This window comes from Musa acuminata, chromosome BXJ3-1 (genome assembly GCF_036884655.1).
Source record: "Musa acuminata AAA Group cultivar baxijiao chromosome BXJ3-1, Cavendish_Baxijiao_AAA, whole genome shotgun sequence".
NCBI lineage: Eukaryota > Viridiplantae > Streptophyta > Magnoliopsida > Zingiberales > Musaceae > Musa > Musa acuminata.
This window is the reverse complement of record NC_088349.1, coordinates 1,616,265-1,735,548: the sequence shown is the minus strand read 5'-3', so window position 1 is coordinate 1,735,548 and position 119,284 is coordinate 1,616,265. Positions and strand designations below refer to the sequence as shown.

Genomic DNA, 119,284 nt, shown 5'->3' with positions numbered 1-119,284 from the left:
GTTTGGATTGGGTCAAATTGAAGCATGACAGGGGATACCGTACATGATATTTTTGGAACCCACTAGATTTATGCTAATTATCAAGTCATTTTATGAGTAGTGTGAGCTCGTAGAGCAATCAAATCACATAATGTTATAGAGAAAGGAATTCACATGGATACGATCGAGAACATTTCATGAACATAAGTACTCATCAATCCTTGATCCGATAGAGATAATTATCATGAACACTGAAAACAGCAGAATAATTTCAATCAAAATCTTCGTGATTGCTGACCCACCACTTCTGCATTACATATTTTATTGCATCGATGGGAACGCATGAACTTATGAAGTTCCAACTTTTTCATTTGCGTGAAACATAATTTGGCCCATCAACTTTAAGATAAAGTTAGATTCCTTATGTTCTGCAATTTAATTATGTGAAGTTAGCTACTATAATGTTCACCCACTCCATAAATAAATTGGGTGTTGTGAAGAGCTAAGCCCTTTTGTTGGAAGGTTAGCATCACAAGAAAACTCGGTGTTTGGCTTTTGCTTCGACGTGATCTGCAATGTGACAATGAGAATAGTAAAGGCTAATTATATAATAGGCTTGTAATTAATTAATTATCTTTAGTATAGATTATATTGAATTTATTATATTTATAAAAATAAAAATATTTAATATTATTTTTTCTTACATAGTCGATTTTATTAACAAATATATTATAAGATTTATTGGTACTATCTCATTTCGATTTATTATATGATATTTTTATCAACAACAAAATCGATGATGTCACAAGAAATTATAATAAATGATTTATTTTTATAAATATAGGGATCTCAAATATATATTTTAAAAATATAAAATCGAAATATGAATAATAACTAATTAACTCAAATAGTATTGAGCAAGGTCTGTCATATCGAATCGTATCGCTCAGTACGAGTAGTATGTATCGATCCGATAGGGCAGTGATATGCAAATCGTTCGGTACCAATTACCTGTAGCATTGTATTGTTACAATGCACTGTAACACTACAATAATACAGTTTACAGTTTAGTACATTGTTATAATAACAATATAGTATACTATTGTAGTAGTGTTATAGTTCTCGGTACATCGTATCATATCGGTACCGAGCCCAGATTAAAATATCAGTACGATACGATATTACGAACCTTGGTATTGATTATAGATTAACATTTGTAAATATATGAATGAAAATACGTGCGAAAATTGCTACCCGAGTCGGTCTAATTTATAGTCAAACATTTGAATGCTTTGTCCGAATTGGCATTCAAAACAGTAATTACGTGGGTATTCAACCACCGAATTGGTCGGTCAACGTATGCGGCTGGAAATATACGGAACCAACGTGTCAATTTCGGTATGGATGACGTGGCATCGTGTGATGTGTGCTAAAAATTATTCGTTAGTAATGCATCCGATTCGGCGGCCGCAGACGAATTGTGAAAGGTGCGGTGTCACCGGCCTCTCATGTGCGGGCCACGTGCAGCAACCTAAGCCTTGCGTTCTTGTGGCTCCGGCCTCCGGCGCAGGTGAACCAATACGTATTTGTTATTTTTGTGCCGATCAGCGACCTACCCGATCTCCTACCTGTTTGGCGATGCTTGCGGCGACGTGGGGCCCACGAGGAGCTGCTGTCGATTCAAGTGAGCAAACACGTGGTTCTGATTTGGTACTTGGGCCTCGTAGCTCGTGAGCGATTTGAGGCGCCACGTCACTACAACGCGCTTTTGAACCGTCCGCTTGGATGAAGAGTGTGCTCGCTTCACGAGTGATCTGTGTCTCGATCATTGTACCATTCAGGAAACTTTTGGTCAAATTAACATGCATTAACAGGGGGGCCCGCCTATTCCAGCAATTAGCATACTTGTTCGCCTGCTTGGTGCAATGTCCCAACGAAGTGGATCCTGATCGTGTTTTCATTTGCTTTATCGGGGCTGACAGGACGGAGACCTGTTCACGGGTGGATGGACTTGGAGGAAAGAGTCATACACGAACAACCGCACGAGATCCCGAAAGAATAAAAAAGGGTAAAAGGAAGCCGTGGAGCGCTTTGCTCACCCACCGATCTCTTCCTTCCGCATGGTCCGAGCGAGTCACAGCAGCGACATACACCATCCAACGTTCACTCTCCTCTCTTTTTTTCCTCTTCTTTTCCCCTTTCTTTTTCCGCATTTTCTCTATCTTCCGTGGTGGAGGTCCGAGCCCCCGATTGACTGAGCTCGACTCCAATCGCGCACCGTTGGGAAGCTCCGACTCGATTCGCCGGAGAGAGCCCGAGCTGGAGACATGGCGCTGAATCGTGGTTACAAGCTCCGTATCCTTCTTGTCTTTCTTCCTCGAATTCGAAATATGCTTGCGCCGATCTTGTTTTCGTGTCTCGTCTTCTTTTTTTCTTTTTTCTTTTTGAACTCGGGTTTTCTTTCCCCCTGTGCCTAAAGAAATCGCTCTGAACTGGAATCTGTGTCGAGGACGAAAAGTGGAGATGACTTGGAGTGTCTGCACTACTTATACGAATGCATTTGGTTGCTCTTTTGGTGTTCTTGTGCCGGGATCAGCTACTATTTGCTTCATATATTCGTGTTTCGAGTTTTATGTGCTTCATTAACATTTGCGTTTGGACAAATAAGCTTGAGCTTAGATGAAAGAAGTTTGATATTAAAAGATTGACTATTTTCGTCCAAAATCTGTACTTGTAGAGAATAAATGTCTGTGCTTGGTCTTCGTGGTTGGTATTTGTTAGAAAATTTAGTTTATTCCATTTGGGTTTTCGTTGACCCTTGGGAAATAGAGGAATTCGTAGCGCATGCATCTGATGTCAACTGTGTGGCTCTTGGGAAGAAATCAAGTAGAGTTTTTGTTACTGGCGGTGAAGATCGCAAAGTAAATCTATGGGCGATTGGTAAACCAACACCACTACTGGTGAGTCCTAAATTTCAGTTTTTCTTCTCCTTCCTGGTGCTCAAACTTTAGTTTTTATGTATGTAGATTTTCAAGATTTTGGTATAATGTTACTGATTTAGGGTGACATAATGGTAATTGGCAATTCAATCGACTCTTTGTGTTTGTACTAATATACACCCAAATAGTTAACTTGCTATCTGTGGACTTCTATATTAATCCTGCATGCTTCCTGTTACTGGAAGACAAGGCCACTAAAACCATAATGGCTTCATTCCTTCACCTTTCTGCTGGCTCTAGTAGTTCGCTTCAGAAGTTGATTTTTTGTTTTGTTTTGTTTTGTTTTGTTTAATCATACTTTATCTGCAGAGCTTATCTGGTCATATGGGTTCTGTTGAATCTGTGGCCTTTGATTCAGCGGAAGTCTTGGTTCTTGGGGGATCATCTACTGGCATAATTAAACTTTGGGATCTGGAAGAGGCGAAGAGTAAGTGATAGTGATTCTAACCCAGTTTACTATTGTTGAAGTAAATGGTTTGAGTCTTCACTGGAGTGTGGTGGCCAAAATAGGTAACAACTTGTTTTGTTCTCACAAACTTAAAATTCTTTTATGAAGGAGAAAAATGGGAAAAAAAAAGAAAAAACTGAACTCAGTTTAATATATAAGGCTATTGCTTTGCACCATACAAACCTTTTTCTTCCATAGCCCTTTTCTCACTATAATTCTGGCTTACCAAAATGTAGTTCCTATAAGCCTTACTTTATAAGCTTAGGTGATGTGGTGTTGACAACTTCATTAGTAGAAGTTAATTAAAGCAAGTAGGTTTAGTCATAAACTCATAATAGTAACCCACAGTTTCATAACATGCCAGCCTTTCCTTTGTCAGGCAACTAACTTCAGGTTGCAATAATAAATCTAACACATGTAACTCCATAGTGTAATCATGCAACTAATACCATTTGCCCCATCAAATCTATAGTGTAATTATGCCATACACATTTCTCAACTTTGTGAATCTGCCAATGGAGAGCTTTTGTAGTTTTAATTGTTACCTGTTATTTTGTAATACAATTTTGCCATTTTTTGAACAGAAAACAGTGTCTGGTGTCTGTATGCTTACTTGTTCAATGTCATATGTGTTCTTGCCTAGTTGAATGGAGATTTTATTACCAACACGTACAATATCGACCTTTTCTTTGCAATGGAGATTTCTGGGCCACATTCTTTCACCTCACATATAGATAAAGGTATAAAGCCAATGATTTAGATCTTGGTTTGATATTGGTATACCAGGCGGGTATACCGACATGCTGCGTCTCCAACAGCAGTCAATGGTTGGACTGGTAAATACCGGTCAGTACAGTGCAACAATATCTCCTTTCTTTATATTAAAGAACATGTAGCCTAAACTAAAAGTACTCTTCCAATAAATAGCCAGAAGTTGTTCACAGAACTCAAAGAAGTCATGTCCAAAGAGTTTGAGATTACCTGGAAGTTTATTAACACAAACACATTAGTTTTAATACTCACCCAAAGGTTCATAACTCATGTTGTATAACTTGAGGTTTATAATACTTGTAAGTTATAACTACAACAATTGTTAGTCCAACACTTGAAACTGACCTTTTACCTCATAGGATACTAAATCGTAAAGACCAACTATGATAACATAAAGATGCCTATTTAAATAGCTCATGTTAATCATGGTTTGATACTCCCCAACTATAACTGGTTAATGACATCATTGGTGCCAAGACAAGTCCTTTGTTGCGACATGTGAGCTTAACTATCTTTTAAACATTAATATCATGCTTTACTGTTTTTTTGATACATTAGTATCATGGTTTGTGAAATTTTGTTGAACAGCTTCTGATTTGGCTGTTCATGTCAAAGTGTAGTTGTTCGGACTCTTACTGGGCACAGATCCAATTGTACCTCAGTTGAATTCCATCCATTTGGTGAATTCTTTGCATCTGGTTCTTTGGATACTGATCTTAAAATATGGGATATTAGAAAGAAGGGATGCATTCATACTTACAAGGGCCATGCTGGGGGAATTCAAAAAATTAGATTTACACCAGATGGGCGTTGGGTTGTTACAGGAGGAGCAGATAACATGGTGAAGGTAATGTTGTTGGATAATTGTGCCGCATAATCATGTCTAGGTTTTCTTTTCCCCTAAATGACAGCTAACACAGTTTTATGTTAATGCTTCTTTGAACAGCTGTGGGATTTAACAGCAGGAAAGCTTCTGCATGATTTTAAGTTTCATAATGGACAAATCAGGTGTATAGACTTTCATCCTCATGAATTTTTACTTGCAACAGGTATGCTCTTATTTTCAATTTTTTGATTATTTTTCTTCATTTGCATGGTTATGTCACATAAAATTGTATCTAAACCTTGCCCTTAATCAACAATTTTTGTTCCATCCATAAGGCTATTTTAGGAACCAACTTATGATTTCTGAAGTCATGAAAGTGTAGGACCCACTTTTAAAAAAAATAATGCCTTTAATTATTCTGGACCTATGGCATATGTAGTTCAATAAATGTTGTTGCATATGTACTTAAAAAAAAAATAACCCGTCTATATGTTGGAGATCTGCATTTTATTTTCATATGAACATATGGTAGCTTTTCATAGCCCCTATGTACAGAATTTGTCTAGACAAAGGCAGAAAGCAAGGTTTTGATGATGATTATATACTTTAGTCACATGTTTGAACCCAAGAGAATTAAATGAAACCTCAAACATTTAACTGTTACTGAATACTTTTCCTTCTACATAAGCCTCTGTCAGTGTTTGCGTAAAGTCTAATTCACTATTCTTGAAATATAAAACTAATTAGATGTGATATTTTCTCTTGAATTGCGAGTTCACTAACGTATTAAACTAATGATATGTGATAATTTTCTAATTTTCTCTCAAATTGAAACTTGCTACAGTGATTCTGAATGATGGAACGTTCCAATTTACATGCCTTTCTAATTGTGATTGCTACAGCCCTACATTTTTAAGACCAAACAACCTGTAGGCTTCAGATTTAGGCATGATTTTGTTGATTCTCTGTGGTTGATTTGACTTTTTCTATTAAATATATTGTACTAAGATGATATCTTTCTGCTCATCTTATGCATTAGTATCTTAGCTCCTAGTCATGGTAGTTCTTCGTATATGTAATATGTAGTTCTATGCTCTGTACTATTGTTTCTCTTGATGGGCTGATATGAAACAATTCCAGGCTCAGCTGATCGAACTGTGAAATTCTGGGATCTTGAAACATTTGAACTGATAGGTTCTGTGGGGCCTGAGGTATGTTAAGTGTTTTCTCTTTGAACATCAAATACAAGTTCTTACATCTATGCTTGCATTTTCTGTTTATCCTTAATCTAAGAGTTCATTATCTTAACCATTAGAATTGCACCAGATGTTATGATATAATTTTTAGTTTATCATTTTCATCATTCGGTGTTATTCTGAAATGGTTTTATCAGTTGAATGATACTTGTCATTTTATAAATTTATATGCTGCCATTATCTGTTAACTGCCCTCCCTATGTAGTGTTAACCTACCCTAGAAAAGAGAAATCTCCAGAGATTAAATTTCTGACACCATCTTCTATTACTCAGCATCATCAGTACATTTGTCACTGATATACAACTTCCCATGCCTATTAACATCATGCTGCCTAAGTCCTTGATTAAGAGTAGACTGGTGTGGAAGAGCATTTCAGGATAGCGCAAATACCATTTTGTATACTCTTAATGTGTTGGTGGCTTGCAACAATTACTTTGTTCACCAAGTATATAATGTAGATTGTAGGGCAATGTAGGTGCTAGAGCTGAAGAATGTGAGGTTTTGGCTTTGGTTTGCTTGTAGTGAAAACCAACTGATGCAATAGAAAAAATATTATGGAGATCAAATTAATCTTATCTAGTGAAATTATATTTCAATTGTAGGAAAACAATTTGACATATGAAAAGCACAAGTTAATAGTAAAATATTATTTCAAGTACGCCAAAGAGATAGAGAGAAAAAAGAGAGATCTTCTATTGCAATCTATCATCTACTTTTCCTAGTGGGTTGTTAACTTTGTTATATAGATTTTGTTCCATGTTGCTGTCTAAGGAGTGCTTGTTATTCTCAATTCTGGAAACTTAATCATTGATGATAAAAAAGAAGTCTTGGGTAGTAAAAGAGAAACAATGCTGCATAGCAAAGACTTATAGTGCACTAAGAGAGATAACTCTTGAAGGATGGAATGGGATAATGAGAGCCAACAGGACTAGTGGCCAAAGATCTAGACAATAGAGTATGGAAGGAAATGGTTTGGCAACACACACAATTTATGAGGAAGTGGAATAATTAGCCACACTCTTCACACAAGTCAAACAAGAAACTCTTACCTCTTTATCTCTTGTTATATTAAAATTGACTAAAGGATGAAAGTGAAAGAAATAAAGAAGCGTAACTAAGAGGAATAAGAGTCTCTTATCAGTGAAAAATCACCCAGTTATATTAAGCTGTCTACAATCTTTTTAATGTATGAGAGAAACCATCAAAGTGTTCTACTTTTTATTAGCTGTGAGGTAAATTGGAATCATTCAAAATGACTAAATGAGTCCATTGGAAGTGATCTATTTCTTTTCATCAAGTCAGATTGAAGACCAAAGATCATGACTGACTAATCCAGCATAGTAACACATAAGACAAAAATGTGCCTAATTTTGTCATTCTCATTCCAAGAAGTAAGGTTGTTAATATTGTGGTTTACTATGCAATATGGGTTGTGGCTTGAGCGTGGATTTTGTTGCAAATGAGATCTGCTTGGCATCAGGCCCTTGTACCACACACTACTTGAAACCTCTGGCCACTTTAGGAAGGACATGATTGAATTGGTTTTTCAAAATGTCCCTTGGTTTGAGGAAGAAGATGAATGAGGAGAGGGAGAATGTATGCCCCTTGGCACATTTTTCATATATTGGATGTTCCAAGTGTGAAGAAACTCCAATATTTTCTTAATAGTTAATTTGCATAGATTTTTTTCATATAGAATGTCTCAGCCTTCTATGTTTTACTTGAATACTTATACATATCACACGAATGAGATTCAGATATAAATATGTCATCAAGAATCTCAAATTACTTAATATGGATGTCTATAATGGAACTATTTTTTAAATCTCTACATTATGTGATTCTTCTTCTTTTCTCAGGCTACTGGGGTGTGCTCGATGATCTTTCACCCTGATGGAAAAACCCTATTTTGTGGGTTGGAAGCAACCTTGAAAGTAAATTCTTTTATAAATTATAATAGTGCTTGATATCTGACAGAAAAGTTGTCATTGCTCATTTATCTAAGTATAATTACTAGGTATTCTCTTGGGAGCCCTTAAGATGTCATGATGTTGTTGATATGGGGTGGTCGACTTTGGGTGATCTCAGTATATATGAAGGGAAACTCTTGGGATGCTCCTACTATGAAAGCCGTGTTGGAGTTTGGGTGGCAGATATATCGGTAACTACCTAACTTGATTTCCACATTTGTGTGATAGTCTATTGTATATTAGTCTACTAAGTAGATTGCCTATGTGTCTCAGCTCATTGCTCCCTATGCTCTTGGTGTGGTGCCAAAAGCAAGTGGCCTTGTAGAGCCTACTTTTCAGGTAGAGAACTTTTCCCTGGAACTGAAAGAGAGCAGTGGTGTATCTAATATAAAACCTACCACTGAGTATCATGATATTGGAATTAAAACCAAGGAGACAGAAGGAGGCACATGCTTGATTTGTAAGTGTAACTTCTTTCTTGTATAATTTCTATCACTTTGACCTTCATTTTCGGAAGAACTTTCAATCATGAGATTGTAATTTTCCATCCTTTTTTGGATTATGCTATATGAAACACAGCTGACGACTGTAGACAAAGTATCAGTCATGGAACTAATTCATGTAACACATCAACTGTAGCACCAATTACCCTGAGTGGAGTTACAAGGAACAAAAGCTCTGATAGCTGCATCACTGTACCACAAAGATTTCATTCCAGGATGTCTTCGAAAGCATCCACCCCTAGTTCTACCACATCTGGTTCTGTAAAAGCTATTCAAGGTTCTCTTAATCCTTCAAACAAAACTGAACGAAGTTTGCCATCAAGGAACACTGCATTGAGTTCAAATACCACAAAAGCAATTAGTTTGGTAACTTCAAAGAAGGCTTCGACGGTACAGAGTAGTGTGGGAACACATACACGTCTGTACATGCCTGTTATTGTACCTAGAGACAACCTGGGCCAGGACAGTTTCAGAGTGGTAACAGCTGCTTCTGAAGCAATTTCTCGTGGTTCAAGGTCCAACAAAATAACTCATAAACGTAAATCATCATTTGCTTCTGGTGATAGCAAGGACCAACTGATTGCGAATGCATCTATGGATTTGACTGATAGAAGAAGTGATTCAGATGTTAATTCAAATTTGTTCCCCATTCTCGCTGCAAGTCATGAAGCTGCAGAAGATGATGTCAGAGAACACACTATGACAAGAAACATTGCAGAAAAGTTTGAAAGAGTATTGTCAATAGAGCAGCCTGTACAATCACAGAATGACAATGGTATATCTATCTTTGGCTAATTAATAAAGATGATAAGTCTTTCCTTTCTGGTTTTCCCTATTTATCTTTTCTTATTATATGCTGATATTATATGATTTTAGTTTTGTTTATAATGGCCCAAACAAGATCAACTTGGGGTTGCAAGGGTTGCATATTGGTCATTTTGATTTGGCTATAGTATGTACCTACTGGTTTGGACTTTTATTAGAAACTATACAAGTCAAACTCAAAGCAGTTCAGTTTAGAACTTTTGATCTGTTACAAATTTATCCTGAATTGGACATGAAACATAAATAGACTTAGTTAAAAGTAAATTCCATTTGCCATTTGTGTATTACATACATACATATGTACATACATATTATATCTATGGTTTGCAATACCGCTTGGTACAGTTTGGCATGGGCGGTTTTCCCCGGTCTACTGACATGCAGACTAGGGGATACATGGTATGCCCAGTACAAGGTGCCCAATATTAACTGGTACAAGCTGTTCACATTAAAGTATGCAAAAAAAATAATTAATTGAGTTAAGCGTATTTGCTGCACCAGTATACATATTATGGAATTAAGCATATAACTGAATTAAGTGTATATATGCTGTTCAGATTGAAGTATACAGAGAATATATAATTGAATTAAGATGTAGAACTGTGGCCAAAGCAAGTATTTGTGAGATGGCATTTTTTACTCATTTAAGAAACAATTTAAATAATGTTATAGGAAGCAGGAAAATGTCTAGTGATTAATCTTAAATTATTAGGAACAATTTATTATAGCACTCAAATAATTGTAGTAACTTTAATCAAAGTGAAATATAAACCAGATTATGTCTTTGTACTTATGTAGACTGCACATGTGGTTGCATCTCTTGCATATACAGTACTAATACATCCTTGACCCTTAACCTTATGTGAGGTAGTCACAAGGTTCTTAATTTTGGTTCGTACCGGTGTACCAAGCCCTACTCAATATGGTATGTATCGAGATGTACCGACGATATGCCAGGGCATACCGATGGTACATCCAAAAGAGCTTAAAAACCTCTAAAAATATCTAGAGGTAACGATCCAAAAAAACAGGGGCGTATCAATTGGTACACCTCAATAACGATCGAAATCTGAGGCGTACCAACCGGTACACCCCGATAATGGTCAAAATCTGGGGTGTACCGACCGATATGCTTAGTATGCCCCGTATGCCTTAGTAACGATCAAATTTCGACCATTACCGCCTGGTACAGATCCCGTATCACCCGATACGAGGTCAAAAATTGGTATTGCCCAGTAGAGGGTGGTCTGCGTACCAGTATCCTCTCGGATTGATATATACCGCCTGTACCGGGTGGTACAGAATCTACAGATTGAAATTGAGAACCCTGGGCAGTCATTCTGATTGCATCTACATGTGCAACTGCATATACCATATTTTCATTTTAGAAAGTTAAGGTAACATTATTGATCACTTGTAGGTGTTGTTCATCAATACAAAGTTTTTGTATTTAGATATAGTTGTCTAATTATATTGATTGATGAATTTTATCTGCCTTGAAGTTACTATTGTGATAATATGCCTCCAAATAATTAAAGAAAAGACTGCAGAAGCTTAGCATAAATACCATCACCCAGTTACCATTATGTTCCTTCTGTATAGTTGCTGGTTAGATTGTTGTACAATGGTCTATACTAGTTGTTTGTGTTGTAACACCATGTTAGGTTGTGTGGTCTCCTTTGTGCTTATATTAACTATGGCGAGTGTATATTTTTTCGCTTACACCGACATGTATTATAATGAGAAAATTCTAAGACTTGCTATTACAAAATTTGCATTGAGAGATTTTGCTGGAAAAGTCTTGTTTGCAAATGTGTCATTTATTGCTTTGTTTTTTGTAAAAGTGTCTCTATCCCATCTTCTTTAATTGCTTTTCATAGATGACAATGATATTTTCTCTGCAGGTAATGAGTCGCCATGCTCAAGCAGTGAAACTAACTCAGTGAAATATGTTAAAGGAGGTAACAAGTGTGGAACAATCTTCATATCTCAAATATAATCTGAGGATTACTGAGATTGCTCGGCAAATTTGATCATCTTTATGTTCATTTTGGCAGTTGCTGTCCAACTTGGAAAGACGCGGACTCTAGTTGAACGCTGGGAAAGAAGAGAAAGATGTGGCAGCAACATGGCAATAGTTAGTTTTTCTTCTTGCTTTTTATGGCTTACAATATGTAGTCCATGCTGTAATGTTTTCATATTGCACTTTGTTTTGTTATTTGCTTGATATAGCAACTGGCACATACTGTTGTCATATATTCTGGATCTCATATAATCTGTTATCTTCCTGTGTAGAGACATACCTTATCAAACTGATTATCTACATTAGAGATTGCTCAATTTTTGAGGTGCATGTCAGTTGTTCTCTTAAGAGAATTTTCTTTGCTTCCTTCATGTTAACCATGTGGACTTTACAAATTTATATGGAAGAAAATATTAGTCTAAAGCCTGTTCATTATGGCTGTTCGTTAAGGTTTCAAGAATTGCCCATAACCCTATTATGGCTGTTCGTTAGCATAATAAATAGCCGTGCCAGCATGTGGGTCCTTGTGGCAATCCTGAACCACCTTCCAAGTTCCAACCACCACCAATTATAAAAAAAAAAAACAATGGAAATAGGTTGGCACTCCTCTTCTCCAGCCTCCAATCCAGTGTAAAGTGATGGCAGCAGTGGAGCCGAGTCAGCCGACATGAGGAGTCTCCTGAGCCCTCACTCAACACAAAACATTGTGCTCTCAGATCTGTTAAAGAGAACTTGGACAAAACCTGTCTGATTTGGTACGAAAGGCTAGTTTGATCTTGCTGGCTGCTTCCCAAATACAAGATCCTTGATTTAGGTCTTTTTAAGCCATAAGAATTATCAAACATGAAAAACAATGAAATTTAACTACATGTATCCAACAATTTCTTGGTCTTTTAGATAAAAGGTTCCCCATCGTGTAGCATTGATGCCACACTTTTTGTTGATCTCAGGTCTATCTTGTCCTTGCAAATTCATGCAAAATGCTCTTTGGTTTTCCTCTCTCCTTTGTCGCTAACTTAACTCACTACAAATTTGAGCTGTACTGTTTGAAAGTTAACCTAACCTAAGGTGTTTTAGTTAACTTGAGAATCACAACCATGTATCAATTTATTTTCTCTGGTTCAGATTTGCACCATTTAGGTTTGATCAGATTAATGTGTTATACATGACAGGCTTGGGCTTTGTTTTTATGCTAGGTATTCATGATTATTCTGGATTAAATGCAACATATGTGAAATGGATTTATACCACCCCCAGGCTTGGGCTTGTTTTTGTGCTACATATTCATTAATATTCTGGACTACAAGCAACACATGTGCAATTGACTTATACCATTCAGTAAGGATTCCTAGTTTTCTTGATTTTCTTTACTTTTCTGGATGTATATGAAAAATTTTCTCAGAACCTCCAGTTTAGTCATGGTTTAAGTCCCAGTGGATCACAGAGTCAATCCTGATAATTATAATCTTTTTGTTTTCTGATTCTATGGAGAGCATAGTCATTTATGTGGAGATATACAAACCCGAACATGTATGTTTTGGTTGAGCAATGACATGTCACATTCCAATGTATTGATAACTATTGTTGAAAAAACAAGTGTTTCATCTCCGAAGCTTGAGCACTTCACCTGGTTGTGCTGGACTGCCTCTTGAGTTTATTTGACAACATTTACTTACTCTTTCCATGCTGTTTTGTGATGAACAGAAACAATCAGAGGCGACCTCTGAAAGGGACTTGACAACATCAGAGGATGATTTGATTCCCGAAACACTAATTCAAAACCATGATGCATTCATAAATTCTTTGAAATCTCGCCTCACTAAATTACAGGTAATAACCATTCCCCTTAAAATGATCATATAATTTTCAAGACTGTTGGCTGTTGTAAATTCATTGTTCATTGACATTCATGTTGTGAAAGCTTATTTCATCATCCAAAAGGAATGTAGTCTTCTCTTTTCTGTGTATTCTTTTTCTGGCCTTGATGTAAACTGTAATGTTAATAAAAAAATCAAAATGCTGCATCATTTTGTTATCAATTTTGGTATCTGCAGATAGTCTCTTCAATTTACATGGTTCAAACAAATCTATTATTGGTGCACTGGAACTTGTTCAAAGCTGGAATCTAGTCTTTACATGTCCATGTCTATTGTTTTTGCAAAGTACCACAATTCAAACATTATATTTTTTTGTCAGTCCTTCCTTCAGTTATCAACTTATCATATTTCTATTACAATTATTAACATCATCCCAGTCTTTTCCCATTGATATTGGGATTAGCTATATCAGCTGTAGAGCAATACTTGATGGACAAACTACATGAATGGTTTTGTCTAAAAAATCAGCACATGTTTAACTTATTAACCGAAGAGGTTCCATTTCAACATGGGTGATCAGGGTTTGAGTTAAGGAAATAGTCTATCCAGACCCCACATTGGCATGTGTCATGTGCATTGATTGTCTTTTTATATTTTTAATTGAAGAAATTATACTCTAAATTTTTTTGGGCATCAGTGAGAAGGCACAAAAAATAAGTTTTCTTTTTCCAAATATGAGAAATCAAATACTTCTAGGGTTACATAGCTTCTTTTTTCCTTGTTTAGTTGCTTAAAAACAAGGTTTCTAGTTAATTTTTAAAGCATAAGCTAGTAGGAAAGAGCCTAACTTTATACATGAACTCTCTTAGGTGCAAATTGGATGAATGAGTCTGGCCTTGATACATGGATCTAAATGTAAGATAAAGGCACAAACCAATGACTAACAGCTTGCCCAAAGTTTGTGTGGGGGAAACACTGGATAGAGATTAAATGATAAGAGGTAAATCTAAAAGGGATAATTTTTAAACTTATGATCTGCTCAGATATCTTCACAAGGTAACCAATTTTCTTAAAAGCTTAGACAAGTAAGAAAAGGCCTCATGATAAGTTCGTCAAAAGCATGAAGTACTTTGGAGTTTGGGGAAACAAAATTTATTGATATTTCCTTCTGTGACTAATAAATCAAAAGTAAGAGATTTGCCACCTTTTGTTAGAGAAGTGTGGAACTCAATCAAGATTTTGAATTATACTATGGCTGTCATTGGAACTGGGGTATGATTATAATTGCACCATCTTCATTCTGAGATTTGAAATAGAAAAGTATATGTAGCTTCTCTTTGTCTTCTCTCTTGTCTACATGATTAAGTCTGATCAAGTTTGATCCACTATGTCTCTTTCTTCTTTTGCTTTATATACATCTAAGAGTAGTAAACCATTATGTTGGTCAGGAGACTTTAATGGACAAATAATGTCCTTCTAGGTTAGAAACCCAACATAAGAGTCGACCATTATTCTTTTCTTTTCAGAAAGCCTGTGTGTGTGTGTGTGTAATTTTTTTGCTTTGTTCGCTCTTTCAGAAACTAATTATGACATGAGGATTCTACAGAAAAGTGCAATGCCCTTGTTACGATGTGCCTATACTAATGTGGAATGCCATTGATTGTTTCTTTGCTGAGACACACTTTAAATGATTTGATTATTTTATTGACAAATGACGAGAATACTTGGTATATGTCAATTTCAAGCACTGCTATTTGCAGCAGCCTACTTAAATTACTTGGACTTGCAGATGGTGCGGCATTTTTGGGAACAAAATGGCATTAAAGGCGCAATTAGTTCTGTGGCAAAGTTGCCTGACTATTCTGTAGGTATTCCTTTCAGGCCATTTATTTGTTGGCCACTAAGGTCATATCTAGTCATCTTGGCTGGAAAACTTCTGTATTCCCTTTTACATCTGTCTTTTATCAATAGACATCTATCTGAGTGCAAGTGCAGGTTCAGGTTGATGTCATCAGCATTCTCAAGGACAAAATTGGACTTTTTACCCTTGATCTGTTTTCGACCTTGTTGCCAGTTCTTGTTGGTTTACTAAACAGCAAGATTGAGAGGTATAAATACATTTGCATTGGGTACATGCTTATGATTGGAAATATATGCACATGGTCTTACTAAGGGAGGAATGATGGTTTTTTCTTGTAATTTATTCTCAGACAGACTGTTGTTTCTCTGAGTCTGCTGTTGGAGCTTGTTAAGATCTTTAAACCAGTTATAAGTTCAACAATATCTGCATCTTCAACAGTGGGAGTTGATCTTCAGGCTGAACAAAGGTAAGTTTTGTTAGATTTATTGGTCCTTGTCGAGTTTAAGATGGTCGTTTCTTGTTGTATCCATAATGTACGATCTTATGGCTAAAGCAGGCTGGAGCATTGCACCCACTGTTTCAACAATCTGGAAAAGATAAAACAAGTTCTTCCTCCACTAATTAGGTATGGAGCTCCTTTAATTATAAGTAGAAAATTTTTTATAACAGTATGGGGCCATGGACACAAGTGTCCCAGTAGTTATAACTTTTGGTGGACTGTCGTGAAATTATAAACATGATTCAGCTTTTGGTCTTTTGCAATTCAATCTGTAATGCCATAGTTAATAATCATGTGGACTTGAGCCAACTTAAATTACTTAGTTACATTGTGATGTTTTTCTTAGTATAGTAGGATGTTGCTCTCCTATACCAGTTCCAAACCATGAACTGTTGGATCGGGACACTGGGTCCATATGCAACTAGAGTTCTTATTCTCATCTTATCAGAATAGGATCCCTGTTGGTATGGGGCTCTCTCATACTATTATATTGGTCAGGGAAGGAGCATATCTAAGAAGAAACTTTGGGGGCATTCTCTTCTTAGTGTTTCTCTTAAATCTAATTCTTGCTTAGTCTGCCTCTGTAGAGGAGTGCTGAGTTGGCGTAGACTGTTTATCCTCCTGTGTAAATTACCTTTGGAACGAGAGGAAGATGTTAGATGAGGACACCCCTCTAGGGTTAAGTATTTCTCCAACTAGGATTTGTATTCTTATCAGGATGGGACTTTTGTTGGGGTAGGAGGAAGCTGTGAGATCCTCTTATCCTCTTAGTTTTATCTCTGTTCCCAATCTTTCTGCTCTGTCGACCATGTATAGTGCATTAATGTGCAAAGCATATGTTTATCCTTGTGTGTTGATCATGGACATATGTTGGTGTATTTTGGCTTTTGGATGAAAGATGTCGATCTCCTCCACATATCTATATCCTAGAGTCCTTGAAATTGTTGAGAAATTCGTGCTTTGTGCTGTGCCTTTTCCCGACATTGAAAGCTGATCATCAGTGACATCCAACACGAACTAGGGTGATCATGCTTGAAGCTAATTTCATACTAATTTGGTAGATGTCCTCAGTCGGCCGGTGAGTGCGGTGCTGGGACACAATTAGGTCCGAGCCTGATGTGGAAGTAGGTTGACCCAGCACAAGGTTCCAAGGAGCCGAACTAGAGCTAAACCACCAAAGTAGTACCAAAGAGCTTATGTGGAGCTCCTGAAGTGCAAGTAGGTTGACCCAGCCCGAGGTTCCAAGGAGCCGAACTAGAGCTAATTCACCAAAGTAGTACCGAAGTGCTTATGTGGAGCCCCCGACCTCCCCCGACCTCTTGAAGCGATGCTTCAAGATCTCCAAAGATGAAGCCAAAGTGGAGCTCCCAATTTGCCGAGGTCCTTGAGCTCCCGATGTGCCTATAGTAGAAGACATGCTCTTGATGTGCTCTCAACTCAGTCCATCCGAAGTGCAGCAGTATCAAAGTTCAGGTTTAGGAGAGAGGAAACAACTTGCTATTTATAGTCCAAGTTCCCTAATACCTTGTTGTTAGAGAAATATTATTCGAATCAAGGATGGTTTGAAGAATATTTCCATTCGAAATGACTGCTGACATGGCCAATTCGGCCTAATGGATTTTTGTCGTTTGTGCCATGCTAGTGTCCACGTGTCAAGTTGGAAAAGGACGAGATTACTTTAAGCTGCCTCATAAATTATGCCATGTGCTCAAGAATCTATTTTTTCTATTTAAATTCATTGGAACACAATGACTGAGAGTGGTTTGAAAGCCAGGAAACTAGCTTAGTTTAAGTCTATTCACTATGTGATATGTGTTGGAGTAGCTTGTTCCTTTTTTAACTTTGAATGGATGCTTCAATGAGTTGAAAAGGATAGTAAACTTCCATTCGTTAAATGCCATGATTGCTTAAATATAACAACCGGTTTTACCAACCCAGTGATTCGTGCTGATTCAAATTGACAGTTGTGGTTCAAAGCCCAAGTATGAGGACATTTAGAAATTGGGTGGGTTAATACTTAGCTATATTCTGTTTTGTTCATCTTTTCTTCATCGGTATGCAGTTCCCCTGCTGGTGCCATTCTTGATCCACCAGTATGTTTGGTGTTGCTCTATTCTAAAAAGTTCATATTAATGATGCTTGAAATAACTGTTATATATTTCATGTCTTTGTCCATCAGTAGCTTTATATAACTTTGAGAAGATATCTCATAAATTTAAAATATCATGAGAGTCAAATTGGTTAAAATTTTCAAGCACTCATCTGACCGTAATATCATTTTCACCATTAAATATGGAAGTATTTTTTTCTTTGACATTGTTATGTGTTCCTGGTGCAGGAGAGGAGGGCTGCTAGCAAAACATGCCGGTGAATTGAACATAATTTTACGTGACTCATGATCAATAGCTTTTTTCTCCCTTTAAAGCTCCTCTATACCTTTTTATAAGTAATTATCGGGATCCGTATCTTCAGCAACTTTGGTATGGAATGCCGCCACAAGATTTGCCTCCATTTGGCTTTCCTTGATGGATGCTTCGAGTTGACAATGGGAGAGGGTGCAGGATTACTATATTGAAGTCTAGCCCATTGTATAATTTGTTTGTTGTTCTAATGCCTTATTCTTGGTGCCCGCCTCTTTTCTGATGAGTGGCATGCTTTGATGTATAAATGTTCTTATGTACACGATATGCCCTGCAGATTTAGTTAAATTGGATGATACCGTCTTTTATACTGGAAATTCTTCCTCATATCGAATGTAAACAACAGATGCTTATTGAAAATCCTTGTTCACTACCTGGGCGAGAAAGATTTATGTTGTGTTGATTGGAAATATATTGACAGATATGCGCTCATGGCTAATGCATTCTTTGTATGGTGATCCAAGATTTGTTTGTGATCACTTGCCAACTGCTGGTTTGTTCATAAAGAAACACAAATATGTAATTAATTGTATCCTGTAAACATGTTTCGGTGCTTGAATACAATTTCTTGGTAATTTCGATACTGATGTTGGTTCTTGGTTCTTTCAATTTCTTGGTTATTTCCATTCTTTGTTTGGTGATCCAAGATATGTTTGCGATCACTTGCCAACTCCTGGTTTGTTCATAAAGAAACACAACGGCGTAATTACTCATATCCTGTAAACATGTTTTGATGCTTGAATACAATTTCTTGGTAATTTCCATACTGATGTTGGTACATATTGGCTCTTTCAATTTTAGTGTTGAATAAAATAGCAGGTGCTTATTTTAAAAGAAAGATTTATAGTGTTGCTTGGAAATATATAAACAGATGTATGTGTTCATGTCTCATCCATTATTTGTTTGGTGGTTTTAGATTTTGTGTGAAATCACTTTTTGTTAGGGATAAATATTGTTGATGTATGTAGCAGCGTGATGTGGCATTGATTCATGTGTGAGGAGTCGTTGGAGGTAAAGCAGGGTTTCTCCAACCTTAACCTTATCTCTGTACAAAGATTGAGGTCGAGAGAAGTTTTTCGAATTGATCCCTTCGATGTTTAAGTTAGTATCTGGAGGCAAAGATGTATTTTTATACTAACCTCAAAAGGGGGAGAGAATGTCTTATGAAGATGAGAGGATGAGTACAGTTCGTAATCGTTTCTGAATTGCCTTTTGATCTTTCTAGTTCGTACTCGACTCGAAGTGCCTTCTGGTCTTCTATGAATATTGTTATGAATATTTTATAGGAGAGCCATTTTATAACCGACTTTAACTGCTTTCTAGTCTTTAGAAATATTCTCATGCTTATGAAGATCTCATAGAGGGGGCAGTTCTTAATCGTCCCGAACTATCTTTTGATCTTCCTAAAATATTCCTGTAAATATCTCACATGGGAGTTGATTCATAATCGAGTTGTCTTCTTATCTTCTAGAATATTTCCATAAATATTTTGCTAAGGAGGCGACCCAATAACTTGGTAGCTCGACAACTTAGTAACTGACTCGACCTACCTTTTGAGCTTTGATCTTTATGGACAAAAGGGTGTTGGCCTGACATGACATTGATGGCTAGTTGATTTTATATTTCCTATCATTTGTCCTTCCTCGTCGAAGGCGTGTTTCGAAGTTTTTAGGGTTTGGAGTACGTCTTCTTGGTCTTTACGTCCTTTGAGCGTTTTTTACCTTGCACTTCTGTAGCATATCATAATTTAATCTCATTTCGGATTAACTAATAAGAGTTTGATGTACGTTCTAACATTAATTTGAGTGTTATCATTTTGAATTAATGATTCAGTAAATTATCCGATTGGATCGATAGGGTTAAACTTTATATGCATTTTGTAATAGTCTCTATCGAATCCGACATTTTAGTTTTACATCGGAAATGTAAGAAGATTCAAATGGTCAATTCAGATGATGGGTGTAAGAAGCATGATATGCCATACCGAATGGTACCGTCCGATACAGACGGTACATACCGGTTCGATGGCATACCGATACGCGGATCGCCCAGTATCGGATGGAACGTGCTACAGTGCTATAGTGTCATACTGTAGCAGTGCTACAGTATTACAGTAAGAAAGAAAATATATAAAACTATTTGATACACCCTAGTGTACCGCTCGATACACCGGTACTATACCGTATCGAGCCAACCTCGAAATATTGGTACGATACGATATTGCATACCTCGATAAGAAGTGTTGTTAATTTGGATATAAACATCTTATAGGGTTTCACTCTAACTTGTGAATCTCATTCAAAGTCAACCATGACTATAAAGCACGATCAAAGTGTCAGCGTTGACCAACTTTTCGGTCGGGACAACATGAAGCCACTATGCTGAAAATTCATAATCTGACTCTAATTTCTCCTCTCTTAGGGCTACCAGAAAAGCTTTTTTGAATTCACACGAAAAAGATTTCCCATTTGTTTCCTACATCCAAGTAAAAATCCTAATTCTTAATCTAATCAGGACTGTAATAGCCACTATGCATGTGTTTTCACTGGCTATTCTGTGCTAGTCATAAGAGTTTGACAACCAATAGAACAATCTTGCAAAGGCACATAATCTGTTTCTAGGTAAAAAAAAAGAAGTAATTTTAATCTTCTTTTTCCAACTGGATGACTTTTTTCATACAGTGAAAAAAGTGATTTAGAGGCCAAGAAACACTGAGCTCAACAATCTTAGTAAATAAAATAACATTTTCCTCTACAACTATTTAACCCTGAAGCAGTACCAAAAATGACAACACAAAGATATTGGCTCATATTGGAGACAAATGCTCATGCAAGTTATAAATGACATGCCTAACAGAGAGCACATATGATGAGGAGCAAAGATCCTTTGAGAAAAATGTAATGGAAAGACGATTATAATAGATGCATTTTGCAGTTCTCCAAATGATTTTGGCTACCCATGGCTTTCCCCATTTCATCTATCAGCAATGTTTTCTAAAGAAGAATAGGGAGAAGAAAAGGCCAATGGTGAGATTGGCAAAACATCTCTCAGCATCACCTGAAGGCTGAGAGAATGCAGTCGCCAAAAGTAAGAAAAAACTGAACCATGTGACTGAGGACTCAATTTTGCATGACAATAATTGAACCAAGAATGTCTCCTGATGGTGCCTTGATAGCGCTAGTCGTGGTGATCGTTGCAGGGTAAATGATACTCCGTCGAATGAAGCTAGCTTTTTGAATTGTGAGTGAAATCAATGCAGGTCTGACAGCTGCAATCGGAGAAACGGCAAGTCTCGCATCCAAAACAGACGCATGTTGTACACCCTCTGCAGGACGGAGAACGTGAGCATCCCCTCAAGGCTTTACGACTTGCTCGCTCCTCTTCATCATCGCAGGTGACTCTGATATGTGGGATAAAATATATAATATGGTGTCAAAAATTATAGATTATGAAGGCTGAGGAACCTAAACAAAGGTCAATAAGATCATAAACAAAAACATGTACTAGTACTGCTATCATATCACAAAAAGACAACCGTGTTTTTCCTAATAATATCATTTAGTTGTGATTCAAATCAGATATTTCAGAATTTTTGAATATAGCAATTTATTAGCACATTTTTTGTGCTGAAAACCGACAAGTATCATACATTCCTTCTGCCAGTATCAGTGCTCATTTACACACACTAGGAAAAAAGACACTCAAGACCAGGTGCCCCAGAAGTCCACCGAAGAATTCGTCAGTCCAAGTACCTAATAAAGCATGGCACAGTGAAAAGCTTCTATAATCTTAAGCTATTATTGCCTTACTAGCATGCACTTACATGCAATATTACATTAGAAGGAGAATCAAATACTGAATTGGACTATTAAGTTCCAATCATTATTTATTGGTCCAACCGAGGATTAGTAATAAACCATTGCAATGTATGAGAATGTCATCTTTTGAGTTCTTTGAGGGACAATTTTTTTCATTTATTGAGCATCTCATTGGTAGTCAACATCAAAATAGCAAGGCCCACGAACCAACCCAAGCTCCACAGATTAGTACTTCTGCAGAGCTAAACAAGAGAATGACCAAGGATTTACTTTCCGTGGCATGCATCTACATGTTAGTTGGCACCTGACAGCAATATTCGCCATATCGAAGCATACCACTTGGTATGGGCGATACATACCGGTCCGACAGGAAATCGGTATAAGCGGTACATCGGTATGTCCCATTGTACCATGCGTCGGTACACTCGATATGACTCAATACGTACCATACTGACAACTAGTCAATACACCGGTACAGACTGATAAGGCAAACCATGCTTGACAGAACACTTGCCATCTAATGCCATGCTGACAAGTTTGACATGAGCATGCTAGTAGCAAAAAGAGGTCAAACAAAAAAATAGAGACAGAAACAGGAAACAAATAAAGAAGGGGCTTACATATTGCTTGTTGCTGGCCATGGAATCAATGGTGATACATGAAAATGCTTTAGTCATCATTTGGTCCTTTAGGAAATCATTTCTTTTTTCAAACTGTACATTGGTTATCAAATAAAAGGTAGCAGAACAACATGAAAAGTAGGAACTGCTTGTGGCAGTCCGAACACCAAAAGACTAGGCAAGAAAGCAAAATACCTTTTGGTTTCTGTTGCAAAAATTCACAGAATAAATGGTTAGTTTAATAGGTATAAGTCAAGTCCCTGATAATATCATGTTCAATGTTAAAAAGTTATAACTGTTATCCAAATCTGACAAAAAAGAAAAATCGATATCTAGTTTGAACTTTGAAGCAATTTAAGAATCATAATTATTGTTAAGTAAATTGTGATAACATATGACCCCTTCTTATCTAGGTTTTCTCCAATTTGATATGGAAAAAATGTCTTCCAAGGTAGAACAAGAGAGACAATAGATGCTGATTATTTAACTAAGCCAAATTTACTACATGATGAATAAAATTAGTATCAACCCTTGAGCATGTATCAAGGACTTATCGTGATACCCAACTATAAGATACATTACCAGTCATACAGGTAGCCGGTAGGTTATGTCAATCAATTGTATGGGAGCTGAATAAGAAATTGTTAGTCACCACAAATTTTCATGGGTGCCATAGATGTTGGTGTAGGCCGTTGTAGAAAATTGCTGAGAAAGAAATCTAACTTTGACATCATATGATAGGATCTAACCTTCTGTTATGGGTAAAATGACATGGACATCACCTTAGTGTCACGTGACTGCCACATCAGCATCACATGGCTGCCATCTCAGCATCGTATGACTAACACATCAACGCTATGTGGATGCTACCTCAGCATCATGTGGACAACAACACATCAACGCCACATGAATGACATATCGATGTCATGTGGACAATACCTCGACACCACAGGTGGTAAGAATATGCCTGATAGTGGTTGACACATGACCGACACCTTAGCAACTGCCCCTCGTAATTGACGTCGATCAGGTGAGTAATGGTCCATAGAGCCCACTATAAAAGGGCTCTTCAGGTACGTTCCCGGGCACTTTACCCAATGCTATTCAAGTCATTGGCCGACTCCTTCAAACCCAAGACTAATTTAAGCATCGAAGGGGCATTTGTCAAGAACGCTCTCGACACAGTTCTATAGGGTTCGACCTCTTCAGAGTCGGCAAGTTCAACCTTTTCGGATCGGTAGGGTTCGGAACCCTCGGGGTTAGACAAGTGTGGTGTCAATCGAGATTGAACTGTGACAGATGTGGAAGGAACCTCGGTTGGCTCAGAATATGCATCTAGATCAAAGAACCAAATTCTGTGCTAACACCTTCCTATCATGATTCTCTCTAATTAGAGAAATGGTCTCTCGAGATAATACAAGAGGAAAGAAAGAGACTGATCACTTCAAATTAATCTATTTTTATTGCATAACAACACCAATCAAGTTCTCAAACATGGCTGAATGGATTACAAACACTCACACATTTAGAACTAATTAGCCTTGGTAATCTCCCCACCCCTATGATCCTATATAATGATATCTCTCTCATATTCTCCAAAAATAATTCCTAATATCTAAACAACTTATATAACATACTATATCCATATTATGATTCTTAGGCACTAAAAAAACTTATAATTGATCTTTAGAGGCATTTTCTCACAACAACAATATAACAAAGAAAATAATCCACAAATAGATAAAATTAAAAATACTAAGGTGGGAACCTCATGAAGGTGGTTCAATGTCCCATCATTCCACAAGAACTCCCTGTCCATGTGTAAGGCAAATTCATCTTCGCAATGAAGATAGATAAGAGACATTGATACATTGTAGATGTTGTAGATCAATGCAAAAGTTATCACGGAAGATTATCTCACTCTAATACCAAATTACTGAATATTACTCTCCCAAGTTTGAAGAAAAGAGGGAAAAAAAACTAATTACTCTAAGGTAATCTAAATTTATTGAATAAAAAAATAAGTTAACTTCTCAAGCATGCCTAAGGGCTTACAATTGGCCACCTCTCAAAATCCCATCACAAGAAACCTTCAGAACACTTCATGTCCGGTATAAATCCAAAAGCCAATCAATTTTCCAAACATAGACTATAAGAAAACTAGGTCACTTCCACCAAATAGATTCTGAATTACTTCCAGGAATTCTCTAATACATCAAATAAAAGTAGGGTTTTGTCAATGGCATACCTTAGTGTTGTCCTCTGATATCCCACTACTCTGCCTCTCTAATAAAATTTTTATAGAGCAAAAGAACTTACAAATAATTAGTGAAGAAAGAACTAACATAGAGAATGGAGACCAGTGTAGTCTTGTCACTCTGTATCTTCAGAAAATATTAATAATATTTAGAATAAATTCTATTTAGAGAATTTGTTCATTGGATCCAAAGAATTAGTCAAACTAAGGTCATCTAAAGAATAGAGATCACAGTATTATTGTTATTATGAATTTTCAAAAGAGACTAAAAATATATATAGAAATAATGAAACCAAAGGAAGATTCAGATCACTTAATTGAAAGATAGAAATTCATATGTGCAATATGGTTGCATATGCAAAAGCAGCTACATTGATATCCAGCAGAATGTCTATAATGCCAGCCATATTTACATGATGAACAGGCCAAGTACTATGAAATTTGTTTTATATATACTCTACTTAACATTCGGAAGCTTACTAGGTTTGGCTAGTTCAATTGATTCTTCCAGTATGATCACCTTAGAAAGAACAATAAATCAAAGGCAAAAGACATATAGTAATCAAATAAAACCAAAGTCCAACTCTTACCTTTCAAATGTCGAATCAGAACATTTCCAATTTGGATTTCTCACAGCATCATGATACTTGCGGCATTCTTCTTTAGTGCGCAAGCGAAACCTACGCTCTTTGTTGCATCTTTTACAGTGGACAAATTCATCACGGTGACATGGTCTTCCATTAGGGCCCTTATGAGAGCCATTAGCAGCTTTTGATACCTGGTTGTAGTATTTAAGTAGAACAGTCTTTGAGAGTGGAACCTTGTCTCCTTTGACTATGACCCATACATTGCTTTTCCATTTCCTCGCAGTCTCCCTCCCAGAGTGCTTCTCAAAAGCAGCTGGTGTCAACTTATCTGACAAATTATAAAAATTCAGCCAACAGGCAAGTGACCAGTAACATCATTTTGTCACAGTGAGGACAGAAAAATCATAAAAAGTGCAATTCAGCATTAGCAAATTGAGATTCTAAAGTTGAGTTCTGCACATTTGATTTTTTTTCTTTTTTATGCAAAGGATAAATTTTACCTATAAAAAAGGGCTATAGTATTCACTGAAAGAAAGATAGTTTCTAATATATACATCATCCAATCAGGGATTCCTTACTCGATCATAGGTATGTATTCTCCATGTTAAAAAATGGATATATCAATTGATAAATTGACAGAGTACATGCAAAGAGCTGTGACATATTCTTATGTGATACATTCTTCAACAATATTATTTTATTGGAAGAATCACATCCTCTTTTATAGGAGTGGCACTTTTTCTTGTAGTTCTCCAAGAGCCTTATCACATTGATAGTCCTCCATCTAGCACGGTTATTGTGCAGAACTCGATTTCTCATCTAAATGGGGCAATACTTGGAAAAAAAAAAAAGTAAAGGGTGATGAGATAATATTTCCTGTTCACTACAATATTTTATAACTGCAACCCTTCTGTGCATGAAACAAGCAGAAATGGAGATCTCTAGGCGAGGCTTTTGTGATGTTCCAAACATAGTGGGGCTATTTTTGTTCCAATTATAATATATACACCATTCTTTGTGAAGAAAATAAAGGCCTTTGAGTTACACACATATTTAATGTCCTTCATTTCTTCATAACACGAAAAGATGTAGTACGAAAAAATAACTTTCAACAAAACAAAGACAAGTGAAAAATCATGAACGACCGGCAAAACATAAATTTGATAAATTCAAACCCAATTTCACTTATGATTTCAGATCGAAAAACTATATTTGTTACCATGCTAGTACAAGAATGGACTACAACTATAGATAATTCCTGTAGAATATATTCTGTTCACATCATATGGCATGTCTGAATTAGAGATAATACCAATGGCACAAACAAACTGCTGGCATCATCAATATAAGAAAAGGAAGCCGGCCCATAAATTTTACTGTTCCCACTAAAATATCTGATATTATAGTCACCAACAGATTTTAAAAAGAGCAGAGCTAAGCACCCATCATTCATTCAATCTTCTTGTCAAACCAAGGCCAAAATTATAGCAGTAAGACCGGAACAATTCAGTCACTATTCCAAGAAGAACAGCAGTGAAGAACATTAGCTCAATGCTACAAAGGGACTTCCACTTAAGCTTCAGCAGAAGATAATGCAACCGAAGAATAAAGACCACGCAGCATATGTTAACAGTGATCTGATCATTTATGTGCCAGCTAACTAAACAAACGAAAGTTTGAACCGACAAGCACAGGGCAAAGTGATCACATTGTGAAGGTTATGAATCCGGAAATGGTCATACACTGAATCAGAACACCCGAAATAGGCGGAAAAGAAATGTGCCAAGTCTTAAAGAAACCGCACTTGCATGCAAATGTGGACAAGCGTACACGAACAAGACAATAAACAAGTTGCATGGAGCAAAGAAAAAGACCATGTCAATGATGCGCGCATGGATGATCCTTTTGCGAGATATTAAGCACAGTCCAGAATCAAACAACATGTGTGCATGAAGACGAGATGCTATTCCTAAAGAACCCATCATGACCAGAGACAATATCATGAGATCTAGCTCGTTATCTTAGTCCGAGAGACATCATTCACGAAGCTTCGGAATCGTTCGAGAGCCGTCGAATCGAATGACCCGACTCACCTTCATGACAACCCGGCGTGCAATCGCAGCTGATCTCCAGATCACCGGAGGCGAAAACCCTAAGCCGCCCGACGGCGTCCCCGTACCGGTGGCTCGTGCACCCGCACATCACCTCGACGAAGTCGGTGCCCCTCTTCAACCCACTCATCTCGCACAATTCCTCGTCCGCGAACAAAGAGGTGGCATCTTGTCCCTCACCATCGGCCATCTGTCACTCCTTCGGTCGAGAAGACGCACCGAAACCTCACCAAAAGATCCCTCTTTTGACGCTAAAACCCCGAAAGAAATCCGAAGCGGCCTTTGGGCGCTTTGAGACGACGAAGGTAACGAAAAGAATTACCGAGACGCAACCGGAGACCAAGAAAACTAGGCAAAGAACAAAAAGAAGACTTCTTTGAGGGTTCTGAGGCAAAGATCTAAGATCCAAGGGGGGAGGCAACGTCGAGAAGTCAAAGGAGGCGCTCGAGGGACCTGGAAATCTCGTCGAGAGTTGCTCACAGAAAAAGAGGCGGCGAGGAGAGGAAAGGGCGCCACCTTTCTGCGCCGGACAGCTACTGCCGCACGGCAAGAAGCGAGAACCTACAAGGATCCATCGAAAGGAGCCGCACAGCGCACGCCCCTCACCAGATAACCCGATGGGAAAAGGGATACGGCTCACCGCGGTCTCCTTTCCGCATAATATAGGCTCTTAGCATTCCCATTCGGGGCCCGAACTCCTCCCTCCCCTCTCTGCGACATGCTCCTCAGTCCGTAGAACCAAGTCCCCCCATCACCTCCCTCAAGGCCTCCCCGGAGAGCAAGAACTCTGGACGAGACAGGGAGAGAGAGGGAGAGAGTCGTGTTTAATAACAAGGAGACCAGAGAGGAGGGAGGGACACTTCGGGAATCCCAAACAACTCTCATCTTGAGCTGGCATCGGCATCAGCATTCACCAGCGCTCTGCGGCTCGTGCATGACACGACATGAGAAAGAATATGTATATATACAAGATTTCATTCACTCACTCACAAGCGTACGTTTGGTTTGCAGAAAAGAGAGAGAGAGAGAGAGATGAAGAAGTCGCAAGAAAACAAAAGGGAAGAGCTCAATGAAAGGGTGTTCATCTTTTTCCCTACCATTTCCATGAATGGACCCCTGCTGTTGCTGGTGCCTTTCTCCAAATACCAAGCTTGGATTTTGGGCCACAGTAAAAGTAGTTGGCTTTATTCCTCTCAGGCACCACCCTATGGCCTATTGGAGCAGCAGCATCTCATGCGACTACTACTCCTCTCCTCTCCCCTCCTCCACTGGTCCAAGCCATTCATCCTGTTCACCCTTCCTCTGGTGGTGGCCACTTCTCATCGAGGGCATGTTGATCTCTCTCAGCCTATCTACTATCTGGAGATGGATTGTGTTTGGAACAAGATAGAGAAAATGCAGCACTTTGCAATGGAGCTTTCTATATGATTTGAAGGGAAAGGCATCATTGCTTAATTTCAGTACAATAATCATCATGAGAATATTCCCAAATCATTAGCATGCAAGCAGTAAAGTTGATTTGTGGGTGCGGTGCGAACCAAATGCTCATCATGCCCACATAGCATGGGTTGACCAGGCATGCTAATATAGCTATTATTTGACTTTTCAATGCCCTAATAGTGAAAGGTACTGTTTACTGCATGTTGACAATTGGTCAGAACTTCCCAGGCCACAGTGCACCACTTGCCAATCACTTACAGATATCATTAAGCATAGCAACAGGTCTCCTTAGGACACTGTTCAAGTCAGTAAATCTGCAGTGCTGACAAAGAGTTCATTTTACTAACAAATGTGTGGTAAAATATGTCACATGCATGCAGTCAGTGCAATGGGTCTTCTCCATACTCCAGTTTGGCTTCCATACTATGTACCATTGATGCAATGCGATTGCCTCAAAAAAAGTAGTTCACATGACCATCCAAGAAAGATTCTCCAGTTTGGCTTCCATACTATGTACCATTGATGCAATGTGATTGTCTCAAAAAAGTAGTTCACATGACCATCCAAGAATGGACAATCATGCTTCTTTTAAGTGCATCAATTGGTAGAATAATTGCATATATTAAGTATGGTTTTGATCTGAATAATTGAATCTTGTAGGTAGGTCAACCTAACCTAACTCACCCATGTGGAGGAAGTAATAAATTTCTCCTTCTTTTTCCAAAATCCAATGTTCTAATGTGATTGTGAGTCAGCAGTGTTGAAATAGAAAATGAGGACAATATAATGAAACAAAGCATAATCCAATTGAATAGCAGTTCTTAAAACTGTAAATAACATATTTTTGACTGACAGACAATTCTACTTCACATCAGTGACCATAAAGTATTGTCTTGGCTCGTTGATTGACAATTGACCTAAGAATTATAAATCTTGAATGTTAGGTGCATGCTAGCTTCGGGTACATCCTCCTTACATCATGGCATTCATTATATCTTCTGCTACATTCCAACTTAAATAATTGTTCATGTGGCTTAAGATGTCCCATTCACTTTGGATTGCAAGTTGTTCTCATGGGATAGCCATTGAGGACATATCAATAAACATATGCTCAAGACATTTTCTCAGCTGTCCTAATAATTAAAAGTTAACCATCGAGTGTGAATGTTAGTGACAACCATAGGATTGCTTTACATGACTTGAAAACAACTTATTTATCTATATGAGTAGGACTGTATAACATTGATCCTCCCTATACCATTTCTAATAAGCAAAGGGGGATGCACATTCTTGATGTTGATTGCAAAAAACATTTTCGAGAAATAGAAAATAAATTAAATGTGACTTATGACAAGCTTGAACATGAGAGATGAAAACATACCCACTGATTTAGCTGGCTCTGGCTCTCCCGATCTTCAAGATAAAAAATAAGGAGAGCAAGACTTAGTCTTTTGAGTCTTTGGCACTTTCCAAACAAAGGCTGCATGAGATCAATTACAGCATGGGAATGCATTCTTTCACTAACACGTGATTGAGTCGATGAGAAAGGCAGGAGTGTTGTCTGCTGGGAGACTTGAAAGTAGAAAGAGCCATCTGATTCTGACTTCATAGCAGTCTAACAATGGCAGCCAGCCCTCATGCGCAGCTGTGCCACACCATCCATAGTCAAGACAAGAAGAGCTCCTCATGCCGCTGATGTAGTTCAATGCACCAAGTGGCATGAATAAAATAATGACCAAAGTACATGGAGCCATTCATCAACAAAGGCTTTGGACATAGCATTACTATAGGCTGAGGACCCCCAAATATGCTCTTCTTGGGGAGTGATGACTAGTTATTTAGAGACTGGACCCATGAGTCGACTACTGGTGACCAAAAATGTTTCATGGGCAAAAATAATTAACCAAGATAAACGGAAATCCAATTCTTTTTTCCTCCATTAGAAGCCATGAAAACATCACGAATAGTCAACCATGTAACTTCGCTAAAACAATGATGTAAAAATTACTTCACAAGAAATTCCAAAGTAATGATCGGTCCGTTTTTATAGACATTTCTCTTTATGAGATGATGCTGGAATATATCTGGCTCATAATGTATCGGATAAAAAATAGCACTTCGAGATCTTAAAAAGCTACTGGTCAAGGTCACTTTAGAGATTTTACTGGAACAGTGTTTTAACACTAGGAGTTGGGCATAGCACAAGAAGACTAATGCTTACATCATTACAATTCCACTAGAAAGAGATGACAGAAATAGTTTGCTAGTTAATCATTATAGGCAGCCTAAAAGGTACGCAGCAAAACTGTCAATATATGAGAGAGAGAGAAGTCTTGGAGCATATCCCAATGGCGAGCATCACATGTGACCTAAACCAGTGATGACTTCCACTACCACAACGAACCTCTTATTGCACGACAATAGAGGATGTATCATCTTTCCGGCTGCAACAAATAATTAATAATTATGCATAAGATGATGAAATTTTTTGCATGAAGCAGTCTGACTTCATAAGATTGAGATTGAGGATCGCAAAGCACAAGATGATAGTTGACAATGGCTGTGAATTTGTTGGAACATATTCACTGATATATATGTTTCTTCAACTTGTAGAATGAAAATTATAAAAGAAAATCATTTTTGAAGATAACAAATAACAAAAAATGTTTGATAAACATAAGCCAAAAAAGAAAAAGAACAAGTGATCTTCAATCATTTTTCAACTTGTAGGTATCCAATATTTAGCAGTTTTCAAGATCTTGGTCAATGACCTAAGTAAAATTGTCGTAGAAGATAATAATGTAATACATAATGGCTTCAGCAAAAATGAATAACTTACTACAAAGAAGAAAAGGAAAAATATTATGACCTAATTACTAATTTATTTCATCCAGTACATCTCATGAAATGAGATCCTAGATACAAGGAATATAGGTGGCACTCTTTCTAAAACATGCATTATAATGAAACTTGTCAGGTACTACCTTGTTTAGACCATCCACGAGCTAATTATAGACTATCACCTGTAGTTAGCTACATTTAGAATTCAAATCTCTACATTTTAAAAAGTTACACTGACATTCCTATATTTATAAAAGTGAAATATCTAGGTTCATTTATCCTAACGTCGTCAGTTTTACTAACGAAAACACGAAAACAAAAGATAAAAAAATAATTTTAACGTTCCAGTTGATGGTGATGAATGGTGTTGGTGGTGGCGGACGACTGTGCCATTTGGGGCATGGGTGACTGTTGTGAATGAGAATCTCGCCACCACTCTCCTCATCCACAACAACCACCCATAGCCTCTAGTGGCACCGTCGTCCGTAACCACCAATACCATCTACTACCACCAACTAGAATGTTAAAATTATCTTTTTGCCCTTTGTTTTTGTATTTCATTAGTAAAATCGATGTCGTTATAGTACATAAACCTAGATGTTTCACTTTCATAATTATAGGAATGTCAATATAACTTTTTAAAGTGTAGAGATCGAGATGTTAAATGTAACTAACTATATGAGGTAATATGTAATTAGCCCACCATCCATTACTATATATGATAAGTTATAATTCAAATAATCAGTTACTATGTCCATTCTAACAAATGCTACAATGAAATGCTGCATGGATAAATTATAAAACATATTTTCATGGGAATTAGAAACCTAGCCTTCAAGAATCCAAACTTCTCGGGGTACATGATGGTGGGGTAGATAATTATATACTGTTACTTGATGACCTTGGCATCCATAGTTATGGAGACAATACATTTTCTCATAATATAGTGAGAGAATGTCCAACTTAGGAGGGAAAATTGGTGAAAGGAATTTCTACAAACTATCTTTTGCCAAGCTTTGGTGAGAAAAGAAATGAAAAATAGGAAGGATGAAATGAAACAAACATGGTAAGCTTACGTAACTTAAGAGACAAAGAGGTGCAGTGAGCAGAATCATATTGCATAGACATATGGTGTTCCTGGCAACAAATGAAAGAGTAGGATGAAGGCAGAGGAATAAGAAGCCTTATCTCTAAAGATACGAGATAACATATCACATATGGAAATTTGAAAACATTAGAAAGTTTAGTTATCAAACAAATTATTTGATTGATATAGGAAGGACTATTCTAGATATTTTTATAAATTGAGCGATCAGGTGTGAAGGCGATAGTTTTATCTCTTGTTGGAGAAGTTGTTAAGCCAATGTATTAATCAGGTGAGAAGTAATCTCATCCCCAAATATGAAGTAAATAGTTTGTTCCATTCCAGCCATTAGAGAATGGTGCTAGCAAAACTTAGCAATTGGAAAAGCATCCTAAGAATCAGGCAGTGGTACTTCTCATGATTAAATGAGTCACTTATTTTCAGAAATTTTATTAGTAGGATATTCTACTATGATTTTTGGATTCAGGAGCACTCCAACCTACATTGATTGGACAATTTGCCCAACAAAAATCCTTCCCATGTGCACTGGGTGGGATGGTTGGAGGGCGATAAAGGAGCATCCTCTTCTTCCAAGAATCTAAACTTTACTCTGGAAACTCCAATGAAAAAGACTTTCCACTTCCCCAATGGACATCAAAATTTTCCAACAATTATATAGGCCCTTGACCGATCTATAAGGCTGATCAAGATACACTTGTGCATATTTTCTTTCAATGCCCTTTGGCAAACAGATATTGAACCTTATCAAAACAAAACTGTCATACAATTTTCATCTCTTTGATTTATGGAGTGATGGTGATTAGTTAAAAGATAGAACAACTTGAAAAAGCCTCTGCTACCTCCTTAAGAACCCTCATTGCCGATAGCCTTTGGCTTCTCTGTAACAATAGGAATGACAACCTCTATCACAAAAACCAAATCCAATGTCGCTCTATTTGGTTTAAGGCCATTGCTTTAACCAATGAGAGTTCTATGCCCCCTAACAGATTTGAGGGTCTCCAGCAACACAAGTCTGCTTCCCTCCCCCCTCCCACTAGTCCTCCTGGTGCTTCATACATAATATACTGTGATGGATCTTTTACTAAAAGTGATATGAAAGCAGATGCTGGATTTATCTTATGTCAGTGGCCAAATCCTTTGTGGAGGATGCTAAAGTCACAAATCGCATGACCCACTGCAAGCAGAATGCAATGCTGGACCCTGAAGCATGTGTTCCCGAAGATCCAAGAAGAAAATTTGACCAATATCTGGGTCAAATTGGACTCACTCACAATGGTAAACATGCTAACTAATGGCAACAATATGCCCTAATGTTTAAGGAATGTTTACAATGACATTCTGTTCATAGCTAATCTTGTAAAGGTCCTCAAGTGGACCCCCATACACAAACACTAAAGCTCTTCTTCTGGCTAATTTTGCTAGAGTTCACAACTATGATGTTTTTCAGAGAGGTAATTCACCTACTGAGAATCAATATGCTCTGCTTTCAAATTAATATAATTTTCTCCTTTGTTAAAAAAATCCTTTGAAAAAAATGAAATGATGTAATACTCTATTACTTTGTTTTTATTGCTTTGCTAATAATTTTTTATTCAAGATATCCTGTGTTCTTATCTTTATATAATAAAAAAATTATTCTCCACTAGAAGATTCATAGACGAGCATTTTTCTCAAATTAAAAATAAAAGCCGTAACTAAACTTGTATTGAAGATGTAAAATTTGCTTTTAGTTTTGTGCTCATGAAATCTCTTTTTGATTTCAGATTTTTGAAGTGATATCTCAGTGGTGATTAGCAAGCATACTTCAAAACTAGCAGAAAAAATGTATATATACTGATTTTTTTTTTTCACTTCTAGAAATGGATGCCAAATGCACCTAAGACATTAATGGATGACAAAGTTGAAAAAATTGGTCATATCTGCAGTATTAAGAAGGCATCAATCAAACTAATTTCAAGCTAATAGCTTCCAGCTCACTTCAGTAGCATAATAATTAAAATCAAATAATACAACTAAGACTTAAATATTTATAGCTATACTGCATTTACCCACCTTCACAGAGAAAGGCTTGCAAAAAGAAGCTCCAATTCCTCATCCTGAGAGACACTCCTCTGCAAAGAAGAGAGAGCACAATGGGAAAATGAAAGTGTAAGATATAGGAAGGAGATGCTATAAAATTAAGTCCAATCTCTACAAATACGTAACTTCTAATTTTGCACAGTGAACACCAGTAGAATTCTAATCAGCCATCATTAGACATGGATGGGCAACCTCCTACTAGCAGCACATTCATCATTGCATATTGGTGGCTGATGTAACAGAGAGCCAAAGCTCTATGAAATTTATCTTGTTGGCAAAATAACCAAAACTCATGTAAAGTTTGCCTAGCATCTTTCTTCATCTTATTAATTCTGGTTTCAGGTATGAAACGCATCGAAACTTATCTTTAAATTTTTCTTCATAAATGAATTGCATAGCGTTCTGGTCAAAATTCTAATATTAAGTGGTCTGTTAACAGTTTGGAGATATTACGATTTTAGTTGCTGCTCTTAAAAGCAAGGTCTGCCGTACCGTATCATACCGGCGTTTCGACCCAGGCTCGGTACCGGTACAGTACGGTATACCGCTCGGCACACCCAGGTGTACCGAGCACTGTAGTACTGCTACAGTGCTCGGTACGATACAGAGCGGTCCGTGTACCGCTGGTCTGTCGGACTGGTACGTACCGCCCGTACCGGGCGGTACGATCCGGTACGGCAGACCTTGCTTAAAAGTTCCAATATCCCAAACCAATACTCACAAGATTATGCAAAAAGATGGCTACTTTATCTACTTCAGCAATATGACATATAATACACATCTAAAAGTCAAATATGAGAATACATAATAATAGTCAATCTAAATAATTTTCCTCTAAAAAATATACAAATAATAAAATTTCAAAAAATAGAGTTTATCTTGTAACCTGAACGGACAAAAGATGCAGAAGTTTGTTCAGCACTCGCATGCGATGTACTGCATAGCTGCTATTAGACGGAAGTTGGTTAACTATAGCAATCTCTGCCTGAACTGCAGCTCTCTTCTCCTCACATCCTGTTCCACCCTTTATGCTTGCCCCATAAGAGTTACTGATGCCATCTTTGCTGTGATTAAGGTTGTTTGAAGCCTTGAGATGTTCCATCTGGTCCTATTCAAGGAATCTGCATGGACACAAATATAATTAACAACTTGACCATTGAAACACAGCCAAAAAGAGTAATACTACAAGCAAATTAAGCATGTAAAGAATCTTATATAAATAAGAGCTTATAGTGATGTAGTTGACTCACTTATTAAATTACACAAAAATAATTTTTCCGATGATGGTCTGCTTGACTCATTTATTTTAGGTTGAGGGTTCGAATTATCATCATATAAATTTTATGACCCAAATAATTAGTCTGATGGTGGTGTACTTGACTTACTTATCTTAGAACAAGGGTTCAAATCCCCATCCTACAATAATTACATCTTAACAACTAGTCTAGTGGTGGTGTATCTGATTACCTAGTCTAGGTTGAGGTATTCAATTCTCATTCAATAAATTTTTACAACTAAATCATTGTTGGTGATGAACCTGACTCACCTTAAGTTGAGGTTCGAATCATCATCCTACAAATTCTTAAAAAGGTGTAAATTAGCTAAGTTGGTAAAAACCTTGACGCTGATACCAAGGGATCATATCCCGTCTTCACCACTTACCACTTGCGAAAAAAAGATAGATTGTTTATCTCCAAAGGGGTTAACAACAATAAATGAATAAATAGAGGGAATCTCAAGATGGAATCAACCTTGTCGACTGCATTTGCGAAAGAGCAGACAAACAATTTGGTGCTTTCCTCATAACTTCCAAGCCAAAACAATGGTTCCATGATATTTATAAAAGAAGAAAATGAAGGATAACAAATTAAGGCTTTCATGGATTTCTCCTCTCCCATGAACCATGTATTAATTAAACTCCTTTCCAATACCAAAGTTCTGCTGCCCTCCAACACATTAAATATATATATTCACAAACAAATAAATACATAAACAGAAGGGAAATACCTTATAAAGCCAGCCAATGAGTTAGCCGTGACCTCCTCTTATTACAGATGCAATACTATTAGATATCAAAGGTCAACAATTCCTAAATCTACTCAAACACTGCCCCAATCTTCGCCCTCCCTTTTCCTATAACGGGTAATTCCCCCAAATTGTTATCGTTCTTGTCCTTCTATACGGAAAAATAATAGGAATTGATAGACAACAGTTTCGAGCGAGACAAGCCTCCGAAACATCCTTGATTTTAACTGTATCATCTAACTAAAATTCTAATCAGCCAAGAAAGAAGGAAAAACTTTCTAATCCTATCATGATTTCACCAAGAAAACCAACTGACTCATTATTTCGATGCTTCACCAAACGTTTCTACCATTCAATCACAAAAACATCAATCAAGTGAAGGTATAAAGTCGGAAGTACTACGAACGATTCGTTCCTACTTCAGATACAACCGGAAATCCGACACATGAAAACCCTAATCAAACAGAAAAGAGAAAAAAGAGATGAGCCAGAACAGAAACTACGAACGATAACGACGAGCGCAAGACCCCTGCGTCGCTCTCTGGGTCTCTCGTGTAGCCTCCGGCCTCGACGTCTCCCCCGGTAAGACGAGTCCGGACACAGAGGCTAATGATTCAATGGATCACTCCAGTCAATGGATCGAAAAGGTTCAATGGGCGCCGTAAGCATATTACTATTCACCACCCGTTCTTGTTATTTAGAATCTCATATTAAAATTTTTAATTATTTTTAAATTATTTTTTATAAATAGATATATATCCTTATTTTATAATTAAATTTTAATAAAGAAAATTTTGACTCCTTATGTGTAACCATCTTTTGTTCGCTTCCTCTCTCCTCCTCTTGATAATTGAAGGTGATGCACAATGAAAAATAAATTAATTAATTAATTAAAGATAGAAGAAGAGCTATTTTTTTAATATTTATTATAATAATTTAATATTTTTAGGATTATGTATATTTTGTAATAGCTTAAAAGATATCACCTTAGGTCAATTATATTAACTCAAAATATGCCATGTTTCAATTGTTTTTTTAATCGATGAGGAGAGCTGATGATAAAAATAAAGTGCACTAATAAGGACAAAAGTAGAATTAGAAGAATTATAAATAGTAAGAAGGGAGCTTTAAATAATAAGCTTTCTCTATAAAATTTAGTTGGTTTTGCCTAAATCGTATAACATCCTTGAGTATCCGTTCATAAAGGGTTAATCTCATCGAAACTTTTTTATGGTCTTTTAAGGACTTGCAAAAGAGAAAACAAGTTAGATAAAACATTTAGCTTAACATCCCACTAGTAGATATTTCAGCAAACATTTGATAAACAATACAGATTATAAACATAGACTTTGCAAACTTTAAATGGTCGCACAAAAATGGATTCAAGGTGGTCTACCATAACCAAAAGTCCTCACAAGTACCCTACATAAAATTACTATAGAAAAAGATAGTGTACCAACCCTGGATAATACTCCAAAGGTTTATTCAACCATGTTTTACTTGGGTAGCTCTAGGATACTATATTAGCCAATACTTTGCACCATTTTGTGAAGTTAGAAAACTCCTAAAATAGTTACTTGTATGACATATTTTCGGATAGTTTTGTCTCTACATGATGACTATACACAACCTATATTTATAAGATTAAAATGATCATAAAAGCCAACCAAAATGGGGCTGTCAAACCTACTATAAGCCTTTTGCATGCTGTGCAAAGTATATCGAAAGATACGAACATATACAAATATTGCATTAAACACTTTTTGTATAGATTTATTGTGACATTCTTCTCTACTTATTTATTTCACGTCCTTATCGAAACCTTTACGGATATTGCATCTCCTCGCCTTTACTAAATTTTTAATCTTTTGCTTTAATTAAAATGAGCCTCTTGTCTCCTAGTTACTCTCCATTATTGTTGTTGCATAGTTAAACTTTGATCCACCAATATTGTTTTAACTCGTTAATAACTTTAACTCAAGTGTGAAGTCGATTGAGTTATGCTAATCTTTGTTAGTTCCTATATATCTCTCATATGAAGGAAAATATATTCCTTATTACGCTAATCTCTTAAACGTCTTACATTGTTTAAATTGAGTGAATGTCTATTTGAACTTTAGTGAGTATTATCTCGTAGTCTTTGAAATATTTAAGGTCTTTCCTCTACAAAATTTGTACATCGATTCCTCTTCTACTTAGTTGTCACTTTTAAGTAAGTTTGTATCACTTTTATTTTTATTAATATTTTATTAAAAATAAAATGGACAATCTACTCTCAATGAAATATCACCATCGGTGAAGAATTGATAATTGTTATCTTTCATTAAGTTTATTTGAATAATTTTTGAATAATCTAGAGCTCTTCTATTGGATAAATAAGAAAACTATGATACTCGGTTTCGCTTATTCTCTTCAGAGTTGATAATACAATGGTTACTTGACTTCGCTCATCTCCTCAAGAATTATATTTTATGTATCAAGTTGGTTACTATCGTTTATGATCTCTCTTAGAATAAATAATTTCTCTTGAGCCATTATGGCACACCTAATTACTTGTCTCCGTCGGTCCAAGAGACTTTGGCTCTTCTAATATATATATATATATATATATATATATATATATATATATATATATATATATATATATATATATATATATATATATATATATATATATATATATATAATGTAAGTAGGGCCCAAAAGACTTTTGTCATCACATTAAGGGTACCAATAAACATGCTCAGTTTTATATTACTAGAGTAATCGAATAATCTATATATCTTATTGTTAGGATCAAGAGTCGGCACTAAGAGGGGAGGTGAATTAGTGCAGTGGTAAAAATTACATTAGTTTGAAACTTTTGTACGATAAAAACCGTTTACGTTGAAAACCGATCTCGGAAATATCTTTACTTGAAGCACGTTTGTAAATGAATTGAAGTCAGTAAGCACTTAAAAAGGTTTGCAATAAGGTAATAGCAAGAATAAAATGCAAATCAGAGAACATGGCAGTTTTAGAGTGGTTCGGTCAACATAACCTACATTCACTTTTGGCTTCCTCCTCCGACGAGGTCACCGGCATCCACTAAAGGTCTTTCTTCAATAGGTGAAGGTCAATCACCTTTTACACCCCTCTTCTCCTTTTCACGAGTTTAGGAGATAACCCTTATAAGCACTCACTCTCTTCTTTAAACAGAAATCTAAGTTTAAGCTAAGGAGGGAATACACTTATGATCGCAATAGCGTTTTCTCTCTTTTAATCTCTCTATGCTTGTATGCTTTAACCAGCGATGAGGGGTATTTATAGGCTTCAAGTTGATTTAAACTTGGAGCCTAAAACTTTTTCATCCCGGGTTCCCCGAGCACGGGTGGTACCACCGCCCGGTGTCAATCTGACGCTGACACTGCCCTAGACGGTACCACCGCCTGACACAGTCTTCGAGACTGTGTCATGACGGTGAGACTTCTTGGGGCACTGTTTGGGCCCCTTTTTGGGCCCAACACAGTTCTTACATGGGTCTAGCTGGCCCCTAATTGGGTTGGCCCAAATCCAAGCCCAATTACGTGCTAAATACAAAATCCTAAGATATTTTGCTAAGCTAAACACGTCTCTATGTCTATTCTTCCGGCGAGCTTCCGACGAACTTCCGACGATCTCACAACAATGTTCCGGCGGACTCCCGATAAGCTCTTGAACTTCATGACAATCTTTTTGGCGAGTTCTGACAAGCTTCTCTGGCAAGCTCTGAGACTTCTCAATTGGTTCCACTAGAACTTTCGATGAACGTCCGGACTTCTGACGAACTCTCGAACTTCCTACGAAATCGCGTCCTTAACTCTGGGACTTCATTTTGCTACATGCCTTGCTATCGTAGTTAATCTTGTATATGTAAAAATATACTTCGATCTAGACAATTAATACTAAGCATCAATCATGTTGTTCGGCATATCATTGGTCCATCGACGCTTCGTCCGATTCTTCGGCGCTTCGTCCTCTCTTGTGGCTTATTGCCCAATTGGCCAGTTGACTCCGCAACTCCGATATCTTTGGCGTAATATTCGCTCTTCTTGGCTCGATGCTCGAATCCATGGCCCGAAGTCTTCTATCGATACGTCGACCAATCCTTCGGCCTAACATTCAATCTTCTGATATGTTTTCCTCTAGTACAACATGATTCTTCCTGCTTTAATTGTCTCATCCTGATCGAAGCATTCTGCGTCACTCAAAACGTAAATTAAAATTATAAATAATTATCAATTGGTTGTATCATCAAAATATGAGATTCAATGGTTACTTAACTTAGCTCATCTCCTCGAGGATTGTATTTTATGTATCAAGTTGATTACTATCGCTTATGATCTCTCCTAGAATAAATAATTTCTCTTGAGCCATTATGACACACCTAATTACTTGTCTCCCCGGTCCGAGAAATCTCGGCTCTCCTAATATAAATTGTGATATATATGATATGGCTCAAAAGACTTTTGCCATCACATCAAGGGTATCAATAAATATGTTTAATTTTATATTACTGGAATAGTTGAATAATCCGTATATCTTATAAGTGCAGGGGCTCACCCGATTAGATAATTTCACTCGAGCTAAAACCAAATTATAAGTTATCAAATCTCTTTCCAATATTGGATCGATATGGTTACCTGATTTTTCATGGAAAAATATATTTTTTTAGTAGGAGGACATTCTAGGCATTTGAAAAAGTAAAGGCTAATCTACAAGAATATCAAAAATAAGGGGGTACTTTATGTGAAAAATCCAAATATGGAGTTTTTCTTAAAAATTCACCCCAAAAAGATGGTAAAAATACTCAGTAAAAAATATTATTGAATTTCATAATTTTGTTCCCAAAAATACGTGATATATTTAGTTCTAGAAAATTTTGACAAGTTTGTTTAGATTTATGATCCAAGAAAAGATTTCTTATTTTTTAAGAATTACTTAGTATATAATTATCCTATGTCTTGAATCTGATATTTACGGGGACATACCCCTCATGGGTATATATATATATATATATATATAGAACCTATCGATTCCTTCCCCCGATGGAGATTCATGTCTTTGCCTCTACCTTGTCTAAATGGAGAATGCGGTGGGTACGAGGATGAGTATGTCGTGGTGTCTAATTGCATGGTTGAGAGGTTTCAGATTTATATACATATAGCTCGAAATTTAAGAACACTTTTATCCATTTATTGCAAGTTTTGTAAGTAGCATATCAAATTAGGAAACCTTTCGTTGCCACTCTTTCCTACTTAGATTCGGATCGGAATTCATTTCTCTCACACCTCGCGGGATATTTAACGAACTGGATGGGTTGACCAAGAATCGTCTCCTTCGTAGCTCTTTCCAGCTCTATCATGGTGACACCATTCGATCCATTTTCGTCCGATGATGCATCAGACATCGCACCATCCTTGTTTATGGTGCTATTCTCCGACTTCCTCGTCTCCTACTTCTTCTTCATTGCCGGCTTCGTGATCGTGTCCATCATCTTCTTCTTCTACAAAGCAACGATGAAGCACCGTGAGAGAAAAAGAAAATGGTCCGCGGTCGCGACCATGTTGGCAAGGATCCCGCGGTCCCCCTACGTAGTCTCATCTTCTTCTTCTTCGTCGTCGACGACTTCTGTTTCCATCATCGTTCCCGAGCCAGACGTGCAGAGCTGCGTCATCTGCCTGGAAGAGTTCGTGAATGGGGAGGAGCTGTGGATGCTGCCCCGGTGCAAGCATTTGTTCCATGGGGTGTGCATCAAACCATGGCTGCTCGTACGATCAGCGACCTGCCCCGTCTGTAGGAAGCTGGTGACGCAGGGAGAAACCAGTGGTGCCGGAAGCCGCAACAACAGCAATAACTACGACGACACGTATCTATTTTATATGAGATAATTCACCTCCGTCATTGTGGTCAAGTCTCCAAATACGTGATGTGGAAATTTGTGTACAGCTGCTGTAAATAAATATATATCGATGGAGTTTATTCTGTTCTAATTTGTTGCAGTCAAGTTGTTGGGTTTCAGAATATTGGTTCTTTTTTCTTTTTTTTTCTCTTTCTGTAGTTTAATCTTTCTTCCTAATAAGCAACATTAAGACCGCACGCCATCGACGTTGTCCCTTCTTATGCAGAGGGAGCTACGGAGGATAAGAAAGTCAGATTTTGATTGTCTAACGTGGAAGCTAATTCAGATTCAAGAGACTCTTTTTCTCTGAGTCAAGCTCGAGCCAAGCTTTCCTGAACTAGTATGAAATTTGAGTAGATAAATACAAAACTACGTTAGGACGTCTCCAACAATAGCTTTTCGATGCTTAAGTTAGCAAGTGGTTCAATGATTAAATCGAACTTAAAGTTAGAGAGAGATGTCTTTGAAATATACATAAGGAGCCTTTTATAGTGGTCTTCATGGTGTGCGTTAATCATGAAGAATGTGATGCAACGATCTCGGGCACAAATGTCATTGTGCTACATCAAACCCAAGATAGGGTAACTCTCAGCCATATGGTATCGATCGAATGATAAGGAATCAACAATCAACTTACCAAATCTTATCATTTGGCGCTAAGGTGTCGGACATTTGATATCGATAGTCACATGACATCAATCATCTTCATGGTGTGCGTTAATAATGAAGAATGTGATGCAATAATCCCAGGCACAAATGTCATTGTGCTACATCAAACCCAAGATGGGGTAACTCTCGGTCATATGTTATCAAACGACAAGGAATCAATAATCAACTTACCAAATCTTGTCATTTGGCGCCAAGGTGTCGGACACTTGACATCGAGGTGTCAATTGTCTAGCACTGAGATATCGACAGTCACATGACATCAATCATCTTCATGGTGTGCGTTAATAATGAAGAATGTGATGCAACGATCTCAGGCACAAATGTCATTGTGCTACATCAAACCCAAGATGGGGTAACTCTCGGCCATATGGTATCGATCGAAACGACAAGGAATCAACAATCAACTTACTAAACTTGGTCATTTGGCGCCAAGGTGTCACGTACAAAGTTCTAAACAGGATGTTCGATGTAATACTTGTATATGTCTATGTCTTTCTGTTTGTTCATACTTTGCATAGTATGTAGATGAACAGTCGAAGGCTTAACAACCTCATTTTAGTTGTTAGTTGGGTTTAATAGCTTTATTAGGCTTGTAAATAAATGTTGTGTCATGTGGACACTTGTAAGAGATATTCGGTCTGTAGTGGACCATTTTGACCCTTTGTTGTATAATTGTTCAGAGCTTGTAAAGTCTGTTTATAATTTGTATTGTCTATGAAGTGCTTCCTGGAATGTTTGCTTGTAGATCCCGAGTGAGGTACTTTCTTTAACACGCAAGGGTGACCTTTGCGGACGAACACGCAAGGGTGCCGCATGACTTAGGCAAAACTAGCTAAGCCCATAATATATGGTATCAGAGTAGGACAAGCACTCATAGAAACACTTGGCATGCAAACGTAGGGGACCTAGCGGGGCTGTGTTGAGAGCAGCTAGCATGCGCGACCGTTTGGGGGAAAACGAGCATGGAGATGTAGGGAAAATGAGTCGCTCAGAGGAGCGGGCATATGAGAGTGGCATTCAGAGGAATAGCCAACCCTTCACGCAAGAGGCACCACGAGGATAAGCAAACTGGGAAGAATGCGGAGCGCATAAAGGTTGGGATGGCTGAGTTCGAGCTACAGTTCAAACAACTATACTTGATGGTGCTCAAGATAAGCGAGGCGCTTAGTAAAGGATGAGACCATACAAGGTGAAATGAGTTGCTTAGTGACCGAAAGAGTTGTGCAAAGCTCAAAGAGGTGAGGGTAATTACTAACTCGAAGAATTCGGTACTCATGCAAGGGCTTGTATGCATATAATGGAATGTTCGTGGCCATCCCAAGGCGACTGAAACTCGATGCCATTGAGCATTGAAACTTTCTCTTCGGCATGTGAAGGATACTTCCATAGAAGACTGAAGTGTGTAGCGAGTTCAACATGTTGCTAGGTCTTGAGTGGTGCAGCGGGAGCTGTATTGACGTAGAGTCGCAATCTAGCAAGTGCGTTTGCAGGAGACAAAACAATACGCAGTTTGTTTAGCAAATCGGAGTAGTCCAAGGGGATGGTGGTCTCTAAAATGAAGAGAGATATTGTTTCAATGGGATAGATATCTAGGAGGGATAAGGCCCGACTCTCCAGAGGAAGAATTATGTACAACAGACCGTACATGTTAAGGAGGAGTACCTCAAAAACAACAACTCCACGAAGCTCAATGGACCGAGTGAGCGGCCAGGAGTCATCGCATGATCTTGCTTGAGAGAATGCATTGGTGGATGCATTGCGATATCAAGTGGGGGAGCGACCTAAAACAATACAAATAAAGGTACACTTAGAGTCGATATGGAAATCAGACTCAATGGAGAGCTGACTCATGGAATGGTGGGCGTGAGGGCTACTATCAACTCAATACAAAAACAATGAGCGAACTAACTTGGGTGTAACTTGGTGAAGTACCCAAGCCGTATGAATGGAGCCGACATAGAAGATGGAACATAGAGCGGAGACATAGAGCTTTCTTTAGACAGAGGTCAAGTACATAAACTCTTGCAAAGGCAAGAACAGGATCATGTTATTCCATGGGTCCTTCATTCTAATGGAGCGAACTCATCTTGCATAGTGCCAAAGACGAAGGGAGCTTCTGGGCACATGCACCTTATCTCGGAGAAGTATTTGATGGAGGAACTAAGGCGACTCAACTTGTAGAGGCAAAGTCAGGTTCAGAAGGCCTTGACACGAGGCAAGAAGACGCGGAGCCAGGTACTCTTAAAGAATATGCTTAGTGTTGCCATTCAAGTTGCCATGAAGGAAGCAATGCACAGTGGAGATTGGGCTGGTAGGGGTAGAGGCCCAGGATCCAGACAACGGTACATCATTTTCAGCGAAGTCGGTGGACTTCAGGAGCTACTAGGTAACGGACTATCTTAGAGCAGTGCTTCATCTAGGTGTGACCCAAGAGTGAGTAAATGAATGTCGATTGCCAAAAGAGCGAACAAAATCGAAGGTGGAAGAGACCCATTAGCAGAGGCCACATATGGAGGGATCACAATTCGAGTTCATCCCACAATGATCAGAATGCAATGGAGATGTTACTAGGAGGCGACATGGTGCAATAGATCATGGTGGAACAGTTCGTGGAAATGTGATACACACGGATCTAGTCTCATGAGAGACTAGATCATACAGAGGTATAATCAGGAGCTATTGGGAGCTCCACTTCAGTGAACAACACAATGGCAAGAAGGGCTATGGATTCAAAGAGTGAAGGCCATGGTACCGTAGAGGTGGGTCTTCCGTGCGTGCATCAAATTTTGTATCGGATGAAAGCCTTGGTCATCAGCATATGAGGGCTGTGTACCACCGAGGGAAAAGTTTGGATGCAAATACCAATGAGTCCCATGAGAGAGACTTGATCATACAAAGGTATGATCGAAGAAGTTGGAGAGTTGGACTGCTCCAGGGCCTATATTCGCTTAAGGGAGCTCGACAAGTCAGATGACAAGATCAAGTAAGTGAACGTTACTACCAAGAAAGCTAAGGAGAACACAAGCGGTGCAAACCCTACAACATGATGGCAGAGGCCATGCATTGGAGTTGCAGTCTATCTGTCTTTCCATCGACCAAAGAGAGCTGCTTGGAGAACACCGAGATGTTGAAGCAGGGGGTTGAAAGGGGCGAGACAGCGACGACGAGTCCAGAGGGACTTAGCTACCCAAAATCAAGCACCAGTTAGAATGGAGGTGGACTCGGAGGAGTGCCACAAAGACATATCTACTAATCGTGAAGAAAAGGGATGAAGATGATAGGCAACGGATAGTAGGGCCACGGGCATGACAGTGCCATGGTATCATAGAGGCGGGACTTTCATGAAAATCATTGACCCCTTACTCTCATGGAGGGAGAGCGCTTGGTCATGAAAGGGGTTAAGGAGATAGAGCATGCAGAGGCAAACTCCAAGTGCCGAGACAAGGCTGAAGGGCAGAGGCCAAGGAACTTCGTAAGACCAGTGTCAACAAGCTTCTCATCAAGATAGCCAAAAGTGAAGGACTTTGGGTCATGCAAGAGTGCACGACCAAGGAACGAAGCAGGTAGTACGTGGAGCTATACCTTTTCTACTCAGTGGAGTAGGTGACAGGGTTGATGGAGAAGACGGTACAATCCCAGAGGTGACCAAATCTATTAGAGAATTACTCCAAGTTGGGGTGAAAACTTTTGGCATTCCAGAAATTTGATGGCATTGAGAAGGTGAATCACAGTAGCTAACTCAATGTAAAGAGTGCAAACACTTCGAGTACTTCAGAAGTGTGAGCAAAGAGTAGGCAAAGGTCAATAACTAGCTCGATGCATAGAGTATAACCCTTGAGGAGGTGGGTGAAGTCAAGTAACCATGGTCGTCTCAACCCTTAAGAGAATAAGCGAAATCGAGTACCCTAATTCTCTTATCTATCTAGCAAAGGAGCTCTACACAGGTTCAAAGACCCTTCGAAGATATTAGAAGATAATAGTCGTCAAATCTTCACCAATATTTAGTGCTACTGAGAGCAGATTATCTGCTTCATTTCCCAATAAAATACCAATCGAAAGTGGAAGTGATGCGAATCTACTTGGAAGTGACAACTAAGTAAAAGAAGAGTCAATGGGCAAATTTTGTAGAGGAAGGACCCAAAACTTCAGAAGTTTACGAGGCAATACTCGTTAAAGCTCCAACAAGCATCCACCCAGTTCAAGCAGCATAAGGCATTTGAGAGATTGACGCATAGTAAGGATGGTCTTTTCCTTCATCTGGAGGATCTGCAGGAATCAATCAAGGATCAACACAACTCAGCCAACCTGACACTAGAGTTAGAGTCATTGGCAAGTTGAAGCAACATGGTAGATCAAAGGTTCGACTACTTAAAAACAACAGCGGAGAGCAACTAGGAGCCAAGAGGCGTATTGCAGTTGGAGCAGAATATTGAAAACTCAGTAAAGGCGAGGAGTTGTAGTGTCGATAAAGGCTTCGACGAGGACGTCAAAGGAATAAGTGGGGGAGAATGTCACGAACAAAGTTCTAAACAAGATGTTCGATGTAATACTTATTTATATCCGTGTCTTTCTATTTGTTCATGCTTTGCACAACATGTAGAGGAATGGTTGAAGGCTTAAAAACCTCATTTTAGTTGAGTTTGGTGGCCTTCTTAGACTTATAAATAAATATTGTGTCATTTGGATACTTGTGAGAGATATTCGGTCTATAGTGAACCATTTTGACTCTTTGTTGTACAACTGTTCAGAGCTTGTAAAGTCTGTTTGTAATTTATATTATCTATGAAGTGTTTCCTGGAATGTTTGCTTGTGAATCCCGAGTGAGGCGCTTTCTCTAACCCGTTTTCTCTTTTGTAGGTCCTAAGGGACCATGAGAGGTTTCGAGGAGGTTGACCTTTGCGGATGAATATGCAAGGGTGTCGCACGACTTAAGCAAAATCAGCTAAGTCCGTAACAAAGGTATCGGACACTTAGCATCAACAGCCACATGACATCGAGGTGTCCCCCATGTAATTTTACCCCTAACAATGTATATTGTTTTGTAGAAAATTTACAAGGTATATATATAGTTATATAAAGGAAAAATGATAATTAAATGGGAAGATAATGTCTAAATTAATTAGCATGGTTCAATTCCAATGATACACTATATTAGTTGTTCATTATAATATAATATTTAAACAAAATTAGCTAATTTGTACATATATAGAAACTGACCAATTTGTCATTGCTAGACACAATGACAAATATATTCTTCAATGAAGATGGTTTGGATGGGTAAGTTTTTCCTTTTCTTTCCATTAGATATGGTTTCTAATTCTTTTGGAACAGCATATTTTAGACGTTGTGATTATTATTAAAAAGGAAAATTATGCAATTGTCAATATTATTACCATCGTTATAAACTCGATCATATTGGTGATCTGGGTCAAACTTGCGTAGTTGACTGGTTTCCCATTTACATCCCAAATATAATGAAAAGAAATTAGTTTGTGTATATATATAGAGAGGGAAATTTAAAGAAGACTTTTATCCATTTACAATCTTGTAAAGAACGTATCAGATAAAGAAACTTTTAGATGCCGTCCTTTCCTACTTATGATCGCTTTGGATTCGTCGCTCGCACTGTTCACCGCCCCGCGCGGTGTCCTCTCTTTGCTATTTAATGGACTCGACCGAAATGTTTCTCAGATCGAGAATCGTCTCTCATGGCAGAACCACCGAGTCAGGTCCCTTCGCCGTCCAGTGCGCCAGACGCTGAAGAACCATCCCTGATGCTGATAGTGCTTCGCATCCTCCTGATCCACTTGGCCACCGGTTCCGGCTGCTTGCTCTTGGTCGCCGTGGTGTTCCTCCTCATGGCTTTGTGCCGTTGCTTTGAAACACGACGATGGAGGTCCATGGCTGCGAGTTTCCTCAATAAAATCCCGCATGGCATCTACGTCGTGCCGTCTTCTCCTTCTCGACTGCCATCGACTTCCGATGACGTTCCCGAGCACCGGCTGGATCACTGCGTTATTTGCATGGAAGAGTACGCGGGCGGCGAGCGGCTGTGGGTGATGCCGGCATGCAAGCATGTGTTCCATGAGGCCTGCATCCAGCAATGGTTGCTTAAGCCAGCATTGACTTGCCCCATCTGTAGGGACCATGTGATCCATGCACCAGCCACCACTTCCGGAAACGACGGCGACGGCGACGACGACAACATTGAAACCCCGTTATTGGTCGGAACACAATGATGATTGATGACCTCGGTCATGGTGATCAAGTCTGCAAGATACAAAATATATGGATGAAGTTTCAACTTGCTGCTATCCTTAGTTCAAATTCTATGTTCATCACTTATCCTTTATATATATAAAATATTTTAATCACCTTGTTCTCTTTCATTCAAGTTATTTTTTATTTAAAATGGTGATAAAAAAAAGTAATTTTTTTAGTATAGAATTATTGGTCCAAAGGACAAATCAAATGGATAATGCGTTCGCCAATTTGAGATTCCATGATAGTCATGAAGTCCCGGAGTCAAGGACACGATTTCATTGGGAGTTCGAGAGTTCGTCGGAAGTCCGGACGTTTGTCGGAAGTTCTAGCGGAACTAGCCGAGAAATCTTAGAGCTTGCTAGAGAAGCTAATCGAAACTCGCTAAGAAGATCATCATGAAGTCCAAGAGCTTTTAAAATTATGTTAATTATGTAAGGATATTAAATCTAAAATGGTAATGATATAAAATTTATCATTAAACAAAACTATAAAAGAGATGATAGCTTCCTATAATAATAAATTACATTTATAATTATAATAATAAAACAAAATGATATTGTTTCACTCATTGAATGTTTAATTAGGTGATTGTTTATCAGGAGAAAATAGTGGTCTTCGAACGCGTCAACTAGGTTAGGTGTAAGTACTTTGATAGTTCATCGTAAGGTTTTGAACTCGATCCCCCTTCGTCATTTATCATTAAAACATAAAATTCTAAAATTGAATTGTTACGATTTAAAATAAATCAATATTATTCTCTTCCCTTCAAGAGGATGTTTTTTTTTCTTCCAAATCAATTAGCATGATTGGTTCGATTCCAATTACACACTATATTATTTGTTCACTGTCATCTAATATTCAACAATTAGCTGCTTTGTGAGACCCAAATATGGCAAATATACTCCTCAATGAAGATTGTTGGGATCAGTAAAATTTTCCTTTTTTTCATAATATATTGTCTCTAATTCTTTTAGAACTTCTTATTTTATACATTATGACTATTATTCAAAAGAAATTAGTTTATATATATAATGAGGGAAATTTATAGAAGACTTTTATCCATTTACAATCTTGTAAAGAACGTATCAGACAAAGAAACTTTTAGATCGCTTTGGATTCGTCCCTCACACTGTTCACCGGCCCGCGCGGTGTCCTCTCTTTGCTATTTAATGAACTCGACCGAAATCTTTCTCAGATCGAGAACTGTCTCTTCAGTAAGTAGATCTCTCCAGCTCTCCCATGGCAGAACCACCGATTCAGGCCCCTTCGCCTTCTAGTGTGCCAGACGCCGGTGAACCGTCCTTTATGACGATAGCATTTCAGTTATTCCTAGCCTACGTCTTCCCCATTTCCAGCTTCTTGTTCGTGGCCGCCGTGATGTTCCTCGTCGTGTCTATTTGCGATTGCTACGAAACACGAGAATGGAGGTCCAAGGTTGCGAGGTTCCTTAATAAAATCCCACATGGCATCTACGTCGTGCCGTCTTCTCCTTCTCGACTGCCGTCGACTTCCGATGACGTTCCCGAGCATCAGCTGCATCACTGCGTTATATGCATGGAAGAGTACGCGGGCGGCGAGCAGCTGTGGGTCATGCCGGCATGCAAGCACGTGTTCCACGAGGCCTGCATCAAGCAATGGTTGCTTGAGCCAGCATTGACTTGTCCCATCTGTAGGGACCATGTGATCCATGTAGAAGCCACCACTTCTGGCGGCGGCGGCGACGACGACAACATCGAAACCCCGTTATTGGTCGGAACACAGTGATGTTTGGTGACATCGGTCATGGTGATCAAGTCTGCAGATACAAAATATATGGATGGATGTTCTTCTTATTAGCCTCATCTTGCTTTTATATTTCGTTAAGATAGTTTAACGTATTCACAATTCAAATCACACTTGATGATGTATTGGAGGTTTGTCTTTGGTTGGTTTTGACAGAATTAAATGAGGAGCTTAGCCATGGGTTTGAATCCTGAATGTACTTGCATGGCATTCATTCCAAGATGCTATGCATCTACTTTGTCCATTCTCGATGTAGGATGTAGGAAACATATGATCCACGGAGAAGCTGGTGCTCCCGGAAGCCACCCAAACAACAACAAGACCACCAATAACTCCACCTCCGAGCTATATTCTAGTGTTGTGCTCGCAATGTGATCATATATATGTCAGTAGATATGTGATGAGGAACCATGTTAACAGGTTATGGAGGGCAGTAGCTTAAGATAATTCAAACCGAATCATTAAGATGGAATCGAATTGCAAATAGTTTTCGATTCGATTCGATTAAAGTAAGATAAATTTGAACTTGGTGAACAAGTTAAATCGAATCAAAATCTTGATCCAGTTGAATTGATATGATAAGATTTATAAAATTAGATTCACATCATTTATAAAATTATGACATCGAAGACTAGTTTGATGATCATTTTGTGGAACTTATCCTCCTTTCATTCTCTTTTTCTTCTCTTATTTTTATTGTTGAGCATCTCTTTTAATCAAAGGTGTCCTATCCTCATTGAATTATTTAAATATTTATACCTCAATATTAAATCAAACTAAAATATAATAGACTTTATTCATAAAAAAGCTAAAAATATAATCGGGAAGCATCAAAATTATGTTAGGGTAAATTCTCTTAGCGGATTTTTGTTCGAATCCCAAATACAATAATGATATTAACTCTGAAATGGTAATGATATAAAATTTATCACTAAACAAAAATATAAAAGAGATGATAGCTGCCTATAATAATAAATTTTATTTGTAATTATAATAATAAAAGAAAATGATCTTATTCTCTCTCATTGAATGTTTGCTTATGGGGAGAAAATTGTGGCCTTGGAATGTGTCAGCTAACTTAGGTAAGTACTTTGATAGTTCCGAGCTTGATCCCCAAATAGTTGCAATTTAAAATAAATCAAAATTATTCTCTTCCCTTTTCCAAAATACATGGTAAAAACATGAGAAGAGGGTGTTTTTTTTTCTTTCAAATCAATTAGCATGATTGGTTCGATTTGTTAGGAAAAGAGTCGGCACTAAGAAGGGGGGGGGGGTAAAATAGTACAACGGTAAAATACGTCGGTTATGGAAAATCTCTCGTACGTTGAATTTCGGAAACTTAACTTGAAACACATGTTCGTAAAGATAGCTTGAAAGTGTACGTAAGATGCGTAGTGGATGTAAAGCAAGTTAAGAGGTTTTCAATAAAGTAAATTGCTTAAGACGAAATGCAAACCAGATTTTAGAGTGGTTCGGTTGTCGTGACCTACATCCACTTCACTGATTCCTCTTCCGAGGCCACCGGCATCCACTATCGATCTTCCTTTAATAGGTGAAGATCAATCTCCTTCTTACACCCCTCTTCTCCTTTGCACAGGTTTAGGAGACAACCTTTACAAACACGCACTCCTCCTAAACAGAATTCTAAACTTAGACCAGAGGAGGGGATTACTCAAGTGATTGCACCAGCGTTTCTTCACTTTTAAATTCTCTGTGCTTGTGTAGGCTTCAAGTTGATTTAAACTTAAAGCCTAAAAACATCTCATCCCGGGTTTCATAGGTCCGGGCGGTACCACCGCCTGTGCTGGGTGGTACCACCGCTAGTATCAATCTGACACTGACACTGCATTGGGTGGTACCACCGCCCAATCTGACGGTACCACCACCTAGACTAGCGATACCACCACCTGGCACCCTGTCAGGGGCGGTACTATCGCTAGACATAGTCTCAAAGACTGTGCCACGACAGTGCAACTTCTTGGGTCATTGTTTGGGCCTTTCATTAGCCCCAACACAATCCTTACATGGGCCCAATTGGCACATAATTGGGTTGACCCAAATCAAATCCCAATTACATGCTAACTACGAAATCTAAGACATACTTAAGCTAAACAAGTCTGTAAGTCTTGGTTTCTTCCAGCGGGCATCCGGCAAACTTCCGACGACCTCTCAACGATGTTCCAACGGACTCCCAGCAAGCTCCTGGACTTCACGATGATCTTCTTAACGAGTTTGACGAGTTTCTTTAATAAGCTCCGAGACTTCTCAGCTGGTTCCTGTAGAACTTCCGATTAACGTTTGGACTTCCGATGAACACTCGAACTCTCAATGAAATCGCATTCTTGACTCCAGGACTTCATTTTACTTTGTCTTGTTATCGTAGTTAACCCTGCATGTGTAAAAACATACTTCGATCTAGATAATTATTACTAAGCTTGAATCATGTTGTCCGGCATGTCATTAGTCCATCGACGCTTTGTCCGATTCTTCGGCACATCGTCCTCTCTTGCGGCCTATTGCCCAATCAATTAATCGACTCCACAACTCTAATATCCTTAGTGCAATTTGTGCTCTTCTTAGCCCGATTTCCGAATCCATGGCTCGAAGCCTTCTGTCGATATATCGATCGATCTTCCGGTTCGACGTTCAATCTTCTGACATGTTCCACCGGCCCAACATGATTCTTCCTGCTTTAATTGTCTCATCCTAATCGAAGCATCCTACGTCACTAAAAAATATAGATCAAATCATAAACACTTATCAATTGGTTTAACATTCAAATTACACATAATGTTATTTGTTCATTGTAATATAATATTCAACCATTAGCTAATTTATACACATGTGGAGGCTAACGAATTATATAAATTTGCTTTGTGAGACCAAATATGGCAAATATACTCCTCAGAATCAGTAAATTTTCTTTTTCTTTTGCCATAATATTTTGTCTCTAATTCTTTAGAACTTCTTATTTTATACATTATGATTATTATTAAAAAAATATTCATCAATTATCAATATTATTACTATTTTTATAAACTCGATCATATTAGTGATATGGGTCAAACTTGGGTAGTTGATGGGTTTTGTATTTTGATCCCAAATATAAAAACTAATTATAGATTACCTCTAACAATTAACTATCTTTAGTATCTTGATTTCTGTACTTTCAAAAGTTATATTAAGATCCCTATATTTATAAAATCAAAATATTTAATCTTGTTTCTTCTCGTGCCGTCGACTCTACTAATGAAAATATCATAGTACTCAATGATAAATCAAAGTTATACAAAGTCAATATTTGCTTAGTAGTAAATCTTATGGTATCTTTGTCAATAGAGTCGAGAGGAGAAACGAGATTAAATATTTTACTTTTATAAGTATACGAATTGTAATGTAACTTTTAAAAGTATAAGAATCAAGATGCTAAAAATAGCTAATTATATAGAATAATATATAATTAACCTCAAATATGATTTAAAAAAATTAATTATATATATATATATATAATGAAAAATTTTAAAGAAGACTTTTATCCATTTACAATTTTGTAAAGAACGTATCAAATAAAGAAACTTTTAGATGCCGCCCTTTGCTACTTATGATCGCTTTGGATTCGTCCCTCACAGTGTTCACCGGCCGGCGCGTCGTCCTTGCTTTGCTATTTAATGAACTCGACCGAAATCTTTCTCAGATCGAGAATTGTCTCTCTAGCGAGTAGATCTCTCCAGCTCTCTCATGGCAGAACCACCAGTTCAGGCCCCTTCGCCGTCTAGTGCGCCGGACGCTGATGAACCATCATCCTTTTTGATGCTAGTATTTCACGCCTTCTTATTCTTCTGCTCCATCGGTTCCGGCTTCTTGATCATGGCCGCTGTGATGTTCCTCCTCTTGGCTCTCGTCCGTTACTGTGACGCACTACAATGGAGGTCCATGGTTACGAGTTTCCTCGATAAAATCCCACATGGCATCTACGTCGTGCCGTCTTCTCCTTCTCTACTGCCGTCGACTTCCGATGACGTTCCCGAGCATCAGCTGCATCACTGCGTGATTTGCATGGAGGAGTACGCGGGTGGCGAGCAGCTGTGGGTGATGCCGGCATGCAAGCACGTGTTCCATGAGGCCTGCATCAAGCAATGGTTGTTCAAGCCACCGTTGACTTGCCCCATCTGTCGGGTCCATGTGATCCAAACCGACGACGACGATGCCGACGACGACGACGACGGCGGCGACATCGAAACCCCGTTATTGGTCGGAACGTTTTGATGTTTGGTAACCTCGGTCACGGCGGTGAAGTGCAGATAAAAATATATCGATGAATTTTTTGATCTTATTCCCAACCAAGATTGTTTAATGTATCTCGCAGCTCAAAGTTATCTTTGTATGAAGATGTTGCTGTACATTCTGTCTCGCATACAGAAAGCACCATATAATGTCAAATACTTTATGTTCTTCACTCTGTATATGCCACTCCTTTTTCTCAGGCGATTATATATTCTTTAAAATGTCTTCTTTGATTGGTAAAGTTTATTAGTATTTTAATTACATTTATTATTTTGATATAGTTGTTCCAAAAATTCAATTCTAGAAAGACTCCCCAATTAATACAACGAGATCATCATCTTAAAAATAATATTCATGTATATGAGATAAAAGAGAGAGAGAGATGAGCTAAGAAGACAGTCTCACGTCACTGAGGATCGAAAAATTCTAATTACATATGCACGTTGAATTTGGTATCAGATCAGTTTGACTTTTGGTTAGAAAAGTCGGAAAAAGCCCTCTTCCGGGAGTCGAAAGTTGTCGATTCTTGATCTTCTTCTGCCTTTCAGCGACAGAGGCCGCTGTCTCTCCAGAGGCGTCCTACAGATGGGGCAGGTGTTTGATGGTTTAAGCAACCATTCTCGGATGCACTTCTCATGGAACCTATGCTTGCATCGGGGGAGCTCCCACAGCTTCTCCCCACCCACGAAGTCCTCCAAGCAGATGACGCAGCCCTCACGGTGGTGATGCTCGGGAGTGGCGATGACATTAGAAGATGACGACGGCGACAAAGGAGGGTAAGCAACGACTTTGATGACGTACAGGGAAGCTACAACGTCGGACCTATCTGGTTCTCTGCACAGCAATACGGCTCTGAGGAGGTTCCAGAAACTAGACATGATCGCAGAAGAGAAATGAAGGCCGCTAGAGGAGGAGCAAGTTCATTAAATAGGCATGGAGTAGGAGGGACGGAGTCTAAATTCTAGTAGGAAAAAATGGGAAGGTTTTCTAATTTGACAAAATTGCAATCATAACAATGATAATAATTTAAATAGTCATAATATTTAATATTTGATAATAATCATAGCATGTAAAATATGGAGTTTGGAAAGAATCAAAGGTAATATATTTTAATCACGGTAAATATAGATGGTAACTTCTGTAGTTGGTTTTATCTGGATAATTACATATTACCTATTATAGTTAGATCTCTTTAGTATTTCGATCCTTATACTAAAAAAATTTATATTGAAATCTATATAATTAGATCTTTTTAGCATTTCGATCCTTAGACTTAAAAATTTTACATTAAAATCTCTATAATTATGAAAGTAAAATATTTTACCTTGAATACCATAATACCATCACTCTTAATGATGGAAGATATAGTTCGAGTTAAAATTATATTTTTATCTATCATTTTTGTATTATTTGTGACATTCGTAAGACTAACTATCACATCGTTCTTGCTCACTATTGCTATAATAGTTACTATTATTGAAATTACTTTTTTATCCATCATTTTTATCTCATTTATGCATATCTTATCGTGTGTTAAATCATTTATTGGTAAACTTGACGTTAAGATAAATGAGGTTAAGTGTTTCATTTTCGTAACTATAAGGATTTTAATATAAAATTTTTGAGTCTAGGGATCAGGATATTAAAGAAGTCTAACTATAGAGATTTCAATATGAATTTTTTAAGTTTAGAGACTGAAATACTATAGAGGTCTAATAATATGTAATTAGCCTCCATTATAAGATCGAGAGAGTCATCGATAAATACAAAATCAAAAAATAGTGCCCTACAAGAATTTTGTTGATTTAGTGTTATTTGTTGGAATTCCTCTATATATATATATATATATATATATATATATATATATATATATATATATATAGCAAATAGAAGGAAAAAAATTCTTTTACGTAAGATAAATTCTAAGGCCAAAATTTGTGCCTCTCACATGTCTTAAATAATTCTCCATAACATTTCTATATCCAATAAAACAAATCTAGGAGTATGTAAAAGGAACATATGCATTTTATACATTACCAAAACCCTAAGATACAACATAGGATAATTATATAATAAGTAATACTTCAAATCTAAGGAATAACTTCCTCAATAATAAATCTTCCAAATTCAATTTTGTGTCCTTTAATTATACTTGTATCAATTTTTTTTTATGTAATTATATTTTTAATAAAAAGGAGTATTTTTGTCATCTTTGTCAAATCTCACATAGAAATTTTATAAAACTCAATTGTCCTCAAAATGCACAACAATTACATACGTATAAATTAGCTGCAAACAACTAATAAAGGTTTTAATTGGAATCGAACCTATCGCATTAATTGATTTTGAAGAAAAAAAACCTTCCTCTCCTCATTTTATTACCATTTTTTCCTTCAAAACTTGCTAAAACATTCAACTAATTTTTTTTATCATAATTTATGCAAATGGAATTTATAATTATTTGTAGCTATCGTCTGTTAAATGCATATATTTTTGTTTAATGTTAATGACAAATTTAACATCATTACCTTTTCAAACATTTTTTGTTTTTCTCATTATGATTGTTTTGTATTATGTTTCCTTTGCAATTAAAAACCTTTTGGTTGACCCATTCTAACAACAACCATTACACCATCCAATTTCTTCATTAAGGAGTTCCAAAAGAACAAATAAAGAAGCAGCTTCATCGATGTAGTTTCTCAAGTTTGCATTGGCTTCTGCCCTGACTGCTTCATAGGGCTTAATTGGATCATGCATGCCACATATTTCGGAGAAAATTTGCTAATATTTCGATGCTATCAGTTCTTGTTCTTCTTCTTCTTGCGGCGTTCAGCGGAAGATGTCAGTCTACAGATGGGGCAGGTGTTTGATGGTTCAAGCATGCATTCCCTAATGCACTTCCCATGGAACCTACGCTTGCATTGCGACAGCTCCCACAGCTTCTCCCCACTCACGAAGTCCGCCATGCACATGACGCATCTCTCGCCGTGATGCTCGGGAACGATGACGGCTTTAGAAGGCCATGACGATGGCAGAGGAGGGCATGCGGCGTATCGGGAAGTTGCAACCATGGCCCTATCTCGCGGTCCATCGCACGGGAATACACCTCTAAGGAGGCTCGCCCTTGGAGGAGGTGGAGCAAGTTCATTAAATGGAAGAAGGAGATAACACGCAGTCCATCATAACAATGATAATAATATTAATAGTCATAATATTTATTTATTTATCGATAATAATCATAACCTATAAAAAACAAGGAGAATTTCCAAAAGAATTAGAGATAAATATGTTTTAATCTTTAAATATGGATGGTGGACTTTTCTTAGGAGTCTGCTTTGCCCATTATAAGATTGAGGAAGTCAATAGAAAACACTTTTATGTATATACAGTAAATAGAAGAAAAAAAATATTTTGTATTACATAAATTCTAAGCTCACACGTCTAAAAAAATTCTCCATTTCTATATCCAATAAAAAAGATTTTAGGAGTATATAAAAGGTACTTTCATTTTTTATACGTACCAAAATCCAAAGATACATAGAATAATTATACAATAAGTGATCCTTCAAATCTAAGGAATAATTTCCTCCGTAATAATTTTTTGAAATATATATTTTTTTTCCTTCAGATAGAGTTGTATCAAATATAATTTTATAATTAAATAATTAAATATTTTAAATATTTTATAATTTTATAATTAAACAATTACATTCGTACAAATTAGCAAATTTTTTAACATAAATTTATAAAAAATAATATTTTATTTTTTTCTATCTCGTCTCCTCTCGATCCTCCGAAAGTATATTTCGACGTTCTAACACATAGTATGTTGAAACATATTCGATTGTATTAGTTGGATCATTGACCTAAACTGATGTGTTTATCAAAATTGAATTCGTAAAATATTATCTTCTCTAATAACCAAGATCTAATCTTCGAATAGAACTTTCTCATACCATATTGAAGAACCCTAAAAAAAATATGGTGCCTTCTACAATTCATAGTCATATGAAAAACAGTTATTATTCATTACAATTACTTATAATCTCTCTCTCTCTCTCTCTCTCTCTCTCTCTCTCTATCTCTTTCTTTTTCTATTATCATATTATCAGAAATTAAATATTGATGAACATATATCAGGTCAGATGTCAATTCAGTCTAAAGCTTAAGCTTTTTGTTATCGATCAGACACAATATATATTACAAGACTCTTTAATCTTTAGCTGTATAAAACGATTCTCTCAATTCATCTCTTTTATCTCACATATATACATCAAACATAATTAACATACTTTCTCAAGAATTGTAAGCACAATTCCATATTATGCGTACGTGAAGATATAATCACACTGACGTTGAGACAAGAAAGTGAAGTTCATCCGTATCGATGTTGATGTTGTGGCTTCTGGGAGCAATGGCTTTTCCATGGATCACATGCTTCCTGCAGACGGGGCAAGTCATGGATGGTGCGAGCAACCATCGCTCGATGCACACGCCATGGAACAAATGCTTGCATCGGGGCAGCACCCACAGCTCCTCGCCGCTCACGAACTCGTCCATGCAGATGACGCAGCTCTCCATGTCAGGCTCGGGAACGACCACGGAAACAGGCGGCGAAGGAGAAGACGAAGGGACGGCGTAGAGGGCACGTGGGATTTTGGTAAGGAAAGATGCAACCACAAACCTCTTTCGTTGTCTTTCGCAGTACCGCAACACGGCTCTGACGAAGAACATGATACTGACCAAGATCGCGTAGTAGACAATGGAGAGGATGCAGAAAATGAGGGCGTTGGAGAATAGCACCATGAAAGAGGATGATGCAGCGGCCAAGGGCGAAGAGTCTTGGAGTGGTGTTGCCATGAGACAGCGAGGGAGATGATTCTTGGACTGAGTAAGATCCTTGGAGTTCATTTGACGGCAGACGAGCGGCCGCACGTAGTCGGAGGAGCAGCGAGAGAGACGAATACCGATCCGAATGTAGTAGAATGGGCGGTATTGAAAGTTTTCCTAATTCCATATGCTACTATCAAAATATTTCAATGATTAAAGTGTTCTTATAATGTCCAACTTTATATATATATATATATATATATAGTTAATTTGTTTCTATTATATTAATATAGATATAATGATATTCTCATATGGATCTAAACATGAAACCTATCAACTGCACAATAATGTTTGAATAATCATAATATAATGATTTAATCTCATATCGAAAAATGGATTGAGACTAAAATTAAAAGTTTCAATGAGTATACTACTGTTAGCTTATGTTTAAACATTTTGAATCAGTGATTTAAGCTCAATAGACTTAATCCTTTTAATTCATAATAATTAATACTATCCATAGATAGGCGAAAGAATACATCACCACGTAGAGCCTTTATCCTATTAAGTTCTCTTTTGAGGTAACTAAAATCTATGCTCAAAAGTTTATGTCCATCTTCTCTCCAAAGTCTTAAACAAATTTTCCTAATCTCTCTATTATCTACTAAAATAATTTTTGGAGTATGTAAAAGGTACTTTCTCCTTTTAAACCTACCAAAATCCAAAGATACATAGCGTAATTATATGATAAGCAATCCTTAAAATATAAGGCTTCTTTTCTTCCATCATAATATTTAAATTATAAATTATGTTTTAAAATTTGTTCATTTAAATGAACTGGTCAAATTTGTTCATAATTAAAAATTATTTTTGTCATCTCTGTGTCTCGTATTGGAAATTTATAAGATTCATTAGACTCAAAAAATACACATCAACTACATACATTTCAATTATCTAGTAGTTCAATATCATATTGTAATAAACAGCTAATACAATGTGTAATTGGAACTGAACCAATCACACTAGTTGATTTTGAGCCAAAAAGAAAAAAAAAGAAGAAAAAAAAACCTTCCTCTCCCAATTTCACAATCATTTTTCCTTCCTCTATACCTTTTAAACCATTCAAATTTATGTTGTCTTCATATTGAAAATGAAAACTATTATTACAGGTAACTGTAATTTCTTACAAGTGTATAATTTTATTTAATGAAAATTTTAATTTTTTTTTCTCATTATGATTGATTTATTTTATGTCTTATTTGAGATTGCGAAACTAAATGTAATTTGAAGAATGTGATCTTCTTGATTTATTGTAATCACATAATATAGATGTAAGAGAATATTGTACGGGAACGCATGAGAATTTTCGATGAGATATCTTTGGTAGGAAACTCGAAAAAAATGTACACATGAGACATGATTATGTTGTACGAATAGCAACATTTTTTTTACAAAGAAATTAAAAAGAGTTAGAAAAGATGATAATTGAGAGAGAACACAAAAAAAAAATTGGATAATTATAGAACTAGCTTAAATAGCGAACTTCTATAACGAAGGTAGAGTAACTCTGTTCATTAGACGATGAAATCATAAAATAAAATATAACTATAGTCTTGCACATATATTATGAAAATATACTTCAAATATCCATCCACTCTATGGTGATGCAGTGTAATGTTCTAGTCTTTTTTATAGGACTAGATGAAGGAATTAAAAAAATAAAAAATCATAATCATATAAATAAGTGATATATATTCCTTTTTAAAATAATAATATTTCTTATTTAATTTAATAAATAATCTTCTTCTTAAAAGAAAAATCTTGAGTCAGGATTTTTCATCTTCGATCAAACCTGATTTCTTCCCTTTTTTTTTCCCTATAATTGTTTCTTTCTTTACCTTGTGGATCTATATACGTAAAAATATCTCTAAATTAATTAAATTTATTTAAATAAAAGATAAACTAAGTTGCTCCCCATTACACCATATTTTACCTTAGAGCAACTTTGACATTTTTTATTATATTCTTTAAATTTCTTAAAAAAGTATATATATATATATATATATATATATATATATATATATATATATATATATATATATATATATATATATATATATATATATATATATATATATATATACTTGTGAAAATTCACCCCTAATGGGGAGAGGATGAGAAAAATAAATAAGGATAGGGGTGGGGATGGAGGCATTTTCTATTACGTGCACAAATATGGGACGGGAATGGATAAAGCACTCAATTTTATGCCCATACTTATACCTGACCTGTTAACATGTGAACTAAGATGCTATAGCTAAACACTAGATGGGTTAGGTTTTCGTTATTCAATTTAGAGTAGATGAACCTTGATTAGAACAGTTATGATTCAATTGAAAACCATTTGGTTCACTCGAATCAAATGAAATATTTCCTCATTCAATCGTAACAACTCTTTATGGTAACCCTATACAATGCGCACTCAATCCCTAATCATAGGCGGCATCACAGTAACGATTTATCTCCATTAGTCCTCCTCCTCTCTTCATCGGCAAACGACTCTTCCTTCGATGATTGATGACTACAAATAACGAACAATGAACAACGATGATAATTTATCGGTATTCTTTTCTCTTTCCATCGCACACTTTCTCTTCCTTCCTTTGTCTTCATGGCTTCTTTCTTCATCGCAGCACCATTGCCCCCTTATTTTAGTCATCCTCGCTAACCTCGTGGTCTCACCTCGTCAATCGTCGCATCCCTCGTGTACCTCCCATGTGTCTTTCTCCGATCCTCTTTCATATTCTCTTTGTATTTTTTATGAATTATGATAATTTTGATTATATATATATAATTATTATTTTATATAAATTTTAATATTATTAATTAGATTTGATAATAGATTTATTTTTTAATAAATAAATAAATAAATAAATTATGAGGATATCAAGAACCCATGGGTTCTCTACTACAGCCCTCATTCTATTTAAATAAAAAATAAACGAAGATGAACGACGAGAGATGAGACGGGGATGAGGACGAGAAGCACACACTACCAGCCCCATTAACACCCCTAATCTTAATGGGCTATAATATCTTTTGTAACCACTTCAATACAAACAATAGTCGAAACCCTAATTAAACCAAGAAAGACAAGATGATTACAATAAAATTGCCATCAGTGGAAACTTTAGTACTACCCTTCTTCTTGTTATCGTCTCTACCAAGAGTTCCGATAATTTGTTAGAAGAAATTATCTTTAAAAAAGCCTGATGTGACATACATCAAATTATCTGAACACAATTTAGAACACTCGAACTGTAAACACAATTCCTTATCACATATCTACAGATATGATCAAAATCACGGAGGTTACGAACACTAAAAGAAAGAGCAAACGTTGACCACATCGGGACAAGAAAGTGAAATAGATGAGTGTTGTTGCTGTGGTGCATGGCTGCCACACTGTTCACAGGCTTAATTCACACAGATGCGGCAGGTCATTGATGGTGCGAGTAACCATCGTTTGACGTGCATTGCGGCAACGTGAATTCCTCCATGTTAATGGTGCGGCACGTACCGCGACGCTCGGGAATGACGACGGCGGAAGAAGGCGACGACGGCAACGGAGAATAAGCGTCGGTGGCACACTCCGGGATTCCATCAAGGGAAGCTGCATCTGCAGACCTATCTTGTAGACGTAGACCGCAGCACTCGAATATAATTATGAGGAGGTTCAAGAAAAATCCCATTATCACCAAATGAAAAATAAAGAATGTGTATTGTACAAAGAAAATGAATTCATTAAATAGCAGACGAAGAAGAGGATTGATGTATTCGAATCCGAATCCGACTAGGAAATAACAAATAACAAGAGGGTTTCCTAATTTGACTTGTTACCTACATAATCTTAAATAGATAAAAATGAATTAATCGTTACATATTTCAGCAACTTATATTAAGGTAGAAAATTTTCATTTGACTAATATGATCGGATTTATAATAATAACAACAATATTAATATTCAAAATATTCAATTTTCTAATAATAATAATCATAACTTACAAATGAGGAGGAGTTCCAAAAGAATGAGAGACAATATACTTTAATCATGATAAATATGGATGGTGGATGTCTCTTAGGAGTTGGCTTTACCCATTATAAAATCAAGGGAGTCAAGAAACCAAAAAAAAAATAAAGTCTATGCCCATAAAGAGAAGTCCAAATTCCTCATTTATCTATATATAATTAATAGAGATGACTATGTAAAAGATACTTTCACCTTTTTCACATACTAAAATCTTAAGATACATAGGATGATTATACAATAAGTATAAATATCGAATTCTAAGGAATATTTTTCTCGATAGTAAATATTTCATATATAATTTTTTATATTACAAATTTTCCTTTTAAATAAACTTGACAAATTTTCTTGTGATTAAAGAGATTAAGGATTAAAAAAAAAACTTCAACTCTAACTATCTCCATAGAGGAGTATTTTATTCATCTTTTTTCTCATTAGCAAATTCATAAAATTGGTTGGACTCACAACTACATATGCATGAATTAGTTCATAGTTAAATATTATATCATAATTAGTAACTAATACTACAAGTAATTAAAAATGAACCAATCACACTAATTTATTTTAAAGAAGAATATACTATCAATTTTCTTTTGTAACCTTCATGCCATGTTAAATATTATTTCAAATGAAATTTATTAAGGTTAAGGTTCATTTTGGCCATGTGATTTTTACCATAGATTTCTTAAGCCCTTATGGTGTACTTATGTTTAAAATAACCCATATATTTTCAAAAACATAATATATAAGTTCCTCTCATCAAGTCTGAGTTATCAGACATTAGAGTTTGCTTACGTATCATACTGATTTATAATAAATTATTAATATAATGACATATGTAATTTAGAGTTAATGTCCATTTTAACTAATATGATTTTGACTATGGATCTCTTAATCCCTTATAATTTACTAGTGTATAAAATAGCTCTTATATTTTTTTAAAAAATAGCATATAAGTCTCTCCTGTCAAATCTAAGTTAACAGACGTTAGAGTTGACATGATAAGTTATAATAAATCATTAATATAATGATACATATAATTTATTTTTTAAAAAAAAACTAAGACATCCATCAATAGCGGGAGGAGGCTTCGTCATGTAAGCGATCATCAATAGTAGCATCAAGCCGTTGTTGCTTAGCAGGGCATCAAAAACTTTTGAGCTCGATGTTGTTATTGGTGGTTGCTTCTATGACGATGCCTTCTCTTGCTATTGATGGAGGTCTAAGTTTTTTTTAACTTAAATTATACTTATTATTATATTAATGAGTTATTATGAATTAGTATATCACATAAGTAAATTCTAACGCTTATTAACTCAATAGGAGGAGCTTATATGTCATATTTTTATAAATTTATGGGTTATTTTAGACATGAGTAAACCATAAGAGCTTACGAGGTCTATAGCCAAAACCAACTAAAATGAACCTTTAATCAGACTCTAACGCTTGTTAACTCAGATTTGATGAGAAAAGTTTATATGTAATATTTTTAAAAATATAGTAATTATTTTAAACACGAGTAACTCATAAGGCTTAAGAGGTTCATGACCAAAATCATAAAGACTAAAATGGATATAAAGTTCATAATTTTGTTTACTAACAAATTTAATATCATTATCATTTCAATTTTTTTCTATCATTATGATTGGTTTATTTTATCTTTTCTATAAAATTACAAAACTAGAGGCCTATATATTAAGACCGTGATCTTTGTTTTGAAACAGTTGAAAGGAAAATATTGACTTGTTTTAAATCACATAATATCATTTTATCATTTTGCTACCCTTTGTCGAAAGAAATTATGTTAAATCTCTCAATGTACGTGCATTTTCTAGTACATATCTTGGCTGTGAACTCTCGTGAAAATATGTGCGTGAGATGAGGTTTAACTTAGAATAGATTCGCACGTGCTATCTTGAGCTACGCACAAGGGGGGCGATGGAGCAGGAGATTCACGAAGGTATTAGAGCATGCTGATAAGATATACCTATATATAGAGCATTTGATAGAGAAAGACACAAGGTATCAAGAATGCTGACTCGAAATATCCATATAGGAAGTATATAAGAGACGTACAAAGGTATCAAAGCATGACAACAGATACATCCACATAGATAAGGAGTGTCAAATGTATGAAACATACAAGGGGTCACAATGTGTTCTCATGAGGAAGTTGAGATGTGTTAACTTGAAATATGAGGAGTATAAAGTATTGGATGTAAGAGACATGTGAGGAAGTTGAGGTGTGCCAACTTGAAATACTCATGTAATGATTATCATATTTAGGAAACATATGAAGGCATCTGGTAGGTTTTAACTACCTATGTAGAGTGTGCCAAATGTATGATGCAAGGGCATAATGTTATGCCAATTTGAACTACCCTTGTTGGAATTATCAGAGTAGGAGATGCATGATAGCATGAGTGTGTGTCGACTTGAACCATCTCAACAAAAAGTATTGGATATAAAAGACATCCGAGTGCGTCAGTACATACTGATATAAACTACCCATGTAGCATGTGTTAGACTTAAGGGATATGCGAGAGTGTTAGTGTAAGTGTACTTGAACTGTCGGTAGAGTGAGTGTTGGATGAGAGAGATGTGCAAGGGCATTAAAGCTATTAACATGAAATTTCTATGTAAGGAAGATTGGATGCAAAGCATGAGGCATGAGATGTCATGACCAACTTGAAAATACAATAGTCAGAGATGTCACAACCGACGTGATGTTGCATCAAACGGGGACATCGTATACATTTGAGGTTGTAGCTGATGGATAAACCAGAGTTGACTTGACATTGTAGCTAACGCAGAAATCTTGGCCATCTCGATGATGTAGTTGACTTAAAGTTGCAGCGAAAGGAGATATCATAGCAGACTTGATGTTGCAACGAACATAGACATCATGACCATCTTGAACATGCAATGGATTGCCACATAGTATTGTAATCAAGGTGTTCAATGCACCTCCTTGAGCTTTCATAAATTTATTTTTTGATTTTTTTTTTGTATAATCGATTTTTATGCTTTTTCTGTGTACTTTGTTGTGTAAATCAAATAAGCATCGAAGGTTAAGCGATTGTATATTTGAAAAAAATTTGTATCGATTTTTAATAGGCGATGTTGTGATGAAATATCAATCGTCTGAGTACCCTCGTTACTCTAATAAATTTAACCTCGTAAAATTATCTTTTTAACCTTGTAGAGGGATTTTAATGTTTTACTTTCGAAAGTATAAGAATTCAATATAATTTTTGAAAGTGTAGAGACTAAAATACTAAGAATAGTTAATTACAAGACATGAAAAAATAGAATATACTCTTAAATTCATATATTTTTATCCAAGATGGTTTCTCAACATCTTCACATGAACATACTGTATACATGAAAAATATTTGTCATGCAGGTAATAATCCTTTCATGATTATAATATATAAACATTGAATTGAGTTTGAGTTGACACTTAGCCAAAGAAAGACATTCTTTTTTTCTTCCTACTCCTATTCTTAGACTGACTCCATCTCTCTCTCGTTCCCCTCAGATTTTGGTATCACAAACTTTCTGCAAACGGGGCAGGTCAACGATGGTGAGAGCAACCATCCTTCGATGCACACCCCATGGAACAAATGATTGCACTGCGGCAGCATGCATAGCTCCTCGCCGCTCACGAACTCCTCTATGCAGATGGTGCAGCTCTCTCGGTCAGGCTGGGGATCCATGACAGAAACAGAAGGCGACGACGACGAAGGAGAAGAAGGGACATTATAGACTACACGCGGGATTTTACCAAGAAAAGTTGCAGCCAAGGACCTTTGTCGTCGTTTTCCATAGCACCCGAACATAGCACGGAGGAGAAGTACCAACATAGCGGCCATGATTGTGAAGCCGCAAAGGCAGAAAGTAATTGTGTGGAAATAATCCATCTTCTTCACAAAGGATGTGCAGAGTCCACTTCCCGTGAGATAGAGAGAGAGAGAGAGAGAGAGAGTCGATTCTTGGTTCGAGGCTGACCCATCGAGCTCGCTAAATAGGAGAAGAGAGGTTGTCTGCAGTCGGGACGAGAGGGGAGTGCGAGAGATCAATCCGAATCCCAATCCGAATCTTAGGAAAGCGCTGCATTGAAAGATTTCCTAATTTGATAGGGTACTTACAAAATTGTAAAAGGATATATATATATATATACCTAGATTTATATTTTTTTGTTGATTTGATAATATTAAACTTGTTTTACTCTTATCTACACAAAGCTTTGTGATCATAATAAGTTCATGATAAGATCATTTAGTCTTACATTCACTAAGGAATATGGGAACCAAGGGTTCATAAGTCCGTCATGTCTTCCTTACCTTTAGATGCACTTTTTATATCTCATATATTCTGAAATGATAAAACCGTGTGGGTATACCCATTGCCCAAAGCTGACAATTCCTTGTGAGCCTATGAGCCGTACCAATGGTCAGCCGACTAAATGGTCCCTTATCATATTGACGTTAGAAGGAGGACCCGAGGCCTGCACCTTAGCCAAGCAAACTCACTATCAAGTCATGCACCTTGGCTATGAGCCCTAAAAAGTACTGATAAGGTCATTTAGATCCACATTGATTAAGGAGTATGGGAACTGAGGGCTCATAAGTCCGTCAGGTCTCTCTTACATTCAAATATATTTTTTAAAGCTCATATGCTTCGAAATGATAAAATCGTGCGACTATGCCCATCGCCCAAAGTAAATAATTTCTTACGAGCCTACGAATTATAGGTCAATGATCGATCGACCAAATAGTCCTTTATCAGCTTATAATTTTTTACATGGAAATTTGATGAACTATACTTTTTTTTTTTTGTTGAATTGGGATTTCACAAACATGACAGGAGAATATGGTGCTTTGATCAAAAAAAAAAAAAGGAAGAAAAATCAAGGGATTCCATAGAAAACATCATCAAATGTACTTTATGATTTCATATGTTGGGTGTTTTAGGTAGATAAGAAAGAAGTAAAGTGCTTCCCTCTGATCTGAACTTGAGTGTGATTCCACCAATAAAACAGTGGACCAAATGCTTGCAAAACCATACTAACGTTCCTACCAATACATCACAGAGAACAGTACTTACAAATCTTTTGTTGCAAATTAAACCTTCGATGAAAGAGAACAATTGATCAAAATAAAATTGTGATCGGTAACAGCAAGGGAAGGATATTTTTTCCATTTCTCTCTTTCACTTCCCATCTTTACAAGTTTGGACATATAGTTTTATGATCCATTAACCTTTAGAGAAGTTTGTATCAAAGAAAAATAGCGAAAAGTTATGAAGAAGAAAATACATGCGATTAATAATAATATTTCATGAAAGAACACTACGCTAACGAAACACCACAAGATTATCGATTTTAAATTGTATCTCCAAAATAAAAAAAAAATAGAAGGTCCGATTTGTTACAAAAGGATACATGCACTAATATGACATCAAATTTGAACAAGTATTCACACTGATGGATTTCTTGAAGTAAAATTTTACGTCAATAAACCCTCGGGTTTTATTATCTATGGACACGAAGACAATGTATATAAGTTTAAAGAAGAATTTATGATGAACCTAAATAAGCCACATGAGTACGAAAGTCATACGTTCTTCAAAATAATTTTTCTGAATATTCATATGAAATGATTTACGTCGGTCTCTTATTTTTTGTAGACAATAATTCGAGTTGCAGTGAGGATATAAAGCAAAAGAAAAGATGTTTGCGTTGTCTCTACTCTTATTGTCGCAGCTCCATCTCTCTCCATCCCTTCCCATTTCATATCACAAGCTTCCTACATACGGGGCAGGTCCTCGATCGTGTAAGCAACCATCGTTCGATGCACATCCCATGGTACAAATGCTTGCATCGCGGCAGTGCCGATAGCACCTCGCCATTCACGAACTCCTCCATGCAAATGCTGCATCTCTCCAGGTCAGGCTTGGGAGGGACGACAGACACAGAAGACGACAACGATGAAGAAGAAGAAGAAGGGACGATGTAGACTACACGCGGGATTGCATCAATGAATCTAACCATATATCTCGGTTGTCGTATTTCATAGCACCATAACAAAGCTCTGAGGACGGGGAACGAAATAGTGATCATGATCATGAAAAGGGAAATGGCGGCGAAAGCAAAGAGGCAGTGACTGAATTGCATCCTAAAGGACGATGGTGCAATGAAGGCCTTCAATGTGAGGAGCGGGAGAGAGCTATGATTCATTAAATAGAAGGAGAGAGAGAGAGAGAGAGAATAGAAATTTGTATCTTAGGAAATAGCACATCAAAAGATCTTGTAATTTGATATGCTACTTACAAAAATGTTTCTAAAATGTCCAACTTTATTTTTTTATTAATTTATTTTTAATATTTTTTTTAGTAGTAATCATAACATGTAAAATATTTTTTTTTTTGTGATTTTGATAAATATGACCAGTGAAATATGATCACTCTATTGTGTGAGATTATGGTCAAAGAGAAAAGGAAAAGAAAAATCAAGGGAGTCAATAGAATTTACTTGGTTTGATATCATTTATGTCCATCAAGACATTACCAAATTCCTCATTTGTATGTATACAACAAATAAAAGAAAAAAACCATTATAGTTAACTAAGATTTAGCTCAAAACTTCTAATCCATCTTCTCTCACAAGTCTTTAAGAATTCTTCCAAAACTCTCTCTATCTACACAAAAAAAATCCTAAGAGTATGCAAAATGTACTTTCTCTTTTCACACATGCCAAAGTCTAAGATAAATAGGACAATCATATAATAAGGTATCCTTAAATCTAAGGAATCTTTTCTTCCATCATAAATCTTTAAATTATAAATTCTATTTTAAAATTCAAACTTGTCAAATTTGCTTGTAATTAGAGATATTAAGGATTTCAAAAATAAAATTTTTCATCTTTATATCTCGCATAGCAAACTTTCCTAGAATTAAAAATATTAAGTATTTTGAAAAAAATTATCAATTTTAACAATCTCATGCGACGAATATGAGCAATATGAACAATATGGTTGAGTTTATAGCAACAATATTAATATTAACAGTCCTAATATTCAATTTTTAGTAACAATTATAAATTTTAAAATAACGAGAAATTCCAAAAGAATTAGAGACAATATATTTTAGTAATAATCGTAACCTTAATTCAAACTCATCATCAATTGACTCATATAACCTCTTTAATAAAATTAATAACTTCCTCGAGGGTTCACTACATCAAAATTCTTCTTCGAAGCATATGCATATATATATATATATATATATATATATATATATTATAAAACCATCTACACTTATATTAAACTAAAATATTAAAATGAACTAAATTATTATTTTATATACATTTCTAATCCATAGGAAAGCTTAAGAAAAAAAATACTTGACATTATTTACTTGGATTGAATCTAAATCTCTTGATGTCAAAATAGAATTTCAGTAAAATCTCTTATGGTTTCTGTTTTTTCTCTTCCTTCTTCTCTTTCTCTCCTCTTCTGCATTATCTAAAGAAAGTCCTTTCTTTTCTCATCTTTTTCTTTTTCCTCTTTCTACAATCCTCAAAGAAAATACATTGCATACTAACCTTCAAAAATATACGATGCAGCTAAAAAAAATTCCTAGGAGCACATTACACTTCCTAAAGACTATACGATAAAAAAGAAAAAGGAGAAACAAAAGGTCTACATGGTTATAAAATGATACAAGCAACAATATACGATTAAACATGAAAAAGTATTCACACTGATAACTCGACTAGAAAAATTAGTAGCTCAACATTTCTTATATTCAATGACTCTTTAGTTTTATTATTCATGTATATGAGTTAACAAGTACTATCTATGAACTTAAACAAGTCCCGGGAGGAGTGGTAATGATAATTCAATAAAGATTCATTTATTGAACATAATTCAATAAAGATTTCATGTTTGTATTCAACAATTCTTTGGTGATCTTAAAATTTAAAGAGTCAATGGTAATGATAACACTTAGCAAAAGAAAGAAATTTGTGTTGTCTTGTACCTATACTTGTACTTAGTCGACATTCAAGTCTCTCTCTATCTCATTAAAATTTGGTACGACAAACCTCCTACAGATGGGGCAAGTCCTCGATGGCAAAAGCAACCATCTTTTAATGCAGACCCCATGGAACAAATGCTCGCATCGTGGTAGCACCCACAGCTCCTCGCCATTCACGAACTCCTCCCTGCAAATGGGGCAGCTTTCTGGGTCGACCGCAGTAGCGACGGCAGAAACAAAAGGCGACGACGGCAACTGAGAAGAAGGAACGACGTAGACGACACGCGGGATTTTACTGAGGAAAGTCATATCCACAGGCCTCTTTCTTCGTCTTTCACGGCTTGGGAACATAGATTTGATGAGGAAGAACAAGATAATAACCATGATCACGAACCAGGAAATGAAGCTGAGAGGAACGAGAAAGACGAGCACAACCATGATGGATATGTTTTTGGGTTTGAGGAAGGCCGATCATGTTCATTAAATAGAAGAAACAAGGAAGTACGTAAGTACTACTACAAGAAGGGGCGGAAGAGAGAAAAATCCATTTCTTTATTTTTGGAAATTGTCACATCTAAAGATTTCCTAATTGGGACAAAAACTATATTATAATATATATATATATATATATATATATATATATATATATATTCTTTATTTGAGTCAACTAAAATCCAAACTCAAAACCTCTTGTCCAACTTCTAAAATATGAAAATTCTAGAGTATGTAAAAGTTACTTTCTCCTTTTCCACATATGAAAATGGTGAGAAACATATAATAATTATATAATAAGTAATCCATAAAATGAAAGACAATCTTTTCTACAATCGTGAATATTTCAAATATAAATTCTAAAAATTTTCCTTTAAACAAAATTGTTGAGTTTTCCCATAATGAAAGATAAAAAAGGATTTCCCAAAAAAGAAAACTTGCCAGTTCCAACAGTATCATTAATTTATGAGTAATTTTTGTCATCTTTATGTCTCATATAGAAAATTTATAAAATCCATAATCTTGAAAAATATGATTAATTTTCTTTGTCTTTTCACTTGTTCTTTATTGCTCATCATTTTTATTGCAATCTCTTTTGTCAATTACCTTCTTGATTGTGGTATTTTCAGTTTCTTTTTTTTTTTAATGAATGTTACTGGTTATTCTTTGATATTCAATATCTAATATTCTATGTTCAAATGTGTTTTGATATCATGTCGAAAAATTATACTTACCATAATCTCCTCTCTTGATCACCGTATGTATGTAACTCTTAGGTCGAATACAATAATGGCCCCGATCATGAAGCAGATAACGAAGGAGGAAATGACCAGTAAGGCGTTGAATTACGCATTAAGGGAGGGTCCTGCGACGACTGGAGCAGCACAGGGGGCGTGGAGTGGCCTCACTATAAGAGTGCGAGAGTAGACGATTCTTGGTTTGAGGAGGACCGATCGAGTTCATTATATAGAAGGAAAGCAGCAGCATGAAGTCCGATATGACGTGCCAGATCCGAATCTGAAATATATATATATATATATATATATATATATATATATATATATATATATATATATATATATATATATATATATATATATATATATATATATATATATATATATATATATATATATATATAACATAAGAGAAAAAGAATAACAATATGAGATTGAATATGAAGTATTTGTATGGTGCAAGATTAAGAATTACCCACACCAAAATCCCAAGATACATATCTTTAATCTTGTAAAAGTAATAGGTAAAATCTATGGAATGTTTTCTTCAATCATAAATCTTTATGATGTAAATAAGTATTTCAAAACTTGTTTCTTTAAACAAACTTGGTTAATTTTCCTGTAACTAAAGACATTAAAAACCTTTATCATGTATAAGGTTGGACACTCAAGAACTATAAACACAAATCCTTATCATGTGTGTACAGCTATGATCACAATCAGGGAGGTGATGACCGATAAGATTAGACACATTGGAACGAGAAAGGGCGTGTTGATGGTGTTGCTGAAAAGACTTCTGCCAGGACGAACTTCCACCCCGATCATAAGCATCCTACAGATGGGGCAGGTCATTGATGGTACCAGCAACCATCGTCTGATGCACTCCCCATGGAACCAGTGCTTGCATCGCGGCAGCACCCACAGCTCCTCGCCACTCACGAACTCCTCCATGCAGATGATGCAGCTCTCCATGACGGTCTGGGGAACCACGGCGGAAACAGAAGTCGACGGCGGCGGAGCAGGAGAAGAAGAAGAAGAAGGGACGACGTAGACGGCACGCGGGATCGTGGCAGCGAAAGCCATGGCTGCAGACCTCTTAGCTCGTCTTTTACACCATCCGAGTGCAGCTCCGATGGCGATGTACAAGACAATGGCCACCATCAAGTAGCAGCAAACGAAGAGGACAACAAGGAGGAAGAGATGGAGTTGGATCGCAAAGGTGAGCCATGCAACGCCCGGAGCAGCCAAAGGCGACGAGGCGTCGAGTGGTCTCGCCATGAGGGAGCGGTAACGAGCTATGGAGGAGACGATTCAGCGCCGATCGAGTTCATTAAATAGAAGAAAGAAAGGAAGGGCTAATTAAACATTACCTTTATAATTAATTATTTTTAGTTACGTTAGGACTCCTATAATTATGGAAGTAAAACATTAAGATTCCTATACAAAATTAAAAAATTAATTTCACATGATTAAAAATTAATAGAGAGTATGATTTGATTGGAGCAACGAGGTTAAATGTTTCACTTTGAATCTCAATATAACTTTTGAAAATATAAAAATTAAAATATTAAGAATAATTAATTATCTCATATAATTAACTCACAAAGGGAGACAGGGCACACTACCGACATAGAAATAATGACATCACTAATTTGACATATTACATTCACAGTCATATTATTTTACGCGTGGGGAGATTTTCATAAATATAAAACTATAAAATAAATAAGTTTATATATATATATATATATAATAATAATAATAAAATTATAAATCTCAATTATTTAGGATCGATTATATATGAATCTTTCTTGAGATATATAAAAAATCAAAATAAGATATTTATATAATAATTAAATATTTAAAATCTAAGGAATTTTTTCCTCCAATTATAGATCTTTCAAATATGAATTTTATGTTCAAACATGTTGCTTCAAACAAGCTTGTTTTCTTGTAATTAAATAATTAAGGGTTTCTTAAAAAACACAATTACCAATTCTAATGAAGCAATTTATGCTGCCCATAACTGATTTTTAGCTAAGAGCCGCTCACTTATCATTTAGGATGGCAAAAAGGATGAGTATGTCAAGAATTATTACATGTTTTTATATGGTTTAAGTGAAAATCTATCCAAATTCAACTTAAGATCCACAAAATCATTTAAAATAGAAAAACTAATGTTATTAATACCCAGATTCATAACATATATGTTTTTTATTGTATTAATGAATTTACAGGTGAATTAAAAATGATAATTAACACAAATAGTATAAGATATTTGACCATCATCATCAGTATATAATTACTTATATATCATAATGATAAATTTTGTTCATATATCACAATCACTTGTATCAAGATTTTTTTGTCCATCCTCATGTCAGATCTATCCAACATGTCAAAATAGAAAGATTAGTTTGCACTAAACACCAAAAATTGCCTGCAAACACGCACTAAAAGAACAGCCAGCAGAGTAAGGACGAACATCGATAGTGTGGTGTAAAAGCATCGACATCCATTGGGAACAGTCGCCACCGCAGTTTCCACATCTGATGGCATTTATTAGTATGGATTTGACTATGAATTCCTTCTCCTACGTGTTTATCAGAGTCGTTCCCAACCGCGTCGGACTTTGACTACTCTGCAGTCGTGTTACTGTCGTAGTGCAATTCTTTACGTGTGAAAAGCCACCTTCCCCTGCCAATTGCAATGTAGAAGAAGGATTCAATCGCACAAACAAAGGCGGAAATAGGCCGGAAGACGATCGAGGCAAGGAGAGACGCGGAGGAAACGTGTTCTGACCTGGGATCGTCATCGAGGTATCTATTTGCTCCACCCTTGCTCGAATCGACTTCGAATTCCGGGTAGATCCGCACGGAGGACATCAGCATGAACGGGAAGGCCTGTGTTTCCAAGGAGCTCAACGCCAAGCACAGAAAGGTCTCCTCTTTCCCATCTTTTTTTCTATTCAGTCCGCCGCCAAAAATGCGATCTTTTCGCTCCTTTCGAAGTTTCGTAGGTCAGAGATTTTTTCCCCTTTGGTTTGCCTACGTTTCCATGCGGTTCTTTTGGAATTCGGCGGGCACTCGGTGTGGGGTCTCAAGTGATTCTGATTTCGTGTTCGAATCTTGTCGTTGAATAAGCCCTAGGTTCTTCCTTAGATAGGGCTGATGCGTCCTTCTGTGTAGATTATATCTCTGAACGTGTTGTAGCATTATTTGATGGTGTTCTTTTTTTGCTTCTCAACTCTTACTTTGTTCTCCATCAATTATAAATTGAAGTGAAAATAGTTGATTGATTTGGAAGTTACCATAGATTGGTCAAGGGAACTTGGAGTTGCACAAAGAAAGATGGCTCGATGGGAGGTTACGTGAATAAGGGTTACCTTATAGGGGTGTAAGAACCTCAACTCTCACATGCTGCAAAGCATACTTTAGTATTATCTATTATCCATATTGTTTTTTGCTCGATTGAGGTATTATTTGGTTTACAGAACAAAGTCTCTACTGCATGAAGATCTGCATGCCTCTATTTGATGTTTTCTATAAAATACCTTTTCGAGCTTCCACTTTCATGTTTCATATTATAGCTTCCTGTTACTGTGAGTACTTTTTACCCCTTAATATATGATTTTGGACAATTCCAGTGAAGTGCTATTTCAAAGTCTTCTTTTTTAGACCATGATCAAATGGCAAATATTTTATCTTCTTACTTATGCAAGTACGTTTGGCCTCTTCATATATCAACCAGACAAATCCAGTGAGGTTGCTGCTTTAGAGCCATCATCTGTTTCTTTATATGACTGATCAAATGGTAATTCGAGTTGCATCTCACAAGGCAAATTTTTTCTGCTTTTGTATATTTCAGATATTGGAGGGTCTTCTTAAGTTGCAAGAGAACAGAGAATGTGCTGACTGCAAAGCCAAGTAAGAAAGCTCGTTACTATGTGATTGCCACTATTTAGCTGCTGAGAACTCGTTATTTTGAGTTGGACTCCGAAGCAATTTTGAGTGATTCATCTGGGATATGTCTTGCAAGGGGGATAAAATATGATTATATTATTTAATTGTAATATGAGCACTACACTTTTGTTTGTTCTATAGAGTTAGAAGATAACAACCTACACATTCTTATCCTTTGTCACCATTGTCCATTAGTGTGATTAAGAATCTTGAATGTAATTATATATTCTTTTAATTACCTTCTAAGATCTATGGAATAAAATATCTTTCATTATTAATGTTAATTGACACATCACAAACACTAGCTAATCAAGAGTATTAAGATGTTATATCTAAAAGGTTGCATAGTGCATAGGGCTCTTGCAAGTGAAACGACTGAGGTGAGTCAATGAATATAATAAATAAATTAATTATTTTTAGAGGATATTTTGTTACTTCTCAACTTTTCCTTTCACGTCATATGCTATTTATGTACGTATTGATGTATGTATACAAGCACATGTCCGTTGTCCATGCAACCTACTTAAGATTACATCTTTGATTGTTCTTCCTTTATGATTACTGTTGTTCTATAAAATAAGCCATGATATCACATCTAAAGAGTATCCTCTATTATGCTATGTTTGAGGTTTTCCATTCCAATGTTTAAAATCTCATCTGGTGCCGATATCAATCGACACTTGGACCAATATGGTTCCTATATGGGCCAAATTACTGACACTCTGTGACTCTGTACTTGCCAGTACTTCTGAATCAGAGAGAAGATGGGAGAAGGAGAAGAGGAGGGTTGGCAGAATAGTTGGAGAAGGAAAGAGGACTGGTGGAGGAGGTGGAGGAGGACTAGGCATATTTGGAGGAGGAAATGGTGAGCAGCACAAGGAGGAGATGGTGGCAACATGACAGGATGGAGAAGGCAGCTATGACAGCATGGAGGGGAAGAGGAGGAGGTGGTGGAGGAGGGGAGAGGGAGAAATAGAGTGAGAGGGAGAGAGTGTGTGAGGATGAAGGAAATGAAACCAAAAGGGAAAAACAACACAACTATCAATACATTTGTTATAAGAAAGAAAATAAAAATGAGTGTAGATACTGGGCTAACTATTTACCACCCGATAAGTCTGGCATAGTGAGTTCACTAAACAGGACATTCCCATGTGCCAGATGAAACTGGATGAAATCGCTTGGTTTATGTCTAGGTTGGCTGTTAGACTGGTAATTTTTGGCCCAGGTCAGTATGGACATTATTTGATACCTTGGCTTTTCAACTTAATGAGATCCATCCGTTATCTGAAATTTATCTAAGTTGATATAACTTCTGCAAAAGAAAGGTCAACAATTTTTTGGACAATTTGATGTTAGATAGAGAACGAGCTTTTAATTTGTGATCATATTCCAAGAAAATTATACTTTTAAAGTTTAATGGTGGCTTCACCTGTGAATTAACATGCATCATTTTATTTCTGAGAAAGAGCTATGTCGGTAGGTGACGTGGGATTTGCATTTCCTCTTATAAGCTATATCTTAGGTGTGTCTTTCATTCGATCATAAGCTGGCATGTGTAAACACTCCATGCTACAACTCTATGTGGTAGGTAGTAATTGAGATGGAAATTCTCTGATCCAGATTTCTTTGGAAATAGTTGTTGCAGGAACTTCAGAAAGAATAAAACTTTTTTCTTTCATGCAATATGTGCCATCTCCATGAACTTTTCTGTGCACAATATAAAGTTCGTATCTTGGAGCAATGTACATAAAATGAAGATTCTAAGTTTTCTAAGGCAAAGATTCTCAACGCACTCAAATTCTTTCTAAATACATGCATTTTCTTCTTGCCCATTACTTAGAAGCTTTTATGTGGATCCTTTTATTAAATATAATATTTGTAATTTGCTAAAGCATTCCTGAACAATATTGCTTAATTTTGTGAACGAAAATTATTTATCCTGTTTTGGCACTTAAAGATCTGTTTAGGTTCTGACAGTCATTTCCATAACTGTGCATTTTCACTCAAAGCAATTGTATATAAGACTCCTATGCAATTTTTTCTTTATCATGCCTTATCTCTTTGTTATTCATCCAGTTTTTTAGTTTAGATATATCATATATGTTTATGCAACCTGATTCGTGTCATAATCTTGCAGAGGTCCACGATGGGCTAGTGTGAATTTGGGAATCTTTATATGCATGCAATGTTCGGGAATCCACAGAAGTTTGGGAGTACACATATCAAAGGTCACATGTGAATTTTAATTGTAGCAGTGATTCTTTAAGCTGCTTCAAATTACCACAATGACTTTCTATAGATTCTTTGGCAGTATTTTGCATTTTCAACAATGATTTGACCTCGACTCTCTGAAACAATCCAACCATATAATCTACTAGTCCAATAACTTAGGTAGATCAGGCCTTCACCCCAGTGATAAAATTTTTTTAGCTTAATTTGCTGTCAATAGGTTGATTTATTATTATATGACTACCTGATTTATCATCGGCATGTAATGTGGGATTAAATTATAACCTTCCTCATCTAAAAGATCGATATCCTTGTCAGGGCTTAACAGATTGCCAAAAGGGTTTGATAAGTGACATTCGAGATACAAGACATCAGAGTGGTGATATGACATCATGATGTAACCTGTGTACCATTCATAGATAGCCTTTCTATTTAGGACCCAATTTTTCACACTATCATAGTCCTAGGTATGCTTTTATATCATTTGTCATCACCCAAACTTGATAGACCTACTTGTGCAACATGTATTATACAAAGCTAATTGCATGGTTCAAAATGTTTAAACTCAAGGTACTAAAAGTTGACCTATCTTATCTTACATATGATCCGAACTGCAGCATGGTAATCTCCCCTAAGTGTCTGACATTCTGCTTAGGTCAGATTGAACACCCACACATGATGTGGGATTTAGGAGTGGTGATGACTTTCCAAATTGGCTTCCACCATCCATGGGCCATATCTCCGTAGTTACATGCATTGTACTTATTTAATCACATTTTTAATTTATTCATTTTGCTCTCTTTAAGTTTTTATTTCGTGATTAGTGACGCTTTTTGAGGGGTTATTCTAACTTCGAAGTTCTTACCACGTCAGACATATACTTTTATTTTTAGATGGATTATGAAGACACATTCTTTACCGAGATTTCTGTACTACTAATATACTTTGTAGTTTGTATCATTGTTTACACTTTACCCTGCTTTTGAATCAATTTTGTCTATGCCATGGTGCATCAACTTTTTCCCTATATTTTATTGAAGAATATGGTAGCTTTCTCACCAAGTGCAAAACTAAAAATGAAGTGGAAATGCACTTAGTTTCATCATGTTAACTAGAATTTGTACCATTCAAATTCAAAGACTTCTTACATCACTTGCAGAATGGAGAGCTAATTCTGCACTAGAGATCTATATTACACTCTGTCAACTATTAGGAACTTCTAGTTTTGTGCCTATACAGTCGCTGGAATTAATTATTTCATGTTGATTACAGGTCAGGTCTGCTACCTTGGACACATGGCTTCCAGAGCAGATTGCATTTATCCAAAGTAAGTTCCTAGAGTGGAGCTTTCCTCCATCTTGTAGGTGTGCATTATCTGAAACCATTTCCCTGACATCCCCTGCAAAATACACATGCATTGCTTTTTATCTTTATGTTGGTTTTTATTTTTTCCAGCGATGGGCAATGAAAAATCAAATAGCTATTGGGAGGCAGAACTACCTCCAAATTATAATAGAGTTGGAATTGAAAACTTCGTTCGTGCAAAGTATGCTTGTCCTTTCATATCATTTTGAGCTAACAATTTCTTTAATTCTTGATTCCAAGAAAGAAACTATCGTTTTGGAAAACATAAAATGTAAAAAATGATATTGACTGCTAGATATGAAGATAAGAGATGGATACCTAGGAATGGAGCACGTAGATCACCTTCAAGACCTGAGAAGGCTTCTGAATCTTTGCAAAGGCATGGGAATGGAGCTGGACATGGAATTACCAATGATTCAGGCACTGTCAAAGTGGAACATAGCTCAAAACCACATCTTTCAATGAAAAATGTTCGTTCTAATTTACCAAGTCAGGTAAGCAATTTAGTCCTATTTCTTTTAGCAACTTTGTTTAAAATTATACTCTGATGCAATTTTTCTCATTTGCTTATGATTTTCTTTCTTGAGCATATAGTGTCATGTTTGTTATATGCCGATATAATTTTATGTGGAGCTACATTGTTTACTTAAGTTGGACCAGCATAAGTCTGTTTTTCTGTCTATTTATCTTGTATTTCCATTTCTGATATCATGTAGTAATAACATGCTTGGTTGGCTAAATTAGATACCAGCAATCTAACTTTAAGTTGTGTTCTGTCATCAAGAATCATCTGTTTAAGTTGCTATACATATGGCAGTTCTGAATTTTGGCTAGTAACATGCAATGATTTTAATCATTATTAGATGGACAGGATATTAGCTTGTAAAGGTGCAGCCAGATTATGGATAAAATGTCTTAGCAAGGGCACAAGGTCAATATCAGGAAACTCGCTAGGAAAAGCAATATATTGCCAGAAAGTTGCCAATGATTTAAAAGAAAGTCAAATTTAGTAGATCCTTTAGAAGGAAAATATCATACATAAAGTCAAATTTAGTAGATCCTTTAGAAGGAAAATATCATACATAAATTATTTGATCATGCCCTACTTCAATTGTAGAATATGTTCCTTGAGCATGCTTTAGAATTACAATGTCTACGTCCTTCATGTTGCTATTAATTTAAGTTTTATACATGGTTCTCCCAACTCCTTCTTTGATGCAGCTTATTAATCTTTTCAGATATCAAGATTTTCCTTTATTCTTTTTATCTGGATTATCTTTGTGCAATGCTATTTCTCAAGTATGTATTGTGTCATGGATATATGATGAACCAGGTTTCCTCTATACCAAAAGAAGACCAACCTATGGCCAAGTCTAATGTTCAACCTCTGGATACAACTCCTGCTAGAGTTGATACTGCAACACCTAAAATTGATACTCTGCCTGCACCACCTCCAAAAGCTGACTATTTGACTGATCTTTTAAATAATCTTTCAGTGGAGATTCCTAGTGAAAGTGGCTCAGATTCATCTTCCAAGGATGATAATTCATGGGCAGGTTTTCATTGTAAGTTATGATAAGGACCAGTAGCATGTTTCTTATGAAATTCACCTTTTGTTAATCATTTTATATTGTTATTTTTTACTAGTGTTATTATGAAGTGTCTTTATCATTCCAAAATTATTTTAGTTGGTTAAACAGTAATTGTTGCAGCTGCAGGAGAGACAACTGCTATCAAGCAAAAGTGTAGCACAAAACCAGTTGAAAATAAGAGACAGCTTGCATCAGGAATTGAAGACTTATATAAAGATTTGCCACCTGTAACAGTATCTTCAGCTTCCGTGAAAACCCAGGGGAACATGAAGAATGATATTACGCCTGTATTTGAAAAGGTTATGGTGTCTCCAGTTTAATTTTAGCAAAAAAATGAGATGAAATGCAACTTTGTAGTATTTGTTCCAAATAGCTTTTACTCATTTCCTATGTTTATCATGTAGGCTGTTTTCACATTTGACAGAATCTATGAAGTACAAGTGCTTAAAACTACTTTCCATGTCTGTCTCATGTCAACAACACCTGTTGGATACTACCAGACTTGTTCAGATATCTAAAACATATTGCAACACATTTTTCACCACATTTGTATATCTTACATGTCAGAATTTTTTAACATATAAGGACATGTATCACCTACTGTTACATATATGTATATATATTCTAAACATGTTAAATTCTGGCAATTTGTTTATATTTTAACTTACTATGTCGTAAGTAATCTTAATCCTTTTGTCAGGAAAATTCTCCTTATTTTTTGTCATCTGTATTTGACATGTTCTTTTAAATGATTGTTTATGTGAATGATTGTACTAGAAGTTACATAGTTAAACAATCATATATTGTCTCTTTACATATCAAATTAATTAAACCAATATATGAATCGATTAGCATGTCTTAGTTGCAAGATCCATGCTGTGTAGTGTTTTCTAGAGATTAGCTGTGTGCATATCTTGTAACATTGTCCTGTACTTGACCCATGCTTCACAAGGTCGAATTAGGAACCATGATTAATTCTAAATTATCAACAATCTGATCAACCATGAAGCAACAGTGTGTTCTTTGTTCAGACCCACAACTGATTTTAGTCATGTAATTTTTGCAAAATCCACAAACTACCTGTTAATTGCCAAACTAAGACCTTTGATACTTCACATAAATTTTGTGTGTTGGAAAATTTGTATCATGTGTTTCCAATGTAACTATTTATAAGGGTTTATTTCTGCGTGACGTCCATGGTAAGATTGGTTGATTGCTACCTGAGTGTTATGGGTTTGCGTCAGGTGGGGGAGGAGGGTTAAGGCTGTGTTTGTCTGGCCTTCCGAGACCCTGCGTTGGTGGTAAGTGGGAACCCTGTGCAGTATTATCATCAGTATTAGTTGTATGTTGGTTTTCTTCTTGCATATATGCAAGCCTTTAATCTAAATTACGTTGATGACTTTTGCAGCCCAATATGGCGTCACCCTATTCAATTCATCAGCAGCAACTTGCTTCTGTTTCCCAGCAGCAGTCCTTTCAAACAGCTGCAAGTAAACCTGTTGGTATTAATTCAACATTGCCTGGAAGAACTAATAATCAGACAGTTCTTAATGGTTATCTTGCACTTAATGTGAGTCTCCCATATCAAAACTGGCCAAATCTTGGTTACCAAGGTCCAGGAATTATGCCACCAGCTAGTCATAAGGGTGTGAACATCTCCGGTCAGGTTAGTTTATTACAGTTGTCTATGATTCTTATTTTATTTGACAATTTCCAGTTCTATAAGCTATACTAATCTCTTCTTTTTTTCTCTTTTTGGCAGCAGGTAGGAAACAATTGGCTGGGACATCCTTCAGGGATCTACAAAGCTTCCCCAACATCTGGGTACACTTCTGCATATAATTAGTTATTTCATGCAGAAATCACATTCTTTTGTTTCTTGTTTAGGCTTTTGTTGCAGTTGATGTGTTTTATAATATCATTGCTTATAGCACTATTTAGGTTCCAATGTGAAGCTCGTATCCAATGTTTCAAGTATTGATAGTAGACCCATACTGGTCCCTAGTCACGCTGGTATAGAACCGGTACATATCTATTACCAATACATGGTACGCTAGCATATCGATTGGAATAGGTCCTGCTGGTGCAGATCGGTCAGACCAAAAAACGAAAAAAAAAAAAAAAACTGGTTTATGGTTTTTCGATGAATTCTATCTAATTAGAATTATAAAAAAAATCAAATATGGGTAGGTTTTGACTCAAAACAGTGAATAATGAAACGAAAGATGTTTCTGATATGTATCACAAACTGTATTACAGGGGAGGTACAGAAAGCATTGGTTCTGTTGTAGAGGTGTTATTTTGAAAGATAAACCAAGTGACACCTTATATCTGTACCTTAATCCAAAATGTTCCATGTTCTGGTTGAGGACCAGATAAGGAATAGGATTTTGATCAGTATCCAGAAAGCCTGGCTGGCATATAAGATACATACCAAGTTTCATGAAGTTGACAAATTTCTTTGATGGCAATTCTCTTATAGTGAAAATATTATATTTTGCTGATTTTACTTTGCTCAGGCATGATTAGTGTAATCTGATAAAACGTCTGGTCCAGAACATGGAATATGGGATCAGCTGCACCAATCAATGGACTAACCAAAGGTGGAATGAGTAAGAGCTTTGCTTCGCCTGCATCAACTTCTGTCACTCTCAGCCGATCAGGCAACGACTATGATTTCTCGTCGCTGACGAAGGGAATGCTCTCCAAACACTAAACTGGCTTTTTCATGCTCTTAAAGGAAGCAAGTTATATACACCTCATGCTATTCTACAGTGATCGATCCGATTTGCTGGTTCTGTTCCTTGTAGTAATTCGAAATAAATGTGCACTCCTCTCCTGAGAGATCCACTCCGTGGTACACTTGATAAAACCTTAAATACGAATTAAAGAGCCTGATTTGAGTACTTATCATTTGTATTTTTTATGGCAAACATCAGTGATCATGTGGATCGACTCGGTGATTTGCATCATATATAGGGTAAATGCCTCAGTAAATAGTGTCTACAACTGCAGTCCCTGTAAATGAAGTATTTAGTTTTCCATTATGTCAATGCTTACATGATTTCAGTGCTTGTAAAAAAATTTATAGGTTAGAACATCTTTGGCCAATCTCATTTTTCTCATAAGCCAACTAACTTTGTGTAAATTTTGTTTTTTTTAAGTTTAAGTGATAAAGATGAGATTTGATCTAAAAATATTACTATCAATGGTCAAAATCTTTACGAACTAAACTAGTTGAGATTTTTAAAATTTTATTAGTTAAGATTTTCAACTCTAATCTTTAGTAAATGTTGAAAGTGTGATTTAATCTCAAATCACTACAAAGTCCATAACACTAAAGCACCTAACCTGATTTGAGTTGTCTCTACCCATCAAACTCTTGTTAGGTTTAAGTTGTGATCATGGAATACTAAAAGATAAGACATTTTTTGTGGTTTTACAAGACATCATTGTAAAGAAAGCTAAGCCCTATATTTTAGTTCTTTTGAGATCTTTAGGAGGGTTGGTTCCATTGCACAGAGGATTGCATCGCCACTATCCTTATCTCATATCTATGATATATTTCATGTATTGATACTCATAAAATATATACTTGATCCCTTTTATATCATTGAATATGAATCTATTTTGATTGAAAAAGACTTGTCTTTCTAAGTTTCACATTTGTTTGTACTTTTGAAATCATCATTAAGATTGATTCTATTGCTAATAGGATTGTCTCGTTACCATCATCTCATATACATGATAATTCATGTGTAAATACTAAAAAAAATATATATTTGATCTATCTCATATAATTAAACATGATCTTAGGGAACTAGGTCATGATAATTTTACAATATCGAAAAAATTATTTGAGAACTAGGAGACGAAATGTATGATATTACACTTTCTCCTTTTAGAATAAGATTTAGTTCTCTAAATTATCAATTCCTCATAAGATTTTACGTCTTCTCACCGATAATTCCATATCATTGGTTCTTTCTGTCTATATCATTACGAAGGTATAATTTATCTTTTAATTTTCACTATACGATCCTCTCTAATTTGAATACTATGCTTCAATTCTTTTTACATTATTATCATATTAATATTTTAAAAATATATATTTTTTAAATTGAACCCGTATGAGTCAACTCAACGAACACATGAGTCAACTCAATGAACACGTAAGATCGGAAACGGCTGTTTCTTGCGATCACAAGAAAGGACACGCGCTTGGCAACGGGCACTGTCCATCTCATCGTGGCTTACTTACCACAACAATCTAAATCGAAACTCTTCTTCGTACTTCCTGCCATTGTCAAAGTTCAAAACCTAATCCCCATCAAACTCACTACACTACATAACAAGGCAAGTCAACAATGCATGGCCACGCGCATGGCGTATGCAGTGCTCAACCTTCTCACCTTACACTGAAGTCAACGAACTACTGTTAGACATCGTTCAAGCACTCATAGGTGTAGAATTTGTATATATTTAATTTTTTTAATGTATCTTATAGACATAATATATGTGTTATATTTGAAATGACAAAAATATTAGTTCTAATACATATATATATATATATATATATATATTTATATATCAAATTATATATATTTCTCTTTTCATGGACTTGTGGGTGGCAATGATCGGTTGAATAAAGACATGAGTTAGACGAAAACCTTCCAAAGATGGTCGGTGAGTCGGTACGGTGGCCTTCGACGTACATAAAAATTCCACGGTTGTGTTGGAGATGGCACACAAAGAAGAAGAGATGGCACTCATAGGTGTGACCATAAATCGCTTGCATGGCTACCGTTTTGTGGACGTGTGCCGAAGCACTATGAAGTTGGCCACCAACTTCAAGAGAGTTCCCGACGCTTCAAGTTCGACTTCTTTGAGTAGCGTAAAACTTACGTGGATATGGGGCCCGCCTAGTGGCCACGCATGCACGTCCTCGCGCTCTGCCTGTCCACCACCACCTCATCATTCCGTGTGTTCTGGGGTAACAGTAAATCCGGACCGTCCAATCCATTATCTTCGTTGAGCCAAGGATGGAGATGTCTCTGGTACCACAGATTGCACCTCATCGAACGGTCCAAGTTCCATCATTATTGTTCATCACCACCCATCTCAAAGCATTCTTGTTATAAATGAACCACCTCTGCTCCACTGCCTGATACGAGCGAGGGTGAAACGACGCAGATAAAGAGAAAGGAACGGTTATGATCGCTTACCGATGCAAAGGACGGTGGAGATGGGCTCACGCAAGACGAGCAATGGCGATGGCGGATCCTGGGTGTCGATGGCGCTCGAGACGGTGCTTGCCTTCGCAGGGGTGGTGACGATGGTCCTGGCGCTCCGCCTTGTGGGCCCTACCGTCGTCTGGTTCCTGGCCGCCGAGGTCCCCAGGGCGTACGCCTCCGCCCTGGCTTGGCTCCGGCCGCCCTACATCTACCTCGTCATCAACGGCATCATCATCACCATCGCCGCCTCCTCCCGCTTCCAGAAGCACCCCGCCGCCGACCCCTCGACACTCCCGGTGATGAATCTCGCGGAGGTCCAGCGCGAGATGAAGCTTGCGGAGGACGAGCCGCGGAGGGAGTTGTCCAGCCGCGCGAAGGCAGAGCCGGAGGTGGAGGTGGAGGTGGAGGAGGAGTTCGTAATATCGACGTCGAGTTGGTCGCCTAAGAGGAGGAGAGGGTCTCTGGCGGAGATGCCAACGGAGTATTCGGTCGCCGCGGAGGCGAAACCGCTGCTTTCCACCCGGTTCGGCCACCCGAAGGCCGCCGAGCCCAGCGCCGACGGTAGAGTTTGACTCTCTCTCGCCCCACCCTCCTGCTAAGCTCACAAACTTTACTTGAACCAAGCGGGGACAAAACTGTGATTTCAGGGAAGGCGCTCGGGTTGGCGCGGCGGAATGAGACGCTCGAGAGCACGTGGCGGACGATCACGGAGCGGCGGGCGCGCCCGGTCAAGAAGTCCGACACGTGGGACACTCGCAGCGGCGTTTGCCGGGAGGAGCCTGCAGCGGCGATGCGGAAGTCGGAGACGTTGATCGAGGCGGCGGGGGCGGGGGCGGCGTCGAGGGAGAGGCCGAGGAGGGAGGCGTCGAAGGGGCAGGAGGAGCTGAACCGGCGGGTGGAGGCGTTCATCAGGAAGTTCAACCAGGAGATGAGGCTGCAGCGGCAGGAGTCGCTGAAGCACCACATGGAGATGATCAACCGCGGCAACCATTAGAGGAGGAGACCAACCTTGGGCAAGGAATTACTACTACAAGCATGTCCCTTTTCTGATGATACTGAAAGGATTAATTGGGGCGAGGGATGGTGTTGATCCAAAGTCCTCTATTTAAATTTTGGATCACCTAAGAAGATACTGCATTATCATTAAATTGCATCTATGTTGCAATTCCCTGTAACTCAAAATCTTGCACCACATTTAATTCTATTTATCACGATGCGTTCGTGTTACTCATGGAAGATATAACATGTGACAATATGTATCCGATGAAGACAACAACGAGAAAAAAGATGAGACAAATCGATAGACATCTACGTCGATGCTAGAAGAGACACAGGAGGGTGAGGCATCCACATCAATGCTGCACCTCTCTACTTCATTTTCCTCCTATGACATCGATATAGATGTAGAGCAAATGTCGGAGGAGGAAAAGGAGGTAGGTGAGACATCTACATCGCCGACAACAAAAAGGGAGAAGAAAGAGGAGACATGTAAGGTAAAGCGGTGCGACATCGATGTAGATGTCTCACCTCCATCTTTTTCCTTTTTCAGTGTTGCTCTGCATTTGGGTCGATGTTGAAGGAGGAAGAAGAAGCAGTGCAATGTCAATGTAGATGACTCACCTCTCTTATCTTCCTCCTCCGGTGTCGATGCATATTCATCACCGTTTTGTCTTCTCTTCCTCCTTATCATCGATATTCGGAGTGACGTCGACAAGGTCGACCACCGTATCATTCTCGCTAATTACCATAACAATAACTACTCACAGTATCATCATCTGTCACTACTATTAAAATTATCTTTTCGTCTCATTCATACATAATTAAATGAGATTATATGTTTTTCTTTCATAATTATAAAGATTTCAATATAAATTTTTTAAATCTATAAAGTAAAATGCTAAAAGGTTTAACTACATAATATATAATTAACCTCAAAGAAGTGAGAAAACAACAATAATTGATTCTAAAATGCCGAGTTTGCCGATGATTTGTCCATGCGAGCCTCGGTAGACATCACCTGCAGCGTCAATAATCGATTCCATTGTGTTCCACAGGGGAATATTATCTACAGTATAACTAGTCATCAGAAACATTCCATCGTCTCGTAGATGCCAATAAAGATCAAAAAAGCACGTTTCAAAATCAAGATCTTACAAACATGTGATGCCAATTATATGTTGAGAAGCATCTTAGGAGCAGTAAAGCACACAACAACCAAATGTAATATATCTTCATGAACAGAAGGTTAGTTAAAGATCAGTAACAAAAAGTATTACTGCACAAAAATGGAAAAGCTGTATTGGACCTTCTCTCATTTGGTGTTCATGCATGCAAGCTATAATGCAGTGTTTGATAATAAAGCAATATAACCTTTTCTCATTCCAACCCCCCTCTTTTTCCCTTTAAGAAAAAAAAATTGAGATATGAAAAAGTATATATATAATGTCCCATTTATTTGGCATCAGCTATTTGGATATTCTTCCACCTTCTAGGTTATGGGCATGGGAGAGAATATGGTAGCTAAACCTTGGTCCACTATCATCTGAATGGGAGGACCATAATCCATCAAATACTTATGTTCACTGTTTACAGCAGATTCATCTCCCCTAGCTATAACCTCACCATCTGAGTCGATGATGCCACCTTTGGTGGGATGCCCAACACGCTTACCGGGCTCTAATCGGAATGCCTTGACCTGAAAAATCAAAGATCAACAAAGTGAACAAAATAAACCAAGCTCTTGTATGTGTATACAGAGAGGCTTATACATGCAAACAGATGGTAGGCTTATAACAAATAAGATACCAGACATTCAAACATACAAAGCAGAGATCCAGGAGAAATGCTCTACAAAAGTATATATAATTGACCAGGAAGAAAGAATGAAGTGGTTGTATTGGGATCATATGAGAGGATAAATGGACAGGAGATGGTGACAAGTATTTTTATGGATAAGTGTGTTCTTTGTCCGAAGAAAAGAGAAACATATAGGTGTTTCAATTAGGAAAAACTAGACCAAATCAAAAGTAAATACATTATCTAGTAGAACATGTCTCCTATTGCATTTATTGCACTGGTATGATGGTGGAATGGGCAAGTGACCAACTATTGGTCCTTTTCCTAGTAGGAGCAACTCACAGGTTAATCCATATGATGGTGGAATGGGCAAGTGACCAACTATTGGTCCTTTTCCTAGTAGGAGCAACTCACAGGTTAATCCATCTTCAGTGGGAGTGTTACAACTCCTCTTTAAACTATTATCCATTTTTTAAGATGTTCAATTTTCTAAAGCTTTTAAATATTTTGGATAACTTGACCAACTTTCTAAGCTTTGCTCACTTCCGAGACAACTGTTAGAGAAATAGTTTAAAGTTTAAGCTTGAGAATATGCAGTTTAAACATATTTTAGTTTTATGAAGTACATCTTTATTAGCAAAAGTCCTTATAAAGTGTCTCCAGCTATACACTTGATCCTGAAGGACATATTTACAATGTAGTTCCAGCTTCACATCCTATCTTGCTGCTTTCTCCATCTTTTCTCTTTCTAAATAAAGCTTAACAAAGTAAGGTCCAGCCTAGTTTAGGCTGTTTACAAAATAAAATGACATTTCACTTCGATCGCTAGCTGGTAACTAGCACAGCTCACTAGCAAATTCTTTCTCCATCAGGACTACTCATTGGTTTATTATCATAATCATCTCTAATGATGCTTAAGTCTAAATAACATTATACCTTAAAGCCAAATAAATAATACTACTAAAACTCTGAAATATATTGCCAGGAAGTGCAAGCTTATATTATGTTTCTTCCTAATTCTCTTCATTAATATAACTTTGAAGTCGATCATAACCTCAAAATCTTTCTTTTTATGGATAACTGTTGCCTCATGTGCAAAACTTAAGTGTATTATAAAAGAAGACAAACAACTACCCAAGAACGAGATAGCTACTTAAAAGGTCAGAAACACATGGCGCACCTTCAAATACATCACATAAGGTGATTTCACGTAGCTTCCATCACTCATTTTCAACATCATTCCTAGAAGGGCTGATCTTGGACAATTCCTGACTATGATTACATCCAAGCAGCCATCTGAAAACTGCATCAACATAAAGAATCACCTTCTGATGTGAAATGTCTATTACCGAAGTGAAATATGCACCAAGGAGTTATAGTAATTAACAAATTACAGACAAAAACAACTTCTCCAATGATATTAAAACTTGAAGAAAGAACTATTCAGCCATCTTCTTCCTCATAGGTATAAATAATTATCTGACCTCTTGTCTATAGTTCCATTAAATGTTTAAGATGAATATATCAACATGCAGACATCTCTGCTTGCTTGAATTCTCATCAAACTAGTCAATAAGTAAAAAGTTCAATGAAACTCTTCTCATGTCAATAAAACAGGCAAAACCAACACTCACACTCCTGAATGTATCATGTTTTTAACAGAAATGTGATGTGTGAAGAAAGAAACTTATGACCACAAGCAAAATGCTACCTTGGCTTTAGGTGCTGGGATATAATTTTCTGCCGAAAAGGGCACATTGTTGACCCAAAGTGAAACAAAAGGACCAACAATGGACCTCCATTCCAATCCCTCCAAGGAAATCTCTGGTCCCTGGTATCCACATGACTGGACCGTAGTGGTACTTTCTTGGTCTTGTTTAGACAGTAGAATGTGACCCTTGAAGTTATCAACTTGCTTTACTGGTTCACCATATGCTTCATAACCAGGTGCTGGAACAAAGTGGACATGCCCGTGGTATTTTCGCAATTTCATAATGCGGAGAAGAGCCTGTAAACAACACAAAATTAATAATAGCGCAAAGCATAATTCTGGGTAAATAATGCATGCTTATCAACTATACCAATTTGAAGGGAGAGGAGGTGGGGTGAGTGCCTTCACCAACAAGCTGGAGGCTGAATCTACACAGATCCTGCTAATGCAGGTTCTAGGAAGGCACATGAAGATGTCTGATACAGGAGCAGCAAAAGGCTATCTGATAAGGTCTCTGTCCACACATCTTTTTACAACCCTTGAACTAAACTGCTACTCAATTTACCAATGTTCGAATAGATCATAGAAGCCCCAAAATACATCTTCAACAATCCTACTGGTCCTTTTGAATACTTATTCTTCATCCATAATGCCCATGCTGCGTAAAAGCTAGTAGTTTGAAAAAGTAACATGAAGGTAGAAAGTAATTTCTTAGTTCATGAGTGAAGGAAGATAGCACAGGTCATCTTTCTTTTTTTGTTTCTTTAATTTAATATTCAAATTTGTCTAGTGCTTCAGGCTGAATCTCAACACTATTTCCAGCCTATCCATTCCTATCAATACCTATAACAAAATAAAAGGTGCTCTCACTTCATACTACTAGGAGTGCATAACCACAGGCAAAGAGCTGGATGCAAATCCTGCTATATCTGCTTATGTAGATAATCACAGGCAAAGACCACATGATAATGCTGTTAAAAAATGAACTACCAGACCAGGAATGCTATCAGTAATAGAGATAAAAATGAAGGTTTTTGATCGAGGAATGTTACTGTGGTAGCATTCTTAGAAAGAAATTCTGTGCCTCAGTGGTGTTCAACTGCTTGACAGCTCTCTTCCAAAGATTAGTTTCCTCCCTTAAAACCGTGAATACTGTAAGATGTAGTTGAACCTTAACTAGAATGCAGCAATGATCAAGAAAGAAGGATAGAGCTTCTAGAAATTGTTTAAAATATGATAGCTTAATATATCTCCAAGCAAAAATGGGGTTTAGACTTCCACTAACAAATGATGCAATATAAGCCAATACATACTTATTAGATGCACAGCGCATATAATTTCTATATGAAATACTCAATTGCAACTTGCTTTATCACAATTATACTTGAAAGCTTTGAAGAGAAATGTAAAAGATCTTGAGGAAACTAAACTATGTCTGACATACATATATATCAAAGCGAGGACTTCCCATCCACCTATACTTCTCAGATTCGATATCAACGTCAGCTACCAAGCCTGCAGGTACATTGGATGACTTTCAGATGTACGCATAGGAATTTCCACCCAGATAAAATAATTCTGTTAAAATTTACAGACTTAAATTGTATGTTTTCAGACAAAAAAGGGCTTTATTTTTCCATACCCCAGATAAGCAACAAGACACTGAAAAACTTTTTCTCTCCTTGTAAGACAATAGCAACATCCAAAGAGCGCTTGTGACCTGTACATAGCAAAGATTGGCTATTGGAGTAGTGTATTATAATATCAATAGAGTTAGCAACTGCACCAACCTTCTTCAAGGCACAGATCCTGTGAAAACCAAAACAGGGTTGCCAAACAAAACATTACCTCTTATAACTGCAAATGTAGCATTTGGAATAGAGCACAAATCGCCAGCTGGATCCAAAAGTGATTTCACCATGCCATTTCCTGTACCTAAAGGCAAGGAAAAAACCAACATAACCATCATGTGTCATGACTACAACATATAATCAATTTATGCACTGTGATTATGAGTGATTGAACAAAAATCTTTTCAGGAAATGACATAGATTAGTAGATGAGTCAACAGGCAAGTCAACTACAGACAGAAGGTGAAGTTCAATCACAACCAAGAAATAATGAGAAAAAAAATATGACAGACGTAAAAAAACACAAGAAAATTTCTCTTTAGTACATGTAAAATGGAGCAAAGTTCATGTCCCTAACTATTGCACACCATATGTTACCAGAGATTTTGCAATCAGAAATGTTTGAATAGGAAATCCTTGCTTCTTCATTCATCTTGCACAGGTAACTCCTATTTTGACCATGTTACTCGAGAAGACAAAAGTATCATAAACAACAACCAGCATTGTGCTCTATAATTCTGATGGATATGCAACACATATTATATAACCTACAGACACACATGAGAAAACAAAGAATTCTCAAGGATTGGAGAAGTTCATCACAAGATTCATTATTGCACCAATAGAGAACTTATGAGAAACCTATGATGAAAACATCATGCATCTCATGAAATTCACTATCTGTTTTAAAATAAACATTAAGAACAAGGTCTTGTGAGGTTGTGACAGCTGATCAGATCCAGGCCAAATTAGGTATTCAGCTATACTGGCTGAAATGGCTGTCAAATGTATATCATTGTGACATTTTGAGTCCAGAACCACATTGCAAACAAAATTAAAACCAATTTTCAATCTGGTCAACTTCAGGTAGACACTGTACTGACTGGGTTGGCGTGCAAGATGAGAATCAATACAACTCATTTGATAACATTAGTTTTGCTATCACCGAAAGCAAGTCCCTTAGATGAACAACAAATCAAAAGGTATAAGCCTTTAGCTAGTCAAAGGAAAACAAGCTATCGCAGACAAAATTATAAATAGAGTGTTTGATGTAATACTCATATATGTCCGTGTCTTTCGGTTTTATTCATGCTTTGCACAACATGTTAAGGGCTAACAGTAGGCTTAGTAGCCCCATTTTGGTTGGTTTTGGTGGTCGTCTTAGGCTTGCAAACAAAGGTTGTGTCATGTGGGCACTTGTGGGGATTTCGATCTGTAGTGGACCATTTTGGACCCTTTGTTATATGACCGTTCAGAGCTTGTAAAGTCTATTTGTAATTTATATTGACTATGAAGTGTTTGCTAAAATGGTTGCTTGTGGATCCCAAGTGAAACGTTTTCTCTAACTCATTTTCTCTTTTGTAGGTCCTAAGGGACCATAGGAGGTTCCGGGAAGGCTGATTTTTATGGACGGATACGCAAGAGTGCCGTACGACTTAGGCAAAATCAGCTAAGTTTGTGATATATGGTATCAGAGTAGGACAAGCATGAAGATGTAGGGAAAGGAGTCGCTTAGAGGAGAGAGCATATAAGATTGGCATTCAAATGAATGGTCAACTCTTTGCGCGAGAGACACCACAAGAACAAGCAAGCTGAGAAGAATGTGTAGCGCACAAAAGTTGGGATGGCTGAGTTCGAGCTACGACTTGACGTTGGCAACCAAACTTGACAGTGCTCAATGCAAATGGGGTGCTTGGTAAAGGATGAGACTGTGAAAGGTGAGATAGGTTGCTCAGCGATCGAAAGAGTTGTGCAAAGCTCACAGAGGTGAGGGGAATTGTTAACTCGAAGAATTCGGTACTCATGCAAGGGCTTGTATCCGAACGATGGATTGTTCGTGGCCATTCCAAGACGATCGAAACTCAACGCCACAGAGCAATGAAACTTTCTCTTTGGCATGGGAAGGATACGTCCATAGGAGGCTGAAGTGTGCAGCGAGTTCAACATGTTGCTAGGAATAAGGCTTTAGCTAGTCAAAGGAAAACAAGCGTTGCTTGGATGATATGTGCACTTTAATGATATGCACTTTTACTAGGTTGTGTTACTATAATCACTATATATGTCGAAGATGCTACTCAATGAAAAAACAAATTATCGATTTATATCAAAAGACAAATATCAAAGACAGAATAAATGCCAAAATAGACACCTGCTGGAATTACCCCAAGAGGTAGCTTAATTGCGGTAGCCCAGTCTTCTCTATTCAGCAAACCATTAACTACCTACCATGGGGAGAATGAAAAAAGAAGTGAAGAATTCAAGAGAAAAAAATATCAACTAATCAGTATCACAATATAGGCAAACTCGGGGGTTATGTACGAGCATGCGTGTAGAAATTATAGAATAACTAGTATCAAATGCGGATATAACATTGTCGACGATTAAAGAAATTTGAAAAGGAAATATACCAGGATTTTCGGGATGTGCATGTTTTATCAAGTTTGACAATTAAGCCACAGAAGATTTAGTCCAAGCTAAAGGATATGTCTATAAATATGCTACTCGTATATATTGTTTATGGTGAAAACCAAAGAACCCATGGATATGAGGACACCTAAAACCAACCTAATGAATAGCATATTGAGAGAAAAGAGGCAAAATATTTCTTTGCTTTCCAGCTAATCAAGATTAGATATATAACACAAGAAATCATAGATGCCTGGACATTAATAAAGGTAGTGAACTCCATAGAATAAAGGTAAACAGATACATGTAGATGGAGATGTTGTCCCAAAATGTCTATCAAGGATAGGTATCTTTCTTTATGTTACTTTATGGGAATCTTGAGAAATATATGAATGCATGTTGAATACTCTTTGGTAATAATTGGTACCCACTTATGACACATTAGTGTTCCATACTAAAATAAGAAGTTAAATACTAACAAAATCCGGATAAAAAGCCATGTGAGTCATGATTTTCCTGTCCATTACATAAGTCTTGATTTAGATAAGACTCCTAATTCCTGTCCACCTTTAACCAGACTCTTTTGTGTGCATGCGAGTGTCAAGATGAGTTACTAACCTCCACAAGAACACCATCACCGCTGACACACACAATACCATCATATTTTAGAAGATCCAACGATTTTGTGATTTCTTGAGCATGATTCCGATGCTTAGTTTCTGAAGAGGTAGAATATGACAAATCAACTTCTTAGTACCATCAAACCGAGGAATCAAATTTAGTTCAGAAAAATTAGAAAGGATTCACATGCTCACCAATTATGGTACAATCGATGTCAGCAGCTGCAAGAAGTGGCTTGATCTCTTTTTTGAAAACCGTTCTTGCACATTTCTTTCCAGAAAATGGGTTTACAATGATAAACAAATTCTTCGGCCTGCCTACAAGGCAAGAGATGAATTTGACAATTTAGATACTATTAATTGACTTCCAGGCAAAAGAGATAACAGACAACATAGCTCAATTGACTTCCAAAAGGCATTTACATAATGGAAAAAAACAATAAATAAGATTATGTATGTCTTAAATGTGGTGTCATAATGACAAATGGGTTGATATAAAACTAGTATCTTTTGGAAATAATTGCGACAGTAATTTGACCAAAATCTTGGTCTTTATACACAATGGTAGCGACCTATAGAGTACTTACTTACCAAGGGAGTCCATGTAATCCCTCAATTTGGCGCTCCACCGCCGCGCCGCAGCTTCGTTCGGCATCTCCAACGTGTAATCCCTCCTCACCCTCCTCCTCTTCACGGAGGACCGCTCTAAGCCGCAGAAGCCGTGCTCAGATACCTCCAGGAAAGCCTTGATCGTAATCCGGAGGCCAATGGTCTCCAGCCCTAGCACTTCCGACTCCAAGCTCAGGCACCTTTCGCCTCCCCTGGATCCCCACCGCAGCGTCCCGTCCGCTGCCAGGCTCGCCTCAGCCACCGCCCCGTTCACCCGTATCCACTCCGACGGGACTTCGATCGCCGTCTCGTCATCTGCCATCTTCGCCAAACAGACAGAAGGCGACCGAGCGAGCGAGAGAGAGAGAGAGAGAGGCGACAGAGCGAGTCTACCATCAAATAGAAAATAGGTAATCGCTTCAAGGCGCGAGCCAACTGACACTCCAGGAAATATTCTTGCGGAGCGATCCTTTTCATTACCTTCCATATGATTGGAGACCATAAAGGGTCCCACTTGTGGGTGGCTGATTGGTGAACCACGTGGATGGTAAACGAGCCAACGTGGTTTTCTTTCTCGAAGGAAACGATTGGGGTTCGTTGCGGAAACGTTTCGGTCCACTCGTTGAGGTCTGAACTTGTTTTCATAATGTTTTTAAAACAAAAAACAAAAATGTAGAAAGGGGCCAACACACGAAACAAATCGATGTCGTTGATGAGCGTTTTGCAAGTCAACGCCCGTGACTTTTTCGATCTCAATTCATCTCCTTCGAATCAAACTATAATACAACTAAATAATCATGTTCTTATCCTGAAAAAGTCAACGCCGGAAGGGAGTTTTGGAGCCATTGCGTTCATAAATATGGATAGAATAATGATTTGCATCACGAGAATGTTTATACCAGCAGCTTAAATTAGGATTAAGGAGCACATCGTAGATACAGCAAGAACGAACACGCGCAGCAATCATGTTCTTCCCCAAATCATGGACACAGTGAAGCAAGAGATGGTGAGGGGGAATTAAGAGCCTGGCACGAACTTGGTGGCGTAAACCCAAGCATTGTTAGCGACGGGGTTGTCGAGATGATCCAAGAGGTTCTCCAGAGGCCCCTTCCCTGTCACGATGGCCTGCACGAAGAACCCAAACATGGAGAACATCGCCAGCCTCCCGTTCTTGATCTCCTTCACCTTCAGCTCCGCGAACGTGGCGGGGTCGTCGGCGAGGCCCAGGGGATCGAAGTAGGTGCCACCGGGGTACAGATCGTTGCCCTCCCCAACTCCGGGAAGCCCGTTGATGCGGAAGCCCTCGACCAGGCCCATGAGGACGACCTGGCAACCCAGCACGGCCAGTATGCTCTGGGCGTGCACCAGGTTGGGGTTGCCGAGGTAGTCCAGCCCGCCGTCGGAGAAGATCTGCGCGCCTGCCTTGAACCACACCGGCTCCTTGAAGTCCACCTTCACCCACTTCTCCAGCACCTCCGGGGTGATGCAGCCGAACGCCCCCAACATCGCCCACCTCCCATGGATCACCTGACACCAACAAAACAACGCTCTCGGTTTACGATCGGAGTTCATCGCCGCCGCTATCGAAGCAGAGGCGTAGGTGGTTACCTCGAGAGCTCTGTTCCTGGCAAAGGCTTCGGGGTCGGCGGAAAGGCCGGCGGTATCCCAGCCGTAGTCACCGGGGAACTCTCCCTTGAGGTACGACGGTGTCTGCGCCGAGAAGGGGCCCAAGTACTTGACGCGGTCTGGTCCATACCACAGCTCGTTTCCCTGCCATGGATGATACCATCAGATGCGCTACTTGGATTAGATTCAGATGGAGAGAGGGAAGAGCTACACGGCGGCATACCATGGTGATCCTTCCTTTGCCCATGGGAACAGCATCTCTGAGAGGGTTGGCGCTCGACGCCCGGGTTTGGCCGAGGAATGAGGACGGAGCGACCACTGTGGTGGCGCGAGAAGAAGCTGCAGTCAGGGTTGCTGCCATCTCTGCGGCTGTGGTGTGGGTGTCTTGAACTGTGTCTCTGTTTCTGGTGGTGAGAGGTGGATGGAGAGGAATGGATGCCGAGGAAGGTATGTAAGCAGAGGAGGGAGGGAGAGAGAGAGGACGGAAGGAGAGGCTCTGGACAGAAGTGTAAGGTGGAGATTTCCGGATCTAGTTTGGGCCAATGAGAGGTCTCAAAAGGATCTGAAGCTTGTCCACCTCATCTCATTTTATCTGACTGCTATCTTCTCTCAGCCTGCATAACCAATCATGGATTATTCATCCTCCTCTTATCCTGGTTTGATCTTTTGGGCTGTAATGTTAGTTGTCTTATAAATTAGAATCTTCTTGATATATATATATATATATATATATATATATATATATATATATATATATATTACAACTATGTGACTGTGTCACATTATATACTAAATAATAAAACAAAACAAACACTTCATCAATTACTTCTTAATACATTTATGCATACTATAATCATTAGATTGGAGATTTTATGAGCTAATTATATATTATTCTAATTAATTATTTTTAATATAACGATCTTTATATTTTTAAAAGTTATATTGGGATCCTATAATTACGAAAGTAAAATATTTAATATTATTTCTCCTTGCACCATCAATTCTATTAATGAAAATATAGTACACGTGCTCACCCTATAGTATTTTCGTTAGTACAATCGACAATGTGAGGAAAAACGAGATTAATTATTTTATTTACATGAGTATAAGGATCTCGATATAACTCTTGAAAATATATGGATATTGATGTTAAAAATAACTAATTACAAGAGTGATATGTCATTAACCCAAACTTACTAAGATGCTATTAAGTCCTTAGATTTATTTCGTTAAGTGTTTTATCTAATTTTATTTTTTAAATATTCCATGTGTTTGGTTAGAATTCTTTGTTATATTTCTATGAATATGTTTAATAGGAGATGACATTGTCATAGATTGTTATTGATTGAACATTTTATGACACTTTATGATCATAAGGATACACTTAGAAATCACTGAGAAAACATCGAAATGATTAATCCATTGTCAATGAAAAGGTATTGGAAGAGATATGATGACTTTATATTGGATATAATATATATAAATCTATCATTTTTCTTGTATTTGAAAGTTGTTTTTGGTTCTTCATTTTTATATTTCTGTCTGATACAACACTGTTAATATATTATGGTAATTCGATTGCTAATACAAATTACTAAGATTATGCTTTTGAAATGATTGGCATGGATCTTAGTTTAGATTTTCTATTTTAATGATTATTTTGTTACTTTATATTTTTTTATTGATAGCTATAATTTATGAAACTTACGGTCTATTCACATAAAATGTATCACCAGTTAACTGATAAATAATTTTATTTGGTTCAAACTAAAATTAATATAGTATATTAATTAGACCTTTACAAGTCAATCTTAATAACAAAGTCAATGTATCGATACGAACTTACACATGGAGAGGCAGTACGAACTTTCACGAAGCTTCCCTTTCGGCTTTGGTGCAATTCTTTTAAGAAAATTCTCTCTCTCGTCGATTGATGAGGAGAAACTACCGAGCAAAAGCCTGATTTGAGATGAAAGAAAAGCTTGATGTCGCCATTGTTGATGGGTTTCGATCAGGAAACGAGATGCGAAGACGACGTAGAACCCGAGCATTCAGTCATCACCTCTGCTTCTCAGCAACTCCGATGCGGAAATCTGTGCGGAAATTGATCCATAGAAAGCTCGAAAACTGCATTTAGGAGGAAGCTGCTTCGACACGGTTTCCGATTTCCCTGTGACGTGAACACCTGAAGGATTTCTCTGCAAGTACACTCGGTATTTGACATCCTGTTCATCCCAGTTTAGCTTGACCGAACTCCATTGGTGTGTTCTTTGAGAGCGTTCTTATCTCTGAGTGCTGCTGCACCGCAGGTGAGTCTGAAACTGAGCATCCACTTGGGTCTAACTCATACATAATTGCGGACAAATTGTGGAATTCGGTGGCAGCAACTCTTCTTTGTCAATTGATCTTAGGAAACTACCGAGTAAAAGACTCGATTATGTTTAGAGGAAGGAAAAGCCTGACTGACGTGTAGTCGATGGACTTCGATCAGCATTTCCAGAGGTCACAATTTCACGGAAATTTGAAGGAAACTGATGCAGAAATGGATCGAAACCTCTTCTAAATTTCCTGTTGGACCGAAACTCCCATCAGCTCCATAGCTGCTGCATTCTCTCGGAAGCTTCGTCGTCGAACAAAATCCGAACGCTCTTCCTCTATAAGGAAATGTCACTCGCCATCTGTTACCGTGCACCATTCACTTGCTGTGTGTTCTTCTCAGTACTACTGAGATGACAATGCTCGGAGCAAGCGGTATTCTCACGTTGTTCGTTTGCATCGCTGAATCCTGCTTCGTCCTTAAGGCGCTGCAAGCCATCGTTCGTTGCATGCTTCCGGTCGCTGAGGTACGCACGTGTTTAGTCCCTGTAACTCATAATGCTTCTAACACTATAGCCTATAGGTTTTCTTCTCCCAGCGATCGACAGAAGTGATTCTTTGATTGACCGAATCAGAAGCCATTTTTCTATCATCGGATCAAGCATCAACGCAGTGGTTTTTGGAGGTGAGGGCAGCCATAAGCTCCTCGAATGCAGTAGATCACAAAGGCAGCTTGAGTTAGTTGACCAAATTCCAAGAGAAATCGCAGAATTCAGATGTTGTTGATGCACTTATTCCGGTTAACATGGTGCGCAAGTAACTGATGGACGAGGGAAACGCTACAGGAAGAGCTTTTCTCAACCAGAATTCCTGTTCTTGCATCCGGGAAATCCAGTACAGAAGGAGTCAACGACAACGATTATGGAGTTTATTGGGTCTTCGTGGACCATTTTCGTTGCGGCAAACATTCAAAGCGAACTTGGAGAATACAAGGAATAGGCCGTAACATTGGAATTGATCTGATCAGATGTGGTACAGATGCGTTCTCTAATGTATGAGTCGTCGTCGACACCATCAAGCAATTACTGAGGGTTTTCTATTTCCGGGGTGGGTGCTTAATTATTGTGATTCCCATGTTCAAGTAATTTTATGAGGATGCGAGAGATTTCGGTGATGGATATGCAACACCCAATTAGTTTTGGGTCGATCACGAAGGAGACTTAAACTCGGGTTACAACGGATTATACGAGCTTGATATTATTATTAACGTAATCTTAAACATTTTGGATCAGTAATTCAGACTCGTCGTCGATGATTATCGAATTGATTAGAATTACACCAAGGAAGACGGTGCAATTATGACGTTCCAAGTTCGAGACTCCCGAAGTATATGAGAAAATAATCTCGAAAATATATTTTAATTTCACATCTAATGTGGGGGAACAAATAGAAAAGACAGATGAAAATTGTACGGTAATCGTGGTGGGCGAATCTTGCAAGTTTAGAATCAAATGCCTTATGGTGAGGAATGAAGGGAACGAAATGTCGTAGAAAATTCTCATGAAGCATAAGACGAGGTGGGCTATATTATTATACAGTGAGTGAGTGGGCCTCGTTTATAATCTCATGGCGTCACAAGTCTTCTCCAAACTAGCTTTGTTATCAGATCCGTCTGCTGTGTGAGGAGTTACGAAACTCTACGACCATCAAAACAGATCTTCTTATTTGGTTTAATAATACCGTTTACAGTTTTACGGATCTACTGGGCCACAAGCTTCTCAAGCTCGAGCATTTATACATCTAGCCAGAGACCAACGTTTTGGAGCTAACATGGGATCCGCTCAAGAACCTATTGATTTAGGTAAATATCCTCGAGATTATTTTTGGGGAACTATGAAATGCAACTGGCCAAGGATTTCATCTCCTGTGGATAAATATCGTTTATCCTAATGAGTTTTACGGATCTACTGGGCCTGAAGCTTCTCAAGCTAGAGTATTTATATATCTTATTAAAGAACGACATTTTGGAGCTAACATGAGATCCGCTCAAGAACCTACTTATTTAAGTAAATATCCCCGACTAAAGAGATTATTTTTGGGATGAAATGCAACTGGGCCAAAAGCTTCTTAAGCTCAAGTATTTATATTTCTAATCAGAGACCAACGTGTTAGAGCTAACGTGAGATCCGCTCAAGAACCTACTTATTTATATTTCTAATAAAAAACCGACGTCATCGCTTGTGTTCCCCGACCGAAGAGATTATTTTTGGGAAACTATCAAATGTAGCTGGCCAAGGACTTCATCTCTTGTGGATAATCCTCTCTCTCTCTCTCTCATAATAGCAAATATATAATTAACGTATACAACAGTATCAAATGTGTAAAAGTCTCATAGTAATATTTGATCTTTATGTAGGAAACACCACCACGAGAGACAGACGAAGATATCGAAGTGGGAAGCACCATGAGAAGCGAGGGTATTGAAGCAAGGCTCGTGGTGGAACTTCATCTGACGCAGGTATATAAATAACAAACTATTATGTTTTTATTATTTATTTTTTTCATTCCCGTTATTTGTTTATTATTACTATTATTATTCACTGGGCAATGTGTTAAATTCTTCTTATTATGAGATATGAAATGAACTTTATTTCATTCCATATTTGTGGATAAATATAAGAGTTTTCACATATTTATCCTTGCGAAAATTAGGAAGCCCCACACACACACACACATATAGGTTTTGTTGACCCTAATTTTGAGGTTGAATATATAACTACCCACAAACATAAGTAAATAGATGGTCCCAAGAAACTCCCAAAATCTTCCAATCCAAGTATATATATATATATATATACACACACACACATGCACAAAAAAATATTAATTACACTGGGAACTAATTGTGGAACAAACCAATTGTGGTAACTTATTATACCAATCAAATGCGAACCTATAATCAATGTGTGACGAAATTTATATCGGAGCTCTGTTTGAAATCATAGGATGGCTCTGCAAGAGTTAGACCTATAACTTATGTAATTGAAGTCTTAAGATGTATGTTCTAACTACCAGTTTTCCTGCTAAATAGCATGAACAACAAATAATAACTCGTGAGCAAAGGGTGGATCACCTTGATGAAGCATCAGCACCAGACACTCAATTAGCTGCCCCTCTGCAGCAAGACGATGCCTCGGAGACAAAAATCAAGGTCGCATTCAAGATCACCATGTGCATTGCAGGAATGGTTGCATCCATATTTGGCATTTACATGGAGAATAAGCAGAAACGGGTGAGTCATGTTGTCCTCATGATCGGCAAGCTGCTTCTGGCATCGACCTTCATATCCAGTATGACCCTGATGTTGCTAAGTATCATCTGCAGTTTTGTCAACAAAAGACTCCTCATAGTTGTAACGCTCACCATGTACATGACCATACTTTTGATGGTCTTGTTAGCGATCGATGCCATTGCTCTAGTACTGATGATCTAGACCCTACAAAGATATACGAATCATATTGGCAGTAGATCAGCTCTCCACGCTGACAGCATAATCCATCACAACTGGAGCAACAACAGATGGTAAATTCTTCCTCGATATAAAAGATCTTATGGCTAGTTGATGAAGTGAGTTGACACAAGTACAGGATAAACCCACATTGGCTGCCGGCAAAGACAGATGACAGCATATGGGATAACCTTTCCAGCTTTCATTAGAAGATAAGCATTTTGAATAAAAAGTGAGCTGGTTTCGTGCTAACTGTTGTAGCAAATCTTGCACACAGTCACTTGCTGCACCTTCTTGTATGTTCTGAATTGAAAAGAACTGCAAGGTTTTCATGCAAGTTAGATATCCTCAAATCAGCTACAACCAACAGAATAGTAAAAGAGGCAATAACACTACTCAACTTACAGTTGAGGACAATGCTAACAACAAACCTTTTAAAACTATTCTCTGAGATCTTTGCTCATCTTTCACCATAGATGCCGCTTGAGTTTAAATGACTCTTCTTGATACTTATGAAGTGTCCCATGAGAGTAGAGGCGAACCTGGTTGAGTTACCTAACTGTATTCCCAATTCAGTCTGTGTTCAAGTCTTTGTGCAGTAAGATTTTCTAACAAAAAACAAATATCTTTGTCGATAGAAGAAAATTCTGCCTTCCTTTCATTCCATTCATCCAATATATTGCAACACAGCAGACCCTGACTCTGTCAATCCTAATAGTCTAAGGAAATGCTACACAGAAAACTTGAGGATGCAGACAACATAAATAATCACTAGTATCTTGATGGACTTTATCTCATAGTACATGATTATTCTATATAAAAAATAATGGCATTCAAGAAACTGAAATTCTAAATCATGGATTCACTAATCTGTCAAGAACACATACAATGCAAGAATCTTAAGAAAATTCTACAGCATCATTAAGCTATCAAAAGAATCGAAGAGACTTATTTTCAAGAAAAAATTGTAGCAAATGATGATAAAAACACTGACAAAAAGATCTAGAAATTCAGCAGCCTAGAATAATGATATTAATATTTTTAATGGAACAAGATAAGTAAAGGAGTAACATGATACAAATTACAAGGTTTTGCTCTTGCCACAGAACAATGCCTTAGCAGATAGTGGTGATGGGAGTATGCTGAAGTATGTCGTGAATGAAAGATAAGCACAGCTGAATGCTACGTAAATTTTGAACCAAACAGACGAGAAAATTGTCCAGTACATGAAGATACTTGTTAAAACTATAACCACGAAGCATTTTACTAGGCACATCAATGTGGAAATATCTCCTTCAGTTCCTTGATTAGGAAAATATCCAAAAGCAGTAAAATCAGATAGGAGTTGGTCCTTGAGCCTGAATCTCTCTATCAACCACTTAGCTGCATCAGTTTCAGATGTTGGTATCTCATGGAGGAGGACCCGTTGGACATGAATATGGACTTCAGAAGGATCCACACCAAAAACATTATCAATAAAAGTCGGGCAGTGATGTTTGTAGCCAATGGTGACATCATAAACTGTACAAAAATCAATATGAGATATCATGAATGAATGAAAACACAGAGAAGAAACAAGTCAAAAACATAGAAAGTGAGGTTGCAATAAGCCGATCAACTAACTCCCTCTATCAGTCACAAATTTTTTTCTTTGCCTTCTTTTAAGAAATCCAACGGGTGAAAGGCCCACAGAAAAAAAACATTACCAGTAACAAATAGATTGCAGAAATAAATAGCAACTAGTTTAAGGATTGGATAATTGACTAAAAATGGCATACTCCTGTTGGATAGACTCCAGTTGAGTCCAACAAATCATTTCAATTCATGCCAGTTCCAATTTATTTCTGGCAGCGAGGCTGAGAAATTGGATCCACTTTCGCCAATGCCAACACAGAATGGATATACCGAAATTAGCAAATAAGGCAACTATGCTTATCAATGGTGCAAAGAATAAAAATTGCATAGAATGATAGCTTGAGGATGCAGCACACGATGTTTGAGATAACTTCCATACTGGTCAATATTGGCTGTATATATCAGTAAAACAGCTAACCAGGATTCAGAGTGGGCAATTTCATTTGGTATGGTGCACTGCCTGAAAATCATAGGCTCACTACACCCTTTGTAAACATATTTTCTTTTCTTTATTTTCCCTTTCCTTTCACTATTCGATCATTTTACTTTTTTCCTACTGACTACTGCATCATTTATATACTTATGAAATTATATTTGTCTGCAGGCTTTTCCCTAAAAAAGTAATAACGAATAAATAAATGCAAAAAGAACTTTATTAGGGTTGCTTTCATTAACTAAGTCTTTATTTACTAAATCATAGTTATGCTCTGTCAAACCTCAAAGATGGGTTTCAAAAATTGAAGCTTAGAACAGGCAACACCTCATCGGTCAGAACTTGATCCATGGTATAGATCAATGTATATTCAGAATTTTAACAATGGATCACAGTACAATGAGACATAATAAAATAAATTTAAATGCTTCCAATGTAAATGTACTGAACTTAAGAAATACTAGTACAATCTGCCCAGAATATAGGAAACCCAAAGGCAAACCTACCCGCATCTAAGGAATTGCTTAAAGCTTCCAAACACGCAAAGAATCCCTTTGTCTTCGGAATAAGCAGATTTTTCAGAATTGGCAACCCATTTTCGGATGCAAACTGTTGGCTTTTTATACACTTCTTTTCACTGGCATACAAACAGAGGCATTGTTACTGTTAGATTCAAAATCCCTTCACATGTCTAATACTAGAAATGGAATTTTAAAACTAGCAATGTTATATTTCATGGTAACTTATTGTTGTTAAAACAGCCCACAAGGTACAGCAATTCACAGAAAATCATAACACTGTCTAATTACTAAGTCACATGATACTTTAAGATCAATAGAAGTGATGTTTCTTGATTTTTTTCAAAATTCCAAAGAGGTGGCACGATAAAGATAGAGAAACATTACGTATAGTCAGTGCCCTCAGGGAAAACAACAAGCCACAGAGGATCTCTGGAATCTTTAAAACTTGATAGCTTCTTTCCTATGATTGATTCATCAATTTCCCACTTTCTTTCCACTGCAATAAACTCCAAAACATGAAACCCCCAACCAAATATAGGCAGTTTCATCAAGCTGCTCTTAAGGATATACTTTAAGTATCCCAAGTGACCCTTCCTCAATGCAAGATCCCACAAATACATCCAGTCAACTTCAGTTCTGTGGTTAGCAAAGAGCAAAACTCGCTCTTCCGTAGGCACGGTTTCACCAGAGAAAACCACCTTGGTCTTATTAATCTTCTCAAACAAAAAGGGCCACAGAGATAACCATGTAGCAAAGAGAAAGGAAGTTGCCTTCCTGCTGTAATGTACACTGACAAGACGCAATAAAAGAGTGGTCACAGGGGCCCAATAAACAATCATCATAAAAGCAGTCGAAAGTAATATTACTAAACATGCTACACCCCTGAAAGCCCTCAAAGGTGTCAGTTGACGGTGTCTCGGTTGGTCTTTCAATGTGAAAGGCTCATGGACATCCATCTCTTTCCTGTTTCCATTCAAACACTCAGATTCCATGGAAGTACAACCATTAATACTTGACATCTTGCAAAACCCATTGATGGATCTGCTACATGGATTAGTCATCACCTTATATCAATGAAGTGGTATGTAGACTAAACCAAGATGCAAATGGAAACCTGCAGAATTAGTTGAAAGCGATATCAGTACACCAGTCGTGCCATGGACACTAAAATTTACATAGAGAGCAAGAATCCTTAGTCGCCAATATCAAAACTAGCAAGCAATTCATCATATATAATAGTTTTTAATCCAGAAAAACAAAAAAATGTATTATTCAAACATGGACTAAATGATTCATGTGAAAATCTCTCAAAAGTAACACATATTTAAATCACATTCTGATGGAGAATCTCTAACACTATAACTAATTTGTATGCAAGTTTTTTCTAAAATTAATTGTATATACAACTGCAAATTCTGATTGGCAATGCTTGAAGTATTAACAAGGACTTTGCTCACTAATTGAGATTTTTGAAATATACAGTACATTTAGACCAATAAGCATGCATCACCAGTTACTGTAGAAAAAATATATATCCCACAAACTATCAAACAAAAAATGCTCATTTAAATAAGTGATTCAGTTATCTCCATGAACCATGTGACTCTTATGGGTAATTGTGTTATTACCTTAATTGACCCAGATATAACAAATCCATAATTTACAAAAGATTTTTTATTTCAATATTCTTATCTTTACAATGCTAAATATTTTCAACTGGAAAAAGATTTGTACTTCACAGCAGCACCACAAGTGACAAAGAAGTTTCCTCCACCCAAGCCTCAAAACTATTATAAAAAACTGCAACTCGATCCAGAATCACCGTGAACCGACCTGAACTACTCAAATCGATCTGGTTAAATCAATTAATGAACTCAAACCAATAAATGAGAGAGGAAATTGGGCTAGGTTGCACAATGTTGACCCAGACTGGACCGGCCCACATGAGCCCTGGACTGGTCACGTGCATCGCACATGCCTGTCCCAAGTAGCAGGTTAGGCTGAGGTGCAACGGGCTAAGCAAAGGGTGACAGAGTGGGTTGGGCTGCAATTGGCTCGCAGGCAAGGACGTGATTGGCACATGGGTTGGGATGTGCTTGGCTCATGAATCAGCCCATGCCTAGCTCACAAACTAGGTTGCGCTTGGCCACACAGGCTAGGCCACCCCTTGCCACATGTACTGGGTGGCCTAGTTTGGCTAATCAACCTGACTTAGGTCAAACACAAGTTTGACCCCTCTTATTAGATTTTAATTTTCTATTTTCTTATCAAAAACATTTTAAAATGTTATAGAATAACAATTAAGCATGAATGAATCATCAAAATAAGAACTTCATTAAAACTTTCTAAATTAAATCATCAAAGCAAACTTCTAAATAATTAAATTTAAAAATCTATTTTTTATGAATTAAACAATCTAACAAATTAACGATCCCAAATCAAATAGTAGAAATTCACATATAATTCCTTGAAATAGAGATATGTCCAATTAAATGAATTCGAACTATTATTTTAATCCAACAATAAGAATTTCAGTAAATAAATTAATCTTAAAATTCATCAACTTATGATTTAAGCTTAAAAGACCATTATAAGTCAAGCATCATCAATATGAAATTAAATAATTAATTTAACATCAAAATTTCATCATCATCATTTAATAATTATAAAATTTCGAAATTTAAATATTATTGTGAATCATAAAAATTATAATAATTTTAACACAAAGATTTCAAAATATAAATCAAAACTTGCAAGAGAAGAGTGGAGGACCTACCTCTTCTCGGGAATCCTATCCTTAATCCTTCCACTGCCAATCTCAAAGAGGAATGAAAAAGAAGAGAATGTTTATATACGAGAAAATAAGCCCTCCCCAAAAGGTAAGAAGTAATTAAATGTTCATATTTAATTTATTTTCACACACAAAAATAGAATTTGAAACATTTATAGACAATTTTGTTAAAAAAAAACTACCTTTTTTATTTTTTTTCCCAAAGGTGACCCATGTTTTTACTGTTCCCAAATGGTGCATCTATTATGAATAATACCGAAAATACTTCTTACCAGCACAAATGTTACTGTTCTCGCTACAATCTACTGGTTCATAAGGTGCACTAATCTAAGTGGATGGACTAGATACAGTGTTTTTCTTGTGGTGGCCAAAACGCTGTAACAGGCCAATTTTTAGTCCTCATTTGGGAGATATTGTTCCCAAATTATTAGGAATACCTATTTGAATCCTACTATAGTATATCAAATGGTCATAGTGTGTTTTGATTCCAATTGGCTCACTTACAATATTTTCCAATAACATTAGTTTTTTTTTTGTGGTGTTGAAGACATTATAAAGCTATTGAAAAACATTATAAGTGAAATCATATTATATCCCTTTAGTTATTATTACTCGTAGACCATTACGATACTAAATTTTATGCTTGTAATTGGCTTGGTTGAGGCTGCAAGTCTATTTGGGTAATTTATAATGTTTTCAAATAAGTTTTACAGGGTTTTTCTTAAGGTGGTCAAAACATTGTAACATTCTAATTTTTTATCCTTACTTTTGTGTTGTTGTTCCTAAATTATTATAAATATCTATTTGAATCTTAGTTTGGTATATGAAATGGTTTCTAGTGTGTTTTTATTCTATTCAAATCACTTATAATGTTTTTCAATAGTGTTACAGTCTCTTTCTGAGGTATTGAAAACTCTATAAAGGTACGAAAAAACACTATAAGTGATATTATATTATGCCTTTTTGGTTGTGATTGCCGATTAACCATTACAATATCAAATTTTTAGGCTTGTAATTGGTTTGATTGATGTTAGGTGTGCATTTGGATATATATCGTGTTTTCAAGTAGGCTTTACAATGTTTTGAAGTAAACTTTATAGTGTTTTTGATCGGTGTACCCTCTGAACCAATGGTCCCTAAGGTGTCTCCGAGTTTGGCGAGAAAGTACCATAGGGGTTGGTGAAAGATATTTTTGGTATTTTTTGAAACAGAGGACACCACCATTTAAGAAAAACTAAAACAAGGGGCACCCTTTGGGAAAAAAGCAAAAGGGAAGCTTCTTCAAGGAAATCACCGAACATTTATTTCCTTAAAGTTCATGTCATTGATTAGGAAATAAATAAATTAATAATTTTTAAATTATTTAATCAATGATTAAATTCATAACTTGTACACACGATTAAAGAAATCAATTTTAATTAATTCATTAATCATATTACACAAACAAGGAAATGAATAATTCAAATAAAGTGACACATTAATTATAGTAATTTGATTTATATTAAGGGGAAAATTTTCTGGCGATTACACTAATTTTATATACAAGATCACAAAAGAAAAAAGCATTTTTTTCAAAAATGGTTGTGCACTTGTTGCCACAGACAGCACCATCACCATAGTCATAGTTTGTGCAAACAGAATGGGCAATCATGCATCTGGGATTGGCTTCAGTCTCCAATTCCCATAGTACACAAAATTTACCAATTATTTCACATAGCTAAAGACCACTGGTGTCATGACCAAACATTTAAAGTTAAGGATCTCTACCAAGGGCCCCTGACCATGAGACGAATTCAAGCAAAATCTTCGATACATATCAATGGCGTAGGATATGATCATCCTTGATATTCTTTTTGGGGGTTTTATATATTGGACAACGGGACAACTTATGAAATAAACGTTTTAATCCTGAAATCCTTTCAAAAACCTTTTGATGTTACATTCTGTATATCCTTTCACCGAAGATATTCCTTTCTTCCCACTCCTAGTAGCAAACTTAAAAGGTTACCAGGATCATGAATTGCGCAAATAGCATCCAACAGAGTTGGAATCGATGTAGTGGGTACGCATCATATCCTCGCAGCAGCCAAGGCTACATAATAAACATCACTCCTCAAACCTAGCTTATATTGTTGATCAACATACTATGAAAGGTCTGAACCACTCTGCCCACGTCTTTCTGAACATAGATAGATCGACTTTAAGCCCTACAAGTCAAGTAGAAATCTAAACCAACCAGACACTAATCACTACATCCCTTAATCAGAAGAAAAGGCAATCATCAGCATCAAAATCCGACCGAAACTAGGGCGAAAAAAAATATAAGCGAGTAAAAGGAAATCAAGACCAGATGCAAGCAGATCTAATCAGATCAGAATACGGAGAACCTCGAGAGGAAGCGGAGCCGATGACACAGTAGGATCCGGTGGAAGGAGGAGAATCGGCGGCCGAGGGAAGGAACGGAATGGAGTCAATTGGAAAAAGTATTTGGAGATCAATAGATCAAAGAATTTTGTGATCTCGTATGGACACCAAAAGAGGCGGCCGCCGCGACACTCCGGGTTTATTTTTGCGTGGGTTTTACCTTTCGGTTTATATTTTCTTTGCATCCGTACTTTTTTCGTGGGAGGTTCGTTCACCCGCCTTGATCAACCGGCGTGACAAGTAGCGGGGCCCATTCAAGATCCCGGTTTTGCGGGTGCCACGCTAGGCACGTTTCGGGGTAATCGTGGTGGGTTCCGCTACAGTGAGTAACAATAGTACTTTTTGTTCTTTATGGTTTAGTTTTATTATTAGGGAACTGATGAGATAGAGGAGCTAGGATTCTCTCCAAGTCTAACGCATTCTGCTTCTCCTCCAATTCTGCTATCTACTCTCCCATCACCGCTCTGTCGGTGTGAAGTCGGATCACACAGAGATGAGGAGTTGGAGGGGATCCTTCCGACTCTAGCGCAAAGATGATGTATGGTGGGCCCACGAGTGTGGGTCCCTCCACATGAGGGTAGTAGTAGCTCACGCACATGGTGTGATTCTCCAAGGGGGCTAAGCCGACAGAGGACGTCAAGATGCGTGAAATCTCAAAATCTGACGGTGGACAAGTTTGTCTTCCCAGGGAAGCCGAGGTTGATCAAATTGTTATTACCCATTAATTGGATTTAAATATATATGGATTTAGAATATAATTGCTATGATTTTATGGAATTATGCATACCTTTAATAAAATATTAGGTGCCAATATATACTTGCAGTTAAGAAGTATAGTTTGACCAGTGAAATATTAGACGTTTGACTTCTTTCATGAAACTAACGCAATGAGTTGCTTGTGCAACCTATAGATCCCCACACACCACATAAACTGGGGAATATTTTAATGCCAACAGCATTTATAATTGAGAATTTGATATCAGGTTCCAATGGAAGTGTAGGTCATGATCTCTGTGACTGTATATGACGTATGGCTTTATGAATGAAATTGAGATGACAGATATGCTGATGAATAATACTCGTATCTTATTGATTCGTATATGTCATCTTCTATATTATTCTTTTATATAAAATCATAAATATCTGCTTCATGTTTCTTTTATACCTAATCTAAATTTAAAGCCAATTGAGCACAGAGTTTAGTATATATAAAGATCAATCATCGAGTTCCTCAGAACAATGGCGTGTATATATATATATATATCGCGCGCTCGCGCTCACGACGGAGACACACATGGATGTCCGGCCACACCGCCGGAAACAGACGCGAGACACCGTATCCGCAAAAACGCCCCACAGTGGATTGTGCCGTACAGCATCGATTTGGCCATCGCCAACTTTCGCCATCTTGTGAAGAAACGAGAGGCGGTGGTGAGCGACGATCGATCTGATGTGCAAGCAAACAAAAGGAAGGAAGCTGCGCTCGCGACCGAGACACACATGGATGTCCGGCCACACCACCGGAAACAGACGCAAGACACCGTATCCGCCAAAAGCGCCCCACAGTGGATCGTGCCATACCGCATCGATTCGGCCACCGCAACTTCGCCAACTTGTGAAGAAACGAGAGGCCGTGAGCAATCATCGATCTGATGTGCAAGCAAACAAAAGGGAGGAAGCTGCTCGGAAACTGTCTTCCTTGGCCGTAGACCACGTACGTCCTATCTCTCTCTCTGTCTCTCAGAGAATACAAACGATATGAATGCCACGTCCTTATCTTGGTTTTGGTTTTGCTCTTCGTTTCTGGAAACGATGGCTAGGAGGGACAGCCGATGCTCAATGATTGTCTCCCAGTGATGACCATCACGTTGATGATGGCACAGATCCTGAGAGTAGCAAAGTTCATCTTTATCACCTCCGTGTAGTACTGTTCTTATTAGGAACTCTAATATCTTGTTTGATTGAAACAAATGTCTTTTTACTGGCCATTTTCACTATGAAGCAACCGTCTGTTACAGAGCGACAACAAGCACATTCTGAGTCAGATGACTTGGGCCTATGGTACAGGAGAGATTCACATTATATATATCAGTGAGAATCCACCAAGATAACAATCCCAAATTATATGGTTTCATGAAGGAAAAATCCGTATGATCTCGTTGACTCTGTTCTGAGAGTGAGTCAGCCTCTGCCTCACAAGGACAACTTCAGTAGGCCGATTCAATAGCATTTTGTTGTGCACAGAGCTCCTCGCCCCCTTCTTCAGTTTCCCTCCTCCTCTTAGTCGGTCGTCACACAGTCTCCTATCTAGTAGGAGCTCTAAATCCGCATGTCGAGTGAAGAGTCAAGCAGTCGCTCCCACGAGGAAACTGAGGAGGATGGAAGCCAGAACAAGCCAAGTGAATCCACCGGAGCTTGTGACTCTCACAGGGGAAGATGGCTGCATGGTTGGGCTTTGGACCCCTGCACTAAATGGGTCCGGGAGTGGAACCGTATCTACCTCCTCGCCTGTGCTCTGGGACTGATCGTGGATCCACTCTTCTTCTACACGTTATCGGTGAGCGGCGCCTTGAAGTGCATCTTCGTCGACGGATGGTTCGCCGTCACCGTGACGGCCTTGCGGTGCATGATCGACGCCATGCACGTCTGGAACATATGGTTGCAGCTTAAGATGGCCTACGGCGCTAAGCGATCCGAGGGGGAAGAGAAAGGCGAGAAAGGTGGAGGGGGAAATTTCATGCCGATCTACGTGAAATCTAAGAGGGGCTTCTTCTTGGATATCTTTGTTGTTCTCCCTGTGATGCAGGTGATACTTCCTGGACACTGCCTCTTTGTCTATCGTATGGCATTAAGATAAATTAGCTGCATCGTTTCTACTACAATGATTAATCGTACGGCAAGAACATCTCACATGAGAACTTGCTGGATTTACCACACAAGGATGCTAAACCAGATCTAAGTTAACACACAAAAGTTTAGGATGCGGAAGCAATTTACAGAGTTAGCAATAACTACATGTCAGTGATGCAAGAGATGGTTGATGAAGTTTTCCTGTTTGACCCAAAATTCATGGTTTTTAGGTAAAGATATCGATTAATGGGAGCTAAACTCGGTAGAAATCATAGTCTTGCAAGATGTGTAACTAATAGCCAAAAACAATGATGCAGATCGTCACATGGGTGGGAGCTCCGGCGCTGCTACGGCGAGGAGCAACGACAACAGTGATGACCGTCTTCCTGATAACGTTCCTCTTCGAGTACCTTCCAAAGATCTACCACTCCGTCTGCATCCTGCGTCGCATGCAGAACTTCTCAGGATATGTGTTTGGGACTATTTGGTGGGGAATTGCTCTAAACTTGATGGTCTACTTCGTCGCATCACATGTCGGTATCCTTCCCTTACCTCTGATATTAACCTGTGAAATCCTGAAAACGAATACAAACATCTGCAGATCGTTGTGATCATATTAAACGATCGCTTTGGTGTTGTTATGATAGGCTGTGGGTGCGTGTTGGTACCTGCTGGGAATACAGAGGGCAGAGAATTGCCTGAGAGTGCAATGCAGCCGGGTAAAAGGATGTGGTCCAAAAACAATGGCTTGCATGGATCCCATCTACTATGGTGCGGCAACAAGAACAAGGGATGAAGCCAGGTTGGATTGGGCCAAGAACTTGGAAGCAAAGACTAGATGCCTCGATAGCAGTGACCATTTCCAGTACGGAGCCTACAAGTGGACCGTTTCTCTGGTTACTAACACTAACCGGCTGGAGAAGATACTCCTCCCCATCTTTTGGGGCCTAATGACTCTGAGGTCAGTCTCTTCTTTTCTCCTTAGGGATCACTCCGTTGATGCCTGAAGGCGTCTCTTCTTTCAGCACTTTTGGCAACTTGGAGAGCACCACGGAGTGGCTAGAAATTGTCTTCAACATCATCATAATCACAAGCGGTCTCATTCTGGTCACCATGCTCATAGGAAACATCAAGGTATGAAGACTATATGAACAAACAAATCTTGTTGTATTGGTGATTTGAGACGGTACATGATTGATTGATTGCAGGTATTCCTACACGCGACTACGTCGAAGAAGCAGGCGATGCACCTGCGGATCCGGAGCGTGGAGTGGTGGATGAAGAGGAGGAACTTGACGCAGGGGATCAGGCAGAGAGTGCGGCAGTACGAGCGGCAGAGGTGGGCAGCGACGAGAGGAGTGGATGAGTGCGAGATGATCCGAAATTTCCCGGACGGGCTGAGGAGGGACATCAAGTATCACCTCTGCCTTGATCTCGTTCGGCAGGTAATGCTTATCAGAAGTTGAAGATTTGGAGATGGCAGAGAGGTGATCGAAGTGCGATCGATGCAGGTCCCTTTGTTCCAACACATGGATGAACTGGTGCTCGAGAACATCTGTGATAGGCTGAAGTCTCTCATCTTCCCTAAAGGGGAAGTGGTGAGCACATGAACATACCTGACTAAGCGTCTCTGTTATTCTTCATTACCATGTCTTCCTCGATCATTAGCTGCTCTCCCGTTGTGGTCATCAGATTGCCAGAGAAGGTGATCCGGTCCGGAGAATGCTGTTCGTAGTGAGAGGGCACTTGCAGAGCAGTCAAGCCCTGCGAGATGGCATCAGGAGCTGCTGCATGCTGGGGCCTGGAAACTTCAGTGGCGACGAGCTCCTGTCATGGTGCCTGAGGAGGCCGTTCGTGGAGCGACTGCCGCCGTCTTCCTCGACGCTGGTAACCCTGGAGCCGACAGAGGCGTTCGGGCTGGAAGCTGGCGACGTGAAGTACGTGACGCAGCATTTCAGGTACACGTTCACCAACGAGAAGGTGAAGAGGAGCGCACGGTACTACTCGCCCGGATGGCGGACGTGGGCGGCGGTGGCGGTGCAGCTTGCGTGGCGGAGGTACAAGCACCGGAAGACCCTCACGTCGCTCTCCTTCATACGACCACGAAGGCCTCTGTCGCGGTGCTCCTCGCTGGGGGAGGAGAAGCTTCGGCTCTATACTGCGCTGTTGACGTCGCCCAAGCCGGATCAAGATAACTTCTTGTGAGGGATAGGCGATCGTGTTATTTGGGAACATGTTATGTTAATATTATTGTAAATCATATTTAAACGTATTTTATATTACCTTTTTAAAATTCCAAAAAACAAGTAGTATTTAATAAATATGATCATTTGCTTCTCTGTATTATCTTTTTTGCTACCTTTATGAGAAAAAATTGGAGACTTAGAAATATATACAAGACTAAACATTATAATAGAATCTTGATTTTGATTAGTCAATAATATATTCCTTCCGATATTTATTAGTTATCCATTCACATATTCATCGTTGATTTGCATTGAATTGTATCGATGCTCCAAAAACACTTTAAATAGTGTATTTTTTCCTAAAAAACATTCATTCTTCTTAGTGTCTTTGTTAATATTGATTGGATAAGTAATGCTAATGATAGAACTTTCAC

The 119,284-nt window shown here is 37.4% G+C and overlaps 14 protein-coding genes across 24 annotated transcripts; 8 read left to right on the top strand and 6 right to left on the bottom strand.

Annotated features, from left to right (window-relative positions):
- The first annotated feature begins 2,086 nt into the window (after window positions 1-2,086).
- Window positions 2,087-18,571, top strand: LOC103978361 (katanin p80 WD40 repeat-containing subunit B1 homolog KTN80.2). 7 transcript variants are annotated; one of them, XM_018830916.2, is made up of 18 exons: window positions 2,087-2,334; window positions 2,809-2,939; window positions 3,288-3,405; window positions 4,818-5,044; window positions 5,144-5,246; window positions 6,170-6,234; window positions 8,140-8,214; window positions 8,298-8,441; window positions 8,524-8,710; window positions 8,830-9,528; window positions 11,483-11,539; window positions 11,636-11,715; window positions 13,306-13,431; window positions 15,208-15,282; window positions 15,414-15,526; window positions 15,629-15,745; window positions 15,836-15,904; window positions 18,117-18,571. In XM_018830916.2, the coding sequence occupies exons 1-18, from the start codon at window positions 2,307-2,309 to the stop codon at window positions 18,175-18,177; spliced, it is 2,475 nt and encodes an 824-aa protein (XP_018686461.2). In that variant the 5' UTR covers window positions 2,087-2,306; the 3' UTR covers window positions 18,178-18,571. The 7 variants fall into 7 exon arrangements, 6 of the variants coding, with proteins under 6 accessions (XP_018686461.2, XP_009392416.2, XP_064992874.1 ...); XM_009394141.3 differs by having other exon boundaries at window positions 6,164-6,234; window positions 8,890-9,528; XM_009394133.3 differs by having other exon boundaries at window positions 2,088-2,334; window positions 6,164-6,234.
- A 2,512-nt stretch (window positions 18,572-21,083) lies between these two features.
- LOC103978380 (protein ULTRAPETALA 1) lies at window positions 21,084-28,486 on the bottom strand. The gene is made up of 3 exons (XM_009394161.3): window positions 27,574-28,486; window positions 25,484-25,808; window positions 21,084-21,598 (listed from the first exon to the last, which is right to left on the bottom strand). The coding sequence occupies exons 1-3, from the start codon at window positions 27,779-27,781 to the stop codon at window positions 21,424-21,426; spliced, it is 708 nt and encodes a 235-aa protein (XP_009392436.1). The 5' UTR covers window positions 27,782-28,486; the 3' UTR covers window positions 21,084-21,423.
- Window positions 28,487-42,462: 13,976 nt separating this feature from the next.
- LOC135628308 (probable E3 ubiquitin-protein ligase ATL44) lies at window positions 42,463-42,990 on the top strand. The gene has a single exon (XM_065134915.1). The coding sequence runs from the start codon at window positions 42,463-42,465 to the stop codon at window positions 42,988-42,990; it is 528 nt and encodes a 175-aa protein (XP_064990987.1).
- Window positions 42,991-49,378: 6,388 nt separating this feature from the next.
- On the top strand, window positions 49,379-49,909 carry LOC135628307 (RING-H2 finger protein ATL56-like). The gene has a single exon (XM_065134914.1). It carries the CDS (start codon window positions 49,379-49,381, stop codon window positions 49,907-49,909), a length of 531 nt encoding a protein of 176 aa, XP_064990986.1.
- A 1,264-nt stretch (window positions 49,910-51,173) lies between these two features.
- Window positions 51,174-51,698, top strand: LOC135628306 (RING-H2 finger protein ATL56-like). Its single transcript, XM_065134913.1, has one exon. The coding sequence runs from the start codon at window positions 51,174-51,176 to the stop codon at window positions 51,696-51,698; it is 525 nt and encodes a 174-aa protein (XP_064990985.1).
- A 3,756-nt stretch (window positions 51,699-55,454) lies between these two features.
- Window positions 55,455-55,982, top strand: LOC135628305 (uncharacterized). The gene has a single exon (XM_065134912.1). The coding sequence runs from the start codon at window positions 55,455-55,457 to the stop codon at window positions 55,980-55,982; it is 528 nt and encodes a 175-aa protein (XP_064990984.1).
- A 494-nt stretch (window positions 55,983-56,476) lies between these two features.
- LOC135628304 (RING-H2 finger protein ATL56-like) lies at window positions 56,477-56,878 on the bottom strand. The gene has a single exon (XM_065134911.1). It carries the CDS (start codon window positions 56,876-56,878, stop codon window positions 56,477-56,479), a length of 402 nt encoding a protein of 133 aa, XP_064990983.1.
- An 18,001-nt stretch (window positions 56,879-74,879) lies between these two features.
- On the bottom strand, window positions 74,880-75,464 carry LOC135628302 (RING-H2 finger protein ATL8-like). The gene has a single exon (XM_065134909.1). It carries the CDS (start codon window positions 75,462-75,464, stop codon window positions 74,880-74,882), a length of 585 nt encoding a protein of 194 aa, XP_064990981.1.
- A 1,299-nt stretch (window positions 75,465-76,763) lies between these two features.
- On the top strand, window positions 76,764-86,403 carry LOC103978406 (ADP-ribosylation factor GTPase-activating protein AGD5). 3 transcript variants are annotated; one of them, XM_018818434.2, is made up of 11 exons: window positions 76,764-77,126; window positions 78,054-78,112; window positions 80,286-80,376; window positions 81,650-81,704; window positions 81,833-81,923; window positions 82,038-82,236; window positions 83,076-83,307; window positions 83,455-83,633; window positions 84,743-85,000; window positions 85,100-85,158; window positions 85,891-86,403. In XM_018818434.2, the coding sequence occupies exons 1-11, from the start codon at window positions 77,076-77,078 to the stop codon at window positions 86,048-86,050; spliced, it is 1,434 nt and encodes a 477-aa protein (XP_018673979.2). In that variant the 5' UTR covers window positions 76,764-77,075; the 3' UTR covers window positions 86,051-86,403. The 3 variants fall into 3 exon arrangements, with proteins under 3 accessions (XP_018673979.2, XP_009392465.2, XP_018673980.2); XM_009394190.3 differs by having other exon boundaries at window positions 76,768-77,126; window positions 85,097-85,158; XM_018818435.2 differs by lacking the exons at window positions 76,764-77,126; window positions 78,054-78,112 and having other exon boundaries at window positions 80,356-80,376; window positions 81,650-81,741; window positions 85,097-85,158.
- A 2,102-nt stretch (window positions 86,404-88,505) lies between these two features.
- LOC103978415 (uncharacterized) lies at window positions 88,506-89,748 on the top strand. Its single transcript, XM_009394200.3, has 2 exons — window positions 88,506-89,129; window positions 89,216-89,748. The coding sequence occupies exons 1-2, from the start codon at window positions 88,562-88,564 to the stop codon at window positions 89,560-89,562; spliced, it is 915 nt and encodes a 304-aa protein (XP_009392475.2). The 5' UTR covers window positions 88,506-88,561; the 3' UTR covers window positions 89,563-89,748.
- Window positions 89,749-90,767: 1,019 nt separating this feature from the next.
- Window positions 90,768-99,010, bottom strand: LOC135629486 (sphingosine kinase 1-like). 2 transcript variants are annotated; one of them, XM_065136921.1, is made up of 10 exons: window positions 98,543-99,002; window positions 98,147-98,269; window positions 97,950-98,050; window positions 97,075-97,147; window positions 94,924-95,010; window positions 94,718-94,795; window positions 94,520-94,590; window positions 93,076-93,372; window positions 92,545-92,667; window positions 90,768-91,263 (listed from the first exon to the last, which is right to left on the bottom strand). In XM_065136921.1, exons 1-10 carry the CDS (start codon window positions 98,880-98,882, stop codon window positions 91,057-91,059), a joined length of 1,500 nt encoding a protein of 499 aa, XP_064992993.1. In that variant the 5' UTR covers window positions 98,883-99,002; the 3' UTR covers window positions 90,768-91,056. The 2 variants fall into 2 exon arrangements, with proteins under 2 accessions (XP_064992993.1, XP_064992994.1); XM_065136922.1 differs by lacking the exon at window positions 92,545-92,667 and having other exon boundaries at window positions 98,543-99,010.
- A 440-nt stretch (window positions 99,011-99,450) lies between these two features.
- On the bottom strand, window positions 99,451-100,620 carry LOC135629487 (chlorophyll a-b binding protein 13, chloroplastic-like). Its single transcript, XM_065136923.1, has 3 exons — window positions 100,410-100,620; window positions 100,169-100,330; window positions 99,451-100,087 (listed from the first exon to the last, which is right to left on the bottom strand). The coding sequence occupies exons 1-3, from the start codon at window positions 100,545-100,547 to the stop codon at window positions 99,578-99,580; spliced, it is 810 nt and encodes a 269-aa protein (XP_064992995.1). The 5' UTR covers window positions 100,548-100,620; the 3' UTR covers window positions 99,451-99,577.
- Window positions 100,621-107,013: 6,393 nt separating this feature from the next.
- Window positions 107,014-113,964, bottom strand: LOC135628189 (probable 1-acyl-sn-glycerol-3-phosphate acyltransferase 5). 2 transcript variants are annotated; one of them, XM_065134733.1, is made up of 5 exons: window positions 113,778-113,964; window positions 109,664-109,713; window positions 108,984-109,562; window positions 108,585-108,715; window positions 107,014-107,531 (listed from the first exon to the last, which is right to left on the bottom strand). In XM_065134733.1, the coding sequence occupies exons 3-5, from the start codon at window positions 109,553-109,555 to the stop codon at window positions 107,092-107,094; spliced, it is 1,143 nt and encodes a 380-aa protein (XP_064990805.1). In that variant the 5' UTR covers window positions 109,556-109,562; window positions 109,664-109,713; window positions 113,778-113,964; the 3' UTR covers window positions 107,014-107,091. The 2 variants fall into 2 exon arrangements, with proteins under 2 accessions (XP_064990805.1, XP_064990804.1); XM_065134732.1 differs by having other exon boundaries at window positions 108,984-109,713.
- Window positions 113,965-115,922: 1,958 nt separating this feature from the next.
- LOC135628188 (cyclic nucleotide-gated ion channel 4-like) lies at window positions 115,923-119,007 on the top strand. The gene is made up of 7 exons (XM_065134731.1): window positions 115,923-116,620; window positions 116,982-117,197; window positions 117,312-117,625; window positions 117,690-117,798; window positions 117,873-118,109; window positions 118,176-118,262; window positions 118,357-119,007. Exons 1-7 carry the CDS (start codon window positions 116,144-116,146, stop codon window positions 118,867-118,869), a joined length of 1,953 nt encoding a protein of 650 aa, XP_064990803.1. The 5' UTR covers window positions 115,923-116,143; the 3' UTR covers window positions 118,870-119,007.
- The last annotated feature ends 277 nt before the right edge of the window (window positions 119,008-119,284 follow it).

Coding starts and splice junctions, on each gene's coding strand:
- LOC135628304 (XM_065134911.1), bottom strand. CDS start 56,878: ATGTCTAGTTTCTGGAACCTCCTCAGAGCCGTATTGCTGTGCAGAGAA.
- LOC103978361 (XM_009394133.3), top strand. CDS start 2,307: ATGGCGCTGAATCGTGGTTACAAGCTCC. Junction 15,746..15,835: donor GATCTTCAGGCTGAACAAAG/GTAAGTTTTGTT, acceptor TGGCTAAAGCAG/GCTGGAGCATTGCACCCACT. Junction 15,905..18,116: donor GTTCTTCCTCCACTAATTAG/GTATGGAGCTCC, acceptor TTCCTGGTGCAG/GAGAGGAGGGCTGCTAGCAA.
- LOC103978406 (XM_009394190.3), top strand. CDS start 77,076: ATGAACGGGAAGGCCTGTGTTTCCAAGGAGCTCAACGCCAAGCACAGA. Junction 78,113..80,285: donor TGTGCTGACTGCAAAGCCAA/GTAAGAAAGCTC, acceptor ATAATCTTGCAG/AGGTCCACGATGGGCTAGTG. Junction 85,159..85,890: donor AAAGCTTCCCCAACATCTGG/GTACACTTCTGC, acceptor CGTCTGGTCCAG/AACATGGAATATGGGATCAG.
- LOC135628305 (XM_065134912.1), top strand. CDS start 55,455: ATGGCAGAACCACCAGTTCAGGCCCCTTCGCCGTCTAGTGCGCCGGAC.
- LOC135628307 (XM_065134914.1), top strand. CDS start 49,379: ATGGCAGAACCACCGAGTCAGGTCCCTTCGCCGTCCAGTGCGCCAGAC.
- LOC135628308 (XM_065134915.1), top strand. CDS start 42,463: ATGGTGACACCATTCGATCCATTTTCGTCCGATGATGCATCAGACATC.
- LOC135628302 (XM_065134909.1), bottom strand. CDS start 75,464: ATGGCGAGACCACTCGACGCCTCGTCGCCTTTGGCTGCTCCGGGCGTT.
- LOC135628189 (XM_065134732.1), bottom strand. CDS start 109,660: ATGACTAATCCATGTAGCAGATCCATCAATGGGTTTTGCAAGATGTCA. Junction 108,716..108,983: donor CCTGAGGGCACTGACTATAC/GTAATGTTTCTC, acceptor TTTGTATGCCAG/TGAAAAGAAGTGTATAAAAA. Junction 107,532..108,584: donor AAGCAATTCCTTAGATGCGG/GTAGGTTTGCCT, acceptor ATTTTTGTACAG/TTTATGATGTCACCATTGGC.
- LOC103978380 (XM_009394161.3), bottom strand. CDS start 27,781: ATGGCCGATGGTGAGGGACAAGATGCCACCTCTTTGTTCGCGGACGAG. Junction 25,809..27,573: donor CACGCCGGGTTGTCATGAAG/GTGAGTCGGGTC, acceptor ATAATTTGTCAG/ATAAGTTGACACCAGCTGCT. Junction 21,599..25,483: donor TCTGATTCGACATTTGAAAG/GTAAGAGTTGGA, acceptor CCCACATATCAG/AGTCACCTGCGATGATGAAG.
- LOC103978415 (XM_009394200.3), top strand. CDS start 88,562: ATGCAAAGGACGGTGGAGATGGGCTCACGCAAGACGAGCAATGGCGAT. Junction 89,130..89,215: donor CGCCGAGCCCAGCGCCGACG/GTAGAGTTTGAC, acceptor CTGTGATTTCAG/GGAAGGCGCTCGGGTTGGCG.
- LOC135628188 (XM_065134731.1), top strand. CDS start 116,144: ATGTCGAGTGAAGAGTCAAGCAGTCGCTCCCACGAGGAAACTGAGGAG. Junction 117,198..117,311: donor TCTACTTCGTCGCATCACAT/GTCGGTATCCTT, acceptor TTGTTATGATAG/GCTGTGGGTGCGTGTTGGTA. Junction 117,799..117,872: donor TGCTCATAGGAAACATCAAG/GTATGAAGACTA, acceptor GATTGATTGCAG/GTATTCCTACACGCGACTAC.
- LOC135629487 (XM_065136923.1), bottom strand. CDS start 100,547: ATGGCAGCAACCCTGACTGCAGCTTCTTCTCGCGCCACCACAGTGGTC. Junction 100,331..100,409: donor GCAAAGGAAGGATCACCATG/GTATGCCGCCGT, acceptor CATCCATGGCAG/GGAAACGAGCTGTGGTATGG. Junction 100,088..100,168: donor CCAGGAACAGAGCTCTCGAG/GTAACCACCTAC, acceptor TGTTGGTGTCAG/GTGATCCATGGGAGGTGGGC.
- LOC135628306 (XM_065134913.1), top strand. CDS start 51,174: ATGGCAGAACCACCGATTCAGGCCCCTTCGCCTTCTAGTGTGCCAGAC.
- LOC135629486 (XM_065136921.1), bottom strand. CDS start 98,882: ATGGCAGATGACGAGACGGCGATCGAAGTCCCGTCGGAGTGGATACGG. Junction 98,051..98,146: donor CATCGATTGTACCATAATTG/GTGAGCATGTGA, acceptor CTACCTCTTCAG/AAACTAAGCATCGGAATCAT. Junction 93,373..94,519: donor GTCCTCGCTTTGATATATAT/GTATGTCAGACA, acceptor TGTTGTTTACAG/GCTCTTCTCCGCATTATGAA.